The following is a 144179-nucleotide window of genomic DNA, read 5'->3' as shown; positions in this document are numbered from 1 at the left end:
TACTGACTGTCTAGTTTAACATGATCCATTTGGATTTTTTTTCACCAGCACTGTGAAAGTTAGAATGGTCAATTAGACACAGACAAAATGGACTTAAGATATATAAATTGTACTAAGGGGCAGCATGTAACCTAATGTATACGGAAGCATCTTCTTTGAGTTGTATTCTTATTTTTGCCATTTTTGAATTGCTCTTGAAGTAGAACTTTTAGTGAGAACCTTTCAAGATAAAGAATGAATGACACAATACATAAGCCGTTCATTCTTGTAAGCAGATGTTATTAGTGGAGCTCTGATGTGGAGGGGGAAAAAAGACCAATTGACTAGTGTTAAGAAAATTCTGGTCTACATGGACAACCAGATCCTGTACAAGTGAAATTCCCACCAAACAAACCGTAGGAAGTGAGACCCTTGTGCCTTGGCAGTGATGACTGGAGAGAGCAGTAAAGTCATTGCGGAAAAGACTGTGTGAGGAGCCGGCCAGGCACTTGGTTGGGAACAGTATCCTAGGGGAGATGTGTCCCCCAGAGGGTTGGAAGGGAGATGGTCCAATTTACCTGTGTAAGGGATTACTTACTCTGGGATTTGGGATTTTCTGCTGAGTCTAGAGGTTAATTCTGGAATAATGGATTGAGCTAGCAATGGAGGGTGATTCACAGCAGAGGTCTGACTCTTGCAAACGAGTCAGGAAATATGAAGAGTGTGAAATACAGCAGGCAATGGCTAAATAGTTTAGGGATGGTTATTGTTATTAGAATGCATGAGGCAGTCTTATCCTATATATAGCATATGGGTCTGAGCATTTGTTCAACTCCAACCTCCACCCAAAAAACTCAATGTGACATCAGGCTGGGGAGAGCTGCTTGTCTAGGTGAAATTACTTAGGGGATGCCAATGGAGCTTCGAATTATTCCCATTTCAATGACATTTTCTCATGAAAGATATAGGACTGCTTAGAGCCAGCTGTCAGACAGATAGTGACACTGAAACGTGCTCTGAGGAGGGCCCTAGACACTCCCGGGTTTTATTTCTCTAGGTTATGGCCAGGCCAAAGCAGAATCTTCAGTAAGCCTCTGTCCTTTACTCACTCCACCCTATGTCAAACTTGTCCCAGTAAGTTGCCTTTTGTAATGTATCTGAAGGACCTTTTCTCATTACTCGTTAATCTCTGTCTTCTTGGTTTAGTACTGAGATAGTTTACTTGTTCTCCAATTAATTCAGTCATTCATATATTTAATATGCATTGGCTAGTACATGAGGTACACTTAAACAGAAATCTTGTCCTCTGGAAGTTTTTCATCTACTGAAGGAAATAAGGCACATCCTCAAACAGTTTTAAGGCAGAGTGGAATGAAAAGTGCTATATCAACCAACAGCAAAAGGAGTTCAGAGAAGGGAGATGTTCAGATGGTGATGTGTGGTAGAAGGCCCTGGAGGAGGACATAATTGAGAGCATTGCAGAAGAAGCAGGGCAGAGGTGTAAGCGCTCTGACCAGTTTGGGATTTGGTGTTCCTTCAGACTGATGGCCTTTGCCATCAAATCCATTTGCTCAGCATTTGTTTAGAAGAGAGAGAGAAGCCCAACATAAGCCTCTTCTCTATCGCTTGAAGTCATTCAGACCTGGCCTCAAGCTTGTATACCCTATTTAGCAGGAGAAAAGCCCTGCAGTTACCTGGACCTACTCTCCTTGGAAGGCAGTGTAGCTACCTACCATCTGTGGCTATTCACACTTACCCCTGCCAATATTCCCCATCCTTAAGTGGCTTTATTAAATTATTCCTTCCTAACACCTACAGTGCTGTATCTGAAGGGAGTCCTAGTAAACACAGTTTGTTCCATTTCATTACAGCTTTAAGCATTGCTGGGGTAGTTGCCATCTGGCCCTTTCCTTAATCTAGTTCTGGGAAGAAGCAACAGCCTGAGCAAAGGTTCAGAGGCTGGAGAGCTTGGGGGTATCAGATCAGAATGTGAGAAGACAGAAGGAAGAAATGCTGCAAATACCATCAGCTCAGAGAGGTCTTTGAAGGCTAGTCTATCTAAGAGAATTGGTGTCAGATCACTAAGGCAGAGTAAAGCACTGAAAGATTATGAACCAGGATTATGATTTACATAATCAGATTTACATTTTCAAATTATTTTTTGGTTAATACGAGAAAATAATGGATTTAAAAATGTATAAAAATTATGTATTATCATAATTTTTGTCTATAAACTTTTACATTAAAATGTTTTTATCAGAATAGGAACAGCTCCGGTCTACAGATCCCAGTGAGATCAATGCAGAAAACAGGTGATTTCTGCATTTCCAAATGATGTACCTGGCTCATCTCACTGGGACTGGTTAGACAGTGTGTGAAGCCCACGGAGGGCAAGCCAAAGCAGGGTGGGGCATTGCCTCACCCCAGAAGTGCAAGGTGTTAGGGAACTCTCTCCCTTAGCCAAGGGAAGCCGTGAGGGACCCTGCTGTGAGGGACTGAGCTATCTGGCCCAGATACTATGCTTTTCCATGGTCTTCACAACCCACAGTCCAGGAGATTTGCTTGGATACCTACAACACCAGGGCCCTGGGTTTCAAGCAAAAAACTGGGCGGCCATTTGGGCAGACACTCAGCTAGCTGCAGGAGTTGTTTTTCATACCCCAGTGTCACCTGGAAGGCCAGCGAGACAGAACCGTTCACTCCCCTCAAAGGGTGTTGAAGCCAGGGAGCCAAGTGGTCTAGCTCAGCGGATCCCAGCCCCACCGAGCCCAGCAAGCTAAGATCTACTGGCTTGAAATTCTTGCTGCCAGCACAGCAGTCTGAAGTTGACGTGGGATGCTTGAGTTTGTTGCGGGGAGGGGCGTCTGCCATTACTGAGGCTTGAGTAGGTGATTCGCCCCTCACAATGTAAACAAAGCCATGGGGAAATTAGAACTGGATGGAGCCCACCGCAGTACCACAAAGCCACTGTAGCCAGACTGCCCCTCTGGATTCCTCCTCTCTAGGCAGGGTATGTCTGAAAGAAAGGCAGCAGCCCCAATCAGGGGCTTATAGATAAAACTTCCATCTCCCTGGAACAAAGCACCTGGGGGAAGGGGTGGCTGTGGGCACAACTTCAACAGATTAAATGTTCCTGCCTGCTGGTTCTGAAGAGAGCAGTGGATCTCCCAGCACAATGCTGGAGCTCTTCTAAGGGACAGACTGCCTCCTCAAGTGGGTCCCTGACCACCATGCCTCCTGACTGGTAGACACCTCCCAGCAGGGTTGATAGACAACTTATGCAGGAGAGCTCTGACTGGCATCTGGCAGGTGCCCCTCTAAGATTAAGCTTCCAGAGGAATGAACAAGCAGCAATCTTTGCTGTTCTGAAGCCTCTGCCGGTGATACCCAAGCAAACTCCAGCAGACCTGCAGCAGAGAGGCCTGACTGTTAGAAGGAAAACTAAGAAACAGAAAGGAATAGCATCAACATCAACAAAAAGGACATCCACACAGAAACCCCATCCGAAGGTCACCGACATCAAAGACCAAAGGTAGATAAATCCACAAAGATGAGGAAAAACCAGTGCAAAAGACTGAAAATTCCAAAAATCAGAATGCCTCTTCTCCTCCAAAGGGTCACAACTCCTCATCAGCAAGGGAACAAAACTGGAGGGAGAATGAGTTTGACGAATTGATAGAAGTAGGCTTCAGAAGGTGGGTAATAACAAACTCCTCCAAGCTAAAGGAGCATGTTCTAACACAACACAAGGAAACTAAGAACCTTGAAAAAAGGTTAGATGAATTGCTAACTAGAATGACCAGTTTAGAGAAGAACATAAATGGCCTGATGGAGCTGAAAAACACAGCATGAGAACTTCGTGAAGCATACACAAGTATCAATAGCCAAATCGATCAAGTGGACCAAAAGATATCAGAGATTGAAGATCAACTTAGTGAAATAAAGCATGAAGAGAAGATTAGAGAAAAAAGAATGAAAAGGAATGAACAAATCCTCCAAGAAATATGGGACTGTGTGAAAAGACCAAACCTATGTTTGATTGGTGTACCTGAAAGTGATGGGGAAAATGGAACCAAGTTGGAAAACACACTTCAGTATATTATCCAGAACTTCCCAACCTAGCAAGACAGGCCAACATCCAACATTCAAATTCAGGAAATATGGAGAACACCACAAAGATACTCCTCGAGAAGAGCAACCCCAAGACACATAATTGTCAGATTCACCAAGGTTGAAATGAAGGAAAAATGTTAAGGGTAGCCAGAGAGAAAGGTCAGATTACCCACAAAGGGAAGCCCATCAGACTAACAGTGGATCTCTTGGCAGAAACTCTACAAGCCAGAAGAGAGTAGGAGCCAATATTCAACATTCTTAAAAGAATTTTCAACCCAGAAGTTCATATCCAAACAAACAAAGCTTCATACGCGAAGGAGAAAGAAAATCCTTTACAGACAAGCAAATACTGAGAAATTTTGTCACCAGCAGGCCTGCCTTATAAGAGCTCCTGAAGGAAGCACTAAATATGGAAAGGAAAAATCAGTACCAGCCATTGCAAAAACATACCAAATTGTAAAGACCATTGACACTATGAAGAAACTACATCAACTCATGGGCAAAATAACCAGCTAGCATCATAATGACAGGATCAAATTCACACATAACAATATTAGCCTTAAATGTTAATGGGCTAAATGCCCCAAATTAAAAGACATAGACTGGCAAATTGGATGAAGAGTCAAGATCCATTGGTGTGCTGTATTCAGGAGATCCATCTCATGTGCAAAGACATACATAGGCTCAAAATAAAAGGATAAAGGAATATTTACCAAGCAAATGGAAAGCAAAAAATGCAGGGGTTGCAATCTTAGTCTCTGATAAAACAGACTTTAAACCGACAAAGAAGGGCGTTACATACTGGTGAAGGGATCAATGCAATAAGAAGAGCTAACTATACTAAATATATATGCACCCAAAACAGGAGCACCCAGATTCATAAAGCAAGTTGTTAGAGACCTACTAAGAGACTTAGACTCCTACACAATAATAGTGGGAGACTTTAACACCTCACTGTCAATATTAGACAGATCAACGAGACAGAAATTTAACAAGGATATTCAGGACTTGAACTCAGCTCTGGACAAGTGGACCTAATAGACATCTACAGAACTCTCCACCCCAAATCAACAGAATATACATTCTTCTCAGCACCACATCAGACTTATTCTAAAATTGACCACATAATTGGAAGTAAAACACTCCTCTGCAAATGCAAAAGAACAGAAATCATAACAAACCATCTCTCAGACCACAGTGCAATCAAATTAGAACTCAGGATTAAGAAACTTACTCAAAACCACACAACTAGGTGGAAACTGAATGACCTGCTCCTGAATGACTACTGGATAAATAACAAAATTAAGGCAGAAATAAATAAGTTCTTTGAAACCAATGAGAAGAAAGACACAACGTACCAGAATCTCTGGGACACATCTAAAGCAGTGTTTAAAGGAAATTTATAGCACTAAATGCCCACAGGAGAAAGCGGAAAAGATTGAAAGTCAACACCCTAACATCACAATTGAAAGAATTAGAGAAGCAAGAGCAAAGAAATTCAAAAACTACTGGAAGACAAGAAATAACTAAGATCAGAGCAGAACTGAAGGGGATAGAAACATGAAAAATCCTTAAAAAAATCAATGAATCCAGGAGCTGGTTTTTTGAAAAGATTAACAAAATGGATAGGCCACTGACTAGACTAATAAAGAAGAAAAGAGAGAAGAATCAAATAGACACAATAAAAAATGATGAAGGGGATATCACCACTAATCCCACAGTTACACAAACTACCATCAGGGAATACTATAAACACCTCTACACAAATAAACTAGAAAATGTAGAAGAAATGGATAAATTTCTGGACACATACACCCTCCCAAGACAAAACCAGGAAGAAGTTGAATCCCTGAATAGACCAATAACAAGTTCTGAAATTGAGGCAGTCATTAATAGACTACTAACTAAAAAGAGCCCGGGACCAGACGGATTCACAGCTGAATTCTATCAGAGGTACAAACAGGAGCTGGTACCTTTCTTTCTGAAACTGTTCCAAACAACAGAAAAAAGAGGGATTCCTCCCTAACTCATTTTATGAGTCCAGCATCATCCTGATACCAAAACCTGGCAGAGACACAACAAAAAAGGAAAATTTCAGGCCAATATTCCTGGTGAACATCGATGCGAAAATCCTCAAGTAAGACACTAGCAAACTGAATCCAGCAGCACATCAAAAAGGTTATCCACCATGATCAAGTTAAGTTCATCCCTGTGATGCAAGACTGGTTCAACATAAGCAAATCAATAAACGTAATCCATTACATAAACAGAAGCAACAACAAAAACCACATGATTATCTCAATAGATGCAGAAAAGGCCGTCAATAAAATTTAATACCTCTTCATGCTAAAAACTGTCAATAAACTAGGTATTGATGGAACATATCTCAAAATAATAAGAGCTATTTCCAACAGACCCACATCCAATATCATACTGAATGGGCCAAAGCTGGAAGTTTGAAAACTGGCACAAAACAAGGATGCCCTTTCTCACCACTCCTATTCAACTTAGTGTTGGAAGTTCTGGTCAGTGCAATCAGGCAAGAGAAAGAAATAAAGGGCATTCAGATAGGAAAAGAGGAAGTCAAATTTGTCTCTATTTGCAGATGACAGCCCCAAATCTCCTTAAGATGATAAGCAACTTCAGCAAAGTCTCAGGATACAAAATCAATGTGCAAAGATCACAAGCATTTCTATATACCAATAATAGACCGAGATCCAAATAATGAGTGAACTTTCATTCACAATTGCTACAAAGAGAATAAAATACCTAGGAATACAACTTACAAGGGATGTGAAGGACCTCTTCAAGGAGAACTACAAACCACTGCTCAACAAAATAAGAGAGGACACAAACAAATGGAAAAACATTCCATGCTCATGGATAGGAAGAATCAATATTGTGAAAATGGCCATACTTCCCAAAGTAACTTATAGATTCAATGCTGTCCCCATCAAGCTACCATTGACTTTCTTCACAGAATAAGAAAAAACTACTTTAAATTTCATATGTAACCAAAAAAGAGTGCATATAGCCAAGGAAATGCTAAGCAAAAGGAACAAAGCTGGAGGCATCATGCTACCTGACTTCAAACTATACTATAAGGCTGCAGTAACCAAAACAGCATGGTACTGGTACCAAAAAAAGGTGTATAGACCAATGGAACAGAACAGAGACCTCAGACATAATGCCACATGTCTACAACCATCTGATTTTTGACAAATCTGACAAAAACAAGAAATGGGGAAAGGATTCCCTATTTAATAAATGGTGTTGGGAAAACTGGCTAGCCATATGCAGAAAACTGAAACTGGATCCCTTACTTACACCTTATACAAAAATTAACTCAAGGTGGATTAAATACTTAAATGTAAGACCTAAAACCATAAGAAACTGTGAAGAAAACCTAGGCAATACCATTCAGGACATAGGCATGGGTAAAGACTTCATGACTAAAACACCAAAAGCATTGGCAACAAAAGCCAAAATTGACAAATGGATCTAATTAAACTAAAGAGCTTCTGCACAGCAAAGGCAACTTTCATCAGAGTGAACAGGGAACCTACAGAATGGGAGAAAGTTTTGCAGTCTATCCATCTGACAAAAGGCTAACATCCAGAATCTACAAGGAACTTAAACAACTTCACAAGGAAAAAATGAACAATCCCATCAAAAAGTGGGTGAAGGATATGAAAAGATACTTCTTAAAAGAAGACATTTATGTGGCCAACAAACATATGAAAAAAAGCTCATTATCACGGGTCATTAGAGAAATGCAAATCAAAACAACAATGAGATACCATCTCATGCTGGTTAGAAAGGCGATCATTAAAAAGTCAGGACACAACAGATGCTGGAGAGGATATGGAGAAATAGGAACGCTTTTACACTGTTGGTGGGAGTGTAAATTAGTTTAACATTGTGGGAGACAGCTTGGAAATTCCTCAAGGGATCTAGAACCAGAAATATCATTTGACCTAGCAATCCCATTACTAGGTATATACCCAAAGGATTGTAAATCATTCTATGACAAAGACGCATGCATACATGTGTTTATTGCAGCACTATTCACAATAGCAAAGACTTGGAACTAACCCAAATGCCCATCAATGATAGACTGGATAAAGAAAATGTGGCCCATATACACCATGGAATATTGTGGAGTCATAAAAAAGGATGAATTCATGTCCTTTGTAGGGATACGGATGAAGCTGGAAATCATGATTTTCAGCAAACTAACACAGGAACAGAAAACCAAACACCACATGTTCTCACATGTTCTCATAAGTGGTAGTTGAACAATGAGAACACATGGACACAGGGAGGGGAACATCACACACCAGGGCCTGCCATGGGGTGGGGAGCCAGAAGACAGATAGCATTAGGGGAAATACCTAATGTAGATGATGGGTTGATGGGTGCACCAAACCACCATGGCATATGTATACCTATGTAACAAATCTGCATGTTCTCTAAATGTACCCCAGAACTTAAAATACAACAAAAAAATGTTCTCATCATTACTTATAGTCATAAGTATGGTTAATATATTGGTATGTTTCTCTCCAGCCTTGTTTTGTTCTGTGTGTGTGTGTGTGTGTGTGTTTATATGGTTGATATCACACTGAATGTACAATTTATTTTCTGTTTTTGTACTTAACATCAATGCCCCATATTATTAAAAACCCTTCATGAATATAGCGTTTATTGGTTGTACAATATTTTGTGGCAATACAATTATTTCCTCAGCCATTTCCCTATTGTTGAACATTTGGATTATCTATTTATCTATTATTCAATAGTGTTATAATTATTTTATTAAGATTCACTTGGCAGCAATATGATTTGGAGAAGAAGGTTATGTTGCACAAATAGCAAATGATTGGAAATGAGAGCCAAAGACTGGAAGAGATTTCAGTGATTCAAAGCCTAAATTCAGTAGCAGTAAAGAAAAGGAGGCCATCAATTGGGTTGTTGCTACCTTCCCAAGCTTAAGTTTTCTTAAGGTCTGCACCAGGTTTCTTTCCTTTTTCTCACCTAGTGAACCCTTAACAGGTTTGTAGAATGAATGAATGAGTGAGCAAATGAAAACTAGGCTGTTATGCTGTTGTTATTGCCAAGGACCATCACATCACATCCATTCTAAATAACGTTCTTACTCATACAACCTGCCTGCCCCAAAGAAAATGTTACCTATTCTCGTCAACTACCGCCCAATCAATCCCAATGCACCAGACCCCTCTGATGTATTTATTTATTTCAGAACAGAACACCCATGAAAACAAAGAATAGTCATCAAAGAAGTTAGTAAATGTCCTTCCCTCATTTGAATGCATTTCTTATTTACTTCTGATCAGTGGGCAAATATTTATATACAAATTACTATAATGTGTCCAGCACTGTGCTCGGTGCTTTGCCGAGTAAAGCATGTATTCTGCCTTACATATGACATAATTTAATCAAGTAACAGAAACTAATATGCAGCCATAGAGAGGATGATTAGAGATAGAGTTTAGTCAGGAATGCATTTATTACCTAGAGAGGCTTAGAGAAAGAGTAAGAGAATGGGAGAGGAACATTAGTAAAGACAATAGAAGACAAAGCCAATTTTATAAACTAAATTGAATTTCTGTCAGTGTTGTGATTTTGTCTAACTCCATAAACTGAAGGCAGGCAAACTCTCCATTTGCTATGCAGTGGATCTTTACTTCCCTCTGATAAATGGAGATCTCTACACTAATTTAACCAGTGTCTCACCACCACATTCTCAACTGAGATCTGGTCTGCATGTGCAACCTCAAGGACAGACCGACCTGAACCTAAGACTGGCTATAATACATGTGAATAATCAATATTTTCTGGTGTGATGATCTCACTCTGGGAAATAATGCTCCTGCACTAATTGAGCTAATGAGAATATATTAGCTATTGGTTTAGTGAAAGTGATGACAGAGTAATCTAATTCTTACTGGCTCCTGGATAATCTTCAATTTAAAGGCAATGATGTTAAGAAATGCTAAATTGAGTACGCTCAAGTGCACATGGTATGTACTCCTTAGATGGGACAAACAGCTCTCATAAAGTTATAATGATTCTTCAGAGGGGAGATTATCCATCTGGGGTTCATGGATAGAACTCAGGAATTCTGTGTAATTGGATCAAAAAGAGACTACAGCTTTATTTTCACTAATCACTAATGAAATTTAGTATTTTCTTTCACTAGAATATAGGCAACTAATTATAGTAGTATTAGCAGTACTGTGACTTAGTCATTACTAGAAATCCCAGATATTTTTGTATCACATTATGTTTGTTTCCTATATCATGAGATATTGTTTAGGTTCAACAATACTGCAAGAATATGATAATTGTTAGACCTGAAACTAGATCTTGTTATTTAATGCATTAATGAAAAGTATATTAATACATCAGTAATTTGTTTTAAAAATATTTTGATATTAGTATTTAAATATGATTCATTTCCTTTGTATGCCTATGTGTTTTATTTTATGCTTTTAAAAACACAATTATCAGAAGCCATCACAGACTTCACCTGATTGTAAAGAGGTCTGTGTGCAAAAGGTTAGGGCCTCTTGCTTAGAATAAGGACCATGGAGCCTTTCTTCTCCTATAGAAAAGTTGCTATTTGCAATACAAATTCTTTCTGTTTTTCTGACACAGGGGGATCCCACCAGTCCCTTTCTATGGGGGAGAACTTGGAGTGGTTCTGCTGTCAGTTTACACAGTGAGATCTTACACCATATGTAACTCTCAAGGCTGGAGAGATGATACGCCGCCAACATGGTTGGGAAACATGGAGAAGCAGAAAGCTCGTAGCTGGACCACCCTACAAGGAGAAGTGGCTTCTGTAAAATTGTAAAATGCTGCACACTGCTGCACTTCCTCCCTGGTTATTCTGCTTCTGAACCCTCATATATTATTTAAAAACTTTTAAACAAATAAACAAGCAAAACACCAGGATGCATAAGCCAGCTTTTCTTCCAGCTCTCTAGCTTGGTGGAGGGTTGGAAATAGGGTGAAAAAGGAAAAACATATTGTTGGGCCAAATAGTATTTTACCTCCAAACATGGGCCACCATTGGTGGTATGACCTTGGGCATGTGACACATCATCTCTAGACTGTGGTTTCTTCATTTTTCAAATGAGAGGCCAGTTCTGATCCTGACTGCGTCCTGAGGCTGGTAAAGATGGCTCAGTCCTTCAAGGCTCAAGTTTTCCTCCTGTGATTGTGACCCTCTGACCATCCAGGGCTGAGAAAAGAGGAATGGAGAGAATGGATAAAATCGGGTTTCTCAGAAGCCTCTCGAAGGCTGACTTGGAATGCTGTAGTGTTTGCCGTGTGAGGAGAGAACACAGAGGCTCTTTTTGGCACTGGCTTTCCTGGGTGTTCAAAGGTGAAAAGTTGAACAGTGTCACCAGTGAGGCAGTGCAGATTCCACTATACAAAGACCTTTGGAAAGCTGACTCTTCATGGATCATGTGTCTTGGATGACTGGTCTGTATCTGTCAGAGGGTAGGAGTAGGCTATTTGGGTCTAAGAATAAGCCTAGTTCAAATGATCATTATTTTCCTTAATGTTTACTTTACTTTCCATAGCCCCTCTCCTTTTAAATTTATTTTTATATTTTGCATTACTTCTGCTTATTTTAAAAGTTGCTTGTTCTCATGCACTCAGCTCTGAGAATGAAAATAAGCTTTTCAGATAAGATTTTTGTTGCTCAAGCTGGGAAAGTACACAGGGCGCAAAGGAAAAATGTAAGACATTTGAAGTAAAAGCTCCTGGTTTATTGGGTATGATTGCGATAACGCAGGGTCTCAAGCTACATCTCACTTTATTACAAGTTGCCTCATAAAATAGACCCCCTTACCCATGGGAGATATGTTCTAAGACCCCCAGCAAATGCCTTCAACTGCATATAATATCTAGCCTTATATACAGTATCTTTTTTCCTGTACATACATACAATACTAAAGTTTAATGTATAGATTAGGCACAATCCCAGTGACTCGGGAGGCTGAGGCAGGAGGATGGCTTGAACCTGGGAGGCGGAGGTTGCAATGAGCAGGGATTGCACCACTGCACTCCAGCCTGGGCGACAGAGCAAGACTCTGTCTCAAAAAAAAAAAAAAAAAAAAAAAAAGGCACAGTAAGAGATTACCAACAATAACTAACAATAAAATAAAGCAATTGTAACAATATACTGTAATGAAAGTTATGTGAATGTGGTCTCTCTCTCTCTCTCAATATCTTGTACTGTTCCACAGGTAACTGAAAGCATGGAAAAAGTGGAACCATGGATAAGTGGGGACTACTGTACCCTGACTCAGTAAGCAGAGATCACAGTAGTTTGAGAAAATAGCTTCAGTGCTCTCTAGAATCTGAATCCCATAGCTTCAGTGTTTTGCAGAATCTAAAGCGCACCCCTCTTTTCAACAACTGCATCTCTATTTTGAATTCCAAGAGAGAGAGATGTACTTGTGAACTCATGGACTAGTTGTAATAGGGTCAAAAGATAGCTCTATTAGAAATTCCTTACTGCTATGGGACTGCACCTAGGGACATTTTGCTTATTCTTAAAAGTACAAAGGCCTTAATTTAGCAGAATGTTTTGTTGGTTGCAATTTTCTTATAATCCGTTTTCAGGAGAAAAAAATGCCAGTGAAGTATCTACTGGTGCTCTGTTCAAGAAAACAACTTTCATGAGTTGCTTTGCAATTAGTGGAAAATCTGTTTAATACTTGCTATCTTATAACTAACATTCATGACTATTATTAATATTCAGAAATGACCCAAGGTAAAACAAAACTTCAAGTCATTAAAGGTTCAAAAATGTTTAAGAACAACAAAGTTTGAAACTCAGTTTGTTCTTGCTTAACCCTTATTATGAAATCTTATATTAAACATGTTGATTAATTTAAGTTTTACTAACCCTTTAGAAAGAGAGCCAAATTTTGCTGAGCTAATTTCTTGAATTGAATGGTATTGACCTCCCATTTGGCATGGAAGACAGTATATTTAAGCTTAGATATATTTTTCAGGCTGTAATACAATAACTTTAGATTTATTCACCAATGTTGCTAAGGAATTATTAGCCACCTCATTCTAAATGCATTTGGCTTGAGTACTCTGTAGAATAGGAAAAATTACGCTTAGGAAATATTCACCTGGCAAAAGGAAGATATTAATACGTAAGCATAGTGTTTTTTTTTAACTTCAGAATAAGACAGTTTATGAAAAGGAAATAAGAAAGTGAAGCAAACTTTATGTAATTTCTAGGATTTGTTCTTTTATCCCTTTAGGGACAGCAATGGGGGATAAGAGGATTCTTTTCTGGTTGTTAGTGCATGTAATTCCAATGAACATTGATGGGATTTCTGGACTATAACACTTTAATCATGAGATCTGGACCCGGAGTGGTATGAGATTTGTTTATCATTTTATTTTACTCGGGAATCCACAGGAATATTATTCACAGCCCTGAATTTTCTTTTTCTCCATCCATGTACCATCTCTTTCAGCCTCATTATCTTCTATCTGTAACCAGATGAATCATAAACTCAAATGCAAAATGTTCTTGTTTATACCTGTGGACAGAGAAATCAGTGTGCTGTTCAGTGATAAGAGGCAGTCAGCCTTATTCTTTTGCGCAAAATGTACAAAAGTATATACTTATAAATACTTGCAAAAGTGTGTACACCATACTTGAAGCCTTAGGTCTGGTGGTTTAATGGAGTTCAGTTCACAAACAAGGTGAAGAGGGGCACATGACACAAAAATTAAGCTGAATAGTTGCAACTGTATCTAACAGAGTTTATAACTCCACTTTGGTCTGATCTCACATTCTGAGGCCTTCTTTCTACAACAGGAATCAAGAGAATTGTGCTGGGGCTTTATTCTGTAATATCCTGGCCATGTCAATTGCTCTGAATATTGTCCTTCTGTGTCTTGGAGGCATATAGTTATTTTTTTCCCCTTTGGAATCGGTAATTTCCTTCCCTCCTTAAATCAGGTGAGGACAGCCAAATGCAGCTTTACAAAAACATTAACTTCCTGTTCATTTAACAAATGGCTATCAATGAACCAGATGCTGATGTACATGCTGAGAATGCAGCAGTAAACAAAACACACACAATTCTTGTCCTCGAAGAATGTATAGTCTACTTGGGAAACAAATATTAATTAAATGAAAAATTATATAATTTCAAATTGTTCCAAAAACTACTGTGGAAAAATGTAAGGTACAACCAAAGGTTAAAATTTACATTAGTTTGGGAATTCAGGAAAGACCTTTCTAACAATGGTGCTAAAGTTACTTGATGCATGAGCAAGAGTTAGCCAAAAAGTGAGTTGGAGAGACAATCATTCCAAGCATATGGAAGCACAAGTGAGAAGGCGCTGGAGAGGGGAAGAACTGGGAGCATTGGTGAAATGAAAAGGTGACCAGGATGGCTGGAACATGGTATATGTGTGAGAGTGAGGGGTATGGGATATGTCTAGAGCTATGGGCAGGGGCTAGATTATGAGAAGAATAAGTCACATGGTTGATGATATGTGTCAACTTGACTGAGCTAAGGGATGCTCAGATCGCTGTTAAAACATTACTTCTGGATGTGTCTGTGGAGGTGTTTTCAGAAGAGATTAGCATTTGAATCAATAGACTGAGTAAAGATCTGCCCTCACCACTGTGGGTGGGAATAATCTAATCCATTGATAGAATTCCTGGATAGAATAAAAAAGGCGAGGAAGAGCTAGTTTTCTCTCTTCTTGAGCTGGAACATTCATCTTCTCTTGCCCTCAGGTATCAGAGCTCCTGATTCTTGGTCCTTTGGACTGAGACCAGGACTTGCAGTATTGGCTCTCCTGGTTCTTAGCCATTGGAGCTGGACTGAATTATATCACCAGCTTTCCTGGTTCTCCAGCTTGCAGATGGACTTTTTGGTCTCCATAATCACGTGGACTGATTCTTATAATAAACCTCTCAATCTCTCTTTAAATATATATACTTAAAACCTATTGGTTCTGTTTCTCTGGAGACCCCTGATTAATACAATAAGCCACTGTACCCTTTTAAGCAAAGGAATAACACAACTAGATTTAACTAGCCAGAGACGACTCTGGAAAATTAATTGAAGGAGGAGATAAGAATAGGTGATGGAGTATTACTGCTTAGGTTAGGAAAAGATCACAGTAACTTGGACTCCAGGGTTAGCACCAAAGATGAGCAGGAGTTAGCCGATTTCAGATATTTTGTCGGTAAAATTGAAAGGACTTGGAAATGGCTTAGTTGAGGAGATGAAGGAGAAGGATTTGGGGCTAGTGTAATTGGGTGGATAGAGAAGATGCCATTTACTGAAGTAGAGAAGGGTGAAGTTGGAGCAAATTGGAGGGGGAAATAACGATTTCGTTTTGAATATACCAGGGTTGAAATATTTTTGAGACATTATAGTGAAGATGTTAAAGAATTAGTTGGACATAAGGGTCTCTGGTTAAAGATATAGGTTGAAAATGCATTGGTACACAGATGCTACTTAAAGCCACGTTGAGTGTATAAGATTTTACTGAGAAAAAGAATACAATAAGAAATAAATAACCCACAAGACTGAGCCCAGAGTTTTTAGCCCTGAAAAACTCTAAAATTTAAAAATCACATAAAGAAGGCACTGTCAATGAGTTTAAGAAGGTACTAGTAGGAGAGGTAAGAAAACATTCAGGAGAAATGGTGTCATAGAAGGAACAGAGGAGGGTGTTTCAACAAGGAAAGAGAGGCCAAGTTTGTTGAATATGATTAGTAGTTTTGTAAGATGAAGACTTAATTTTAAAACTTAGAGGCCATTGGTGACTTTATTAGGGGTAGTTTTGGAAGTAGAGGCAGAAGATAGATTACAGTAGGCTGAACAGTAAATAAGCAATGACAAAGTGCATATAGACTGTGTAGTCAACATTTTGAGGAAAGTTTGACTGTCAAGGGAAGCAGAGAGAGTAGTGGTCTCTGGTGAGTATTATGGGTTAAGGGAGTACTTTTGAAGACATGAAGGGCACTACAGCATGTTTAGCAACCAGTGGGAATTAGCAAGAGAGACAGAGCAGCCTCTCTGAGAATGTGGAAAGGGATGGTACATCAAGGGTAAGTCGTACCAACATGCCACAGTGAACAGGGTTGGGATTTTGCAAGGCAAGGCTTACAGAAGCAAAGAGTGGGAGGGATTAACAGGTATTTGCCAGGAGTCATTTTAATGATAGATCAGACTTGATCTAGGTAAGAAAGGAAGTGAGAACGTAAGTTCTCTCTTCATGAGTAGAGAGAAGTCAGTGGATTAGAAACCTTAATGAGGAACATGGACTACTGCAGTGAATGCATTGAAAACAAGAATCCCTACTTTAGGCACTGGCTTCACCCATGCATATTTAGGTTCTTGCATTTTTTTTCCCAACTGCCCCCAACCTCTTTTTTGAACTTCGTATTGCAAGGTATATTTAGAACTCCACAAAAACTCACATGCTTACCAATAAAAGTAGAAGAATGAAACGAGTATTTGATGAGATCTGATCAAGTAGATATTTGATTTTATGGTCTAGGAGCCTGATCTGATGTCCTTTACTAAACAGGAGAAGTATTCTGGGCTCCTTGTCATTCAAAGATTTGACATCTTTGACCTCCATCAGTTGAAGGCTTTGCAAATAATTCAAGAACTGATGTGAAAAGTCTGTGGGAGTTTGTTAGAGAAAAATGTTTATCGGAATGTCAGCATCTGTTCATTTAATTCCCCTTCTAGTTAGATGTCTGAATTTTTGTGGTTCCTCCGCCAACAAGATAACATAAAATCACATTTCTCTGTTTTTCCTGTATAAACCCAAATGTATTTCCTGGCTGGAACCAAGCTGTGTCTTAATTATTAAAATTTTTTGTTTGTTTCTGCCCAAACTATGCTCTTGACCCTTAAGCTTATACTTGTTTGTTGAGGGCCCATTAACTGACTGTCATTGAGCTAGATGCTAGGAATCAGGAAACGAGAACACGAATCTCCTCCAGGGCAGGCATGCAAAGCACAATTCCATGTGGCAAACACTCTTAGGAGACACTTATCAAGGACTAGGGAAACACAGGAAAGGAAGCGATTGTTGATTCCTTGGTAAAAGAGTTAGAAAAGGCTGCACCCAGGAAGGGGTTTTTGAGAAGGACCCTTACAGGTGAACAGGAGTGGGTGGTGAAAGTATGAATGTGCACGATAATGTTTGCCACCTGGAGAGAAGTCTGTTATGGTTTAAGACTAAGTTGTGTGAATCTAGCAACAGGGTTTTTGTTTAGAAAGTATGGCTTGGCCAGATTTAAGAACCTAGCTAACAATTTGCATATCATTGTATTGGGTGGAAAGTAGTTAAAGATTTCCTTTTAGTCTTAATGTATTTCTGTTAAGCAATTACTTTTTGCCTTAGCCAAAATTATGCTTCAGAATGGACACTACTACAATTTCAGATACCTCGACTTGCAGTGCAGATGCTGCCAACCCGCTTATCCTCACTGTCCCTTCAGCCCCTGCTGCCTGAGAGCATGGACCTTCTGGTCAGAGCTGTGCCACCTACCCCCAGAATGATTCTCCACTGTCTCTGCTTTTTTTGAGGCAAAATTCTGAGTAGGTGAGTTTGATGGGCCAGTGCTGACCATGCGACTGCACCCAAGCTGCAAGGGAGCCAGGTATGACAAATGTTCTGCATTTCCAGTTTGCATAATGAGAGGCAAGCTGTGTCTCATGCCAAGATTCATAAAGTAAGAGATTCTCCAAATGTGAAAAAAGCTTCAAATAATGGTTAGCTAAAAACCACAACGATGACAACAAATATTCACTAGCCCATCTTTTACGGATGAGGAGAATAGAATAGCACATAGAGAGTGTAAAGTAACTTGCCCATGGCCCAGTGGTGTAAAGTAGTGGAGGCAGGCGCTTAACCCAGGAAGTCTGACTCTGGAGCTCATACTCTGAACCATGTCCTATAACAAATTGTAAGTGATAAAGACTTTAATTAGTGATGTACCAGAGATGAGGATGTCTTTGGCTTTAAAATAGACGGAAAGTAATGGTTCTGTACAGCAGTTGAACTTATTGTTTTATTAGCACCATGGAATCACCTGGGGGTGCCCAGGTTGTTTTGGTCACAGTCAGGAACAGAACAAGAGATGCTCTTGTACAGTTGAGAGCCTACAGGTTGGCCAATTTATATCAGCACACAGGGCCCATGTCCCTGTGGCTGAATTCCTGGCACCTGTGTTCTCTGTTGAACTGTTTTCCTTCCATCATTCTTTTCCAGCCTTGTCTCTGAACCCCTAATTCCCCACTCCAGCTATGACAAACTTTTCTGGGATGTTCTTCCTGGCCACTGAGAATGAGAACCCGAGAATATATTTAGAGGGTCTTTTCTGGGAGAAGAACTCTAATGTCAGTCACATATACACACACCAGATGCAAAAACAGGAATAATAAAAATGTATAATTTTAGCTAAAGCCAAATCTGGTCATCAGATGTTTCTACGAAGCTATTCCCCTTTCAAGTGAATTCTGAATGTTTTGGATCCTTCAGTGAAAATAAGTAACTTGCAAAGTTTCTTGTAAACATCAGTCAAAATGTTGCAATAAGTCATCCTCCAAGCCACACAAACATCAAGGCCTAATTATGTAATTTCTAATTTTTTTTAATCTTGAAAAGCAAAACAAAGCCAACAGAAGATTCTTGTAATTAATTGCCGTACTTTATCCATTTACAAAATGTTGGCTTCTCAGTGACTTTCTTCCATGTTTGTGAAGTGTGGTACCAACCCTGTCAGAATAAATGAAGGCTTCCAAAGCATTTCATTCTCCCATTGTTTTGCATCTCTTTCTTCCTTTGTTTATACCTCATGGCATTATCCAGATACCAGGATTAAGTTTTCTTAGAGCATTCTTTATCTACCTAGAAGTCTTTAGTCTCTGAAAGCAGTAGGTCTTCTAGTTAAATTTTGTAAATGCAAGGCCATTCCTGAATGCTTTGCAATAATAAATACTTCTTATTTCTTTTCATAAATTACTGCCTGTGGAAGTCAGAAGGCTCCTGGCACTTGAGGAAAATATATACCTAGACATCAAATACTCATGAAATCTCTAGTACGTTATATTATACCATTTCTTGGTGTTGCTCACAGATCTGAATGTAGTCTTTTAATTTTCTTTCAGTCACTGCCAATATTTATCTTTCGTTTCTTCTGTTTCCCACAATCATCTACCTCTAAACATTATCAGAATTGTCCCCAGGCATCTAAACTTTAAATGAGATTGTAACTTTTCCATTTGGGCCTTGTTTCATTAAACAAATATGTGGGTGCTACATGATTTTGCAGCAGATACTGTTTATGTGGGAGTTGGATTTGTACTGTGTTTACAGCTAAAGAGAAAAAAATTCAACACTTTATTGGACATGCACTAGCATGTGGGTGAGGTTGAAGAAAATAATTGAGCGTTGAAATAAAATGCAGGCCTGGGAAAACATTCCTTTTTGATGGAGTAGGCAGGAAAGGCCAACAGCTGGCACACATGGAAATCTGTAAGGGTTAGCCTCCTTTTCCAAAACGCACTTTCAGGAAGTTCAGCCTCCTCACTGAAGCTGATCACTCCAGAAAAACGCAAAGTGAATTGTGTCTCTATCTGGAAGCCAGACATTTACCACCAAACAAAATCCATGTGCCTTGACTCCACTGTATATGACCTCTTCCGCGCTTCTAAAAGCTGTCTGTCTGTCTGTCTATTCATCCATCCATTCATCCGGTTTTCCACCCGCCCACCCATCTGTTTGTCCGTCCGTCCGTCCATCCATCCGTCTGTCCATCCGTCCGTCCGTCAATCCATCCATCCATCCATCCATCCATCCATCCATCCATCCATCCATCCATATTTATCTGCAATTAATTATCATTATTAGTGGTGGTTTTATTTTATAAAGTTTCTGTGAATACTGAACTAGTGAATACCAAACCATTATTCTTAGGGGAAATACAGAATTAGGTTCCTGTGAGTCACAATATTTTTGTTAATGGAACTATGTAGAACCCTTTTGTATGTGAGTTTCTATTTAAAGACACCTTATATAATGTATATTGTTAACACTGATCTCATGGCCAATGTACTATATAACTCATGCCTGAACAAAGCTTATCTGACATCATATTTTCTCCTGAAGGTAGATCACAGACTCCATGCACTTAGAAACATTAGGCAGCACTAAAGTATTACACTTGGGGCCCATTTCAAATGGTAAAATCAGCAACAAAAAACACAAACATTTGATAAACGTGCCACTAAATGGACCACAAAAAGGACACTTGTCCACAATATGAGAGCTAAAATAAGGAGGTAGAGTGCCACCTTGGTTGGCCTCAGTTAGAAACCTGAGCTTTGGGTGACTTAAATTCTTCACTGCTCTGAGCATGTCCATGAGTAACTGAAAGCACTGCAAGTATTGATTTGGGGATTACAAATAAATTTCAGTGAGCAGGTGAATTTGGAAATACAGGATCTGCAAATAATGAGGATTGACTGTACATATTCACCTATCTACCCACTCACCTACCCGTCCATCCTTCCATCCATCCATCCATCCATCCATCCATCCATCCATCCATCCATCCATAGGTCCATCCATCCATCCAACCACCCACTCACTCACTCATCTACCCATCCTTCCATCCCTCCACTTATCCACACATCAATTCCTCCCTTCCTCTTTCCCTCCTTCCTTCCATCCACCCATTGATTTATCACCCATTCACCTACCCACCCATCCCTTCATCCCTTCATCCCTCCATCCCTCCATATACTCATGCATCCATCCATCCATCCATCCATCTCTTCATATGTTTATTTATTTTCTGGGCATGAAGCTTACTAAGAATTTCTGATCACTTTATTTGGAGTAATCTACATTGCAAATGTGACATATATTTTTCTAGTTTTAAGACTGCTAAAAATATGTAGTCGTGAGATCAAGGACTTGAAGGTCTTGTTCCCTGCTATAGTCCCAGCCCTAGAGTAGAGCATGGCACAGAGCAGGTTCTCAATAAATATTTATTGAATGAATTAATGAGTGATTTGCAAGTGGCACTTGGTGCAGAGAATAGCATTGTTTTCTCCCTTTCATACTGACCTCAAATAGCAACATCTCTGAAATCTGCAAATACATCTACCATGTAGGTTATTTTTTGCATATAATCTTCAAAGGAGAGGATTAAAGTATAATAATTAAATAATTATGATCTGTGGAGTCAGGTGGACCCCACCTTTAGCCACCAGTTTAAGCAGATAAAAACATTTCCAAATTTTCTTCCCATTTCCTCCTCCCACTCTAAATTAAAAAAAAAAAGTACAACAAGCATTTATATCAATATTTAAAGAACTCTATCATCTGAAGACTCTTTTTTTTTTCTTTTTTTGAAAGGAACTCTTTATCTTACTGTATATTAAGATCCCCCACCCTCATTGCCTTGGTTTTTGTCTTTTTGTGTGTTTCTTTTATGTGGTACCAGGATAAACAATAACTCGACATAGCGAAACCTCTTAGACTAACAGACCATAGTTTTCACTTTCCCAAGATAAACAATGTATGTTCCTTCTGTCTTTTTTTGTTGAGTTTTAATTTACAGCTGTTGAATCATCTTTAATCTGTATAAGCACATTCCTTTTTTGCAGTGGGTTATTGGTTGGACATGCTCTTTGGGGAGACTGCAATTGGAACTCTGTGTGTTGAGCAAATTGTTTAACTCAACATATGCCCAGAATTGAAGAGCAAATAAGTTCTAAAAAATAAATAAAGATGAGGGAGACTGCTTTTAGCATGGAGGCCAAGTTATGACACATAAAATTAATCTTATAGAGTATGAGAGTATAGAACATTGCGAAATTCAACACAAGAGTTAGGTTTATAAGTAGCAATGGCTCTAGAGCTCTTTGGATATGGGAGGAAGAAATTGTGGGGCTGAAATGAATTGATAGGGGAGCAGCTGGAAGTGACATGTTTGAGCCACGTGTTCTAAATAGTCCTTCCTAGTTTCAGGGTTTAGTCCCTTATAACCCTGGAGGCAGTGTAGTGCCTGGCAAAGGGCTGCTCATTTAACATCACTGTAAATCTAGTTTCTGAAGACTAGATGTGTGCATTTAGGGAGTTGTATGCAGTGGCAGGGTGAAACTGGGGTTGGGGAAAAATTACTGGGAATAGCATTATAACAGCTGCCATGTATTGAGTCTCTACACCGTTTTTATATATTGTGTTAAATGTCTTATCTCCACAACCATTTGAGGTGATATTATGTCTATTTTACATATGAGGAAAATTCATCTTGGAGAAGATAAAAGATGTGCCCAAGGCCACAGGGCTAGTTTAAGGGGCAAAATAGGATTCTAGTACAAAGCTCTATGACCCCAAGTCCAAGCTATGTCTTTCTATCTAAAATGAAAAACAGACCAACACAAAGGAACAGCTTATCATATTTTTCTGATTATACAAAGCAACATGGGTTCACTGTAGGAAACTTGGACAGTTCAGAATAAATAATAACATAAAATTACCCATGCTACTTTTAGTCTTTTACTATCTGCATGTTATATCTCTGTATTTTTCATCTGTACCTATGTTTACACCTATATCTATGTGGATATATATGAGTACAAACATATGAACAAACATATAGAAACATATACCTTTCTGTATACATTTATACACATAATTGGAATTGTATGGCATATAATGATTTTATGGTCTACTTCAGCAATATAGTATTAAAAATACTTCAATATCAACATGTTTACTGATCACCTGATGTTCCAATGTTCAATTACACACTATTATTTACCTATTTTGGAATATTTAGGTCATTTCAACTTTTTTAGTATTATAAGTGATACTGTGGTGGACTTTATGGCTTAAAAGTCTTCATCTGAATCTCAGATTATTTGCTCATGATGTATACTTAGAAGTAGAATTACTGGGTATGAGCACAATTTTTAAGGCTTTTTATACTCACAGCCAAGTTGCAGTCTTCAGTTTATATGCTTATTGCTAATATATGAGAGTATTAGTATCACTCACTGCAGATAATGTTGTTATTAAAAATCAATTGCCAATTTTTTGTTAAAATGGTATACTTGTATTTCACATAATTCATAGTGAGTTTAAAACTGTTTTTACATTTTCAACCTCATGCCATCTCCTATGGCATATTTATCATTTTGCCCCTCTTAGTTGGTGGATAATAACTAAATTTCTATTGCCTTCTTAGTGTCTGTACGTTCAGCCCATTATTATGTGGCCTTAAAATCACCAAGCCTGCACTTATGCCAGTTTTTTGACATAGGGCTATTGTCTATCATGTGGTTTGTTGGAATAGCTCTGGATGAGTTGTGTCCACCTTGGCCTATCCCAGTTTCATCTAGCCAACACCTGCAGACTCAGCCCTCCCAGCCATTGAACCAGTGGGCACCAAGCAGACACAGTATCTATAGCCACATCCCTATTAGTAATTGGGTTGGAAATAATGCTTGGTGGCCTAAGTGTCTGGAAGTATTATAGTCTTAGTCTAGCAATAGGCTCATGTTAAAGCCTTCTCACTGGTGTGTGGCAGTCAATTCCAACACAACTTCTCATTGAAGCCCCAGCCTCTGTTTTCTTTGCTGCCTCTCCTCTATGAAGAAGGTGAGTGCACATCAGTGTTCTAGGGTTTACTCTGGAGCTCTTGTCAGTAGGCAGAGAGATTCTCTCTTATTTGGTTTTTACCTTCCTTCACTCCCTACTTGATAACCATGCTTCCCGGCAGAACTACCCCCTTGCAGAAGTCTTTTTTTTTTTTTTAAAGACTGTCAAGAAGAAATGAATTTTTTCTTAACTTTTATTTTAGGCTCAGGGGTACCTGTGCAGGTTCATTATCTAGGTAAACTTGTGTCATGCAGGTTTCTTATAGAGATTATTTTGTCACCCAGGTACTTAGCCAATACTTATTTTTTCTGACTCTTTCCCTCCTCCCACCTTCCACCTCAAGTAGGCCCCTATATCTGTTGTTCCCTACTTTGTGTCCGTGAGCTCTCAGCATTTAGCTCTTGCTTTTAAGTGAAAATGTGGTATTTGGTTTTCTGTTTCTGCATTAGTTTGCTGGGGATAATGGCTTCTAGCTCTGTACATGTTCCCACAAGTCATGATCTCATTCTCTTTTATGGCTGCATAGTATTCCGTGGTGTATATGTACCACATTTTCTTTTTCCAGTCTGTCACTGATGGGCACTGATGGGCATCATGTCTTTGCTATTGAGAATAGTGCCTTGTAGAAGTCTTGATGTCACCTCTCTCTTGCCTGTCTCCTGCCTGGAATCAATCCCTGCTTGAGATGGACTTGAATTTGGCTCCTATCCTTTGGACTTGTAATTTTGGACTCTGACTGCTCCCCTCCCCAATGACAGTATCCTATCAGTTTCTCTTTTCCTACCCTTCTTCTACCCTCTCTCCCCTTCTCATTGCAAAGTTGGGTGTGGACCTGAGCTGTCTGCGTTTCATGGAACAGTGCTTGTGATAAGGGAACTCAGAGATCTGGGGTTTAGGTTCAGTTTTCTAAAAGTGTGCCCTCACCAAGATATTTAAATTCTCTGAGTCACAATTTATTAGTCTGTAAAGTGGCAATTCATTCATTCATTCACTTTTTATTTCTGAACCAATATTAATTGTGTGTATATATGTGGAGAGAGTGACCTGTGACTTTCAATTTAGGGAATTACACTTCTCGAAGTCAATAAATTCTTCTACATCACGACTGGACTGCACACCTCTTATTTTACTTATCTATTCTATCTTTCTTGTAATTTGGCTCATATGTTTCAGTATATTCCAACATTCTTTTGGAATTATATCCTATTTTACTAATAGGAGTGATATTTCAATTCGAGGAGAATATCTGTAATTCATTACACCAGTTTAACATCTTATCCCCTTCTCCCTCCTCCTCCCCCAAATATGAGGCTGTTAAGGACCTAAATGTTTCCAGACATGTGTCTTTGGCATTAAATTGATGTAAAAAAATCAACCGATAACTATTAGAATATAATTATTTTTTTAGAGATGGGCCTCAACCTCCCAAGTAGCTGGGACTACAGGTATGTGCCACCTCACCTGTCTAATTTATTTTTATTTTCTGTAGACGGAGTCTCTCTATGTTGCCTAGGCTGGTCTTGAACTCCTGGACTCAAGCAGTCCTCCCACCTCAGCTTCCCAAAATGCTGGGATTATAGACATGAGCCACTGCGCCCAGCCATAACTTTTTTTTTTAGCTAGAAATTCTACATTTTTCCCATAAGATCTCCTACAAGTAATTAACATTGTTAAATAAATTATTCTTTATTCCAGCAATAAAGAAAATAATATCTGGCCTTTATGTGTGTGTGTGTGTGTTAATAGAATTCTAATACCACTTAACTATTATATTTAGCATTATTCTCACAGTGCCCACAGAATATTCGTGCTGCATTATTTGTGAGGAAAACAGTATTTTATCCAGAGGGATAAAATAGGGAATAATAGGAAGTAAAACCATCTGGATAGAGTATAGAATTCAACTTCTATCTTTTCTTATGTTATTTGGTTTCTTTTAAAAATATGGATCAAATGTAGATGTGTTTTTTCCTATTATATGTGTATATATTTCTCTATGTAAGTATGTGTAAATAACACTGTGTGTGTGTGTGTGTGTGTGTGTATATGTATTTTTTTTTTCCAAAGCAGCCTGCACTTAGGAAGACTATAGGATCAAATCTTATATTTTATCAAATGATTCAGCAAAATAAGGCAAATTTATAAACCTGCCAATATTATGGCATCCCAGAATGTGATATTTTTCTAATCTGGAGATTAATGGTCCTTCTACGTGATTCAATATGCCATGTCTAGTACAATTTTTGTTTCAAAAAATAAGAACCTAGTTGTTCTTTTTAACTGATACTGTTTTTCAAGCATTTTATGGGATTCCTATATTGATTTGCATTTTAAAATGTTTTCTCATCTGAATCTCCTGCCACTCTGAATGATTCCAAGGGTCTTATTGATTTGGATGGAAACCTCTGTGAAGCTTGAAGGAATTATTTTTTATTTACAAATGTCAAACAAAGCATCATTTACCATAATGAACAGTCAAGTCCTAATAATGCATTAGTGCATTAATCTTTAATGCATTTACAGGCGACTTAGAGCTAAAAAAAGACCACGTAATCCAAGCCAGAGTGTGTGGTCCCAGGCTTTGAGGCCTCCTTCATCTAGGCACTCAGCACCTACCCACCTTCTCGGTCCTCCACCTGTCTCCTGGGTTTAGGATCCAATGAAATCGAAGGAGAGGCAGGAACAGGATTGATTGGAAGGGGGCCAGGGGGAGAGGGGAAGGGCCAGTGAGTTGGCCACTAATTATTTATTGATCTTCTTATGTGCCAGGCACTCTTCCAGGTCCTAGAGTAGTGAGTATAACAGGCGACCCCTGCCTCCAGCAGCAAACCTCTGATCTTCCTAACCAGAAAAGTGGGGGCAAGATGTGGGAGAGCAGTAGCATAAACAGTTTGCTGCTGCCATCCTGATTTCACTTTTAAATGGTGTGGGAACGTAATAGTCATCATTTTTTTGCATGTTTACTGTGTGTCAGGCACTGTGCTAGAAGCTTGGAATACATTTAACCTTTAAAAATTACAATTGTTGTAAAAAGTTCTTCTATTTGAGGGACTGTACTCTCTAGGAATAGTGATTGTAGACTACTGATGTGACCTTAAACATTTCTCCTGGTTTGGTTTTGATTAGTTTTTTCATCCTGGAAAAAAGTAAGTTTACACCTTAGCCTTGTGTCTCCGAAGAGATTCATGGAATCTGCTCTTTTGCCCAAATAAAATTTCTTTCAGAAACATGTATGGGTGAATGTGTGTGTAATACTTAGCATCACCATGAAAATTAGTGAGGTTTGGTTGAGTGGGTTAATGTCCAGGCTATTGCAAAGTACCATGCATGTATACGTAACTTTCCTTATTTTACTTTTTCAGCATGTAATTGAATACCTGCTATATATGAGATACGGGACTTCAGACTTTTAATAATGAGTTTAATCTGAGTGGATAATTTCAAACAGCTAAAATATACAAAAATAATTTTCTAGTAATCATATATAGTAGTTATCTTTTCAAAGAGCAGTGTGATGGCTTTGATTGGTAATCTCTATCCATGAAATAATATCTATCCATAAAATAATATCTACATACCTTGCCAGTAGGCAGATCATCACATTTGTTACATGTCTGTCATCATAACACACTTGGGGTCAAAGAAAGAATTTATTAAAATAAGAGCTGAAATTGGAAAAGGTTTCTTTTCTAAATTTCTAGAAATTGTGTTTGGCAATTGCCAACTACATTGCTTGACAAATAGACAACCATTTCTTTGAAGCAGTTAAAATGGGGTCCTGCATGAGTCTGAGAATGAGCCAATGTGCCATTCCATGCTCTTTTCCGATGAGATGATTTTGTGCCTTCCCAGCCGGGAGCCTGACGTAGGAGTAATAGGAAAGTAATCTAAGGATAATGGCAGCATAAGGTCTCTTGGCTTCTGCTGAAATAACTTCCTCATCATAATCTTACAACAGAATCATCAGATGATAAAACAGATGTTGGGCAATAATGTCATTTTTGTAACATTTTAAATTGGATGCCAATGTGAAGTTCACTTCAGTGGGGAATTCATGTCATGTTACAAATCTTTTTGAAAAAAGGCATTATAACTCAATTCCTACAGATACTCATTAAAAGAATTTTGAAATTGTAACATTATACAATTGTGGGATTCTCAGTCTCCCTGCAGAATTGCACTAAAATTATGGTATCTTTATTACTTTGTGTTTACTGTACATGAACACTTTCTAACAGAACTTGAACTTCCTGCTCACATTGAGATGTTTACACTTGCTCAAAAATAAAGATTTGCTGGCAGTGTAAATCTGTGCCAAGCGGAGTGGTTCCATTGTTTGCACATGAGGCTTCTATAAAATAAAAACTGAATTGTGAAAATTTCACCCAAGACAAACCTTTGGAGGCTTCAAAAACATTTTGATAATGTTTATATGTACAGATCAGGTATTCAGTAAAGCTTGCTGACTGATTGACAGTGTGTGGAACACTTTGCACCTAATAGATGTTCAATAAGTGATTATCTTCTCAAATAATTCATCCAACAGAGAAGCATATGATATAATCCCTTTCCTAAAAGCATTTATAAACGAGGTGAAAAGTTCAATCAAGAAGTTATTTAAGAATAAATTATAAGCCACCAAACTATCAGAAGGACGATAATACGGCATAGATAAACTCCACAGATTCAGTCTATGAAACTTGGGTAGAGAGTATATTTGGTACTGGATAAATGACCATAATTGAACAAAATGAGAAGATACAAGATAAAAACAAAAGAATTTTTTTTAAGAAAAGGAACTTTTTTTGGCTTCTCTTATGTGAAATTCCAAGGTGGATACTTCACAAATGTTTTATTAAGTTCTTACAGTAATCCCATAAATGCAATTATTATCCTATTTTATAGATATGGACACAAGCTTAGAGAAGATAAGTCATTGTCACGTATCAAACAACTAATGAGCGTCAGAGGTGCAATTTGATTTGATGTCTGTTTTAAGCCAATATGCTCTGATGTTTTCCTAGGTCTGGGGAGATGTTTGCTTAACAAAATTTAAAACTTTTACAACTGGGTGGAAAAGCTACAAACAAAGTGAGGGCGAGTTAGGGATTCTTGCCAGTCAATGCATGCCCTATGAGTTAGCGTAAGGGGTGTGTTTGCAAGCTCCATTAAGTGCAAAACGATGGGTTTTTTTTTTTTTTTTTTTTTGAGACGGTGTCTCGCTCTGCTGCCCAGGCTGGAGTGCAGTGGCCGGATCTCAGCTCACTGCAAGCTCCGCCTCCCGGGTTCACGCCATTCTCCTGTCTCAGCCTCCCGAGTAGTTGGGACTACAGGCGCCCGCCACCGCGCCCGGCTAGTTTTTTGTATTTTTAGTAGAGACGGGGTTTCACCGTGTTAGCCAGGATGGTCTCGATCTCCTGACCTCGTGATCCGCCCGTCTCGGCCTCCCAAAGTGCTGGGATTACAGGCTTGAGCCACCGCGCCCGGCGATGGGTATTTTTTTAGAGTATTTTTGTAATCTCCATGAAGTGCAGAACTATGGGTATTTTCTGAGGGAGCATTTTTTTTTTTTTTTTTAATCTTAGAACTGTGAGCACTCAAGACATGTCACTGACAAAGAATAGAGTTGTAAAGACTGGAGAGGAGTAGTAGAAACAATATTAGGAGCAGAGACAATACTGAATTGTGAAAATTTCACCCAAGATAAACCTTTGGTGGCTTAAAAAACATTTTGATAATATTTATATGTACAGATCAGGTATTCAGTAAGGACACTTCCTGTCTTTCTATTACACAATGAGGTTGGCAAGTGGAATATTTAAAAAACATATTTAATGAAATACAGTTGAGGCTCAGTCATCACAGTTCTAGGTATTGAAGAGATCCAGTATATCTTTAAATTTTCCTTGTATAAAAATGAGATTGGAAGGCAGGGGAAGGTAGAAAGAGAATTTTCAGATGCATGAAGACGAGTCTGGAAAGTTAAGTAATGTTTTGACCGCATGTGTCTCTTTTGCTGTGACTCCATGACTCAATAAAATTCTTCAAAAAATTAGATATTGTGTCAAAGTAGAGTTTTGGAACTTTTTCCGAAAGTGATGTGGAAGAAGGCCTAAGATATTTTTGGCACAAAGTGCTTTCTGGTGGTTTTAATGATTGCAATGGAGTTCCTAACTTCAAAGTCTCAATAATAGGTTTCATAGGTGGAGACAAAGGCTAGGATTTCATTTTCTTAATGACACGTGAGCTCTGGTGACAACCTAGCAGAGCGGTTATTATTCTTTGCATGATTGTGGCTGCTGAGAAACAAGGTTCATTTCAAGCCAGCCGTTTATCCCGGTTAGACTTTGTCAACTTGATATACTAAACTTTGGTAGGTTTAAGAGAAAAAAAGAAGAAGGTGGGGAAATGCTAGAAGTATTTCAGGCTTCACTGAATGATATATACTAATCACATGCAAATTTGTATTTTTTTAAAAAAAAAAAACAGAACTTGAGGACCTATCGTAATAAAATTGCAGTTCTATTCTTTTTAAACACCGTAAGTACATTTCCACTTAAAATAATAACAATAATCTCTTCTCAACAGCCTTTTCATGTATTAACCTCTATCAATGTTACCTTTGAATAGTTCTACAACCTCCCATGGTGCAAATGTCTCTGTTTAACTAACACTCTTTATTTTATTACACTGAAAATGTACTTGTGAAAATGAAAGTGCTTTGTATTGCTGTTAGAACTCCAACAATGTGATTATTTAGCACTTTGCAGAGACTGATTTCGTTGTTAGTATTTATACATCCCATGTACCCGCTATGAGCATTGGAAAGGTGCAAACAGCATTGGAAGGTTGGAATTATTTAGCATGTTTTAGATCAAGAATGACAAGAAATAATAGTAAGAGGGAAACAAAAAGGAATGTTTCTATAAAGTGATATTTTTAGGTTCCTGTTGACAAAACCCTCTAAACATATGTAGAACATAATCAAAATAACCACCTGCTATACCTGAAAACCAAATTCTGGTTGAAGAAAAAAGTCAAGGCCTATCCATTGTGAAACACACAACTGAAGCCCCAGTGTTGCCTGATGTTTTGAGAGATGACAAAAGCTTTACTGGAAATATATCCAGAAGCTCACAAGATGCCAAACAGAAGAGGTGTATTACATATTTTAGGTGGAGACATATTTCCTAGATCCTTAAAGATTTCCAACTCCAAAGCTTGTGAGTTTATTGCCAATTTATATGCTTCTTAAAAGAAGTTACTTCCCAATTAAGTCACTTCTATTGACATTGCTGACTTGGTTTTCTGTAAAGCAGGACTGGAGATAACCAAGAATGACTTGGATATGGCAATGTCTAAGACCTGGGAGCTTCAATCAAAACCTGATGGGACTGTGTGGGTTAATACTTTCAGTTTTCTCTGTATTTGAAGGCCAGGATAGGCTGGAATGTCATTAAATAATATGCACTTTACATCCAAGTTGCCATATGTATTTTCTAACCTTGAGAACAAAGTAAGGCCCTATAATCTGCTGTTGCTCCAGTGGTAATGTGAGACAGAGTACTTTGGTGGTTCAGAGTTAGGACTCCACAAAGCAGAGCTATGGCCTCTGGCATTATGATTCTGAGCTTTTCTTGCTGCCTGGTCTGTCATGGATATACTAACAGGTTAGTCAGGTTAACACACTATAATGAGTCAGCAGAGTGGAATATTATGCAGACTTTACCAATTATAGTTAGGAAGACTATACAGAAACTTACAAACTGTTTTCAAAATACTTAAAAGTTATGTTGCATATTAATATAGATACAATGACAGCCATGTAAAGCATGTGTAGAAACTGGAAGGTAACATAAGAAATTAAAATAGAGGTAAAGGTTATTTATTTGGGGATTAATTTTTTTTCAAAAAGTTATATACTATAGTTCTACCATTTCTTCAATATGTAATTTTTATACAAACTGCCCACTGATGCTTGTTAAAATTTGGGAAAGTATCAAGAAGGTTTCTAAAATGTGTATGCTTGGGAATAACATCAAGGTTAAAAGATTTAAACTGGGACGAATTCATAAAGTTAACTTGATTGAGGTGATTATATCTTAAGTACATGGCTATAATAAATCATTTTTAAGGAATAAAACTGGATTAACTAATACTTTGCTTTCTGAACTGTCATGGGGTTTTTTCTTTTCCTGAAAGAACAGTAGCCAGGCATTTTTACTATGGGACTTTAGCACAACACGAAGGGAACACTGAGAAACACTAATGATGTTCACTCAACAGCTGGCAAATGAATAATTGGCTGGATTCTGTGACCTCTCAGGAATTATTTTCTCCAAAGAAAAGTCAGATGAAACACAACTGAGTTAGAACCTTAGGACAGAACTTTGTGATTGAAAGAGACCTTAGAAACCACCAATATATGTAATTTTACAAATTCTGGAGTCCTAGTGGAACCCAACATAGGAACCAGTTGTAAGAGAAGTGACTCTGGTTGAGCACAGGAGTGAAGCCAACTTCCCCGCCCACCAAGCTGACCTGCTCCTGTTGAGGCTGCTCTGAGTGCCTGGCCCATCCTTTTCCTTCTGGCTTCTGACGTGCAGAATGTGGCCTGAGCCCTCCTCCCCTCCCCTCCCCTCCCCTCCCCTCCCCTCCCCTCTCCTCTCTTCTCCCCTCCCCTTCCCTCTTTTCTGAGACAGAGTCTCGCTCTGTCACCCAGACTGAAGTGCAATGGCATGATCGTGGTTCACTGCAACCTCTGCCTCCTGGGTTCAAGCAGTTCTCCTGCCTCAGCCTCCAGAGTAGCTGGGATTACAGGTACCGACCACCACGTCTGGCTATTTTCTTTTCTTTTCTTTTTCTTCTTCTTCTTCTTTTTTTTTTTTTTTTTTGTATTTTTAGTAGAGACAGGGTTTCGCCATGTAGGTCAGCCTGGTCTCGAACTCCTGACCTCAGGTGATCTGCCCACCTCGGCCTCCCAGTGTTGGGATTACAGGTGTGAGCCACTGCGCCTGGCTCCTGAGCTCCATTTCTAAATTGGAGTCTCCATCTCCTGTCAAGACACTCAATGGTCTTTCTACTACCCCAGAGTTCACAGGCCTTCTGTGGATCTCCAGGCACAGTGAAGTCATCTCTGGCTGACAAAGAAAAGTACTACTTAAAGGAAGAGATGGAGCAAGAATCAAGATCCTTTACTCCATCTTTCACCAAAGCAGCTTTACTTTTTATATAATGGAGTTCATCGTAACATTCTTGTAGGGAAAGCATCCCGTTGACAAAACGGAAAAGAGAAAGGAGGGAAGGAAAAAAGGAAGGAAGAGAGGAAAAAATAAAGACTACCACAGTACTATCTTATTTTTCGTTTTATTTTTCCCAAATAGTCTAATCTTAAAATGCCTATATCTTTGTATCTCCTATTTCAGAAGTAAAGATGGACACACACACACACACACATACACACACACTTTAGAAAAATCGCAAAGCTCGGCCGGGCGCGGTGGCTCAAGCCTGTAATCCCAGCACTTTGGGAGGCCGAGACGGGCGGATCATGAGGTCAGGAGATCGAGACTATCCTGGCTAACACGGTGAAACCCCATCTCTACTAAAAAATACAAAAAAAAAAACTAGCCGGGCGAAGTGGCGGGCGCCTGTGGTCCCAGCATCTCGGGAGGCTGAGGCAGGAGAATGGCGTAAACCCGGGAGGCGGAGCTTGCCGGGAGCCCAGCCCCTGCCCCCCCACCCGGGGAAAAGGGGGAGACCCCGTCCCAAAAAAAAAAAAAAAAAAAAAAAAGAAAAATCGCAAAGCTCTGGAGGCTGGCTGGTGAAACAAAAACTCCTGACTAGAAAGTGGGTGCTTAGCAACCAGGATCACAATGCTTATGGCCTGGCCACATGGATTGATTTCATTTTTTCAAGCTCTGATAATAGCTGGAGACTATCCTGTGGTCTGGATGAGCGATTCCCAGTGTGTCTTTGTATAGTTGTTTTGTTTGACAGGCAGCAGTCAGCTGTTACTTCTCTATCTAGGGAGGGCAAGTGGACCACTTGCTGAGTTTTCTTGGACCAGCACGGAACTGTGGACCACAAGTTGTGGATAGCTGTTCTGGAAAGCAGAAGGCCATAATCAGTGGGCTTCCCAAATGCAGAAAGATGAGCTCTTGATTGGCAGGAGACACTGACTACATAGTTCAAAGATGTAGTGAAAAGAAATAGATGTTGAAGTAATTTATGGGGAGTGGGGTGTTTAGCTATACATTGAAGGCATGCCTTCACCACTCTGATTGGAAAGCAATGTTTTAGGCCCCAATCCAGGTAAAATCACTGGTAATTTTTCATACAAAGATTGAAAACTCTAACATCTTACTGTACTTGGAAAACAAATGCCGTGAAAGCAACAATGATACAAATGTACAAATATCTGCATTCTTCCTGTGGACTGCTAACAACTATGATCAAAGTTTATCTTTTTCAAACTAACCTATAAATTTAGAGAATCTAGTCCACAGGAGATTTTTTAAGAAGTTACAATAAGCAAAATAAACTAAACAAGTTTGATTAAGTTTGTAGATAGTCTCTCATGTCAGTGAAATTATCTTGTCTGTTTGGGGCTGTATCATATGTTAATATACATGTTTGATAACTTGACTGTCTATCTGATTTAGCCGATGAAATCTTCCACCCTTTTAGACCCCGTAAGATTTCAAACTCAGTGTTGAATCCTGAGAAGGAAATGGCCATTCTATCAACCAAAGCCAAAGAGGAAATAGCCCTTATTTTGGACATCTTCTGAGTACTTGGAGAAAACATGGAAAATGGTTATAAAAATGGAAATGTCTCAATGTCCTGTCTTCTCCTTCCCCTTTGGCTAGTCTTCAGTTTCACAGTCAGCAGGACCCTGGCACTTTCCCTTTCCTGGGACATCCTGAGGGGTCATGCCCCCAGGATTCTGAGTACCCGCGTGTTCCAAGGTGCTGAGGGAGCTCTGCTTCCTCCTGGCAATTGGACAGAGGTGCCGCCCTTCCATCATTTGCCTTCTTGGCTCAGCTTTGTGTGGGGGTGTGTTTTTCCTGTTTTCTAACTCAAATTTTGTTTGGTGGGGTGGGAATATCTTTGTCCAGATGGTCCCCATCCCAGGACATTTTCCAGAATATCTGTGAGCCAGCAACCACCAGGGAGTTGCTTTTTTTCTTTTGACTCAAGAAGGTCCCTCAGTTCGCTCCATGTTGCCAAGTCTTTCTGTAAATCTCAAGTCATGTTCCTTTCACAAAACAACTCTCCAAAAACACACACGTACACACATATACACACACATACAGTTTTACTGGTTAAAAAATTAGTCTCTGGCAAATTTTTGCAAAGGCAAACTACTAAAAAGATATCATTTTTATTCCTTCAGAAAGGCTGGCAAACCTGCTCCCTTTGTGACTGCTTTTTAAGTAAAACCCTTGAATCTCAAAAATGCTCTTGGAACACATATTCCTGAGTGGACACTCCACAGAAGCTGATCCCCAGGACACAATGTCAGCCTAACCACCTCCCACCACCCCATCCCAGAACAAACCAGAGCCTTTTAGAAACAAATCACGTGGAATAAGCCAGATTGCAAATGAAAGCCGTGCGGTCTATTGGAAGCAGCATAATTTGTGTTTATTATGCTCTTTCAAGCGATGCTCTATCCCCCTTTGTCCTATTTTCTTGTTGCGCAGTAGACATCTGCTCATGACTGAAATGCCTTAGAAGAACTTGATCCCTTGGGCTAGGGGAGGTGAGGGTAGAACCAGGGCTACTTCATCTAAACATTGCTTGTAAACCTCAGCCCTGTAGTCTTTCGCAGAACTATCTTTATTCTCCCTTTAGCATAGCACCCCCCACCCCATTGTCTTGCAATGTGCAGGATCTATCTAAGTAAAGGATGTTGTGTTGAATGACTACTCCTGTTGAGGGCTTTTAAACACTTTAACATGTGGCAGCATTGTTATAGCTGTCATTGCTGTCTTGGAATTTATTCTCAGCTCTGAGAAAGGCTTTTAGCCATGTGTCAGGCAGCACGTCAGCAGAAATTGCCAACAAGCATGATTTATATTCAGCCTTTTAGGGCTGGGAGAGTACTGCCTCAGGCCGCTTCAGGTCTGAAAGAGACTAGCATCACACCTTGACAGTCTGTGACCTACATCTGCCCTTGGTTGGGCAAATCTTATTTGAAAGATAACAGACATTGTCAGCAGCATATTCCGGAATCTGCTCTCCTTAATGGTAGGTAGCTTAAGAACATGGCCTCCCCCTCTCACCTCACTACCTTATCCTATCCCATATTTCTACTTACTCTCCCCTGGCCCTGCCCCATATGCAACTTGAGGACTGGTGGATTTCATTCTGGCTGCCCAAGTCTAACTTACAGTGAGACAGTATTGCAAAAACATGTTATCACAATATAGTTTGTAACGTGGTACATCTCATTCAATAGAATGATTCTTCTCATTCAGTGGAATACTCTGCAGGCAGTAAACTGATTTTAAAGAGGATCACTTCCATGTTAATAAAAATTTAATAAGTAAAAATGTTGCCAAGCCAAATGTCCATCATCAACTACTGATTGATGGACAAATAAAATATGTAAATCTATACAATGGAATATTATTCAGCCTTAAAAAGGAAAAAAAGGTACCGACACATGCTACAACATGAATGAAGGTTAAAAATATTATGTTAAGTAAAAAGATAGAAACAAAAGGCCATAGATGATGTTATTCCATTTGTATGAAATGTCTATGATAGACAATTACATAGAGACAGAAAGTAGATTAATGCTTGACAAAGTCTGAACAGAGGCAGGAATGGGGAGTGACTGCTAATGGATACTGAGTTTCTTTTTGGAGTGGTGAAAACTTTCTGGAATTAGATGGCTGTCAACTTTGAATATATTAGAAATCACTACATTATGCACTTTAAAAGACTTGAAAAGTTTGGATTTTATGTTATGTGAATTATGTCTCAATAAAGCTGACACACATACACACACACACACACACACACACACGGAGAGAGAGAGACTAAACGGACTAAAAAGGGAAACAAAAGAAAGTTACCTAACTCCATGTAATGATAACAGTCTTATTTTTGTAAAAACAAAACAAAAATGGCATAGCTCTATGTTAATTAAAAAGACTAGAATGATAAAGTTACCACTATGAATGGATTTTATGAGAATTTGGCATTTTCCTCTTTGTGCTTATCTGTATTTTTCCTAATTACAGAAATTATGCTGGTTTATTTTGTAAAACTTTGAAGATGAATGTCATGTTTAAATGTGAGAAAAAGAGGGATAAATGATGGCTGGTTTAAACATACGTTAAACAGCTTCTCTTTGTCTTAGAGGGACAGTGTGGGCCTGGGAAGTGAGCACCAAATAGAAACCTTAAACTATGGTACAATGAGCCAGAATAGTCAATTCCTTGATCTTTACTTTCCTGTCCATTTTCTTACACTCAGAAAATAGTATCATATTAAACATATTGTGTTGAGTTCATAACAGATTAAATAGGGTAGAAAGAAATTTAACATTTATTGAGTGCACCTGGTTGCCAGGACCTCTGAATAAGCATAGCCTTGCCAATGACATTAACAAATGTTCTGTCTGGCTGGGGGTGGTTACCTTCAACTCACATTCTATGAGAAAGAACTTGTCACAGTCATACCTAGCTGCAAGAAAGACTGGAAAACATAGTTTCTAACTGGTTGCCCATGTGCCCTACAAAAACTATGAGTGTTTGGAAGGAAAGAAGAGTATATTTGGGGGAAAACTAGCAGACTGCCATACCAGCTGTTCAGAGATGATTTTTCAAATGCAGCAAAATGATATTTATACATAAAGAAAAATATCTTAATCCAAAGGACAAGTCTGGATTACTATGAGAGGGAGTATAAGTTGTTGGAACTCTTTAAAAATAAGAAAACAACCCTTCAATTGGAATGGTTGATAGATATTCAGCTGTATATAGGCAGATTACAGAATCAAATGACCCATAGAAGTCATTCTAAGCTGTGCCATCATTTGTATTCTTGATCGTTGTTCTTTTTTAAACAGAGAAGATTCCTTGTAAGTAACTCATATTCTTACTTACCTTTTGTATCTAATTTTTGCCAAGTGGTGTGACATCAGGATGGCTTTTCTATAAAAGAGCTCATCATATTACCATAAGCCCTGTAATAATTCCTGTATTCGTTAAGATAATGCTAGCCATTGTAGTGAATAAATTCCCAAATTTCAATATCTTAATGAAATACAAATGTATTTCTTGCTCATGCACTAGTGTAATATGAGAGTGCAATGGGCAGCTTTCAATGTGATGAGTCAGGGACCCAGGCTCCTTCCTTCTTTGGACTTTATCAACTTTTACATTCCTCTAGTCCTTAACTTCTAGATGGTTGGATGGGGAAAAAGAGAAACTGGAGGATAGTATGGGAAGATTTTATGGCTGAAGCCTGGAAGCAGAGTACAAAACTTTCACCCATAGCCCATTGACCAAACATCAGTCACATGACCACACTTAACCAAAGGGAGGTTGGGAAATGTAGTCCAGCTTCAATCTTTTTACCCATCAGGTAAAGAAAGAGAGTTGGAGAACACTTTAAGGAGTTAAAGTCTAAACTCTTTGTCAAGGACTACAGGGTCCTTTATGATGGGTTCCTATTTACCTCAGGAGCCTCATCTTGCCTCTTGTACTCTATTCCATTTCAGGTCAGTGAATCACAGAGATCCCGGAGGTGTTGATGGCTCACATAATCATATTGTTTGCCAGTAGAGTAGTGACTAGCCATTATTAAAATCTTTTGATCTTCTTATCTTTTAGTCCCATGGAACCAACCAGCTTTTAGCAACATTTTTCCCACCAAACAAGAAAGACAGGATAAATGTAAGCACTATTGCTTAACCACTGTTTGCTGTTCATGGGTAAGTGTTTTTCTTTCTTTTTTTCTTGTTTTTTGTTTGTTTGTTTGTTTGTTTGTATCCTAGTACATCTTACAGACTAAGAGAGAAGGCATTGCCATTTATATACCTGGGAGATCTTGTTACTTTCATTAAGGGCTTTCTGGTCTTTATCCTCTCCTTCTAGGTGGAGAATGGTTTAGTCAAAGTTACCTATAATACTGGTTCCCACACAGTGATGTACTTAGGGATCATGTGGGAAGTTTGGGAAAAAGATCATTTTAGAGCCCTATCAGAGAATCTGATTCAATAAAGTGGGCATGGCCTCCAAGAACCTTTGTTTTTAAGGTTCTGATGTAATAGTCCATGAGCTATAATTTGAGAAACACTAAACCTGGCTGGCTAGAGAATATAGAGTAGTGAACAAGAACACTACCCAGACAAATTTATTCAGCTCTGCTACTGAATAGCTCTGCAGTCTTGGGCAAGTTTATTAAACTCTGAATGGCTGGACAGGCCCCAGTGAAATGTTCCTAGGAGCTCCTGGTAATGTTGCACTCACTTTGCTTCTAGATGTCACTCCCTGCACCTTCAATAGTGTTGCACCATGATTATAGCTGGACTCCTGCTCTAGCCAGCTACAGTGTGTTTCTCAAGAAGGGGTAATGCCACCACACATGAGGACTAAAAAATTGGCTTTTAGAACCAGGAAAGAGTTTAGGCTCAGTGAAGGAAGAAGTTGGTAACCTGGTGATCCTGGTCATTTTCATAACTTTTCCCTTTTATTTATTATTATTGAGACATAGTTTTACTCTGTCACCCAGACTGGAGTGCAATGGCATGATCCTGGCTCACTGCAACCTCCACCTCCTGAGTTTAAGTGATTCTCTTGTCTCAGACTCCTGAGTAGCTGGGATTACAGGCACACGCCACCATGCTTGGCTATTTTTTTTGTGTTTTTTAGTAGAGATGGGGTTTTACCATGTTAGCCAGGTTGGTCTCTAACTCCTGAGGTCAGGTGATCTGCCCACCTTGGCCTCCAAAGTGCTGGGATTACAGGCATGAACCACCGTGCCTGGTCAACTTTTCACTTTTAAAGCCAAGTCCTTGACTACGTGCAGATGGGTAGCTGCTTGTGTGATGTAGCTGCTAAAAATGTAGCAAGATCATAGGTGTCACTGAAGAGGCATTGGTATTCATATCAACAAAGGGGAAAGGTTCTGTTCTACTCTGTGATGACCACAGCATATCTGGAATAGTGTTCTCTTGTGGTATCTCACTCAAACAAGAACTTTGACAATCTAGAGTACATCCAGACACAAGGGAACATAATGGCATGAAGTCTAGAAATTACATCCCATGAGAAAACATTCGGTTAAATTGGGAAGTTTAATTTTCTGAGGAACCTTGGTGGTAGCCTAGGGTGATGAGTCTCTTGACCCATCATCAGGGCATGATGATTAATTTTCAAAACTCAAGGAAATAAAAATTGTAAGAGGACCTAGACTTATTTGTTGCCTTAGTGCAGCAGTTTTGACATTGGTAGGAGACAGGTCAGAGTAAAAGATATTTCTATGCTTAGAAACATCCAGCTGTGGGAAGGACAGAGACTGGTAACAAAATCCCCAGGGAGTTGTGAGAATCATTTCTCTATGAGTTAAATTACATGACCTATAAGGCTCTCACATTAAGATTCTGTGGCTGGGCTGAGGCACTGGTGGTTTAATAGGATGCTTCATGGCACTTCTGTTCCTGCTGATGCTATTGAAAATGTGTCAGGTCATTTGAGGCCCATAGGCTTCTGGGTTTTTGTCTATTCTATGGAAACAGTGCTAGAAAAACCCAATTTACATGCTGTTTGTAAGGGCAAACTTAAAGTGGCTTTCTTAAAGCATAGCTTTATCCTCCCCCATCTGAACTTGGTTGGTGGCCCTTGAGTGTAATGGGGCAATGTTATGTTATCTTCACTCTTCTGCTTCTCTCCAGTAGCAGAGAGATGATGTTGTTTCTGGTTTCCATCTTTAATAAACAGAAGAGAATTATTAGGAATTAAGTGAGGATTTAATAGTATTATGAGTGAAGAGAGAGGGATACCTGGATCCTGTGCTGGTCCAAGCGTTCTTCAGTTTTTCCTGAGACAGATACTGCACATAAAGAATAATAGATGAGAAACAAAGTACACATTTTTAAATAAGCTGGGCTGATGTCAGATGAATCAACATAGAGCCCTCTGATGAAAGCTAAGTTACTATGGTAGGAATTTGGGGTGAGGTTTTGATGACGTTGAGATATAGTTCAGTCAAGGGACCTAAGAATGCATACATTTTGCCTTGGACTAGACACCTATAGTGTAGGAAGTTTCTCAGGAAGTAAACTCCACCCATGACTAAAACTGACAAATGGGTGTGGGGAAAAGAAAGAGAGATCAGCCTGTTACTGTGTCTATATAGAAAGAAGTAGACATAAGAGACTCCATTTTGTTCTGTATTTGAGATGCTGTTAATCTGTGACCCTACCCCCAACCTTGTCCTTGCAAGAGAGGTGCTGCGGTGACTCAAGGTTTAATGGATTTTGGGCTGTGCAGGATGTGTCTTTGTTAAACAAGTGCCTGAAGGCAGCTTGCTGGTTAAAAGTCATCACGATTCTCTTAATTTCAACTACCCAGGGACACGTACACGGCCAAAGGTCGCAGGGACCTCTGCCTAGGAAAGCTAGGTATTGTCCAAGGTTTCTCCCCATGTGATAGGCTGAAGTAATGCTAAGAGGTTTATGGAGATGTTTGCATATGCATCTCAAGGCACAGCATTTTCCTTTAAACTTATTCATGTCACAGAGGTTTTTGTTCATATGTCTTACTGCCGATTTCCTCCCTACAATGATCCTATTGTCCTGCCACTCCCTTATCTTTAAGATGGTAAAGATAATTATCAATAAATACTAAGGGAACTCAGAGACCCGTGCAGGCGTGGGTCCTCTGTAAGCTGAGCGCCGGTCCCCTGGGCCCCCGCTTTTCTTTCTCTATATGTTGTCTCTGTGTCTCATTTCTTTTCTCAAGTCTCTCGTTCCACCTAACGAGAAACACCCACAGGTGTGGAGGGGCAGGCCACCCCTTCAAATGGGAAGCTAAATTTTACCTCATCAGTGACTGGATACATGTCCCCTTCACGAATGCCTCTAGAGAAGGCCAGGCTGGCACCGAGGCTCAGCAAGAGACCCACAAGAACTACTCTTCCACAAGCCCCAAATCTCTGAATCTGAACCCTTGGACCAAACCATGGGTTACAGAGATACATACAATGAATGGTACATGCACTTATGATCAGGTTTGAGAAGAGAGAAGAATTCGGGCCTCTGGATATACTAGGGCAGCTTACTCCATGGCTCACAGGGAAGAAAAACAAGTGCTACAGTGGAAAACACAATAACCAACCTGCTCAGTTGGGGCTCCATAACTGATCCAGGAGAAGAGAGGCTGGGAGTTGTGAAAGAAAGTCATACAGGGCCAGGCAACACCACAACACAATTCCACTCACTGAAACATGGCCCCATCACTACCAACCTGGGACCTTGTCAGGAGGGAGGAAAGTGCTGCCCCTCAGTGAACAGAGAAGAAAAAATGTCACAACAACCAGTTCCCAAGTAGGTCTTCGCTCATTCAGCAAAGCCCTCTGCATGAGGGAACAGCCAAGAGAGTAAACTGGGTAGGTCTGAGGTAGATCCTGGCTTGCTTTCTTGGCCATTTAGTTACATGGAAATCAGAGGGCAGACATCAAGATTGCCGGGTTCCTGGGAGATCAGGCTCAGCTCACCAGGCTGGCCATTTAATACAATAATGGCAGAGGCTAAGGCAAGATGACCAGGTCAGTGTAGATCTTAACTAACCAGAGACATGGAAGCTGGAAGCAGAGAAAAGTAAGCCCTCCTGGATAAGATCTTTTAATACACAATGTCCCTGCCCACTGTGGTTCCATCAGCATCTTGAAATCTGTCCAATAATATTAGCAACCTTCTTCCTGATGTGTGAGTTGGGGTGGGTGGATAGGAATTTCACTAAAACATTCATGCTATGTGAAATGAGAAAGTCCAAAAGGACTCTTCTATGGTTTGAATGTTTGTCCCCTTGAAAACTCATGTTGAAATTGAATTGCCAATATAATGGTATTGGGAGATGGGAACTTTAGGAGGTGATTAGGCCACAGGGCTCCATCCTCATGGGTGGGCTTAACACCTTTACTAAAGGACTTTTGGATGTAGATTCTTGCTATCATGTGTGCTCTCATGCCCTTCTGGCTTCCACAGGTCCTGTTGGACTTCCCAACCTCTACAATTGTGAGAAATACATTTTTTTCTTTATAAATTATCGAGTTTGTGGTATTCTTATAAGAAGCACAAAATTGACTAAAACAGACCCTAGCACCTTATATGCGCAGAAAATTTGACTTTCAGGTTGTTGGGGGCCTTTGCTTGTAATCTTGGCATTGAGAGAGCTTCATTCTTATACTATATTAACATGCAACATCTATAGGAGAGATCAATCTAACTTTGTGTCTCAAGATACAGGAGAGGAGCAGTATGGTGTAAGGTTAAGAGCCTGTGCTCTGCGTGCTTGACTTCCTGAACCCAAATCTCAGTTCTGCCCGTTCCTGCTTCTAAATGTCAGTTTCTTCATCTGAAAATGGGATGATAATATTAAACAGGAAAGAATGTACACAAAACACCAGACTCAGTCATAATAAGTGCTCAAAAACTTAGATCTTTGGTTTTACTTTTTAGGAACAATAATCATATCATGTTGGTAAAAAATGACTCTTCAAGTTCCTTGAGTATACATGCCACCCTTCACTAACAAGATTAAAGTGCTTTTCTAGCTGCAATCATAATTTTCTTGAGAAGAAATCTTGAAAGTTTGAAATAATTTGAGATAAACAGAAGCATTTGGAACTCAGAACTAAGCCCAGCATGCATTCTGAATTGAAAAAATACTTTGATTTTTGGTAACATGCTTGAGGTGATATGAGGAGTGTCATAGACTGGTAGACCTAGGGGAAAAACCCAGAATTGCTTCTTTCTCTATGTAATATCCATGATGAACTTGTCCAATTTGGGGCCCTAGAATGAATTTGCAGTTTTGTAGTCAGCATTATATGAACCTTGGGACTAAACTTCTGGGAGGTCTTGCTGGTCACCCTGGGCTACAGAGCCAGAAGAAGAGAAGGCGGGGAGACAAGCTGCAGCTGACTACGGGTGCATGCTCTTGTCCTGCAGGGGATAGTTTTAAAGTGCCTTATCTTTCATATATTGCACAGGCCTGGAATGTCTCTAGGGTCTGTAATAAACTTTCTGTCTCTTATTTCTTGTGACTACACTTGAGGTTATCCATCCTGAATTCCAGAAACAAACAGGTCAAATTCTAAGAATTCTGGCATTTAGAATCACAGGATGTTGCAGTTTGCAGAGACCTTAAAGCTGGTCTTCTCCAGGCTCCTCTGCTTACAGCTTATAAAACTGAGCCCCAGGAAGGTCAAGAAACTTACTGTAAGTCATGTAGTTAGTTTCTGGAATAACCGAGAATCTACTGCAGTTGTATAACACAGTGGTTAGGATTGGTAAGGACATGGATTCTATAGCTTGATTGCCTGTATTCAAGTTACCAGGAACAACTATTCACCAAATAAGAAACATAGAAAATTTACTTAACTCCCTGTGCCTGTTTCCTCATATATAAATCATGGTTAACAATAGTACTTACCTCATAGGGTGTCATGACATTTAAATCAGGTAAAGCATATAAAAGACTTTTAGCACAGTGCCTAACACTTAATAAAACACTTAATACCTTAATTTTTACCATGAATTTTAGATACCTTTTCTTTCCACACAAGATGTTAGGCAACCGTATATAGTCACCAATTCCTTCAAGGTGAAAATACATTCTGAATCTTAACAATTTTTACTCTTTATACTGATAGCACCCTAAACCCCATTATCACTCACCTAGATTACCGCAATAGCCTCCTCATTGCTCTTCCTGCTTCCTCTCTTGTCTTTTGTTCGGGTTATTGATGATTGCATAACAAAATTCACCAAACTTATGCTCACAGTTCTGTGGATCAGGAATTCAGAAGAGCTCAGGAAGCAGTCTTGTTTCTACTCCTTGCACTGTCACGTAGGGCAGCTTAACTGAGGCTACAGGATCCACTTCCAAGATGGTCCACAAATATGACTGGCAAGTTGGTGCTGCCTCTTGGATATGAGCTTAGCTAGAACTGTCATCTGGAAGTCTCGGTTCTCTATAGGGCCTTTTCTTGTGGCTACCAGGGCTTCCTGACAACATGGTGGCTAGGTTACATGTATGAGTGTTCCAAGCCACTAGAAGTGCAAGCTGCCAGTTTCTTAAAGTGTAAGCCTGAAAAACTGTAAAAGCACCACTTTCATTATATTCTGTTGGTCAAAACAATCACAGAGTCTGCCTGGATTTAAGGGAAGGAAAAATAGATCCCATTCCTCAGTGAGAGAAGTATCAAAAAATTTGAGACCATCTTTAATCTTCCTTGCTCCTCTATAGTCGATTGTTTAAAAAGTACCACAAACTACCTTTTAAAAAATGTAAATTAGATCATGTTACTTCCTATTGCTTTAAAACTTGTATGTGTCCACCCATCACACTCAGCATGTAATTCAAAATCTTTACTGTGGCCTATGAGATCCTACACGAGGCCCTTCATTGACTGTCTAACCTCATTTTTCTTTGTCAAGTTTTCAAATTGTATTCTCTGAAACCCTGTCTAAAACAATGCCCAGTTACTTTCTTTATAGCGCTTATCATTACCTGACATTATATTATATTTTAATCTATTCATTAGCCCATGTCAGCTCCTAGAATATCAGTCAGTTAGGGCAGCAACTTTAGTCAATCCCTTATCTCTGTTGCTTAAAACTGTTGGCCACATAGTAGGTGCTCTATAAATATTTGTTGAATTAATAAATGGTGCTTTTTACATTTTTTTCCTCCAGGAAACAAAAAGCAACTTCTGTTTTTGTATACTTGACTTTCTGCTATATTTTCTTTCTCTGGAGAGGGAGCAGCCTTGGTGTCAGTCAAGTCCGTTTACCTATGCAGTGTAAGGAGGGACAGCAAGATGAAAGGTGCAATGCTTGTAGCAGGAGAAAGGGAGTGGAAACCTGTTGGCTAATATTGAGAATTTTCATAATTGTTTTAGGTTTTTAGGTCATATGTATGTAGCAAGAAACAAAAGATACAATCTGTGCTATTAATGAGTTTAGGATTACAGAAGTCTCAATGTGATAAGGACTCAAGGGTGGCAGAATGTCTGCACGAAGACTGGTGGTGTTGAAATCAGACAAACTTGGACTCCTTTCTCTAGGCACGAGACTAATAATCAACTTGTTTAGCCTCTTGGAGTCTTGATTTTCCTCATCTATAAAGGAGAAAGACTTATACTCTCTAAACGTTTCTGCGAGAATTAAATGTGTGATTTTTATCTGTGGTGGGTTTAAAACACAACTGCAAATTCTATGTCACTTCTTTCATTGAGAGGTGGGGTCTATGTACCTTCTCCTTGAAACTGAACAGATTGTGTCTGCTTGGAGCAAAAGAGTATGGCAGAAATACTCTGTGTGCTCCAAGGCTAGGTCATAAACAGCCAGACAGAGCTTTTATTCTTGAAACTCTGAGCTACCCTATGAGAAGCCTGACTATCCTGAGACCATGCTGGTGTGGCCACATGTGGACATTCTGGTTGAGCCTCGGTTGAGCTGTTCTTTAGCTATTCCAGCTTGGGCACAGATTTGTTAGTGAAGAAGACATCTTCACTGTGGATCCTCCAAACTGAGCAATTCTAGTCCTTAGTGACTTGAATCACTTCCACTCATGATAGTTATCTCACTCAAAGTCTATAGCAAGTTCAACGAGAATTGTCCCTGCTTTGCCGTTTCCAAATCCCTGACACAGAATTCATGACCACAGTAAAATGGCTGCTTCAAACCACTATGTTTTGGGGATAGCTTGTTATACAGTAAGAGAGAACTGGAACAGAATGGAAACCATCCAAACTTGTCCTTTGTATAAAGCAGATGATCTCAGCATAGGAATTTCCTTCTAAATTTCATAGGAATTTAGAGATGAGGGATGTGCTTGTGGACTTTATGGAGTGGTAGGTGTTGAGTTGGGTTTTAAAGGTAGCCTGAGATTTCAATAAAGAGAAGAAAGAGTGTCACAGAGGCATTCCAGGCAGGGAATGTAGGTGGGAGGAAGTAAGGTCACAGACACAGACTTTGAATAAGTCTGTGCATAACTCACTGCTTAAGTATGCAATGGTCAGCTTCAACTCTTTCAGAATGAGGGATGAAACTGCTCAGGAGGACACTCCCTAAGCAGCTGCCTCCTTTATGATGAGGACCAAATGTGGTAATGTGGACCTTCCCATCAGAGCCCAACCCTCCATGTCTAGTCCTCACCAGGAGTAAGCTACATAAGTTGAAGGGATGCTAGGGTCCTCACTCTTGCTTCTGGCTTGGTGTGTTTTATGTATCTGCCTCTCTCTGCACCTTTTCTGGACCCATCCCAGGCCCTTCTTCTTAACCCAATTGTCTCACCATCATTTTGCTTATTGCTTGAGACTCCCTGTTCTCTCTATGGCCCAACATTTTCTCTTCTGCTATTTTCTCTGTAGGAGTGAAAATACAAACGCAGTTTTGCTGCTTTCTCACACTTTAACAAAACATGGACACCTGTTAAAAAGGAGGTGTGCCTGTGAGTGTGTGCCTGTATATACTTATCACTCATGCATACCTGTATTTCAGGAAGAAAATTTATATTGAAAATACTCTATTAGACAGCAAGTGGTCTTTTTAGGAGTGAAAACCATGACTTTTAGGTAAGTTACAGATCTTCTGAGGGACTGTTCTCAATTGTACCTGCACTGAATAAAAAATGAGTTACCCTGGAAAATTTTCTTATTCTTAGTGTGCAAGAAATCCTTTCCACTTCTGTGAGGCAACAGGGAGCTGTCACCATCATTTTAGACTTGTCTTTAAAAGCATGTTGAGTCTCCCAATCATCTTCCCTTTTCCCTTCCCCTTAAGAAGGAACTAAACATCTGAGATCCCCGTTAGAGCAGAATTCATCACAACCCAGTAGCAGAATCTCTGTTCATGGCCTGATCTGTATTGTCAGTCACGAGACTAGGTCAATTTCGAGGCTCTCCTCAGCTAATGTGAACTTGATTTTCTGACTTCATTCTTCTACCTGGATGGTTCCTATCAAGAAACAGAGAAGAAGATTTCTCTTGATGTATTTAATTATAACTAATATCTCAGTAACTCTTACGTTCAAACAACAGACTAGGCTGGTGCTACTGTAAAGCAACTCTTTCTTCTCAGTATTTCTTTGTAAACTCAGTCATTTTTTCCCTTACCCTTAGATAAAATCTTGACTAGGCCTGGAATGCATCTTCTTATTTTCGGAGATAAAATGTTCTCTAGCTACTTTAACTAGAAAGAACAAAGCTAGACTCAGATCCTTGTATTTACTCAGTTTACTTAGGGTCAGTTTAGGTAATGACTAGGAGCCTCACTCAAAGTTCCTCCTTCAAAGTATTAGGCCCATGCAGGTAGGAAGCTGGCAGTGAAAAGGGGGTTGGGGAGCTGAGAGGACTCTTCTACATCTCTTGGTGTTGCGTTTCTACCCTTCCCCCCACCTTAATGATTACAGTTTCTGACCCTGATTCCCACAATGGTGGGTTCAAGTTGGGGGTGAGTATGGGAGGAAGGTAGGGGAACAGAGAAGGTCTGCATGTCTGGTGCCATTGTGAGCAGGCACTGGAGCATGGTGGGCCAGGCAGAAGGCTGAACCTGATTCTCCTGTGAGCACTTGTGAGATTTTGGCACTCTTCCTTCAGCAACCAACTACTGAGGATCTTTCATCTGTTGTGTTCTATCACAAATGAGGTGTCTTAGTCCATTTGTGTTGCCACAGACGAATATCTGAGGTTGAGTGATTTATAAGAAAAGAGGTTGTTCTGCAGGCTGTGCAGGAAGCATGGGACCAGCATCTGCTGCTGGCGAGGGCTTCAGGCTGCTTCCATTCATGGTGGAAGGGAAGGCAAAGGGAGCTGGTGTGTGCAGAGATCACATGTAGAGGAGAGGAAGCAAGAGAGGGTGGGGAGGTACAAGTTTCTTTTTAACAACCAGCTATTTCAGGAATTACTGGAGCAAAAACTTACTCATTATGGGGAGGATGGCACCAAGCCATTCATGAAAGATCCACCTCTTCATGGATCTTCTGACCTACGGAAACTATTTCACAGTTTCTATAGGTCAGAAGTCAAGGCACAGCATAACTGGGTCCTCTGCTCGGGGTCTCACTAGGCTGAAATCCACATGTTGGCCAGGGCTGTGATCTCATCTGAGGCTTGGGGTCATCTTCCAAGTTTACAAGGGTGTTGGCAACATGTATTTCTTTGCAGCTCCAGAACTCATGGAGGCTACATCTTCTGGGCTAGTACGTCTCTCTAACACTGTCTTCTTTTAAAGTCTCACCTAGTTAGGTGAAGCCCACTCAGGAAATCTCTCCTTTGATCAACTCAAAGCCAATTGATTAATAGCCTAATAATGAAAGTGTTATCCTATCACTCTTACAGGTCTCACCCAATGGTTTTTTGTTGTTATTGTTGTTTGTTTGTTTGTTTGCTTTTTTTTTTTTTTTTTTTTTTGAGATGGAGTCTCGCTCTGTTGTCCGGGCAGGAGTGCAGTGGTGCAATCTCAGCTCACTGCAATCTCCACCTCCCGGGTTCAAACAATTCTCCTGTCTCAGCCTCTTGAGTAGCTAGGATTACAGGCAAGTGCCACCACACTAGGCTAATTTTTGTATTTGTAGTAGAGACAGGGTTTCACCATATTGGCCAGGCTGGTCTCAGACTCCTGACCTCAGTTGATCTGCTCACTCCGGCCTCCCAAAGTGCTAGGATTACAGGCATGAGCCACTGCCCAGAGCTCCAAAGGGGGTTAGTGTACAAGGGTAGAGAATCATTTGGAGATGTATGGGATGGGGTGGGAATCTGGAAGGGCATCTTAGACAAGTTCTGCCTACCTTGTCTTTCCTGGAAAAGAACTATAAGGTCTCTCTCCCCACCTTACTGCCATCTCTTTCATGTGGCCCACATCTGAGATTTTCTTTTTGTGGGAATGCAATTACTTCCCAGTGACAATTCTCTCCTCTTCTTTCACAGGACTCTTCAGTTATGTCTGGTCCTTTATATTTTTCAGGTGTGGCCCACTTTCCATTTACTGTGTTGCTTGACATCCAGGAGACTCAGAACAAGCTCACTGAGTGATCTTGAAGTCTCTCATTAGTACTGAAATGAGGGTAGACATTTCCAAAAAAACATTCCACTCCAGTCTTTAATTTTAATTCTACTAGTTGTCCCAAATTATTTTTTTATACTCATGAGTGGGTGAGGAGACAAGGGTCATGAAAGAGTTTTACAACATCTGCTTTATAAATTCTGCTCAGGTTGTCTGGTTTCTAACATTGAAATTTGGAAATAATTGCAACCATTTTGGGCTTAGTTAAAACTGAGACTAAAACAGTTCCATAACATTGTAGTATTTGAGGCTTTATTATTGCTTATTTTTATTAAGTTCTTACTATGTGTTACACTTCACTAAGCACATAATACAGGGAAACTGAAGCTTCAAGTTTAAATTACTAGCTTGGGGTCACACAGCTGGTAAATAGTAGAACTGCAATTTGAATCCAGGTTGGACCACATCACCCATGTCTTAACCACCCTTTGTACTACCATCCTAATACTTCTGTTCCCAATATTTACTCTCCAGATGAAATCACTTAAGTCACCTTGGATCAAATTCATTGGCAATAATTATACTGATGAATTTGTTATGTTGATTCTCTCTCTACCTGTTTGTATTATGTGCTTATGGAAAAAAATCTCCTGATAAATGCTATTACAGTTAGGGCTATTTATTTCCTCCTGCTTTAGGAAAACACCCTGATGTTTTGACCAATTAGTTTCAAACCACTGACCAACTACAAATCTGGCCCTTCGTCAACTACCAGGGCAGAGAAGGTTTACCAAAACCAGGGTCTGAGAACAACAGGGACAATGAGCAAAGATAACCAAAGAAGTGGCACCTTCTTTGCATCTCAGGCTATTTTCCTACTAGTGTCTGGGCATACGTAGCAGTCTTAGGGTGGGTCACACGTGGAAATTTTGAGAAATTCTGTTCCATGGATAGAGAGCTAATTGTGTGCTGATGATTTGTTTGTATTCCTTTTGTCACAATTAAAGAGACCACAATTTGATGTGAATATTTATTGAATATATTTTCTAACTGCCTTTGTCTAAGAGTCTGGTTGCTTATGTACTCTTACCACCCTGCTACTCAGCTGTTTTCCTGGTCACAGGCAGAGTCAGCCCACCAAATAAAGCCAAACCTCAGGATGGTAGGATACTCAGTCATTCTTTTTGCTTTAAACATGTGTTAGCAACAATAAACCACCTCCAGGCATTTGAGGCAGCCAGTTCTGTTTGGCTTGGGCCAAGGTGGCAGAGAGCAGTATAATGATTGCATCTCATGTGGAAGGATTTCTGGAGTAACTTTGGCCCAATGGGGATAGAAAGTTTGGGAATGGTACCAGGATAAGAATTCAGACCAAATATGCAGGGAGGAAGGCAGATTTTAATAGATGGTTGGTTGTTCAGCAGAACACTGCATGCAATTTCTGAGCTAGACCTTTGAGATCCTTAGGTCTGTATCAAAGAAGTGCTGTTACCGATTTGCCACACAAACAATTCCTTCTGTAGCTTATTCATAGTGAACATTTAATCTTAGGCTGCCCCACTGCTGTCAAATGAAAAGTGCTGAGGGAATGGAAATTAATTTCACTAGTTGCCTAAATAAAACCCAATTAAGAAGATAAATTTGCTCCCAGGAAAACACGTGCAACACATTGAAGAACAATGCAGAAATTACTTACTTTGGATAGTTTGGCTTTATTTCTAAGTTGCCTTCTCCATATTACTGTTCCCTCATTAGGGAAACAGCCTAGAGGAGACTAAAGGGAGAATAGATTGCTCTTGCTAAAGTTTCAAAGGTCATTGTAGGCCTGTGCATTTAAATCCATGGAGAGAGGAAAGTGATGGAGAGACCCTGAGCGTGGATGGGTTTTGTGGTTCGATGTGATGCAACCAGGAATAAGTATTAGAAGTTATGCTCTCCAGATGGCTTCGTGTCTCAGATCAGGCCAGAGATATTATTCAATTCCCCTGAGCTGCTTGTGTTAAATATGTCTGGGATAGAAAACACAACTAAGGAATCTGTGGAGGAAGAGCCAGATTCTGTGAAATTCCTTTCCATGCAGCTGGACCCAGTTCTTTGTAGGGGATTTCTCTGGGCTCCCTGGAACAGGATTCCTGGGGAGTGAATTATCACCCTTATAAAATAGAAGTCCTCCTTGGAACACTACTGGCAAAAGGAAGAGAAGGAATTTCACCTTTGCTGAGAACCTACAATGTATCATGAATTAGGTACACAGATGATTGAATGAGATAATCAGAGTAGTTTTTTAATGCTCATTTTATGGAAAGGGGAAACTGAGTCAAAGAACAGTTAAATAAATTGACCTGGAAGTGAGTGATTAGAATTCCATGTTCTCTCTAACACTGCCCCATTGTGATAACATTGTAATAACAATAATAGTGAATATATGTTTAGCACTTTTAACATTCAAAACTTGGCATGTTTACTTCCTCATCTAAGCAAGGTAGGTATAAATGGGATATGATTGAGAGATTTGCAATATGTACTTTGAGTGATTTGCCTTCAATCACACAGATCGTTAAGATCAGAATTAGAACAAGGGACTGGGAGCCTGGTGATAATTTCAGGGAATTGTCCTTCAGTTCTTACCTTATTTGGACAATATGAAGATTAGTCATCAAAGTGTTCAGAGTCCTGCATAGCAAGTTCTTGTCTCAGCTCTTAAACAGGCTATGAACATGCTTGGTGAGTGTTTACTGGACCAATTAGCTCCTTTTCTTGCTAAAAAGGCTGTATTTTTATGGAGTGCCTTATCTATTTGTAGAGCTTCACCCTGGTGCCTGTGTTACCTGGACAGAGGACAGAACTGCTGACCAAGGCTGTTGTATTCTGCTGTGTAGGCTGCGCACTGCACATATAAACTACAATGAGTATGGGGCCTTTGGAGATGTGTAAAAGGGTGGCTGTGTCCAGCAGCTGACTCCTCACATTCTGACAGTGAGCAGCCCAGAAAAGGCAGTGATTTGAATGTTGGGAACACATTTTCCTTTGTGGGGCTCATAACTTCTACCTAATACACTCACCAATCCCTTCAATTCCAGGTTCCCATTGGATTCAGGGTAGTTCTGGGCCCTGTAGTGACGGCTGGACAGTGATGCCCTTACTTTACTGAAGACCTGACTAAGACAATCTATTTCCTTGACTAGAAAAGGAATCTTCAGGCTCAATGTCCCACATTGGCTAAGTAATAGTAATGATTCTCTGTTTATCTATCTATCTATCTATCTATCTATCTATCTATCTATCTATCTATCTATCTTTTTATCATCTATTAATAATCCATCTAGAAAAGGGATCAGTTTGTGCTTAGCAGTACTTGATTATAACAACAGTTAGCCTTCCCTTTCACTAATCTTATTTCAACCTATAACTGCATTTGTTTACTTTCAACTCTTTTGAGTAAATACTGACAAGAGTTTCATGAGCTTGCCCACACTGATTTGTTGGTGTAAAAAGGTACAACATTGTGAGAGACCTTTGAAATTCTCAAGGTCAATATTTGCATTTCCAGGAAATTGGAAAATGGGTGGGGGCAAAGGAAGACAGGTTTGTGTCCAATTTCTCCTCTACACTTAGCTCATCTCTTATTTGATTTCTAAGCAATCCAGAAAGGATGGCTGGTGACTATGTGTGTTTAGATTTAAAACAATATCTCCATGCTAATAATCACCGGTGGCTGATGCAGCAGATGAGGATACTTTATCACTAAGAATAAATCTGTGCAGACTTTAATGAAAGAATTTTCTTTTCTAGAAAATATTAAGAATAAAACAGTCTGGGTTTCTAGGCTAAAAAGATCTTAGCCTTGTCAGAAGTGAAAATGTATCTGTAATCGAGAGGCAATAATTGTTCCATATGTCAGTGGCCACATTTGTGCCTTTATGAATAAGAAACAGGGATATTTAATTTATTAAAGACTGAATGCAAGTAAATGCTCTCGTGTGCTAGATTTTACAGGGCTTGTCTGCTGCCCATGATTCAGAAAGCTGAATGTATTGCCATTCATTTAAAGTACACAGTAAGAATTCATCTCATGTTCTTAAATCTGAACTGATAAAGAGATCAGCCATACACACACACACACACACACACACACACACACACAGACACAGAGAGAGAGAGAGAGAGAGAGAGAGAGAGAGAGAGAGAGAGAGAGAGAAAGGAAGGAGGGAGGGAGGGAAGAAAGGAAGGAAGGGAGGGAGGGAGGGAGGGAGGGAGAGAGAAAGAAAGAGAAAAAGAACTACACCACTAGGGCATGTACTTGTTAGGTTTATCTCCCTTTGAGAGGTATATTAAATTTACATTGGAAAACAAGTAAACTAAGTTTGGGATTTTGCTGAGCAAAGTGTGTCCCAGAGCTTCCATGTCCTTTTCTGGAATTCTATCTCCTGTAATATCCTTGCTGTGTATCTTGAGAGAGGCCCCTTTTTCCATGGGTCCCTTTCAAGGTTTGCTGTGACCCAGGAGGTGCAGGACAATTTCTGCAGTATCTAGTTGGGGCAGTGAGACCAGATCAAAATAGTCCACTCCTAGGCTATGATCCCTGACCTCTTTTTGGAATTGCAAACACCAGATCTTTTGACTTAACAGCACCCTCCCACTCCTCTTAAAAGTGCTGTGTGGCACTTTTAAAATTAAAGTGAATTAACACTGTTTGTTTTCAGAGTTCGGGATGGTATAAAACTGGGGCTGGATTTCATTGCTTTAAAGATTCTGGGAAGGTATTTGCAGCTTAAGTTGATTGAATTCTTACCTGTGTGTTTGGTACTGGGCAAAGCAATTCATATTGTTCTGTCCTTCACAGCCCTATGAGCTAGGTCTTGTTATGAGCACTGCTGTAGAGATGATGAAGTCAAGGCAGAAAGAGGTAAGGCCCGTGGCCAAGGTCACCCAGGTAGTGATGGTGGAGGTTGAATCTGACCTTAAGAAGAATGATTCTGGTCCTACATTAGTCAGGGAGAAGAAATGCTCCCTGTATTTGAGGCCCGTGAGAGAAGTCATCTCCATGGTTTCTTGTGATGGCTCTTTGGGAGGTCACCAGATAACAAGCTGTAGGTGGTAGGTCTCGCCTCCTAATGGCATTAAGATGGCTGAGACCAAGTGAGTGACCAAAACAACACTGTTAGAAGGTATTGAAGGTATTGGGTTTATCAAAAACGTGCTCACCATTTTGCAGTTACGCTCTAGCGTAACTAGAGCACAACCAAATGGAAGGCTGATTCTTTAAGGCTGCCAGATAAGATGGTAGTGAGGTAGTGACAATGTCTTACAAGCCTGGAAACTCCCCAGATTTTCCAGCAGCTCTTGTTGGAAATTCATGTTATTTGGTGCAATCATTCATGAGTTAATAACCAAGGCCTCCAGCTTGATCACAGCTGGGCGTTGTGTAGGCTATTCTCCTGGCTCAGAGCAGCATGAATGGAGACCGTTCTGAGATCAAATGTCACAGAATTGTTCGACCCACTGCAACAAGAATTTCCTGAGTGCCTACTCTGAGCAAAGATGCAAGGCAGGGAATGCAAAGACGTGTAAGACTTAATCCGTGTCCTGAAAGGAGGTTATGATCCAGTCCGAGTTTGGAGAACATGGATAGATAACTATTTTGCAAGCACAGAAATATCACATTTCGATTATCATGCTTTTCCAACATCTAAATAATCTTTCTCTGAATGTCAAATTCATAATTGACCATTCTTTAGTTGTGGAGAAAGAGATGATGCTTATATGGATACATTCACTTTTAATCCAGTCGTTTGTTTATGTAGTTGATGGTGGCTCTTTTTCTCAGAAGTTTGTAGCAGATCAAAACATTAGGGTTGTCAGATGATCAAGCGCCTTGTGCTCTCTTTGCTGTTGTTGCTATTTCAGACATTTGTTTTTCCAACCCCTTTGATCCTGTCACCCTCTGTGTAACACCTTCAAGGTCTACTACTATTCCTAGGATAAAGTTCAAACATGACAGTGTAAGCACCGCCAACTTCTCCTTTTGCCCAGTATATTCATCTTCTTTGATTCAGCAAATACATATAAACTGCTGAATATGTGCCAGGCCCTGCTCGAGTAGTTTATATTAATTAACTCCTTTAACTCCTATAATAATTCTATAGGGTTGTTGCTATGATCTGAAAGTTTTTGTTCCCCCCAAATATGTTGAAACCTAATCACCAATGTGATAGTATTAGAAGGTGGGGCATTTGGGAGGTGATTAGGTCATGAGGATGGAGCCCTCATGATTGAGATTAGTGTCCTTATAAAAGAGATCCCAGGGAGCTAGCTAGCTCCTTCCACTGTGTGAGGACATGGAGAGAAGGAACTGCCTGAGAGCCAGAAAGCAGACCCTCACCAGACTTTGAATCTGCCTTGCTCTTGGGCCTCCCAGACACCAGAACTGCAAGAAACAAAGTTTTATTGTTTATAAGCCACCCAGTTAGAGGTATTTTGTTAGCACAGCCCCAAGGAACCAAGACTGCTGTTAATGTTTCTCGTTCCTCCTTTGCACCGAGGCAACTGCACACAGATAAAATAACCTGCTTAAAGGTCAGGCAGCTAGTTGGGGGGCAGAATCAGGATTCCAAGCCAGCCAGCCTAGCTGCAGAGTCTACCTTCAGATGCTGCGTTATACCATCTCTTCCAGGGCTTTGAGAGCTCCTTATCATTTCAGGGGCTTCACAAATGTGATCATTCTGCCCAGAAGTCAAGGCCCTGCCTACTCTGCTTCCATTTCTACTCCTTCCTCCTTCCAGCCTCTCTGCCTCTTATAGCATCCTTTTAATTTAAAGAGCACTTTTCCCTAACCATTTGAATTACTGACCATATTACCCACTCTAAAAACCTGTATGTTTTTATCTTATTGCATGTAACACATGGTAATTAATTAATTATCTGAATAATAAAGATATAATTCATTTCCGGTAGACCATTTTATGACGTGAGTTTAGGAACCATGTCTATCTGTACCCTCAGTGCCTGGCACAGAACCCAGCACCTTGTAGGTGCTAAATTAATGTGTATTGCATTTAAGAAGTTGAGCAAACTGCCAGACTGGGAACAGACACACAGGAAGACTGTGGAGTGGTGGAATGGATGCAGATGCCTGAAAGGCAGGAGGCCTGTCTGCTCATCCTGGCTGAAGAATATCGAACAAGTCCATTGCTCTCTAGAGCCCACCTTTTCTCATTTGTAAAATAGGGTCCTAAACAGCTACACATTCACCCTAAAATGTATTGTGAGGACCAGATGAAAGGGGGAGCACTTATAACACTGCCTAGTCCTACCTTTTTCTTGATTTTCATGATTTTTTTCATGTGTTTATTAAAGTGGCCTGTTTGACTCCATTTGCTTTCTGAAGTTTGTTCATAAACATTCATTTTTCGAAAACCAAAGCAATCTGATCAGGCCGCTGCATCCAGCTTTCGATTTCCAGAAAATACCCAGGACACAGGAACATGATGAACTGCACCATTAGAAAGATCCAGACTGTGGGAAATTCTTTGGCTCCAGTAACTTGGAGTCTTCAACAGACAAATTTTAAGGAAAAGAGAATGGGGGTGGTGGTGAAGGAGGGGAAGTGTAGATTAAAGTGACTTAAAATATGTATTTTTTTTTTGAGATGGAGTCTCCCTCTGTCACCTAGGCTGGAGTGCAGTGGTGCGATCCTGGCTCACTGCACCCTCCGCTTCCCGAGTTCAAGTGATTCTTCTGTCTCAGCCTCCCAAGGAGCTGGGATAACAAGCACACACCACCAAGCCTGGCTAATTTTTGTATTTTTAGTAGACACAAGGTGTCACCATATTGGCTAGGCTGGTCTCAAACTCCTGACCTGAAGTGATCTGTCTGCCTCTGCTGGGATTACAGGTGTGAACCACCATGCCCAGCCTCATTTTTTTAAATGAGCAAGATAAAATTAGTGTCCAGAGATGTATGCTTGGGTGATAAACCTATAAAAATGTAAGAAAACAATTATCATAAAAGTTAAGATATTGGTTATGCACTTAGAGAGAGGGAGGTTTCTCTGATTGGGATGAGACATGTGGAAGGACATTAGGGTGGCTGGCAATGTCTGTTTCTTGACCTGGGTAATGGTATAAGAGTTTTTATTTTGTAATAATTCATTATGCTATACTTGTGTTTGTGTAGTTTTCTGTATCTCTGCTTTATTTTTCAATGAGGTGGTTTTAAAATAAACAAACTGAAATGTGACAGATAAATAACCCAACCAATCAACCCAAATATTAACAATGCAGAACTTAATTACAAAATAAAAGAAATGATTTTAATAAATACATACACTGGTGATAGTCTAAATCAGGAGTGGGCAAACTGTTTCTGAAAAATAGCAGATAATACATATATTTAGGCTCTGCAGGCTGTATGGTCTCTATCTCAGCTACTCAACTCTGCCGTTGTAGGCAACAGCTGCCATCGACAACACATAAACAAATGGGCAGGGCTGTGTTCCAAACTTCATCCATAAAAACAGGCTGAGAAGTGGATTTGGCCTAAGGGTGCTGGTTTCCTGACCTTTAATCTAAATTTTTAAATCAGAATGCTGGCTGGCATGCCTTCCAGTGTCTGCTGGATAAAAAGCAGCCCGGGCTGTATCCAAAACTTCTTTCAAAGTAATTCCTAGAGAAGGCCACCCACTTATTCTAATGCTGCTTTATTTAAAATGCCTTGAACATTTTTTTTCTGGAATTGTCTTTGAAGATGAGGTAGCAGTGGTAGCATTTCTCTGTCTTTTTAAGTTGAATTCAGTTTAGGAAACATCTGTATTAGTCAGGCAGAGCCAAAGTTAATGAATAAATTGGATGATCAAATTGGGTGATAGAGTTTTTATTATAGTCAAAAACATTTTCAGAGAAAGTTCCTTGTAAACCAAAACCCCCTTATAGGCTACTGTTCACTCCCTTCCAAGGAGCAGACACTCAAATCCTTCAAGTATTTCCACACTAAATCTGATAGTCAGTCTGGCTTTAGGGATGAATTTTCCTCCAAACAATGCCATGGATATCGGAGAAGCAAATTTAATATCACCTATATTTGTGACATGTATCTTTTTGACTGGTTTTTATTTCAAGGGGCTCATAGGGCTTCCTACTTGAGAATTTTGTGATTGATTTTCTGGTCATGCTGGAAACTCAATGTTTCATCGCTGTCTATTACTTAAAATAGGGTGGTATTAATTTCCCCTGGTTGATAAAAACTATATGCCATTATCTCTGACTATTCCTGCTAATAGGTGATACAATCTTCACAGAAATTTGACCAATTTTCTCCCACATTAAACCTATTTTTTCCTACTCTTACTTACACTGATTCTAATGTTCAACTCTTTATTTGAATGACCTCAAACCTCTTACGTTTTAGTCATTTTCCCTAAATCTTGTGGACAGAACATAACTTAGATTAATATCATGTACTCCTCCCTTGCTTTTGTGCCTATAAAAAATCTCTTCTTTTTTGGTGTTACTTCATCTCCATGTTATTAAAAAATTAATTTCCACTCCAATTATACATTTTGAATTTATTTCCAATTTGAATGAATTTCCAATTTATTCAATTTCATCCCATATTTGACATTAATAGTTTTCATTTTAAAATGCACAATCATGCATGTGTATGTGCCAGAGCTGTTCTGCCAGGCAGCTATGTGTTACTTTGAGAGCATAATTCTAAGATGAAACAAGTCGCAACATATCCTTGCCATAATTTCTCCCTCTTTGTTTTCAGAACCCATATGAGATAAACATTCTCATTACAGCACAGTCCCATCTTACACATTGCATCATAAATGTTGGAAGGAACTTGACATAATTATTCTTAAAGGAAAACTCACATGAAATATGAGAGATGACTTCAAGCATTTCAAGAACTGGTCATGTGGAAAGCAATTAGGTTTTGTTTCTATGAAGCAGAATTCACAGGTGGAAGTTGCAGCAACAGAGTTCTTGTGTTCTGATAAAGTAGGGTCAATGCTTGCCTGATTTATCATTTGCAGTAGATTGATTACAAAAATGGCCCCAGTTGTTCATGGCTTCCTGCACTCATGCTCTACAATGTAATTTTTCAGCTTTCTCTGTGAAGATGTGGATTCTATTATCTCTTATTTCTGAGCTTGAATTGTCTTTGCTTCAACTAAAGAATTTAGTGGAAATGACAGTGTGCAACTTCTGATACTAGACCTTAAGAAACATTGCATGCTTCCACCTGCTCCCCTGGTCCCCTGCAACTGTTTGTTGGAGAACAAAAGGTATATGGTCTAATCATCCTATTGCTCTAGCCAACAGTCAGCCAACTGCCAGACGTGTGAATTAGGTTCCCATTCAAACGCCAGCTGATTACGCATGAGTGAGTGAGCCTGGCTCAGATCAGAGACTGACCCAGATGACCTGTGGACTTGGGATCAGTAATAAATGCTTATTGTTTTAAGTCCCTGAGTTTTAAAATGGCTCATTATGAAGCAATAACTCACTGATGCACCACTCTAATTCTAGGACCTAGCAAAAATACCTACCTGTCACAGAATAACCACTTAATACCTATTTTTGAAGAAAAGCATATGTGAAAGAATGATTACGGATTACTAGCTGGAATATCTGCACTATCCAAAGATGGGTGAACCCCTTTTAAGAGGGAGTGTGTTTTCAACTTCGTCCATGTCCTGGCCTGTAGGAATTTTTTAAAATCATGATTCTATAATCCATCTTTCAATTATTCCCTCCCTGCTTCATGTCAAATCCAATTTTAGCGTGCAAGTGTCTATACACACAAACATTACTTTAACATGATTCAGTCTCATCTTGCTGATGTGTCCCCAGGGCCATGTGATGGTGCTGAGCTACAGAAGTGTGAGCAGCTGGACTGGGCTGGTGGAAGGAGCAGGGAATGTGAATTAGGAGCCCTGGAATCTTGTCCCAGCTCCCGTAATAACCGTCTGTGTGATATCCTGCAGGCATTTTTACTGTAACAATATTATGCATTCTGAATTTTTCCTCCAGCCCCTCATAACTCTTATTTGTAAAATTGAAAAAGATAGTATTTTGCCTAGCATATCACATGAGAGATTTTTTTGTGAAAATAAAGAGAAATAACAGATGAAATATATTTTTATCAAAGCCAGTGTGCTTCCATAACATTTATTTTATTTACATACCAGCTATTATTAGCCTGAGACCAATGTTATCAAGCATATTGTTAATTGTAGTTATAATTCCTACTTATGTGGAACACATTCTCTCAGGACCTTGTCTAACTTTGTTTTTTTTTCTTGGTTGCAGGTCTTTACTAAAGCCACTTATATATCTCTATATAAATTTTTGTTGCTTTCTATTTAACAGACAAGTATTAGTGTGAAAAGTGATAATCTATTCTAGTGTATTTCTTTGTATCTTATTCTACTTGTGTATTGTTTTCTTAAAGTGTTCTTTAATATCATTAGACCTAAGTGCTTTAATAGAGTTTTTTTTTTTTTTAATAAAAAGTATTTAGTGGAGAATTGGTTATCTCATCTTGAATTGCAGCTCCCATAATTCCCACATGTTGTGGGGGGGACCAGTGGAGATAATTGAATCATGGGGGCGATTTCCTCCATACTGTTCTTAAGGAAGTGAATCAGTCTTACGAGATTTGAATATTTTATAAGGGGTTTCCCTTTTCGCTTGGCTCTCTCATTCTCTGTTGTCACTGCCATGTAACATGTGCCTTTCACCTTCCGCCATGACTGTGAGGCCTCCTCAGCCATGTGGAGCTATGAGTCCCTTAAACCTCTTTTTCTTTATAAACTACCCGGTTTGGGTATGTCTTTATCAGTTGTGTGAAAATGGGCTAATATACCCCAGTGCCAGCAATGTACCTTCCACCCCCCAAATCACTTCTTGTGTGCAAGACTCTAGAATCTCAATTCAAAAAGTGAAAATAGTGAATATCATAAGGCCTATGACCATGAATACTTCTGATATATCCAGGTTCCCTGAATGTACAGTTTATGCCTCAGAAATTGCCATTAGATTTATTTTATCACAGCATTTAGAGAATCTGAGAAAAAAAAGGAAAATCCCTTTAATATATTCATGAGGTAATCTTTTTCCATTGCTGTTAATTCTCAAAACTCTGTGTTTCAGGTGAGGTGGTGAGAGTGGCGGGGATGGGCTTCCGGGCATCTGATGTGGGTTAACTAAGCTAATCACGTGCAAGAATAAACCTGGCTCCAACACTGAACTCTGACTGCTTTTCTCAACAATTCTATTGCTAATGCTGGGCCTCAAATTAATACCTCTCTCTATATCTCACTGTTGTTTCATGTCCATTCTGAGGCCTCCATTGTAACGAGCCACCCAAGCCCTGAGCACGGTTCCTACAGACACATCCTGGAAGCATTTCACAGCAGTTTAGACCCTAGTCCTAGGGGAAACAGGTGATATAATATTTCTTTGGATGCTCCAAGATAATCCCCTTGTGGCAACTGACTATCGCAGACAGGAGACCCAGAAGCAGCCCTTCTAGTACATGACATCATCCTTCTGGATCCTTCTGGATCTTCCACGGTGCCAAGTTCCCTTCCCCTTCCAGAAGGATCACTCCTTTATTGCTTCCTAGGTCCAGAGTCGGGAGAGAAGAGAAAAAGCGAATGCAAAAAGCAGAGCCCACATTTTCTCTCCTGAGAGCCTAGGAAAGCTGTGATTTCAGTGATTCTATGAGAAAGGATTAAAATATAGATCAGTCATTCCCTGCTAAGTGGGCCAAAAAAGCGTATATAGGATTATTTATTCATGGGTACAAAGAAGCCATCTAAATATTTCAAACACAAATTAAAATTTTAAAAATGCATGAAAAGAGATTACAGTGTTTAAACTAACCTTAACTCATATGTAGTCACAGGTATAAACCTGCTTTTGAGAATAAATGGTGCCATTATCTTTCTATAAGTTTGCCTTTCCTGATGAAATTATAAATACAAAGGCAGTTTTGTGGATAGATGAGGTGTTTTATTTTACCTCACTATGAATTTCCATATAATTTTGCCTTAGATTGTACATGCTGAGGAATTTTAAAAAAAAATACCTTGGTACAGTGATTGTTAGAACAATTCTCAAGAGTCCACGGTACCCAGACAGATGTAATCTGAGGGGGAGCTGTAAGACTCTCATGGCCAGTATCCTCCCATCTGCCAGTTTTGCTGTGATACCTGGTGTGGCCTTGGTGGGCACATTTTTGGGGTAAGGAACCAAAGATCCTAGTTGAAGTATGGATTTTTAACTGGGGAAAGAGACACTTTAAGTCTACCTGACCATGACTAGATCATTGTAACAGAAGGAACTCAGTCCTTCGAATTAGGCTACCTGAGGTTTGAATCTGGCTTTACCATTTACTAACGTTGTGATCATGGGCAGTTTATTCATCTTCCGGAGTCTACATTTCACCATTATAAAATGGCCACATTTTTCTGAAACTGCAAGTTGGATGAGAACTTCACATGGAAAGTGTCCAATGAATGTCCCCTTTCCCTTCAGAGAGCAGGGTACATGAGGAGAGAGCCTGAACATGTAAGTTGCCTTATGCACAGAGAGGGTCAGGGGATCAGGATGATGGTGGCACTTCATCAGTGAAGCAGCACTTGACTACGGGGTGACCAGGGCAGGAGCTCTGGTTACATGTGACCTGTTGCCCCAGACCAACCTGCTAGGTGAGAAGAAAGGATGTAGCCAGAGGGTGCCAGAGGCTCTGAAATACTCATCTCTTAATAATGCTGCAGGTGGACTCCACTGATAGTCTCTATTTCCTACAGATCCATATTCCCCAAACATAGAAATAACGCCAAAAGATTGCATCACCGTGTATCTCCTAAAATCCCAGTAACATAATAATAATAATGCAATTTGCAAGCTGTTAATTTGTACCTCTCTATCTCTGTGACTCTCCAAAGGATTATGCCTTTTTAAAATGCCAGATTTTTTTTTTTTCTTTCTTAGACTGCAATGTTCCTCTAAGTGCTAGAATATTCTGTTCCTTTGGCTTATTTCCAGTCTTTATAGAGAGAGAGAACTCAGTCAACATTGGCCATTTCCTGTCTGCTTGCCAGCTACCTCTGAGAGGCAAAGATTCCAGAGCCAGGTGCTTTTTGTTTTCTTTGTCTTTCTCTATTCTATACATGTGTGTGGCTACACACACACACACATACACACACATACACACACACACACACACACAGTTCCAGACCCTGGGATGGATATTAGAGGTACAATAGAGATTAAGGTACAGTTCCCACCCTCGAGCAGCTGGTGTAATTGGTGAGATACATATTTTTAAAAGCTGACAATTTCAGCGGCAGAATGCTTTGGGAGCCTTAGAAGAGGCATCCAAGTCAGTCTGGGTTTTTCTAGAAAAGCTTCCTGAGTGGGAGGACGCCTGAGTTGAATCCTCAAAGACCAGTGGGTGTTATCCAGGAAAAAAAGGAAACAGCCTGTGCGAAGACACAAAGAAATGAGAGCATTTTTAATTGTCTCTAAGAACTAATAATTGATAAGAAGTATAGTATGATTGTGAGGAGGCAAGAAATGAGATCTGAGGGATACTCAGCAGCCCCCTCACAATAGATCCTTTAAATCTTGCTAAAATTTGGACTCTACCCTTAATGTTATGGTGCTGGTGTGATGGTGATGGTGATGGTAGGATGCAGGACAGACTAATGAGGATATTGAACAGGAAATGACATAATCACATATGGATAGAGTATAGATCAGGGCCTGAACTATGTCAGTGTGCTTTGAAAAGATGTTTCACTGACAGAGATGAAGACTTGCAAACACAACACGCATGTAGAAACACATCAGTGTGAGTCAACTTAGCCCTCACAGAGTAACGTCACTGTTATTATCAAGTAGGCAGTATTTGCCCAGAGGCTGAAGAAAGCCATTCCCCAATATTTACAGTAGAAATTCATTCATTCATTCACTTAACAAATACTCATTGAGGAGCTGCAATGTTTTAGGCTCTATAATAGGTTCTTCAAAGTTTAAAAAAATTGCATATTTATAGTATTATTCTTCAGCTAAATTCTTTAGACTCAAGGCCTATTTGCCAGTGACTTTACTTGCCTGTGATACTCATTCATATATCCAGTGCATAGGTACAGTCTAGCATGGCGTAGGGTAGTAACAAATGTTTGTTGAATGAATTGGTTATTGAACATAGCCCTCCTCCACCATGAATGGGACAATGGAGAATTACCTAGGTAGTATAGGAGCAGGAGTCCCCATGCCACCTGCTATTTCCCCTCCCAGAAGCACAGAAGTGGACTCTTCCTTCCTTCTTCTAGCTACCCTTAAGGATGGGAATGGCAGGAAGAATCAATAGAGCTTCCAGAACATCGTCATCTGTAGATGTGTCCTATTATTGCAAATCTTAAAGGAAGTAATCAGTAACAGTTAAATAACTGAAGAGTAGTCTGAGAAAGTGGCAGTGAAGTGTGCATGGATCTGAAGAATTGATTTTTGGGGGTGGTGAACCAAGTTTACACGTTCGTCTTGTAGAAATAGAAGAAATACGATTTTTAGGCTGAGTGTGGTGGCTTACACCTGTAATCCCAATACTTTGGGAGGCTGAGGTAGGAAGATAACTTGAGCCCAGGAGTTTGAGACTGGCCTGGGTAACATAGTGAGACCCCATCTCTACAAAAAATTTTAAAATGAAAAAAATTATCTGGTCACTGTGGTGTATGCCGACGATCCCAGTTACATGAGAGGCTGAGGTTGGAGGATCACTTGAGCACAGGAGGTTGAGGTTGAAATGAGCCATGATAACACTACTGTACTTCAGGCTTGGTGACAGAGCAAGACCTTGTTTCCAAAAAAAGAAAAAAACAAAGAAATGAAATTTTTATATCTTCAGTGTTTTTTCTCCCCTCCCCTCTTCCTCCTTGCCTGCCTGCCTGCCTTCTTGCCTTCTAGCTGTGTCTTAATGCTTATTAGCTTATCCCTTAGGATCAAACTAAAAGAATGAGATCTTCATCCTTGGGCATGAGAAATTATGTCAAATCTTTTCACTTTGTGGGTTTTGGGGATGGACATTCCTGTACTATGGGTGATCTCCTGCTTGAGTGTAAGATCAAAAGACATGAAGAAAGCTGCTCTGGAACCTGGCATCTTAAAGGGCTGAAGAAACCCTTCCATATGAGCAGGAAGTCTGATCCAAGAAAGAATAAGGAAAAAATATTAGAGGATATAAGAGGGAATTAAAAGCAGGCAAGGTATTGATGATTAGAAGAACATGACATGGAGAAGAAAGATGAAGGAAATGAAACTCTATATCCCTAGAGTTCGAGGAGGAGCTAATTTACCACTGTGAGGGGAAGCTGGATTTCCTCTCTAAGGACTAGCGTGCTATGCTTCACAGAATAATGGAGAGGAATGATGATAAGTAGCAGGTTTTAGCACTCCCATTACTGGTCCAAAAGAGATATGGGGCATCCTACATGGATGGCCTAAAATGGTTAACAGACAACTGCAACATTTTCAATCACTTGCATTGAATAAATTAATGAGTGGAAGTATTTAAAATTGTTTGGTACATGGTGGGTCTTCAATAAGTATCTAGCATTTTTTTTATTATCATTCTTCCTTCACAGGTATCTAGGATATATGTCTAAAAGACATATATAGTACACATAGGACAGAGCCTGAGAGACTCTAGAAACCCACTCTCTCTCTGCTGGTAGGATCTACCAGTAATCCTTCTTGTACTTTTCCATTCAAAAGATTCTCCCTTACCTATAAAAGTTGGGGTTAGGAGGCCAGGCACGGTGGCACACGCCTGTAATCCCAGCAATTTGGGAGGCCAAGGTGGACAGATCATCTAAGATCAGGAATTCAAGACCAGCCTGGCCGACATGGTGAAACCCCGTCTCTACTAAAACTACAAAAATTAGCCGGGCGTGGTGGTGGGTGCCTGTAGTCATAGCTACTAGGGAGGCTGAGGCAGAAGAATCGCTTGAACCTGGGAGGTGGAGGTTGGAGTGAGCCGAGATCATGCCACTGCACTCCAGCCTGGGCAACAAGAGTGAAACTCCATCTCAACAACAACAAAACAACAACAACAACAACAATAACAAAAACTTTGGGGTTAGAAATCTCAAGAACTTCTGGACACAGATGCCAGTTTCAATTCTCCTTCTAAGTTAATAATGATAATTTTGAAAGAGAAAAGAAAACTTGAAAAAGGAACTCTCTAGCTCCAGAGATAGTCAAAGTTTGAGTTTTCTCAAACGTGGCTCGTGAAAGCAAAATGACAAGAGGCAACGTGTGCACCGAAAACACTGGGAAGGGTAAAGAAAAAGGAAAGAAAGCAAGAGACTCACCAACCTAATTAAGAAAGCTTCAAACTGAAATTTGAGGGGGAGGAGAAAAAAAGGCCTATAAAGTAGATGTGAGGAGAGACAGTTGGTATGGCACAGAAAGAACAGTGATGCGGGCGGTGCCCAGTAATTTACTGAAGAAAATAACAGGGAAGATGTTTGAGAACTATATTTATGATCTCAGGTTGTATACAGATTATAAGTAATAAATAAAGCTAACCTGGAGTTTTAACAGTGGGAGTTAAAATCCACTGTCATAGAAAACACTGGGACCTTGTGGGCTAGCATTTAGAACAACATGCAAAGGTTTGTCTTGTTCAAAGGAAACAAACTGATGAAATAGAAGTGATGAGCATGGGCAAAAGCCTCAGCTATTTATGGCCATCCATGTAATTGAAGCGTGAATGCACGGGGGAGGACATTACTGAACATAAAAGGAGAGAAGACAGAAGTGACTGGTGTTACTGGGTGAGAGCATACTGTGTTACTTGGTCAGGTGCAAAATGCAAGTGATGATGTGGTAACTGAAACAGAGTCCATACAGGGCAATGTCATGTTCAAATTCCATTATCCAGACATCTGCTTGACCTTTCCATCTTCTAAAAGCCGAGCATTTGATAAACTGCCTCAGGGACAGTATCATTTATTCAAAGTCATAGAACTATGAACTCGATGCTGATCTCTTGTAAAAAAAAAAATCAAGAAACTTCAATTCAATAAAAAAATTTTAAGTGCTTAATAAATTGAGCTAAGTGTTAAGATGAGTAAGACAGACATGAAGCTTACCTTCCAGCAGGAGATACAGATGCCAAATAACTCATTCCACAATTGATTAAGTTGTAATTGTGAAGTATATCACAAAAGAGAAGTGTAGGGTGATGTTAGATAAAATAGTGGGACCCACTGTAGTTGGAGGAGGTGTACAGGGAAGGTTTTTTTTGCGGGGGTAAATGTTATTGGTGCTACTATTGGAAGAAATTTACTTGGCAAGAAGGCCCTAAGAGACAACATAGTGGGAACATTGGGTCTGGTAAAGGTTGGGACTAAGGAAGGATGTGGGAAAGTAAAGCTTCATCATGGGTTTCCAAGCTTACACTATTCCCTATCAGTCTCTTGAAGAAAGGATACAGGATTATGTCAACTTCAGAGGACATCACTAGGGGCATTCTGCAAACCGTTATCCTTGGGGTGGCACTTTCATGTGGAAAAGGGATAGTGTGAGAATTATTTTGAGTGACTCTAGAGGGCAGAGCTAAGGCTCAAATGTGCACGTTACAGGGATGTGCAATGTATGAAACATTGTTTATAGCTAGAGCTGCCCAGAGAAAAGAGAACTGCTTTACCTGAATGCAGGTGAAATGGTCAAGTGGAAACTCCTAATCACCTCTCAGGGTTGTCTTATCAGAAGACAATTCTTGCATTTGGCAAGCTGAACAACACACAATAATATCCACTTTTGAAGCATACACTTTGTAGCAGGCATTGTTTGTTGAGGTGTCAGGAACACAGAGGTGAGCAAGAGCACACCCTCACTTCAAGTGTCAGAGAAAACAGGATACAGTGGGAAAAATATTCCCTCACTTACTGTGCTTTTAACTTAACACAATCTCTTACTCCAGTGCCCTGTGCTACCTCTCCACAAAACTCTTCACTGAGAGCTGCAGCTAACACCAACTAGATGAGGCTTCACCTGTGCAGTTGGTTATGGGTACTGGCTATGGCCTCCCAGCTTCACCTGCCTGTTGGTTCCCATTTGTTTCTCTTTTCTGCCTTGTATGGTTCTCCACTGAGCTCCCCCTCCATCTCTGATTTCAATTCAGTTCTTAATCCCATACCAATCCCTTGGAGTGATGCAAGTTTGGTTTTTCACTCTAGGCACTGTTTCTGGGCACAGTTCATTTTTCTCCTTTTATTCCCAGTTTCTCTAACTGCTTCTGCCCAGTCAGTTCTTAGCTTCCCTCCCATGCCTGCTCCCCATCATCTGCCCTAGGGGTGGGGCTCATAAATGCTGGAAGAGTGGTAGGATTGCTTAATAGTGTCCAGGCTGCCTCGGGAGTTACTAAGAGGGAGAAGGGCTGGGAGGAAGTTTCAGGCAGGGAGAACAACCCTAAGGCACTCTCATATATCCTACCTACCCAGGAATAAATTGCTCACACTTCAAGTGGCAAAGTAAAAAAGCATGGACAAGCTGGGCATCAGAAAATCAAGACTTCTACTGCTCTCAGCTGCCTGACTCTCCCTACATCCCATACCCCAGTTTACTCTCTGGGCATAAATATGCCTGCCACCCCAGCCCCAACAGGATGGAATTCAGAAAGCAAGGTGGGATGAGCTTGTGATTTTACCTTTTCATAAAAGAACTGTATAGATAGACATTTTAGTCTAAATTATTCTATTGAGTAGCCATTAAGTAGAGTTTTTATTGTGATCCACACTGGAGCTTTTCACTGTTTATTTACTTAAACAGGCTCAATTCTTGGTGGGAAAGCCATTTGGTAAGAGAATTGTTTCTGAAGCTGGACACACCATTGCTACAGACTGCACCCTCCTTTGTACGGACAACCATGGAGAAAGTAAGCTTCTCCTTTCTGCTGCCGTGACCCAGGAAATCTCAGAGCATGGTACTTAATGGAGAATGTTTTCTGCTCAGCCTCCCGATCAGACACTGCCAACTAGGTCTAATTGAGAAGAGTAATATTCTCTGAGGTGAACCTATGTAATTATTCTCTTTGGAGTCTTTTACTCTACACTTATCTTTTTGGCAAATGTTTTCATATCTGAATTGTCAAACTGAAACGAGTGCAGAAAGGAAGTGCTGTTAAGGTGTCATTTACAACCGAGGATCCTAGAGTGAAAGTAGGCTCCTGGGGCCATGCGTAAAACCCTGGCACTTGGAACATTCCTGCTACCCAGCCTGATGTTGCTCAGCTTCACTGTAGAATGAGATACTTCAGAAGGCAAATGGGGTGGGAGCACTTGTCTTGGAGCATGTGTGCACTGCTTGCTGGATATTCCCACCTCTTTGGGAGTCCAAGATAATGCAGAGCCTCAGGAGCACCCTTGGCACACTGGACACAGACAGAAGACCAGCAGCCCTAGAAGGCCTGAGAAGACACTTGGGCTGTGGGCCAGGAGACTGCATTCTCTTCCTGCTGTCATAATTAGCCATGTGATGTCAGATAGGTCATTGACACTCATGCTAATCACCTATGAAATGTGGTGGTTGGACCTATCAGGGCTTTTTCTGCCAGGATATTCTAAAATTCTTTGTATGACTTGCTTCCAGATGTCTTACAGTAGCTTTGGGCCAAATCTGCTTCAGAGGGTCAACTTGGTGCAAAATGAAGTTCAAGACTTTATATACACTCATTTCCAAACAGTCACTACCAGAATCAGGATTTGGCAGTAGGGTGGGTCAGAGAGACTCTTTGTGTATTAGAGTATTCTAGAGGGACAGAACTAATAGAATAAATGTCTACATAAAGGGGAGTTTATTAAGTAGTTTAACTCAAATGATCACAAGTTCCCACAAAAGGCTGTCTGCAAGATGAGGAGCAAGGAAGCCAGTCTGAGTTCCAAAGATGAAGCACCTGGATTCCAATGTTCAAGAGCAGGAAGCACCCAGCACAGGAGAAAGATGTAGGCTCAGAGGCTAAGCCAGTCTAGCGTTTTTATATTCTTCTGCCTGCTTTTATTCTGGTCGTGCTGGCAGCTGATTAGATTGTACCCGCCCAGATTAAGGATGGTTCTGCCTTTTCCAGCCCACTGACTCAAATGTTCATCTCATTTGGCAACACCCTCACAGACACACCCAGGATCAAGACTTTGCATCCTTCAGTCCGATCAAGTTGACACTCAGTATTAACCATCACACAGGTCTTTTTTTTTTTTTTTCCTGGTCTGGAATTGTTCAGTTGCCAGTATAGATAGCAGGATGTGATTTCATGTTGCTAAATGAAAAACAATATGCAAACACTAGAAAATATCTCTGAGAAGGTTCAGTAGGTTTTTTTGTTTGTTTGTTTGTTTTTGTTTTTTGTTTTTTTTCCTGAAATTGACATTATGAGAGGCAGCATGGCCTAGTGGTTATATTATGGGTTGAACTGTGTTTCCCTAAAAAAGATCTGCTGTGGTCCTAACCTATTTCCATATAAAGTGGAAATAGGATATCTGCAGATTTAATCAAGTTAAGATGAAGTCCTTAAAGTGGGCCTTAATCCAATATGACTAGTGTCCTAATAAGGAGAGGGAAATTTGGACACAGACACACATGGGAGAATGTTGTGTGAAGGTGAAGGCTCAGGTTAGACGGATGTTATCTACAAGCCAAGAAACACTGAGGGTTGCCTGCTGTCACCAGAAGTTAGAGAAAGACATGGAATAGATTCTTCCCCAGGGCCCTTAGAAGGGCCAAGACTTTGATTTCAAATTTCTAGCCTCCAGAACCATGACACAATACATCCCGTTTTTTTTCAAAGACATCTAGATTGTGGCAGTTTGTTACAGCAGCTCTAGGAGGCCAATGGCAGGTTAGGAGTACAGACTCCACATCAGATGTCTGTGGTTAAAATTCTGTCTTTTTGACAAGTTAAAAATTGTCAAAAAGATATCATTGTATATTTAGAAAACCCCTTCGTCTCGGCCCCAAATCTCCTTAAACTGATAAGCAACTTCAGCAAAGTCTCAGGATACAAAATCAATGTGCAAAAATCACAAGCATTCCTATACACCAATAATAGACAAATGGAGAGCCAAATCATCAGTGAATTCCCATTCACAATTGCTACAAAGAGAATAAAATACCTAGGAATACAACTTATAAGGGATGTGAAGGACCTCTTCAAGGAGAACTACAAACCACTGCTCAACGAAATAAGAGAGGACACAAACAAATGGAAAAACATTCCATGCTCATGGATAGGGAGAATCAATATGGTGAAAATGGCCATACTTCCCAAAGTAATTTGTAGAATCAATGCTATTCCCATCAGACTACTATTGACTTTCTTCACAGAATTAGAAAAAACTACTTTAAATTTAATATGGAACCAAAAAAGAGCCCGTATAGCCAAGGCAATCCTAAGCAAAAAGAACAAAGCTGGAGGCATCATGCTACCTGACTTCAAACTATGCTACAAGGCTGCAGTAACCAAAACACCATGGCACTTGTATCAAAACAGATAAATATACACCAATGCAACAGAGCAGAGACCTCAGAAATAATGCCACACATTTACAACCATCCAATCTTTGATGAACCTGACAAAAGCAAGGGGGAAAGGATTCCCTATTTAATAAATGGTGTTGGGAAAACTGGCTGGCCATATGCAGAAAACTGAAACTAGAACCCTTCCTTACACCTTATACAAAAATTAACTCAAGATGGATTAAAGACTTAAATGTAAGACCTAAAACCATAAGAACCCTTGAATATAACCTAGGCAATATCATTCAGGACATAGGCATGGGCAAAGACTTCATGACTAAACCACAAAAAGCAATTGAAACAAAAGCCAAAATTGACAAATGGAATCTAATTAAACTAAAGAGCTTATGCACAGCAAAAGAAACTATCATCAGAGTGAACAGGCAACCTACAGAATGTTTGCAATGTATTCATCTGACAAAGGGCTAATATCCAGAATCTACAAGGACCTTAAACAACTTTACAAGAATAAAACAACCCCATCAAGAAGTGGGCAAAGGATATGAACAGACGCTTTTCAAAGTAAGACATTTATGTGGCCAAAAAAATATGAAAAAAAGTTCGTAATTACTGGTCATTAGAGAAAAGGAAACCAAAACCACAATGAGATACCATCTTATGCCGGTTAGAATGGCGATCATCAAAAAGTCAGGAAACAACAGATGCTGGAGAGGATGTGGAGAAATAGGAATGCTTTTACACTGTTGGTGGGAGTGTAAATTAGTTCAACCATTGTGGAAGACAGTGCGGTGATTCCTCAAGGATCTAGAACCAGAAATACCATTTGACCCAGCAATCCCATTACTGGGTATACACCCAAAGGATTATAAATCATTCTACTATAAAGACACATGCACATGTATGTTTATTGCAGCACTGTTCACAATAGCAAAGACTTGGAACCAACCCAAATGCCCAACAATGATAGACTGGATATAGAAAATGTGGCACATATACACCATGGAATACTATGCAGCCATCAAAAAGGATGAGTTCATGTCCTTTGCAGGGACATGGATGAAGCTGGAGACCATGATTTTCAGCAAACTAACACAGGAACAGAAAACCAAACACCCCATGTTCTCACTCATAAGTAGGAGTTGAACAATGAAAACACATGGACACAGGAAGGAGAGCATCACCCACTGGGGCCTGTTGGGTGTCGAGGGCTAAGGGAGGGATAGCATTAGGAGAAATACCTAATGCAGATGACGGGTTAATAGGTGAGCAAACCACCATGACATGTGCATAACTACGTAACAAACCTACTTTTTCTGTACATGTGCATTCCATAACTTAAAGTATATATATAAAAAAAATCCATCTTTTGATTTACCCACTATGTAGAGGCTTCTCTGAGCCTGTTTCCTCATTTGTGAAGTGGGGATATCATTATACCCACCTGACAGTAATGTTGCGAAGATTAAAGAAGGTAATCCTTGAAAAGCCAACTGGGCACAGTGGCTCATGCCTGTATTCCCGGCACTTTGGGAGGCAGATGTGGGTGGATTGCGTGAGTCCAGAAATTCCAGATCAGCCTGGGCAACATGGTGAAACCCTATCTCTACAAAAAAAAAAAAAAAAAAAAAAAAAACACACACACACACACACACAAAGGAGCAGTGGATCTCCCAGCATGGAGGTTGAGATCTGAGAACAGACAGACTGCCTGCTCAAGTAGGTCCCTGACCCCTGAGTACCCTAACTGGGAGACATCCCCCACTAGGTGCAGACTGACACCTCACACCTCACACAGTGGGGTACACCCCTGAGACGAAGCTTCCAGAGTGAGAATCAGACAGCAACACTTGCTGTTCAGCAATATTCTGTCTTCTGCAGCCTCCACTGCTGATACCCAGGCAAACAGGGTCTGGAGTGGACCTCAAGCAAACTCCAACAGACCTACAGCTGAGGGTCCTGACTGTTAGAAGGAAAACTAACAAACAGAAAGGACACCCACACCAAAACCCCATCAGTACGTCACCATCATCAAAGACCAAAGGCAGATAAAACCACAAAGATGGGGAAAAAGCAGTGCAGAAAAGCTGGAAATTCAAAAAATGGGAGTGCATCTTCCCCTCCAAAGGAACGCAGCTCATCGCCAGCAACAGAACAAAGCTGGACGGAGAATGACTTTGACGAGTTGAGAGAAGAAGGCTTCAGTTCATCAAACTTCTCAGAGCTAAAAGAGGAACTACGTAACCAGTGCAAAGAAACTTAAAAACCTTGAGAAAAGATTTGATGAATGGCTAACTAGAATAACCAATGTAGAGAAGTCCTTAAAAGAACTGATAGAGATGAAAATCATAACACGAGAACTACGTGACAAATGCACAAGCTTCAGTAACCGACTCCATCAACTGGAAGAAAGAGTATCAGTGATTGAAGATCAAATGAATGAAATGAAGCAAGAAGAGAAGTGTAGAGAAAAAAGAGTAAAAAGAAATGAACAAAGCCTCCAAGAAATATGGGATTATGTGAAAAGACCAAATCTACGTCTGATTGGAGTGCCTGAAAATGAGGGGGAAAATGGAACCAACTTGGAAACACTCTGCAGGATATCATCCAGGAGAACTTCCCCAACCTAGTAAGGCAGGCCAACATTCAAATTCAGGAAATACAGAGAACGTCACAAAGATACTCCTTGAGAAGAGCAACTCCAAGACACATAATTGTCAGATTCACCAAAGTTGAAATGAAGGAAAAAATGTTAAGGGCAGCCAGAGAGAAAGGTCAGGTTACACACAAAGGGAAGCCCACTGGACTAAGAGCAGATCTCTCGGCAGAAACTCTCCAAGCCAGAAGAGAGTGGGGGCCAATATTCAACATTCTTAAAGAAAAGAATTTTCAACCCACAATTTCATATCCAGCCAAACTACATTTCATAAGTGAAGGAGAAATACAATCCTTTACAGACAAGCAAATACTTAGAGATTTTGTCACCACCAGGCCTGCCCTACAAGAGATTCTGAAGAAAGCACTAAACATGGAAAGGAATAACAGGTACCAGCCATTGCAAAAACATGTCAAAATGTAAAGTCCATCGATGCTAGGAAGAAACTGCATCAACTAGTGAGCAAAATAACCAGCTAATATCATAATGACAGGATCAAGATCACACATAACAATATTAACCTTAAATGTAAATGGACTAAATGGTCCAATTAAAAGACACAGACTGGCAAATTGGATAAAGAGTCAAGACCCATCAGTTTGCTATATTCAGGAGACCCATCTCACATGCAGAGACACACATGGGCTCAAAATAAAGGGATGGAGGAAGATCTACCAAGCAAACGGAAAACAAAAAAAAGCAGGGGTTGCAATCCTAGCCTCTGATAAAACAGACTTTAAACCATCAAAGATCAAAAGAGACAAAGAAGGCCATTACATAACGGCAAAGGGATCAATTCATCAGGAAGAGCTAACTATCCTAAATATATATGCACCCAATAGAGGAGCACCCAGATTCATAAAGCAAGTCCTTAGAGACTTACAAAGAGACTTAGACTCCCATACAATAATAATGGGAGACTTTAACACCCCACTGTCAACATTAGACAGATCAACGAGACAGAAAGTTAACAAGGATATCCAGGAATTGAACTCAATTCTGCACCAAGAGGACCTAATAGACATCTACAGAACTCTCCACCCCAAATCAACAGAATATACATTCTTCTCTGCACCTCATTGCACTTATTCCAAAATTGACCACATAGTTGGAAGTAAAGCACTCCTCTGCAAATGTACAAGAACAGAAATTATAACAAACCATCTCTCAGACCACAGTGCAATCAAACTAGAACTCAGGACTAAGAAACTCAACCAAAACCGCTAACTACATGGAAACTGAACAACCTGCTCCTGAATGACTACTGGGTACATAACGAAATGAAGGCAGAAATAAAGATGTTCTTTGAAACCAATGAGAACAAAGATACAACATATCAGAATCTCTGGGACACATTTAAAGCAGTGTGTAGAGGGAAATTTATAGCACTAAATGCCCACAAGAGAAAGCTGGAAATATCTAAAATTGACACCCTAACATCACAATTAAAAGAACTAGAGAAGCAAGAGCAAACACATTCAAAAGCTAGCAGAAGGCAAGAAATAACTAACATCAGAGCAGAATTGAAGGAGATAGAGACACAAAAACCCTCCAAAAAATCAATGAATCCAGAAGCTGTTTTTTTGAAAAGATCAACAAAATTGATAGACCACTAGCAAGACTAATAAAGAAGAAAAGAGAGAAGAATCAAATAGATGCAATAAAAAATGATAAAGGGGATATCACCACCAACCCCACAGAAATACAAACTACCATCAGAGAATACTATAAACACCTCTATGTAAATAAACTAGAAAACCTAGAAGAAATGGATAATTTCCTGGACACTTACACTCTCCCAAGACTAAACCAGGAAGAAGTTGAGTCCCTGAATAGACCAATAGCAGGCTCTGAAATTGAGGCAATAATTAATAGCCTACCAACGAAAAAAAGTCCAGGACCAGATGGATTCGCAGCCGAATTCTACCAGAGGTACAAGGAGGAGTTGGTACCATTCCTTCTGAAACTATTCCAATCAATAGAAAAAGAGGGAATCCTCCCTAACTCATTTCACGAGGCCAACATCATCCTGATACCAAAGCCTGACAGAGATACAACAAAAAAAGAGAATTTTAGACCAATATCCCTGATGAACCTCATGCAAAAATGCTCAATAAAATACTGGCAAACCAAATCCAGCAGCACATCAAAAAGCTTATCCACCATGATCGAGTTTCATCCCTGGGATGCAAGGCTGGTTCAACATAAGCAAATCAATAAACGTAATCCAGCATATAAACAGAACCAAAGACAAAAACCACATGATTATCTCAATAGATGCAGAAAAGGCCTTTGACAAAATTCAACAGCGCTTCATGCTACAAACTCTCAATAAATTCGGTATTGATGGCATGTATCCCAAAATAATAAGAGCTATTTATGACAAACCCACAGCCAATATCATGCTGAATGGGCAAAAACTGGAAGCATTCTCTTCGAAAACTGACACAAGACAGGGATGCTCTCTCTCACCACTCCTATTCAACATAGTGTTGGAAGTTCTGGCTAGGGCAATCAGGCAAGAGAAAGAAATAAAGAGTATTCAATTAGGAAAAGAAGACGTCAAATTGTCCCTGTGTGCAGATGACATGATTGTATATTTAGAAAACCCCATTGTCTCAGCCCCAAATCTCCTTAAGCTGATAAGCAACTTCAGCAAAGTCTCAGGATACAAAATCAATGTGCAAAAATCACAAGCATTCTTATACACCAGTAACAGACAAACAGAGAGCCAAATCATGAATGAACTCCCATTCACAATAGCTTCCAAAAGAATAAAATACCTAGGAAGCCAACTTACGAGGGATGTAAAGGACCTCTTCAAGGAGAACTACAAACCACTGGTCAGTAAAATAAAAGAGGACACAAACAAATGGAAGAACATACCATGCTCATGGATAGGAAGAATCAATATCGTGAAAATGGCCATACTGCCCAAGGTAATTTATAGATTCAATGCCATCCCCATTAAGCTACCAATGACTTTCTTCACAGAACTGGAAAAAACTGCTTTAAAGTTAACATGGAACCAAAAAAGACCCCACGTTGCCAAGACTATCCTAAGCCAAAAGAACAAAGCTGGAGGCATCACGCTACCTGACTTCAAACTATACTACGAGGCTACAGTAACCAAAACAGCATGGTACTGGTACCAAAACAGAGATATAGACCAATGGAACAGAACAGAGCCCTCAGAAATAATACCACACATCTACAGCATCTGATCTTTGACAAACCTGACAAAAACTAGAAATGGGGAAAGGATTCCCTATTTAATAAATGGTGCTGGGAAAATTGGCTAGCCATAAGTAGAAAGCTGAAATTGGATCCTTTCCTTACTCCTTATACGAAAATTAATCCAAGATGGATTAGAGACTTAAATGTTAGACCTAAAACCATAAAAACTCTAGAAGAAAACCTAGGTAATACCATTCAGGACATAGGCATGGGCAAGGACTTCATGTCTAAAACACCAATAGCAATGGCAACAAAAGCCAAAATTGACAAATGGGATCTAATTAAACTAAAGCGCTTCTGCGCAGCAAAAGAAACTACCATCAGAATGAACAGGCAACCTACAGAATGGGAGAAAAGTTTTGCAATCTACTCATCTGACAAAGGGCTAATACCCAGAACCTATAAAGAACTCAATCAAATTTACAAGAAAAAAACAAACAACGCCATCAAAAAGTGGGCAAAGGATATGAACAGACATTTCTCAAAAGAAGACATTCATACAGCCAACAGACACATGAAAAAATGCTGATCATCACTCGCCATCAGAGAAATGCAAATCAAAACCACAATGAGATACCATCTCACACCAGTTAGAATGGCAATCATTAAAAAAATCAGGAAACAACAGGTGCTGGAGAGGATGTGGAGAAATAGGAACACTTCTACACTGTTGGTGGGACTGTAAACTAGTTCAACCATTGTGGAAGACAGTGTGGCGATTCCTCAAGGATCTAGAACTAGAAATACCATTTGACCCAGCCATCCCATTACTAGGGATATACCCAAAGGATTATAAGCCACGCTGCTATAAAGACACATGCACACCTATGTTTATTGCGGCACTATTCACAATAGCAAAGACTTGGAATCAACCCAAATGTCCATCAGTGACAGACTGGATTAAGAAAATGTGGCACATATACACCATGGAATACTATGCAGCCATAAAAAAGGATGAGTTCGTGTCCTTTGTAGGGACATGGATGTAGCTGGAAACCATCATTCTCAGCAAACTATCGCAAGAACGGAAAACCAAACACCTCATGTTCTCACTCATAGGTGGGAATTGGACAATGAGATCAGTTGGACACAGGAAGGGGAGCATCACACACCAGGTCCTATTGTGGGGAGGGGCGAGGGGCGAAGATAGCCTTAGGAGATACCTAATGTAAATGACGAGTTAATGGGTGCAGCACACCAACATGGCACATGTATACATATGTAACAAACCCGCATGTTGTGCACATGTACCCTAGAACTTAAAGTATAAAAAAAAATAAAAATTAGCTGGGCGTGGTGGTGTGCTCCTGTAATCCCAGCTACTTGGGAGGCTGAAGCACGAGAATCTCTTGAACCCCGAAGGCAGAGTTTGCAATGAGCTGAGATCATGCCACTGCGCTCCAGCCTGGGCAACAGAGCGAGACTCCATCTCAAAAATAAATAAATAAATAAATACATACATACATAAATACATAAATAAATACATAAATACAAAAATAGAAAAAGAAAAGAAAGAAAAGAGGCTAGCATTAGATTGTGATAAATGTTGGCTGTGATTATCTTCTGTTTTTGCATCTTCATCTGGAGCTACCTCCTAGGATCCCTCTTCAAAGGTAGGGATCATATTTTATACCCTCTCACCTAGCCTTGGGTGTTGCCTGCAGTTGCTGCTGAGTAAATATTTGCAAGTGCTGGTAACATAAACACAAGATTACTTCCATTTTGTTGGAGCCCAGCTGAGCAAGAGTGTATGACTGTTTCCTCCTCTTAGGCTCTCCTCTCTACCCTTTGTGGGTTTTTCTTTGTAGTACCCAGACATTGTCAAGAGGACAGTAGGAGAGAGCATGAGCTGGAGCAAATAACTGGTTTTGTGTCCTTGGAGAGGTTTCTTTTTCTCACCTTTCTGAGCTTCAGTTTTCTCCTCTGTAAAATGGAGATGAGGATGGAGAGAGTTCTGACGAATGGACACTGTGAGCTGTCCACAGTGCTCTGCTTACTTCTTGGAGGGACTGACCAAGCCTGGGTCTTCCCACTCAAGTTCCACTCCCCGCACTCTTGGTTGGGCCCCAGACGCTCTCTAGGTAGCAGCATCATTTTCAGTTAAGAATTAGCTGTATGGAGAATCTTCCTTAAGAAGAGTTACAACTAACATTCTTGCTGATTTTCACACACACCCCAACATGTGAACAAAACAATCAAGAAAAATAACATCAAATGCCTGCCTTGACATTGGTGGTTTCAACTAATGTAGAAATTGTGGCCTTGATGGCTCTGAACTGTGGGAGTCGCTAGATTTGGGGGCCACATCTTATAAAATATATGCTTTGGCTGGAGACACTCCTGGGCAGCAGCTGTCATGGGCGAGACCAATTTTAAAGGCCCAGCTTCACTTTCAGCTGACAAACATTTAAAGTCTGTTGGCTCAACATAGAGAACTGAGGAGGGAAAGCAGGGCTGAGAGCTCCCTGGGAGAGCAGGACTTGCGAGAGTGATAGATGAGGTGTGTTTAGTGAGGATTGCACAAATTGTTTCCTTTTAACAAGATGGAAACCTCCTGAAAACATCATCTGTTTTTGGCTCGCTAATTATGCTTTTGCCTTTCCTCACTTAGCTGAAGCTTTGACGGCCCTAAATTTCCTAAAGGCCTTGTTAAGAAAAATAAAATTAGAATTTAATTATATGAGTATACTACATATATATTATCTTTTAGGCTCTAGGGAATGCCACACATTTATGTGGATTCATTCACTCATTCATCCACTTTTATCAGGCCCCCAGTCTGTCCCAGGCACACTGCTAGGTACCAGAGTTGTTATTTACATAGCAGCTGCAAGGAATTGAGACTTGTGGGGACCATTTTTGATGCAGTATCTCATTCAATCACCAGTGTCTCTGTTCTAGCACTGGAGCTAACATTGAGAGCCTAGATTGAGACCAGTCTTGTTCTCAAAGGGTTTGCTGTCTGGTTGGAAGGAGAAGAAAGACTGGCCTGCAAGCTTCACAGGTGCTGTAAGAATAGTATCATGACCTGCACAGTAATCACACTAGTGGTAAGAATAATGAGAATAGATAACATTGATGTTTTTGTGATATACCAGGTCGTTAGTGATCTAAATAGATTCTAATATTTAAAATTCTCATGAACCTAACAAAAGAGGTGCCAATGTTATGTACACTTTGTAGATGAGAAAACAGGGGCACAGAAGTGAACTAGCCTGCTCGAGGATATATAAGTACTGAGGAGCAGCACTGTTCTGTCTGACTCCAGAACCTGCCCACATGAGCAATTCTCTGTGCTGCACACAGAAACTCCATTTGAAACAATGTCACCAACTGCAGCTTTATATACATAAAGCCATTCAATTTTATAGAAGGATATTGTGAAATGTTTCTGTAAATAGCAAATGCTCTTGACACATTCAAAAGAAGGTTCAGTTGGTAAAAAGTTGATTTATGCTTTTGTCTTCAGGAACATATCCATTTTGTAATGGAAATTCCACCTAGTTATATGGATATAAAATTTTAATCAGCTTACATATATGGCAGAGGAAGGTAAAAGCAATACAGTAGATACCCCTTTCCTTCTAGTCTACCCGTGAAAACATTTTTGACAGGTTTTTTTAATACAGAAAAATAAGAAAATCAAAATGTAAACTATGCCACTATTACAGATCATCCTTATTGACTTTGAACCTTAATCATGCATCTATTACTTTTATTTTTAAAAAGTACAGAGAGGTATAAAATGAAAAATGAAAGCTGTCTTTTCCACCTTAACCCCCTAATATGGATAAGAGTTTCTGGAGAGTCCTTGAGGAAACTGATGTGGAATTGAATGCCTTTTGAAAGGGCTAGAAGGAGTGAAAAGACACTTTCTTTGTGTGCTGAGTCCCCCCAGAAGGTACGAGTCACAAAAACAAATATTACTTTATTTCCAGGCATTAAGTGTGGGGAGTCGGTAGGAAAGAAGATTGTCAAAGAGAGAATCCTTAACCATTGAGTCTCTTTCTCTTTCTCAAGTGTCTCCACCTGTATCTCCTTTGGTCTTGTCATGAGTCTTCCATGTCCCAGGCATGGCTCACTCACTTCCATCCGGACCAAACATGACTCATATGCTTTCAGTAGCCCCCCGACCCAGTTTCCTCATTTTTATCCTTACAACTCTGAGATGAACTACACTAAAATCTGATGCAGACTCTCCTTTCTACTCATACTCCTTCCTGTTCCCTCTTCTTTCCTCTTTCTGTCCCTATTCCTTCCTTCCACTTTCTGTCTCAGTCTCTTCCTCTCTCTCTTTAAGCATCTCTGTGCATTTCCACTCAAGTTTAGACCCTTGCCATTGCCACTTTTTCTGCCCACAAATGGGTGCATTTGATGGCACGTAGCGATGGTGTTTGAGTGCATGTGTCTTTCTAAAATAGTCTATGGCTTGCCTGATTCTGTTTAAGTCCTTAACAGTATGTACAAATCCTTTGTGGGAGATATCTGGAGTCAAACGAGTCCTCACTCTCATCCCACAGGCCATCGCTGAGTGCTTCTTTCATCAATATACCATTGCTAGGCGTGAAATGGGCTATTTCGGATTTTAAGAGCCAAATGTAAATGTGCTTAATGAGCCTCGAGGGAGCTGTGGCATGGCCAGGAAAAAAAGGCTTTTAGCAGCAGATGCAGACAAAAGTATTGGATTTCAGTCTCTGGGTCTCCTGAAAAGTCAAAGACAAAGAAAATGGAGATCCTGGCCGCTGATGGGGTAGGAGTCAGTCAAAACCTAAAACCCTGAGCAACTGGAGTCTCTTGACAGTTTTCTCGGGTAAAGAATTCAGCCAACGGTGGGGGCACACATGGAGTGTAATTATTTGTTATAGTAGTGCAAAGCCCCTGGTACTGTTGGGTATTTCCTAAAAGAGCTCCAGTAAACCAGCGATGGGAAGGAAATCTCTGCAGCAGTTTTAAGGTTCTGAGAAGTCATTTTTAACATTTTTAAAGATGTAACTTGAAAAACTCATCTGAGTATTCAAAATCTGCCTGAAATCTCCGTTTGGCTCTGTCAAAACAACATTCTTTGTCTCTTTACTAGTAAATATGAAGGCTAGTTCAGGCATCTCAGCGCATTAGAAATCTGTTGAATGTCTCAAATTTACTCTGCTGTAGCTTGGGGCTGGAGTCTGGGAGACTTCCTGCCTCTGACAACTGTTTGATGCCTACCCTACCGGGTTGGGCCAGCTCTTCTTTAGTGTGTTGAAAAAGGCATGTTTCTCAATATAACAATGCTGATACTTGATCCTGGCAGAAAAAGAAGTGAAAAATAACTCACACACACACAATTTTTTTTATGGCTTTAGGCAAGTCAGTAACTCTGGGCAATCCGTATGGTTTATATTCTGCAGCAGCTGAGCTTCCAGCATTCTCATCCTCTGGGAGAAGGAGGAAGGCGGGGTCACCCACACTGTCTGCTTGATACCCATGTTCCTACACTCTGGTTTGGAAACTTGAGGCTGGCTGTGTCCACGCTCAGCCTACGCACCGCCACTCTCCACATTCCTTTTCCCCAGTTTCTATTCTCTTTCTTGATCTATTTGTACTCCTATGTGTTCTCCATTGGCTGGAAAGCTCTGGGAAGACAGAGGTGGAGTCCTTTTCTTATCTCTCAGAGCACGGAACATGGAATTTTGTACATAGAAACCACTAAGTAGATATTTGCTAAATCATTATAATTTTTAAAAAAGTGATGTATTTTTGTCTTTTTGGTAAGTCCCTGTTCTCTTGACAAGTATGGTTAATTTTATACTCTAGCCACTACTAATAATATGATGATGTCTTGCTTCATTTTAGGTGCTCATGAGCCTAAATTCTGTGTTCTTTTTTTTTTTTTTTCATGTTCCATTAGAGGAATATCAGATTGTGTGGCTGTGAATAAATCACTTAAACTCTTGGTGTTTCAATTTTTGTGTTTTTTTTTTTTTTTTTAATGGACAGAGCTGTTATAAGGTATTGGATTGTAAGATTGGGAATGATAGGGAATGATGATTGTAGTCCTGGCTTACTCTCTCTGTGATCTTAAGTTAGTTACCTGAACTCTCTGAGTTTCAGTTACCTTCTCTGTAAGGGGATGTGGCCTCGTGTTCAGAGCGGTGGTAAACATTGAACGACATTCTACAAGGTGATGCCTCCACGACTTTTGGAAGCGTGCTTGTACTTATCCAGTGCCCAGTAAACTCCACTGAAGAGGATCAACTTGCTGCTGGGATGGTAGTGGGGAGAGCAGGTCACTGGGTCCTGGAGAAGAGGCCATGGGGCTTGTTCTCTGACTGTAACCTGTTCTGAAAGCACAACCTCAGGGGAAATGATCAGTGGCTGCCAGAGGGAAAGGTTTTAGGCCTGGGGTGCTGACCTAGCCCAAAATGTCCAGGCCTCAAGTGCACCTCAGGGTACCAGAGTGGCAGATTTAGAGAGACTATGCAGGTTAGGACAGAGGATACCTCTGTCCCAACAACTCTGGGCAGATGGCTAATGACCCTTAGGGACTCCATGGTGCCTTGGAACTTTAAAAGACCCAGAATATCAGCCCAACATGAGGGCTCTCAGCATGATTGAAATTGCGTTTCCCACCACCCTGACAGGAGGAGACTCAAAACTAAGTCAATTTATAGAAATTAAAGATGTGATATTTCTTCCATACTTATTATTTATAACATTAACAATATATTAAGTCTGCCACATAATTTCACCTATGTGTTGAGTCTATTTGACAATATTTGAGGGCTTTGAGGAAGAATAAAGTTTTTAAAATAATACATTATTAAATACTTTCTGATTACAAATTTGGTGGTTTTATTGTCTTTTCGATTTTTTTGATTTTTTTTTTTGAGACAGAATCTTGCTCTGTCGCCCAGGCTGGAGTGCAGTGGCGCAATCTCTGCTCACTGCAAGCTCCGCCTCCCAGGTTCACGCCATTCTCCTGCTTCAGCCTCCCGAGTAGCTGGGACTACAGGCGCCCGCCAGCACACCCGGCTAATTTTTTGTATTTTTAGTAGAGACGGGGTTTCACCGTGTTAGCCAGGATGGTCTCCATCTCCTGACTTCGTGATCCACCCGCCTCAGCCTCCCAAAGTGCTGGGATTACAGGCGTGAGCCACTGCACCAGCCATCTTTTTTATTTTTTAACAATAATTTTTGATGCCTGGTGCCATGGACTGACTACTTGTGTCTCCTGGAAATCCTTATGTTGAAGCCCTAACCTCCAATGTGATGGTGTTAGGATGTGGGGGACTTTGGGAGAGAATTAGGTTTAGATGAGGTCATGAAGTTGGAGCCCTCATGAATGGAATTAGTACTGTTATAAAAAGAGACACAAGAGAGATGATCTCACTCTCCACCAGATGAGGATACAATGGGAAAATGACCTGCAAATCAGGAAGAGGGCCCTTACCAGGAACCAAACCTTGATCTTGGTTTCCAACTTTCTCAGAACTGTGAGAATTAAATTTCTGTTAAGTTACCTAGTCTGTGGTACTGCATGATAGTAGCTTGAACTAAGATACCTGGACTGTGCACAGAGTATGATTTTTACCCTACTATATGGCATGGCCACCTCAAATCTTATGTAAAGTCAGACGGAATAACATATATACTGATATGAGTAAATAGACAATAGATTGTTGATGTAATAACCCCTAATGTAACACCCTACATACTGACAGATTTAGTAAATATTCGGGAAATGAATGAATTAATGATCAGATTCTGACAAATCTTTAAAATTATCAACAGACATAAATTTTGTTCTCCTTAGCTTTAGTGTTAGAAAAACATTGTGTTCCAATCCTTATAAAATTAGTCATTGGTGTATAGAATATATGGCAATTCTCCACTAAATAGAATATGAGTAATCAAAATAAATGTATCTTTCCCCGACCATACTGAATAGCTGAGAATTTGTAGAACTAGGTGACACTCTTGGTAGGTATTTTAATACCTCATAAGCTGAAGGCAATATTGTCCTTAGATAATATTGAGAAGCAAGCCACCTTTGCGCCTCTTTAAAAAATTATTACTATTAATATGATTTTTGATTGGCAAATCATAATTGTATACATTTATGGAACACAGTGTGACATTTTGATGTATGTATACAATGTGAGATGATTAAAGCAAGTGAATTAACATATCCATCTCCTTGCTTACCTATTGGTTTTTATGGTGAGACATTTGAAATATACTTTTTTAGTTATTTTAAAATATGCAATATATTATCATTGACTACAGTCACCCTGCTGTGCAATAGATGTCAAAATCCATACCCCCAATCTTTCTGAAACTCTGTATTCTCTCTCTTTTTTTTTTTTCTTTTTTTTTGAGACAGTTTCACTCTTGTCGGCCAGGCTGAAGTGTAATGGTGTGATCTCAGCTCACTGCAATCTCCGCCTCCCAGGTTCAAGCAATTCTCCTGCCTCAGCCTCCCAAGTAGCTGAGATTACAGGCATGTGCCACCATGTCCAACTAATTTTTGTATTTTTAGTAGAGACGGGGTTTCACCATGTTGGTCAGGCTGGTCTTGAACTCCTGACCTTAGGTGATCCACCTGCCTCGGCCTCCCAAAGTGTTGGGATTACAGCAGTGAGCACCACACCCAGCCTGAAACTGTGTATTCTTTGATCAATAACTCCTCATTTCTTCCTTCCCCAAGCCCTAACCTATGGTAAACATCATTCTATTCTCTATTTTTGAGCTCAACTTTTAAAGATTTCACATATAAGTGACATTGTGTGGCACTTGTCTGTCTGTGCCTGGCTTATTTCGCTTGGCATAATGTCCTTCAGATTCAATCATGTTGTTAAAAATGACATGATTTCCCCATTTTAAAGGCTGAATAGTATTCCATTGTGCATATATACCACATTTTCTTTATCCATTCATCTATTGATGAACACTTATGTTGATTTCATATCTTAGCTATTGTGCATAATGATGCAATGAACATAAGAGTGCTGATATTTCTTCAATATATTAATTTCAGTTCCTTTGAGTATATACTCAGAGGTGGAATTACTGGATCACATGGTAGTTCTGCTTTTAGTTTTTGGAGGAGGCTCCCTACTATTCTCCATAATGACCGTACTAATTTACATTACTACCCACAACGTGAAAGAGTTTCCTTTACTTTGCATCCTTGCCAACACTTATCTTTCACCTTTTTGATAAAAGCCATCCTAACAGGTATAACATGATGTCTCATTATGGTTTTAATTTGCATTCCCTAATGATGAGTGGTGCTGAGCATTTTTTGTGCACCTGTTGGCCAAGAGTGTATCTTCTTTTGAGAAATGTCCAATCAGGACATTTGCCCATTTTTTAATTGGGCTATTTGTCCTCTTGCTGTTGAATTGTTTGAATTCCTTATGTATTTGGGATATTAATTCTTTATCAGATGTGTGGTTTGCAAAAACTCTTATTTATCTTTGTTCTCTCTCATGCCTCTTAGTCTTAGGTGAGAATGTAACTCCCTATGTAGCCCCTGTCACTCAGGGGCTTTCCACTGTAGCAACTTGTCTTTGGCATTTTTCTCTGTTCCACCCTCTAATTGTCTTGCTACAAGATTTAGGTACACAGATGATCATTGCTGTTTTAGATATAATAGTGAAAAACTGGAATTACAGTAAATATCCAAACAAGTTGAGATAGTCCCAAAATAGATATCATGGGTCATTATCGATGGTGTTTTAAAAAATTACTTCATAACCTGAGAGAATGTTAGCATCAGTATATCAGATGAGAAATTAGGATATAGTTTAGGTGTGTGGCTCTATGGGAATATCAGGGTAGACTATGGAGTACAAAGAGGAATCATTGTGCTGGCTCCCAAATATCCTTGGTTAATAATTTTTTTTAAGTAGAGTTTTTGAAAAATATTGGGGGGTAGTGACTCTGAGCTCACAATCTTTCTTACAAACACCTGGAATGCAGTCTTTCTATATTGCCGATTAGGTGTAGAGTGTTATTTTTCTAGTTAGAGCCAATATGGGGTTGGTTGACATCCTCATCTGAAAACTAAGGGGCATTGGTCTGATGCATGCTTAAATAAAAGACCCTTTCACCTTGGCTTCAGTGTGTATCAAAAGTATGTATGGGCAAGGTCAAAAATCTCTTTAGTTTTGAATTTCTTTTAACCCAGAGGTAAATGAACAAGGAAACAGATTATAAAAATGCCTAGCAGTAACCATGATTATCTCTTGGTGTTGGAATTGTGGCTTGCTTAATTTTCTTGTTGGTACCTTTATTTTCTAATTTCTTGGCAATGAGCATGTATCAGTATTATAATCAGAAAAAATAACATTAAAGCCTTCTAATTTGCTTGTATGTCTGGCTCTCATTGGCCTGTTTGGTCAAAAGTAGGTCACATTTTCAGTAATAGGCATATTATTAATACCATGCCTTTACCCCCACCTGCCAATGAAAAAACTTAAACTGCTTTCCAGGTATTTACAAGAGCCTTCAGTTATGTCCTTCCAGGGTATTGCTTTCTCCCATTCTGGGCTCTGCATCCAGCCATAATGCCCAGGCAGGTTCTCTTACAGAGCTGGATAACTGACCTTTCCTGAGTGACATTGCTGACCTGCACAATGGCCCTGGCCAAGGAGTAGGATCGCTTTGCTTCCTTTACCACTTCCGTCTGTGTGTTCTAGGACCCTTCCTCAAATTCCCTAGAAGCACAGCTGAGACTAAGCTGAAAGTTTTTGTAAGAATGGAACAATGGAAGGGAAATCCATCCTAGACACTAGCTTTTAGCTGTGACTATGTGGGATTGTCCTCAAGGCCCACAGATCCAGGGCTACCCTTAGAATCTCCTTCCCAGTGCTTTGCTGTTCCCCTGCCCGTACATCCTGGAATGCTCTGGGCTACTTAGGCCTCAGAGTTCGTATCTGTAGGCAACTCAAAGAGATCAGGGGGCTTCTTCCTTCCAGATTAAGGCTCCCCTCTGGGGCCTCATTTCTGGTCTCTAATGGAAACTACCAAAGACAATGATAGAAAATATCTTTTCCTTTGGAGAGAAACCTAAGCCCCTCCCCTCACTCCCCTCAAGGGAGTATGGTGAGGATCTTCAATGCCAACAGGAAAGTTACTATAAATTATCTAAAAATCAATATATTACATTCGTTCTTTCTGGGGTTTTTAGTCATCAGTTCTACATATGGTCCAGTCCAAATTTCTCAAAGGTTTTTCGGTCTAGTTCTTTTTTATGGTCTCTCATCTTGACCTGTCTATAGTCAAGATCAGGCTGGTGTGACTGACCTTTCTCTTATCCTGTCCAACCTGTCTCCTCTGAGTGGTCAGGAAAACACACACAGGCACGCACACACATCCTCAGACTCACATAGCTCCCCAAGAACAAGCAGTAGTTTGTCCCTGTCAAACAGTACAGTAAAAGAAACATTTCCTTGAAAGAAACAAGTGTGAAGAATCTGGCTAAAACTCATATCCCATGGGTTTCTGTTGGTTTACATTACCAAACAGAACACTTATTTTCTCAGTAGAAAACACCTGCACTCAGTTTACTTCACAGTCTTCCCCAATAACAATAATGGGTGGGAACTTCCTTTCCATTTGTGTCACTAAGGAAGCCCACTTGAAGCAACGATGTCAAATCAAAAAGGAACAGTTTACCCAAAGGTGAATTCTGTTCTCTACTTCTTTGGAGAGAAAATCGCTTTGTTTTTGAAAATGTAGTTTTTCAGCCTTTGAGAGAGAGAGAGAGAGAATATTTGTCTTTTTAATTGACATTTTATACTGAATTTTAGTTATTTGTGCATGAAACTTGGCTTTACATTTACATGTACCATGTTTTTTCAGGGCTCTTTCTGTTACAACTAACCTAAGAAACAAATGATCAAGAGTGCAACATCAACTAATAATAGCATACTCTTAGTCTCTTCTCAGGTATCATTAATAACTTGGAAGCTACCTTCAGTGCTCTAATCTGGAGGAGTGGCTTGCATAGACAATCCCAGTCCAGGATTGGACCAGGACTAGGATGGCCTTTGGGGCACTGAGGTGGACGTGGGACAGGGTCGGGAGCTGTGTTCACGTTGTCTTCGCTACCACTACCTCCAGCCAAGAAGCTGGAAATGCGGCATCTGAGAGAGTCAGCATTTCTTGGTCCTGCCCAAGTCTCCATGGGGCTTCCATGTTGCAGGAGATGGAATGAAAAGGCCCAATGTGGAGATGTCATATGGAAGAGTGACTTTCGAGAAAGGAAAGCTGGGAGTAGCTTCAAATGAGTTTCAACCATTATGGAGTTGATTACCAACAGAGTTTATGATTGCAGATATATAGAGGCGGAACTAGAAAGAATGAGCTTGTATTGCCCCAAGAATGATGTTAAAAAGCTAGCAACATCTCCTAATAATAAATGTGATTTGGCACAAGAGGATGTGGCATGCTACTCACAGTCCTATGTCTGTCCCTCTGTACATCTTGTGCCCCTTAATCAACTTTATCACTTATTTTTAAAAAAAATACTGTCTACCTTGGTCAAGATGATCACCTTATTACATATAGCATACAATTGTATCCCGGCCCCACCCCCCATACTTTTTTACAGATAATGCCTCTTCCAAGACCTGTCCATGAGTAATACATCCCTCAAGGCCCAGCTTACACTTCCTTTTCCTACACAAGACTGTTCTTGAATGTCTGCACTGAATCTCATAGAGCATGCATTTTAGCGCTTAATTATACACAGTGAACACTCTTTCCTTTGCATGCCTGTGACTCTTTCCATGGGTACAAGTCATTTGTCATCTGCATCATTGCACTATTAGTTTCTGTTTTATGTCCACTCAGTCATTCAGTAAACATTCACTGAATATCTATTTGAGTCCAAGCACTGTGCCTGGCACCAGTAATGGAAGAAGAGCAAGGTATCGTATCTGGTCTCAACAAGATCTTGTGTTAGTAGAGGAAACAGATGCTAATAGCATTCTCTGATTTAGTATGTGCCTTAAGAGAGGTATGAAGTGACTGCTGTAGGAATCTTAGAGGAGGGAACAACAAACTCCAACAGAAAAGGCTTCATGGCGGCTAGACTGGATTTTATAGGATGAATTGAAATTCATCCTATATTCATTCATTCCAGGCAGAGGAGGAAAGCTATTCCAGGAAGAGGGAACAAAAGGTGTAGAGGCAGAATTATTGGAGGGCATGATGTCGTTGGTGACTCGTGATCTGAGTTGTGAGGGTTAAGCATATGCTGCATAGATATGGTTTGGACAGTAAAAGAAACAATCAAAGTGGTAGCCTGGGGTTGGCTTGCCAGGGTTCTTATCTGCTATGTGGAGATAAGAAGTGTGTACATTTTGCATAGGGGTTCTAAAATTTGTAAGAGAAGTGACAGAGACTTATTTGATAGGAAGAGAGTTCTGGTACAGTTATGGATTAGGGACCAGAGTGGAGAGAGACTAGAGGCAGAGAAGTGAGTTAAGAGGGTGAATTGTAGCTGTGAGATGCTGAGGAAAAGACCAGATTCTGGAAAATAGGGAGAGAGGAGAAAAGCCTTCTGTAGCTATGATAGTAAGTTCAGTTAAATTGTACTTGCTAGAAGGAGATGTCCAGTAGGCAACTAGAAATAAGAACATTATCTTAGTAGGCAAGTCTCTGCCTTAGGTGGAGAACTGGGAGCCACTGGTCATTGAAGCCATGGCCATAGAGGGTAGAAAAACGTACTTTAGGAAGAGTAAGTAGCCAGAAGAGAAGGCTGAGTGGACAGATGAACAATACAGGAAAGGGAGGGATAAGGGATAATTAGTAACAAGATCTCAGAACTGGAGGACATGGCCGGCAGTAACCAGATAAAAGGGGTTTTTCCAAATGAGATGGGCTGTATTTGAAGAAAGGTGAGAGTCTATGAGCTAGGGTACTAGGCCTGAGCAATTTGAGGGTAGGAATTATCCCTTTTTATATTTTTACCCTTTATTGTTCCTACAACATTGCCTTATATATAAAAGGTCCATAATAAATGCATGTTGATTTGTAACAGTTTACATTTTGTGTGTAAAACTCTCCTGTTTTTCCTTCTTACACTTCATCTGTTTCTTCACAGTGCTAATGCTTAGTAGGTTTATTCTATAACATTTACTTCATAAACAATTATTGTTAAATAGTTTCATGTTTTGGATTTCTTGGTTCCTGGGGGATGGGCCGCTAGAAACTTGCTCTTCAAAATGTGGCCCATAGAGTAGCAGCATGAGCATCCCATGGGAGCTGCCTTGGTGTGCAGAAGGGTGGGCCCTACTCCAGGCCTGCAGAGCCAGAGTCTGTGTTATCACAAGATTCCCAAGTGATGTGCATGTATCTTACAGTTTGGGAAGCACTGCTCTATAGACATTTTTTGAAATTCTTTCCTTTTTGGAACTCTTTATTTTCGTAGTCTTTACTTCTTCATCAGAACCTCATTTTGGCTCCTGCAGAGTCATTTGGGTACTTCCAGGACCCATTGGCCCTCGACAAAGTTTGATATATCAGATTTTGTAAAATAGCAAGTGCGGCTGAGTTCGTTCTACTGAGATTCTTCATGTCAATATAAAAAAAAATCTATAATATATTCATCTTATAATCACACAAAGAAAACTAATGCTGGTATTTAAAAAAATTATGTTGCATAGGACCCTAAGGGTTTGTGTTTGGTATAACTTAGAAATTCTCAGTTGTGTGTCTGCTTTATTGCTGTTTTCTCTCCCACTGACATGTGATTTGCAAAACCACAAGTTCTACCTTTATGATGTGAAGAGTGTGTCAAAAACAGGAGAGAAAGGAAGAGTTCCCCTGAAGAGTTGAGTTCCAAATAGAAGAGGTTGCAAAAATATTGGGGGAGACAAATCTAGCAATGCATGCACCTTCTGTTCTCATTGCTTTTTATATAAGAGCATTTGGCTCCGTTTCCAGTGGGCACTAACACTGCCAGGTTTTGCTTATTCAATTGACTTTTATTGTTTTGATTCAAGCTTTTAAAATATTTGCAACCTAAAAAGAGCTTATGTAATTCTGGGTACTGATAGATGAGTGTCAAGATCTTTGGAAAACAGTTTGTTAGAAATGATAGATTAAGTGTCTTACCCTCATTTTTATTATTTCTTTTGGGACTTTGTTTTACATTATCACTATATGAATCATAACTGCTGCACTTACTTTTAAGAAAATGGAGAAAATTGTATTTTTTTCAAAATTGTTGCCTATGATTCTAGGTCGTAACAGAAATCCAATTGTAGATGTATCTTGGCAATGTCCAACATGGCTGGCCTTTAGACTTTACTGGTATCATTTGCTTTCAAAAAAGGAGCAGAATTTCTTCTTATTGGATTAAAATTTGTCTTGAAAGTAAAAGCAAATTATGCTGAGCATAGAATTTCAGACCTGAGTGAAAAACATCTGAACGCTGGGTGTTCATCTTTCTAACAAGCTTACCAGATGGATGGGAAGTGGTGTTTGCTGTGTATTTCCTCAACATATCAATATGTGAGGATGTGGTACAAAATATGGTTTTCCTGCAAATGAGCAAAACCATGCCAGAGGAGTATAAGCAATGTGCTTATACTCTGAAAGAACTTTAGAAATTGGAAGGCCACTATTGACTTAAAACCTGCCTAGTGCTTTTTACTCATCAAAATCTTAGAACTGATGTGATTGGGGTTGAAAAGATACAATTGTTTCTGCTATTCATCTAACTATTTCGAGAGCACTTAAAGGGTTCTTTCAGTCAAGAAACACAAGGACAACTGAAAAGCTATCTGCATTCACGGCCTTTGAATTAAAAAAAAAAAAAGAAACTGTAAATTTAGGCCACCAAAAGAAGCAGTGCGTGTCAAGAGATTTTTCCAGCATTTTAGTGTATGTGTTTATGACCAATGACCTTTCTTTGGCTGTCAATCAGTTAAGAATTAGGCCACAGTCACGGATTAATGGTCAATTGGTGTTATTTGAGAACAGTTATGGAATTAGTCATAGCAGTGATGCAATGATTTCTGATCGTTGCAGCTATTAGGAAGGGGGAAGTGGCTAATCGGCTTATAAGATCCTATAAACTGTCTATTTCTTTTTTAGGATAAGTAAAACTGTCTTGGCTTTTGTCTTAAATTCTTAGTGCTAGTCCAAAACCTTTATTCTTTCTTTGTTAATTATTCTTTCTCAGTGGCTCTCGTTCTATTGATCATGGGTTGCCCACATTTCCCGGAAAAAAAAATAAAAAGTTATCCAAGCCAAGTGAAAGTTATCTTATCATCCCAAGGAGAATAATGAAGTGGCTCAAATGTTGAAAGATTCATGTTCTTACATGTCAAAATTAGACATTTATAGTCACCATATTGCTACTAGTGACCTATAAAAGTTTAATCCATGCCTGGGGCTGAGAAAACCAGATACCTTGAATGCTCATTGTATTCTTGGTCATAAGTTTCCATCATCTTGCTGCCTCTGGGATGGAAGAGGAAATATTCTAAGCCACTTCCACTGGGAGAATTGTATCAGTTCCTGAATTGAAGGTGACTCCTTTGAACTGAGAGGTGACATGTGTGAAACTTTGCCCAAGTGCTAGTGTTGGGCTTAGGCTGAGTTGATGGGAAATTTGACCCTGCAGCTGAAAAGAGGGCCCCTTGGTTCCAGGCCCAGTGAGATCCCATTTTTCTAAACTGTAAATAGAGTATCTTTGAATATATTAAAGAAATAGAATATTCTTTGATTTCTCAAAGAGAGTTCATAGAATCATATTATGCATTGAAGTAGATAAGGCAAAGGCATCTGGTCTTTGCATTTTTTTAAAATTTTTTTATCTATTATTTATTTTTGGAGGTAGAGTTTCACTCTTGTTGCCCAGGCTGGAGTACAATGGCATGATCTTGGCTCATTGCAACCTCCGCCTCCCAGGTTCAAGCAATTCTCCTGCCTTAGCCCTCCGAGCAGCTGGGATTACAGAGCATGCACCACCATGCCCGGCTAATTTTGTATTTTTAGCAGACATGGGGTTTTACTATGTTGGTCAGGCTGGTCTTGAACTTCTGACCTCAAGTGATCCACCTGCCTCGGCCTCCTAAAGTGCTAGGATTACAGGCATGAGCCACTGCACCCTGCCTGCAAGGGCTTAAATATCTCCAAAAAACTTGTTTTGTGACTTTTACTCTCTTTACTCTGTTAAACTGTTGTATATAAAACCATTGTTTTATGAAGGAATTTTACGAAGTAAATGTGAGGCTGTGTACTGTCACGGGTAGAAGACTGCATTACGTGTTAGAAGATCTGGGTTCTGGGCCGGGCGCCGTGGCTCAAACCTGTAATCCCAGCACTTTGGGAGGCCGAGACGGGCGGATCACGCGGTCAGGAGATCGAGACCATCCTGGCTAACATGGTGAAACCCCGTCTCTACTAAAAAAAAATACAAAAAAATAGCCGGGCATGGTGGCGGGCGCCTGTAGTCCCAGCTACTCGGGAGGCTGAGGTAGGAGAATGGCGTAAACCCGGGAGGCGAACTTGCAGTGAGCTGAGGTCTGGCCACTGCACTCCAGCCTGGGCGACAGAGTGAGACTCCATCTCCAAAAAAAAAAAAAAAAAAGAAGAAGATCTGGGTTCTAGGCCCAATTCTTTTCTTTGGTGGTTGTTCAGCTTGATAAGGTCACTTGACTGCTCTGACCCTCATTTTTTATGTTTGCATAATGGGGGTTCAGTTAGTGGCTGTTATCTATGACCTTGCCCCTTGTTGTTTAAGTTATGTAGCTTCTCTAACTTTGCTCTTGGGCAGTACAAAATGGCTAACTGTTGAGACTAATGCCTTTTTTCAGGCAAAAGAATAAGAAGGACATTTTCAGTGCATTCTAAAATGTTTGGTATAGAAAGCTGTACAATAAAACCCAGGGCAGGGAGAGGGTACCTGTGTCTTAAATGTGTTAAGAATAGAGTCATTATTTCACAAGAAACTGGGTCACAGTCATACAAATGGGAAAGCAAAAATTTATTATGTGGACCAGACAGGTGGTCTTTGGAAAGAAATGAATCCATGTGCTGGCAAGGTGTGTTATTAGCTAGCTTAGAAGAAAACCAGCCATGACTAATGTAAAACCACCATGGTTTTCCCTGGATCAGAGCTCAAGGTAGAAATACTTTTTAATGAAGCCAGCAGAATGGAGACGAAAGCCATGGACATTTAGCAAAATATGTGAAGCTATGCAATTTACAAGATGAGAAAACAAACCAGGAGACTGGAATATGCACAGCTATCCAAGCTGGAGAAATAGTAAAGCCAGTCAATTTCTCTGGAATTTCTTCTTTCCAGGGAGTACTAGAGGCACACCTTATATGGCAGAGAGGAGGAGGCTAAGGGCTTGCATTATACTAATTTTGCCTGAAACTTCGAACTCCTCCAGTCCACAGGTCCCTGATGTATCTCTTTCACTGGGGACCACATTGTGAAGCGTAAAATGCAAATGATATAATTGGGCCATATGGTAACAGCAGAAAATAGCCAAGAGTTTCATGGTCTTTCATGACCTTAAAAATAAACCATTGGACTCTCTTCTTAAAAAATTAATAAGAAATTAATGCAATGGGTGCACTCACCTTATTTCTGATCCTCAGGGAAAAGTTGTGTAATGGTTTGATATTTATTTTTTGCTTCTGACCCAGAACTACATTCAGGCAAAACAATCCTAGTTTCTATGTCCTATCCTTAAAAGGAAAAGAGCAGGGAATGGAGTGGGGGCCAAGCTAGGGAAATGAGCATTGGGGATGGGGTGGAGGATCTACTTAAGTTTTAATTATGTTCCTTTTACTGTGCATGTCACCATGTCACTTATGTCAAAAGGGACAGTTTTGCTGTTATCATCATCCTGGTCCGCTGTCCTTGTTTTTGATTTCTGCTAGGAGATACCACTTGGTTGGGTGGTTCATGTGTATTTCCTTTTCTAGCTTTCTGGTCTATTTAATTCTTGGTTCTGGATGTATTCTTAATTTCATCAACTCTTACTGTATTCTTATAGCTCTCAATGATTGCCCTAGGCAATCTCTCAGGAAAGAGGGATTTGGACATTGTCTATGTCATCACATGATTGCAAAGACAGGTGAGATGGTATACAAACAAGTTGCTTTGGAACTAGATGGGTGAGTGTCCTCACAGACAAGACAGCAGTGGGAGGTTGTACTACTGTTTCAGCAATCAAAAGGCCTCTTCAGCAATGGCTGCTTCAGAATGACACAAATGATCAACCATGCTAGAATGACCACCACTGCAAAAACAACAGGAAAATAACCTTCAATTCAAAACTCACTGATATCCCCTGCATATTACAGCTCATGAAGATTAAATTAGGTTAGCACATAGTAAGACATTCAAAAATAAGAGTTTTCTTCCTTTTCTTTAAAAGAGAAACACTTTAAAAATGCTTTAGAACTCTCAAATCGTGGGTGTCACAAATAGAAGTCAAGTCCAGACAGCAAGACTTTCAGTGGCATTTACCTGGCTCAGGTTAGAGAAGGTTTTCTTTTTTGTTGTCAGAGAAGAAATCCTGATGGTGGATGCTGTGAAATCCTAATGTAATTATTTTAACAGTATTCTTCACATATGACTTTGATACTCATACTAAAAATCTGTCAAGTAGTACAGTTACTGTCAGCATTGTTAATATGAATTCATTAATATTAACCTTTAATCCAATTTTATAGCTTAGTGGCACGGTTAGATACTTATTTGTTTCTTAAAAGGCGGGAATTTCTATCAGCCCTTAGGCAAGTGTTAGTGGATGAAGCATAGGTCCAGGGTTCCTGGCTCTGCCACATGTCAGAAGACCTAGTCAGAATACTCTGGATGCCAATTTTTGCATCTAACAGTACTACATGCTGTAGGTTAACTTTTGGAGTTTAGTGAGGATCAAGAGAGGTTGTAGAAATTAGACTGCTGAGAAGGCAAAAAGCCTGATGAGGAAAAATCTGACAACTTTGTAATGACCTTTCTTTCAATATAGGTTCCATGCTTTGAACCAGTTTGGTCTTTCAAACTAACCTCTTTATTTAAAATACAGATATACCTCAGAGATATGGCAAGTTTGGTTTCAGACCACTGCAATAAGCAAATATTGCAATAAAGCAAGTCACACACATTTCTTGCTTTCCCAGTGCATATAAAAGTTATGTTTACATTATACTATAGTCTATTAAGTATGCAATGCCATTTTGTCTAAAAAACAACATACATACATTAATTAAAAAGTCTTCATTGCTTTAAAAAAAAAAAAAAAGAAATGCCAATGATCCCCTGAGCCTTCAGTGAGTCATGATATCTTGCTGGTGGAGGGTGGAGGGTCTTACTTCAATGTTGCTGGCTGCTGACTGATGAGGGCATGGTTGCTAAAGGTTGGGTGGGTTGGCTGTGGTAATTTCTTTTTTTTTTTTTTTTTTTTTTGAGATGGAGTCTTGCTCTGTAGCCCAGGCTGGAGTGCAGTGGTACAGTCTCAGCTCATTGCAACCTCCACCTCCTGGGTTCAAGTGATTCTCCCGCCTCAACCTCCCGAGTAGCTGGGATTGTAGGCACATACCGTCACACCCAGCTAATTTTTGTATTTTTAGTAGAAACCGGGTTTCACCATGTTGGCCAGGCTGTTCTTGAACTCCTGACCTCAAGTGATCCTCCTGCCTTAGCCTCCCGAAGTGCTGGGATTACAGGCATGAACCACCATGCCTGGCCTTTAGAATGGTAAAAGATCATTAGATTCAACTTAAAGTCACCAGCTGCGTTTGACTCAAATATGCGGTCAACCTGTCCTTTGAAGCTTTGAAGCCAGACATTGACTTCTCCTAACTATGAACATCTTACAGGGCATCTTCTTCTAATTTAAAGCTATTTCATCTACATTGAAAATCTGTTGTAGCCACCCTTGTCATTGATCTTAGTTAGATCTTCTGAATAACCTGTTGCAGCTTCTCCATCAGTATTTGCTGCTTTACCCCTTACTTTTATGTTATAGAGATGACTTTTTTCCTTCAACCTCGTGAACAAACCTCTGCTAGCCTCAGACTTTTCTTCTGCAGTTTCCTCTCTCAGCCTTCATAGAATTGAAGACAGTTAGGGCTTTGCTCTGAATTAGGCTTTGGCTTAAGAGAATATTGTGGCTGGTTTGATCTTCTATCTAGACCACTCAGACTTTCTCCATATCAGCAGCAAAACTGCTTTGCCTTCTTATCATTCATGTGTTCACTGGAGTAGCACTTTTAATTTCCTTCAAGAACTTTTCCTTTGCATTCCAATTTGGCTAATTGGTACAAGAAGCCTAGCTTTTGGCCTGTCTCAGCTTTTGATATGCCGTCCTCAAAAATCAAAAATCATTTCTAGCTTTTGATGAAAGGTGAGAGACATGTGACTCTTTTTCACTTGAACACTTAGAGGTAATTGTAGTGTTAGTAACTGACCTAATTTTAATATCATTGTGTCTTTGGTAATAGGCCTTAGGAGAAGCAGAGAGATGAAAGAAAATCGTCAGTCCATGGAGAAGCCAGAACAGACACAACATTGATTGATTATGTTTGCCATCTTATGTGGGCACCGTTTGTGGTGCCCCCAAACAACTGCAAAGTAACAGCCAAGATCACTGATCACAAATAGCCGTAACAGATATGATAATAATCAATAAGTTTGAAATGTTGTAAGAATTACCAAAATGTGACACAGAGACATGAAAGTGAGTACATGCTGTTGGGAAAGTGGCACCCATAGACTTGCTTGCACAGGGTTGCCACAAATTAATGTGCAAAAAAATGCAGCACCTGTGAAGTGCAGGAAAGAGAAACACAATAAAACAAGATTTGCCTGTATTAATTAATTTCTTTGTTCTTTTTTGTCATTATAAAACCTATGTCATTGCTGGCCAGATATTCTGAGCACCTTGAGATGTAAATCATACATTTATTTTCTCTAAAGCAGGTTAACAAAACATTCAGTCACAAATCACCTTTTTAAAAGTTAATTCATTGCGCTAAAATTGACTGTAATTTTGTAATATTACAAATCATTTGCTAAACCATATTACTAGGTTTGTACACTATTTTTTTTTTTTTTGCCATGTGGGGATTGATAAGCATTAAGCTAAGGGTGGTGGTTTTCAGTGTCTATCTATCTTTCTTTATTTTTATATATACATATGTGTTCATATATTGCAAAGGTCTTTCTTAAGAGAAATAAAATGAAACCTGCATATGTGAAATAGCTAAAATATTGCTGATCGTATTGAACTGCATGCTCCCTTTGCCTCCTACCACTGCCACTTAATGGGTCCTAAGGTGCTGCCCCAGAACTCTTGGGGTCTCAAGAATATAGTTGAGATCCACTGGGCCAGCAGACAAAACATGAAGAAAAGCATTTGGATAATTCCTTGATACAGTATCCTCTGTCCTCCTCTCACATGTATTAATAGATAGGAAGTAACAGGGGTAGTAGTAAATGGGTTGAAAGGTAATTTATCTTTGTTTATCTGCTTGGGAATCATTCATATATTGCTCATAAACCAGAGATTTTGACTTTCTCTTCCCCATCCCATTTCTCTAGACATGTAGAGGATGGTGTTCTGTGATCATATTTGGTAGGACTGAATTAGATCATTGTATGGAGAAAACCAGAATGCACTTGCTTACAGAGTTCTGTGCTTCATCATCCTGTAGAATCAAAAGAAAAGATGGGAGACTAATATGGGCTCCCCAGTATTTTATTTTGCCACAAAAAAGGATACTTCAAAGAGCAATCATTAAAGGATACTTCAAAAAGCTTTGATACTTCATAAAGGAAAGGACACTATAACAGCACAATTTTGGAATACCATAATCTCAGAGTTGTTCAAGAGTCAACATTGGTGGCTACTTGAACAGAAGGAAGAATACTTTCTTTTTGGAATAAGACTTGGGATTCAACCCCAGCTCTGCTGTTATTACCTATGTAACACTAGCTAAGGTAATTAATCCTTCCGAGCCTCAACTGCAAGATGAAAACATGTATCTCACATGGTTGTTACAATGCCACCAATGAATAAATGCCACATTCCAATGGTATTTGGTACATAGTAGGTGCTCAATAAATATCCATTCTCTCCCTCTTGCACTGCATTCTTCCTTCCTCTTCTTCTTATGTTAGAGGATTGTTTTGATGTTCAAATAAGAAACTAATGAGAAAATGCTTGGTGAACCATAAAGCACTATTTAAATTTAAGGTTCATGGGACATACGGTGCTTTGTGTTAGGCATATGCATTTTCCTTTTTATAAGATGTGTAGAAAACTGGCACAATCACACTCAGGAAGCAAAATGTATTGCCTTTGTCTTATTTCTTGAGGGCTCACATGGTCTTTTTGGTGAAACTATACATAAAATATAGATGGTATTTTAGTAAGTACTGTCCATATAGTGCATATAGTGTTACTTTTGCGTGTTTTTAAAACAAAGAACATTAACCAGTCAACTCACAGATCTTCCTGTATGACAAACTAAGGTGTAGTTATAAAGTCCATTGGAGCTGTAAAGTGTTTGGAGTTATATTGCATTAAGTGCTATTGCATTCAATCTCACCAAGCTGTTAAGGTGTTTTATAATGGGATGTAAATATTTATGGTCTGTTTGAGAATAACCAAAGAAAAGTGCCTTTCATTATTTTAGTTCATATCCTATTAGCCAGGTAGATCTTTTAGTCTTTCAACGCTTTCATGGCTTGGGAAAGTGATGTCAACTTTGGGGCAATATGTGGTTGGGGAAAATAGTCTACTTTGTCACTGCGTCAAATTGCCTGGGAGCTGCTTTGCTGAAGGAGTGCCTGGGGAGCACATACTACATTTTCTCTGTATTCTTTTGGTACCAAGTAGAGCCTTAAGAATGCTTCTATAGATGTATAATGAATAATAATTGTCCTCAGCTAACAAAACACTCTAACATTCTGCAGGGAAACTGGCGAGTTTCACATTCTTAACCTGGTTTGATACCTCCCAGATAGTTTTAAGTTAAGAAAAAGTATTTCTGCTTTAAATTCCTTTCCTTTAAAGAAAACTTGAAAAACAATTGCATATGTTTCTTCAAGAATCAAATTCTATTTTTAGGACTCAGTCTTGGTTCTGATGTATTTGTATGTGTATCTCTAAGGCTATTGCAGCCATCAGAGGTAGTTCATGCAAACAAATTTAAGCTATTGCTCATCACTAAAACAAAGAGGAAAGTCTGGAAGACACACTTTTTATTAAGGAAATAAGAAAAGCTGATACTATTTTTATGATCACATACCGTACTTTACAACATCTAGTTATAGAAAACAGGAAAGGTTAAAGATTTAAAAAATAACGATTTAAAACCACTTTGTTCTCAGATCTGTCACTGTGGTTTTTGTCAGATAAGTTTAAATCCTGGTAATTGGTTTATGCCAAAGGACAGAGGACAGTCATTTCAAAGCTTTCCTGTTCACAGACTATTAAATTGCCAGATATAACACTCACAACAAAGTGACATATAATTTAGAAAGAATGTAATGCGTGCTTTTGATCAGAACAACAATAGCACACACAAAAAAACTAATAACAAGTATGGAAATGGCAGAAGCACTGAATTCAGTAATGGACACAAATAAAAAGCAACTGCTCGGCAAAAACAGCTGTGAATGGTCTATGTACCCCTCACATCCCCCCACCTCATAAAAAAGATATTCACATTTGGAAATATGGTTACAAATGTAAATCACTGATTGCTTGCAAGACCATGACGGCCCTGTAATACATATCAAATCAGTCCCTTTTAGAACTGTAAAAGGATTCTTTCAGATGTGAAGACTTGGGAGCAACTGTGAAACTGTCTTTATTCAGATCCTTTGAAATATAAAGCGGAGATTTTAGACCACCATGGATTTTAAGGCATGCCAACTGATGTTTATAACAACTTAGCCTTCGGTTTTTTCATATTTGATTTTATTCAATGTCTGCTATTGAGTATATTTAACTTTGATGTTTCCAACAGGAATTCATTGTCTTTAACTTTTATTCTATGTTTTAACAGGCAGGTAATGAAAAGAATGATTTGCATGTTGGATTTATACCTCAGGCTATCTACACAAAGAAGAGAGGTCTGAAGTTACTGTTGTGGTGGGATTTCCCTCCTTAATAATAAATTCTATCAGAAAGGTGGAGATATCATTAAGAATGAGGTTGGAAAGAAATTTTCAACATGACTTTGACAGATGAAAGCGTTGATTATTATTTATAAAAGATAACTTATTTAAAATATATGCTTTCTCAATTTAAAGAAGTTAAAAACTTAAAAGCAGAACTATTATTTCATGATTTAGACACTAGGGACTATGTAGAGAAATTACTTCATTTCCAACCAAGCAGACAAAACCTGGAAAACCCCAAAGAAAATTTTAAGGAAAATTAAGAGACAGTAAAGCTGATTAAAAACAGATATCACAGTAATTGGCTTAGAAAGAGCAAACTACAAAAATTAAGTCAATAAAGTTTCATTGTAAAATTTTACTGTTTTTAATTTACTGTTGACAGTTTTTTAGAGCTGAATTACTTAATTTGAACCTAATTAATTAATTCAATAAAAGTGGGATTAAAAAAAATTGTTGTTGTTTTCAAACCATGAACGAAACTCTGAAATTAGGTGAGTCTCTTCTACCAATTTGGAAATAGGCCAGTTTCATTATGTGAACTCTCATCCTCTCTTTAAATACATTTACTGCAAAGTTCCTAGCAATGTCTTGTCCAGGTCCAGGTGATAAACAATTTCACTAACAATAACAACAAAAATTCAATAAGCAATTTGCATTGTCATTTCTCTCACCTATCACACCACTTTCTAAACCATTTTTCACTTCTGAAATGCTCTCAGTTTGGACCAGTCTATAATATAAACATTCTATTTTCTATTCAGTTTTGTAACAGCTGTAATGAGGTATAATTTACATGCTATAAAATTCACTAGTATAATTCAGTAATTTTTAGTAAATTCACAGACCTGTGCAGCCATCAGCACAATCGAATGTTAAAACTCTATGCTTACATAGTTTTAATGATTTTTTTTTTTGTATATTCATTACCTGCCATGGATGAGATAAGAAGAGTTTTAATAACTGGATAAAGGAATAGGGGGAAAATGTCATAGGCAAAAAAGTTAGTGTTCATTTATTCATTCATTTGTCCATCCATCCATCCATCCATCGTCATTTAACAGATACTGTGTTCTTAGCATAGGCCAGGTATGGGGCTTAGTGCTTTTAATAGAAAGATTTTTTAGACATAATCTGGTGGGTGGACAAAAAATTTAGCCTTATTACTACCATGAACATGACAGTGCTATCGTAGGGTATTCACAGGGCAAGGTGGAATGCACAGGAGGTCAGAGCCGGCTTCCTGGAAGAAGGGCTTTTGAAGGGTGGGTGAGCAATAGCCAGCCAAAGAAGAGCAAGGCTGTGTCAGTGCTTACCATCTTACCACCCTGCACCTGTGTCTAAGCAGGTCGACCTGGGGCATTCAGCAGGCATAGCAGAGCCTGGAATCCAAGCCTGGGGAGGTGAAGGGAGTGGTGAGGCTGGAGGAGAAAACAGCGACCAGACCCGATGGACCCTGAGCAGGCTCTCAAGAAGTCTTTGTTCACATGCAAGGAAATTCAAATTACTTATTAGATTTTCCTGGTCTTGAGGATTTGAGAAATTGTACCCTGTAAGATTTAGCCTCCTTCAGGTTCATTGTATGAAAATATCTGAATATAACTGCAATTTTATGTGAGAAAATAGGGTTCTTCTTTTATCTTTCAAGATCAACACGTGATTATCTATTAACCCGACTTCCATATCATTTACATGTATAATAGTTCAAAGTTTTTGATTCCAAAAGAGAGAAGAAAATATTAATAGAGCAAAAGATTGAGAAAGAGAAAGGAGAGAAATACTGGTGGTATATGCTAATAAATTTAACGTAGAGAGAATTTCTGGCAATGATTTTCGATTTTAGTATTTAAGTTGATCCTAGTCATGATTCATTATTCCAGGATTCACTTCCAAAGTCAAGGGTCTGAGGAAGTTGAGGGAGGGTTCTCAGTGTGGATTCCAGGGCTACTAGACTAACACTTTGCTTACTGTGGGGCTAAATGTTCTTTGGATATTGACATTGCAGAGCTAATATCTGCTTGGACACATTGTGTGTTTCTCTGCATCTCTCATGGCCAAGAAGCCCACAGGAAAAGCCCCAGCATGTATGGCTTCAGCTGGCTGTGGATAATTAGGGTGTCTGCTTCGTGTGCTGCCCCACTGGGAAGACAGCTAGCTCAATCCATTGGTATGGATTGTTCTGCCAGTGTAACATGATCGTCAATTACTGCCCAGCCTGTTAAGCAGACTGTCCTCTCAAGATCACTGAAACACAACTGGAGTCCCTGACTAGTCCATCCTCTGCAAGAAATGTGAATGTCATCCCAGTCAGGTAAAACTCTTTAATCAGAAAATATATTTTGTTCCTTGCAGTTGGCTAACCTCCTGGTCAAATAAAATGAATATTTCCAATTGAGGTCCAAGAATAGTTTCAATAATAATTTTTCTTTTCAGAGAGAGCAAATTCTAAAAGTGGTTGGTTTTTTTCATTCTCTGAATCTACATACCAGGAAACCCTGTGGATGAAGGTGGAAAGGCTGATCCCTCTTATCTAGTCTGACACTAATAAAGCTGTTAACAAGGTTCAACTGAAGCAACAATGGATAAGAAGAGCAGAGCCAAATTCCTTAGATCAGCCCTATTAAGTTAGACAGATGTCAAGTTTAATCAATCTGGTGACCTTAAGGACTTTGGCAAATGCCCTTTTTTATATCTTAATGCTGTTTTCAGCTGTTGCATTAACTTGTTTTGCATAGAGGTAATTACCCTTCATAGATATTATGTAATCAGGGCAGTTTAAACTTATCTATCAGTTTTATTTATCTGTACCTTATAGTAGAAAATCTTCCTAGTGTATTAATTACTTTAAATTTAAGGGATTTAAAGAAATTAATTTCAGGGCAGTTTTTATTTATCTATTAGTTTTATTTATCTATACTTAATAATAGAAAAGCTTCTTGGTGTATTCATTTCTTTAAATTTAAGAATGAACATACAGGCTAGGCACAGTGGCTTATGCCTTTAATCTCAGCACTTCAGGAGGCCAAGGCAGGTGGATCACTTGAGCCCAGGAGATCAAGACTAGCCTGAGTGACATAGCGAGACCGTATTTCTACAAAATATTTTAAAACATAGCCAGGTGTGGTGGTCTGTGTCTGTAGCCCCAGCTACTTGGAAGGCTGAGATGGGAGGATCACTTGAAACTGGGAAATTGAGGTTGCAGTGAGTGGAGATCGCACCACTGTACTCCAGCCTTGGTGGCAGAGCGAGACCTTGACTCAAAAAGAGTAAAAGAAGAAAAAAGAGAGAGAATGAACATACAAGAATAAAAAAACAGAGCCCATAAAGCATATTGAAGATACCCAAGTATAGTTGGATAATATATATATTTATGGTTTGGAGAGAGTGAGAGTGACTTAAGGTATGCCTGTGATAATAAATAGGCCTTTTGCATGCATTTTTTGAATGAACTAGCACACTTCTTTCAACTGTCATTTAAAGATTTCACTGACAGCCGCCTCTCTCTAGTTGTTGTTTTCTCTAGTGGCCGATACCTAGAAATGTAACATTTCACAGTTAGGGAGTTGTTTCTTTGACCTGAGATTTTCCAGCACAAGTGATAATGAACTCAAAAAATTTCCATATGAATAGTTGGATATTTAACATAGCGTTTTGTAAAAGTAGATTCTCATGGGTAGAAGAGAGGGCATGCGGAATAATAGTAAGAGTTGAGTGGTGGAGTAGAAATGATAGGAAAAGATGGGCAAAGAAAGTGGAGCGGGGAGCCTGGGGGCTTTGAAAACTGACTTTACACTCTTGCCTGGGTTTTGAGCAGATCGTTAATTCTGTCAGTGAATATTCATTAAATACCTGCTCTATACTCAGTAGTGTGTTGAAAATTATCTGTCATTTTCCTTTTGGTTGGACTTTGTAGATTGTGGAGTAAAAGGAATTCAATGGAGGAGAATAATCTATAACAACTATTCTGCCTTTAGCTCCCTGGAGTGGGCCTTATGATGGTAGATTTCCATCTTGTCTTTATAGAAATAAGAAGATAAACACTTTATTGTCACTTCTAGTTAAAAGCTAACTATATTCAAACTGAAGTTGGATAAATGTAGGTTGTACTTCAGATTCTAGAGCACAAATGACACCCAAACTTTAGGCTGGGGGATTAAACGTCAGTTCCTCATCTGCTTACTGTAGGGCTAAATATTTTTGGATATTGACACAGCAGAGCTAATATCTGCTTGGACACATTGTGTGCTTCTCTGCATCTCTCATGGCCAAGAACCTCACAGAAAAAGCCCCAGTATGGTCTCAGCTGGCAGTGGATAATTAGGGTGTCTGCTTCGTGTGCTGGCCCCCTGGGAGGATAGCTAGCTCAATCCATTGGTATGGATTGTTCTGCCAGATGACTGTCATACCTTCCTCATGAGTGGTTGTGAGCATTACATATGACAAAAATGTATTTAACATACCTGGAATGTATTTAAAGTGCCTTACAAAAATTTATTAAAGGCACAGTGTCTGGAACAAATGAGGAAGTCCCTGTCGATTGTAGGAGGAGAAGCACAATGAGAGGAGATCCATCAGGAAATGAGCACCTGATCTAGCCAAGGGGTGAAGAGGTCCTAGTTATAGTGAAAGCTGTGGAAATGGGATTAAGTTACTTTTTAAAAGAATTACTTATTGTACAAACAATATTGCAGCAACAATATGAGAAATCAAAGTCAAGCAAAAATTACTGCAATACAATCATTTCTCAGATTCTAACAGTCCTTTAAAATTTACTCATGTTCTTATCTACTCCTTGTTTTACATGCACACATATGATGCAACTATAATACAGGCACAATTTTATATTCTCTGTTTTTTTCCCTTATGTAATTAAATTACTTGTTTACCTGATATTGGACACTAAGTTGTTTCTGGATCTTTCACCGTAATGAATCTTGTAGCAACAAAAATATTTGTGCTAGTAGTTTTGCTCATCTTTCAGCTGTTTCCTTAGAAGACATTTCTTGGATAGGAATAACTGGTGAGAGGATATGAACATTTTATGTCTTTAAGGGTATTGCCAAATGGCTTTCCAAAAAGGTTGTTCTGGTTTGTAGCAGCCTTGTTAGTGAATGGATAGATGCACAGTCCTCCTGACAACGTCATCGACAATGGTGACGCAATGTCATTATTTTTAATTTGTCCTGTAAAATAATAGATGTAAGGTGTCCTACAATCTGCAATTCTTGGATAGCTAGGAAGGTTGAATATTTCCTCATATTTGTTTCCTAATTGTATTCCCTCCAACATAACATTGTTTGTTCTGGCCTTTCCCCATTTTGGTGTTGGAGTACTTGAGGAGCAAAGAAGAGAAGAGAGCTCAGACCCTGCTCTTGGCACTTGAAATGCATCTTCTCACTTAATCTACATAGAACCTCAGAAGGTGGGTACTCGTACCTGCATCTTATAGATGAGGAGACTGGGTCTTGAGGAAATTAAATTTCATACCCAAAGTTGAATTGCTGATAAGTGGCAGTAGTTAGACATTTTTTCTTATCATTTTATATGAGTTTTTATGTAATATAAATATTAACTCTTTGGGGAAAATATTTTCAGCAAATATGGATGACAATCTGTTGTTTGCTTTTTTCTGAAATTATGCTATTTTTTGCTCTGCAGAAGCTTAAAAATTTCCCCTGAAATGATGGATTCTAGAGATACTGGAGTGGTGGATTGGGCCTCAGCTTCTGCCTTATTTCAGTACCAAGACCAGCTCAGGGAGGATCAAAAGAAGGCAAGAGACAGGGCTGTATGTGGATCATTTGCTAATGATTCTGTAATTGAAAACGTCTCCCAGCCTCTCTCAGGACTTCACATGGGATGGGAAAGTGTACCAGGAGCTTGAGAGGCTCTCTGTGGATGAGCTGCTCTCCTAAGCTACTTACTGGGTGGTCTTCCAGTGGTTGCTGTGTGGTCACTCTATTACTACTTTATCCACTCCTGCCAAAGAATATAAAGAGCCCCATGACAGGCCACAAGTAAGACTGCTGGCCCTCCCAGTAGGACCATCAAGGATATGTGGCTGGTATCCAGTAAAGACAAAGTCATAAGCTGTTGAGTTTAGTGCTAGTTTTATTCAGAAGAAGGACAGAATCTCACTGAAATGGGTCTCCATTGTAGCTATGTTGTTAGGAGCATGAGTTGGAAATTTCTCAATGGCCTGGCCTAGAATGGATGGTTTGGATCAGAATAGGGATGGCAGTGCCAGAGGAAGTGTTTTGGAGCACAGGAATTGTAAAGGTCTTCTCTTATGAGAGAAGGGCTACGATGTGTTACATGACTATTTGAAATACCTTAACACATCACCCAAGCTTGTCTGCCCTGTCATTCAACTGACTCTAACCCAGCTGTGGGGGGCACAATAACATCCCCCAGGTGTGTGCCTGCTGGGATGGGGAGATCCAGCAAACTCCCTGTCTATGAGGCTCAATCCAAAAATAATTAAGAGAAGCCTTTTCAACAGGGGAAAAGTGAACTCTGGAAAGTCAAACCAGCAGCCAAGATTGCCTGGGCTGTTAAATTCTGCCCAGCTCAGCTTTGCAGACACGGTGACAAAGTCTGAAAAAGCACTTTTGGCTTTTGCCATCATCACAACACAAGATATTGTTCACATCCTGTAAGAAATGGTGGCTGCTTCTTTCTCTCTCCCTGAAAAAATGACGACAGTTCTCTTATCTGAGGCACAGAATTCCCAGGGTCCCAAACATTCCGTTTCTCAGGTACTTCAAGGACCAGGGGCTTTTGAACAAGTGGCATCTGAGGATGAATACATTTTAGAAATGTTCCTCTCCCTTGTGTTTACGTTAACACTGATTGTACTGTCAGACTGGGCTCTGATCACAGAAAATCACAAAAGTACAGGGATACAAAAGTACAAGGACCTCATGCAGAAAGAGGTGGAAGAAGAAGTGTATGGGTGGTGGTTGATGATACCTTCCTACATTTGAGAATATACTAAGCTAATTGAAATAGTTACTACGTATTATAGGCAAATGATGGAGACCATTTGTAAAATATTTTTGTTAGTATTTTAAGGTTGAAACCTTAAGCTTGTAGATGAGGAAATTAGTAGGAAGCTGAATCAGCTGGAAGAGAATTCAGGAGGGATATTTGGGACACCCAGAAATCTGACACAGTTCCTGATATAAGCTGGTCTGTGAATCCTTGTGGTTATTTGGAGGGTGGCTGTCAGTTATGACACTCTCTGGACTCCCTGAAGGGATGAGAGCCTCCCCCAACAACACTGCTAATTATGTACCAATTATAACTTTGTCTTCTCATTCTGTCTCATAGAATGAATGGTCTCCATCATTTGCCCATAATATGTAGTCACTATTTCAGTTAGCTCAGTGTATTCTCAACTGCCTCTTTTTTAATGTGCATGTCAAAGTTTGTGTTTTCTCTCTGAGATTCATAGCTTCTTTGCAATATAAGCCTCATTTGCTTAGAGACTTTACATAGTGCCCTACCATGCAACTTGTACTTGGGGGCTCTCTTAACTACTTTTGATGATGGCAATAGTGACCACTGTTCAGCTGTCCCACTATCAAAAACCAGAACCCTCCATTCTTTGTGGGGCGAGCATCTCAAGGCCTGCACGTCACACTATGGGCTGATTGTAATCTTGGAGCTAGTTAATCCCAAACATTGTTCACTGCAAACTGCTCTCCTATTACTAAGATGTCCCTTTCATCTTACGACTTCCTTGCTTCCTGCATTCCTGTTATTTATAGTATCCCAGGAACAAACCACTCCCAAATTTCTCGAGAGGATTTACAGTTGCTACTTGCAATTCCTCACCCAGCTCATGTCTCCATCCCTTGCAGCCTGTGTTCTGCTATAACCCCTCTGCTGCTCTCCTGGAGGTGGATAGTGACACCTTTGCTCAGTCCAAGGGCCTATTTCTCAGTCCTTGGTTTTTTGACCAACTTATTTCTGTTGCCCACATTTAACCTGACTCTGGGCTTCTGGAACAGTGTATTTTCCCTACCTCCTTCTCTGACTGCTCCTTCATGGCTCTCTCTCTTTTCTTGTGCCACCAGAATATGGGTGATCCTCAAGCACTTGCTTCTCTCTAAGCATGCTGTCTCTTGGCAACCTGATGCAAAGCGATGGCTATGATTATCACCTCCCTTTGGGCAATGGCCGCACCTCTACCTCCAGCCCCAAATCCTTTAAGCTTCAGACTCACAAGCTCAACCTTTTGTTTGCTTTTTATCTGCATAATATGCTTAACACTTCAGACTCTGCATGCGTATCCCTGAACTCCCCTTTTCCCCAGCCTGTGCTCCTCCTAACATTACCATTTCTGTTGATTCTGCACTAACTCCCAGATACTTCAGAGGGGAAGCGTAAGGCAAGTCCTGTTTGAGCAAAGGCTCTTCAACCCTCATTTTTATTCCCGTTGTTATCACCATATTTTACCTCCTTTTTACATCTTGCCTGAGTTTTTGCAACAGCTTTCTTCTTAGATTTTTTTCAACTTTTATTTTTTACCCCAATGCTCTTGAGGCACACAGCACACTGTAACAATGGTTTGCAAAAGGAATTATTCTCAATTACCAGTAATGAGTGGTGTGGGAGGGGCATTTCCAATAGGAGCCATATCAAAATCTTTGGGATCAGGCTGTGCAATTTGAAAAAGCCCTACACGTGATTTGCATATGCCCCAGAGAAGACGCATACACCTCTCCCTCCCTGCTTCTACTACCTTGAACATCATTCTTCTAAAGGTTATGTGGTCACTTTTCACTCTTTCCGATTTGCTGCTGGCAGATTAATTTTCTCGATTCTCAATAAAGATTAAGATACAATTATTTCTCTCCTCCAAAGCCTTCCATGGTTCTCTACTGCCTACTAAAAATCCCAAACTTCTTAACCTTGCTTCCTTGATTAATCTTATCATTGTGACCTCTCAACTGTCTTCTATGCTTACCCTATATTACAGCCAAACAGGGATATCTGTGTACACCCCAGGCTACTTCATCTCACCACACCACTCTCAGTTTGAAATGTTCTCGCCCTTCACCTCTGCCTAGTGAAATCCCTCCCAGGTCCAGTATCGTTTCTACCAGGATATCTTCCTGTTCCTGGGGTTTGAAGCACCCCTGTCTTGTGAACTCCTACAGGACATTGTTTGCAGCTCTTGTTCAGCACTTCTGTTATACTTATTTGCAAAGTTGTCATTTCTCCCACATCAGAGTGTAAATTTCTGAAGAGCACAGACTCATTGCCAATTTTCAGTACCAGGACTTTAATAAATGGTATCTAGGCTACTTATAATGTAGAGTCCTTTAATTTTGTTCCATTCTTTATTTATAATGTACTCTTCTATTCAAGTAAAATATTTTGAAGTAGGTTGCCATACTGAACATAAACCAACACATTAAAATAAAGATTAAAAACCAGTATTAGAGATCATTTAGATGAGGGGTCAGTAAACTACAACCCATGGCCCAGTTCAACCCCCAACATGCTTTTACAAATAAAGTTTTATTGGAAAATGGTTATATTCATTTGTTCACATGTTGTCTATGGTTGCTTCCGTGCTATCGTGGTGAAGTTTAGTAGCTGTGACAGAGACCATAAGACTCGCAAAGCCTAAAATATTTATTATCTTGCTCTTTACAGGAGTTTACTAACCCCTGATTTAGATCAATGATTCTGAACTCGTGAGGTGAGAGAGGGCACAAAGGAATGAGTGGAATACAGGTGCTCAGGATAATCTAGGGTGAGAACCCAGCTTTGAATCCTCACTTTCAAATTGAACCAGTTACTGATGAGAATCTATCCTCTGTTCTCTCAAGGTGACATCTTTGCTCAACAGAAGAACCTTTTTGGGGGGGCCTTTAGTCACTTCTCGGTCAGTGTGCTATGGTTATAGTGAATCAGTGTCGCTGATGAGCCTGTACTGTATTCTACTACTGTGGTAGGGAAGAGAAGTTGGAAAAACTGATTTAGAAGGAAAGGGAACATAATTACGCCAGGAACTCTCAGTGAGCTAGTCATGGGAATTAAATAGTAAATTTAGTTCTTTGACTCCTAACTGCTAAAGAAAAAGCAAATATAACAAGTTATTAATATATAGCCCTCCTTGGCTAATACAAAATTGTATCCATTTGCTTAAAAAGGACAAACTTCTCAATGCTTACATCAAGGAGAAATTTGTTAAATTGTCTCTGAGAAACATAGTAGACATTATATCAGCTACAGTTTTGAAAACAATCTAGCCCATATATTGAAATGGCAAATTCCCATTATATTAAATTGCAATTCAGTAAGTAGGTTAGTATAGTTCAGGGACATTGGATTTTGATACCCTAACTTGCCATGGGAATAGGGCCTAGAAACCCAGAGAATCTGGTAGTTAATGTGTTCCTCCATTGGATCATTAATTGGCAGGCTTTGGCAGGCCCTGAATATGGGTCACTTAGGGGTAGAGATCCAATGGGTGCTGGACATGCAGGTTTTCTGGGTTGATGATTTATCCATAAGCAAGAGGCAGGCAGCAAAGCTGACATTTTGGTGTAACAACAGAGAAGCCTTGTGCGTTTTTGCTCGGCTGGCTGACCAGCTCGACTCTGCTTGCTGATGGGTGGTAGAGATGGGCACAGAGCAAGTTTATGTAACCCTGTGGGGGCAGTAAAATAACTGAATGAAGAGTAATGATGGCAGTAAATAGATCGTGAACCATCGCTTGAGTTTATATGATTATTACAAGCTACAAAAGTCATCGTTAAAAAGTTATTTTGGAGCTTAGAAAACTACAAATGATGTCACCCTAACTACCCACTCATTGTGCATATTTAATGAGATTATAGGTAGGTTTGATTTCAGAGAATTAACTTTTGGTACCTTTCTGCTAGGTCAGCAGAAAATAATGTAAATTATAATTATGCATGTGTATTATTTTTTATGTAAATAATTTTGAAGATAAGAATATCAAAGCTTATATTACACAGAAAATACCTATTTTGAAGTGGTATTTCCAATGGTTTATGGAAAGTTTTTTAAAGAGAATATTAAATTTGTGTTTTGTTTTCTTTTTTATACCTAGTGTACTCCAAGGCAGCAAAAATATTTGTCAGATATTGTATAAAAGAATAATTCTATTTTTAATTTTTTAATCTTCCAAAAAATTCTGAAAAAGGTGATGCTAGTAATTTAGTATTATTTTGGATCATTGCATGAAATGCTGGAGTTACAATCAGTAAAAGGATATATTAATAAAATAATTTTAGAAGTGATATTCATTTTAAAATATGATTAAGACATAATTTCTCAGCTGGGTGTGGTGGCTCATGCCTGTAATCCCAGCACTTACAGAGGCCGAGGTGGGCAGATCATTTGAGGTCAGGAGTTCAAGACCAACTTGACCTACATACTGAAACCCTATCTCTAATGAAATACAAAAATTAGCTGGGCATGGTGGTGGGCACCTGTAATCCCAGCTACTCGGGAAGCTGAGGCAGTAGAATCCCTTGAACCCGGGAGGCGGAGGTTGCAGTGAGCTGAGATTGCGCCACTGCACTCCAACCCTCCAACCTGGGTGACAGAGCAAGACTCCCTCTCAAAAACAACAACGACAACAAAAATTAAAAAACCAAACATAATTTCTCAGTCTAGCAGACCTATGTTAATCTTAATCACGTGATATTTATTCTCCCAAGCATGCTGAAGGCAGGGCTATCTCAGATTGCTTCTCTCTGGGATTTGCATGTTGTAACCTTTGGGACAAATTTACACACAGTGATAGCCAAAGACCAGGGTAGCTCTCTACACTTGGTACAGCTGTCCGTGGACATGAGCAAGAGGTGTTGCTGGTAAAGATGCTGGATTAGAGAGGATCTCAGGTCCTTCAGAAAGTATTCCAGAAGAAGGCATTGAAATCATGGAACATGAGAGCTCCATGTATGTTATTGCCCCTGAAGACCTTCCAGTGGGACAAGATGCAGAGGTGGAAGACAGTAATATTGATAATCTTGACCCTGTGTAGGCCTAGCTTAATGTGTGTTTGTCTTAGTTTTTAACAAAAAAGTTTAAAAGGTAAAAAAAAAAATTAATAGAAAAAGCTTATAGGATAAAGATCTAAAAAAAGAAAATACTTTTGTACAGCTGTGGAATGTACTTGCGTTTTAAGCTAAGGATTATTCCAAGAGTTTTAAAAATTTAAAGTTTATAACAGCTTAAAGTTTATAAAAAGTTATAGTAAGCTAAGGTTAACTTATTACTGGAGAAAGAAAAAATTTCAAAGATAAATTTAGTGCAGCATAATTATACAGTGTTTATAAAGTCTACTGTGGTGTACAGTAATGTCCTAGACCTTCACATTCACTCACCACTCACTCACTGACCCACCCAGAGCAACTTCCAGTCCTGCAAGCTCCATTTATGTTAAGTGCACCATATAGGAGTACCATTTTTTTAAATCTTGTATACCATATTTTTACTGTACGTTTTCTTTGTTTTGATATGCTTAGATACACAAGTACTTACCTTTGTATTACAATTGCCTACAGTATTCAGTACAGTAACTTGCTGTACAGGTTTGTAGCCTAGCAACAATAGGCTATATCATACAGCCTAGGTGTGTGCTAGGCCATACCATCTAAGTTGGTATAAGTACACTCTGTGATATTTGTGCAATGAGGAAATCACTTAATGTACATTTCTTAGAACATATTCCCATCATTAAGTGACACATGACTGTATAATTTGTGTGTAATGATGTAAGAGTTGAATGAAACTGTAGTCACCTAATACACATTATTGTGTTTTGTAGAAAGGTAATTGAGCACATTTCTCAATTACACATATAATAAGAATAGTATTAATTACTATTCTTCTTAGTATAATAATGTGATAAGTATTAATTACTATTCTTATTATAATACTTTTGAATCAATCATTTTTCTTCCAGGACTTCAACATTTTCCTAAATCCTTAGAAAGCAGCTAGAACTCAGGTATCCCACCTATAGTGTTAACTATATTTTAAGGAAAAAAGTCCATGGGAAAATCAACCTTGGTACATTTGTTGGTCCAGAAAATTCTTATGCAACACCGTCTGGTGTTCTGTACTGGCAGTGAAGATACAGTGATGAGCACAATGCAGTTTCTGCCCATATAGAACAAAGAGGCAAGGGAAGAGAGAATAAATGAACATTTGCGCTAACACATGGTGGCAAACAGTGGTGCATGCTATGGAGGAGATGTGAAGGGTACAACAGAAAAATATAATGGGTGTTTTAATTTAGATTGTGGACAGGCTCAGAGAAGCCTTCCTTATAGATGTGAATTTTGACTTGCAGCTTAAAGGATGAGTGGGAGTGAGCTGGATGAAATGCATTTCAGGACTTAGAACACACATATGAATGTCCTGGATGGACAAGGGAAAGAAGATTAGAGTAATAGAGAATGAGAATGGCTTAAGATAAGGACAAAGAGGTAGGAATTACCAGAGTATATAGAGCCTATTGGTGTGCAAAGGTTTTATTCTGAGTGCAATTAAGCATGATCAGAGGAACGTTTAAAAGCATACATCTGCTGGCTGGCACAATGGCAAGCACCTGTAGTCCTAGTTACTCAGGAGGCAAAGGCAAGGGGATCGCTTCAGCCCAGGAGTTTGAGGCTGGAGTGCACTATGATTGCGCCTGTGAATAGCCACTGCACTCCAGCCTAGGCAACAGAGTGAGACACCATCTCTAAAACAAGTTTTTTGTTTTTTTTTAAAGCATGCATCCTCATGTATAGAAAGGATTGGAGGTGAAAGTGAGAGATCAATTAGGATGTCATTATAGCTGGCCAGGTAATTTGGAAACTATTTCATGTATTTGGAATTTAAAGCAATAGGAATAAGTAAAAATGCCAAAACTGGGGACAGTGGCGGGAAGGTGCAGGGTACACTGCTAAGAAAGCCAAGATAAAGAAAGAAGCAAATGGTCACATGTGTTGGATGCTGCTGAAATACTGAGAATAACAGAGCATGAAAAAAGTCCCATTCAATCAAATCATGTGAATGATTTTTATCGAGGACGGTTTTTAGTGTGGGCAGATGCCTGATTGGAAATGATTGCAGAGAGCATGAAGGGTCAAGAAGTTGAGGCCAAATGTCTAATTTTTGAGATTCTTGGCTATACAGGATCCTTGAGGGAAAGGACAATAGCTGAAAGATGACATGGGGTCCATATTTTCCCCAGACTCCCACGTGAGAGATACTTAGTTATGCATATTTGAGTGATGGTGGAGAGGAACTTGAAGATTGATGATGCTGGAGAAAGATGGGCTTATTGACAGGGTTTCTGCAGAGTTGGAGAATTTGGGATCCTGGGTCTATGTGTAAGTTTTAGTCTTTGAAAGGAAAGAGACATTTCTTCATTGTAATTAGAGAGAAGGGGGCAAATGGCTACAGATATAGATTTTGGTGTTTAGAGGGTGTATTTAAATGCATGCTGTGCAATATTTATAGATAAATGCTCATGTTATGATCAAGATTCATAAACCCCAATGAAAAACAGGAAGACTCATGATGTGTAAATTAGAAGTAATTCTATGTAAACACCAGTTTGGATGTTCCCATTTTTGCGTCTCCTTCAAACAGAAATGTCTTTACATTAAAATAAATGCATCTTTTCTTGCATTTGTACTCCTATTGAGTGGTTTTCATACTGTTGCTTGTTCCACTTTTCTCTTTTGGCTCTGATCTGCAATGCATCAGTTTTCTATAATCCTACCAAATGGGAGAAAAATTACTCTCTGTACACAGACTTTCAGTGCTCATAAAGATATTCATTTGTAATATTAGAGCTGTCACATGCCTTCCCCTTCATCTAGCCATGCAATTTACCTCTACCTGTAGTTGTAAAAAGGAACAAACTTAATTTTACTCCCTACTTTTCTGACAGTTTTAAAGTTATATAAATGTAACTTTGCCTCCTCTAGCAGTTCCAAAATGTTGTCAGGCAGCCAATCTATCAAGAGTAATGAGATTGTCTTTGAAGTCAATGATTTTGTTTCATTCATTTCTGTAACAGCAAGGCAGCTGCAAAAGTATATCCTACATTTCAGATCCTATTGGGTACAGTCTTTCAAGATAGTTCTTGCTCCTCCTTCTCCTGTGCAGGTAGAGTGGGTCAGAGCAAAGCTACATTCTGGCATCCCGTTTTCTGCCTCAGCAGCATTCCACACACGGCTGGATTATTTTCTGTGCCTAAGCCTGTATTTTGCTTGTCTCCAGTTGTCTTATATATCATAATAATGATAATTACTAAGATTTATTTGAATAGCATTTTATAGGTTTAGTTTTCAAGACCCTTTCTCATGTGTTGCTCTTAACAGTCTTATGAGGGAGAACAACTAGTAATTATCAGTTATCCCTGTTTTCTGGGTGAAGCCACCAAGGCACAGAGAAATTAAAATGGTTTACCCAAAGCTACAGCCCTGTGACTGCTAGAGCTGTGACTTGCATTCAAATATTCTGACTCCGGGTCCCCTGTTTTTCTAGTTAGCATGACAGAAAGCACAGAAGCTTTGAAGTCAAATAGATCTAAGTTCAAATTCTGACTTGTACTCTCTGAGCCTCAGTTTTTCTGACCACAAAGCAGAAAAATAATACTGATTTATATGATTTTTCCCAAGGAACAAGTGAGATAATGTACATAATGTCCCCAGTAAAATGCAGGCATATATAGTAAGGCAAAATAATCTTTTATTATCATTATTAATAGTAATCAAATATAGATCACTCAGGGCCTAAGAAATCAACACAGGCCTGTAAGCATTTGCATCCCAGTATACCTCCTGGGAGGATTCTGATTCTCACCTCCCTTTGGTTATAGCCAGCACTCTGAGTCAGTTTCCCTGTGTGAAAATCAGGAGTAATTGGCGATAATTATATGTATGCTTTGGCATTTCATCGGAGATGAAATGATTCTGACCATTTTAAGCAAATGGTGGATCTCCTTCCAAGGCAGCCTAACCTCCCTGCTTGTCCCATCCCTTCATTCCCTCACTCTCTCCCTACTCTATGCTATCATTCTAAGCAGAAATGGAATCGAGGAGTTGACATTTTGCTCTGATCTCAGTAGAGATGTTTGATGCAGTAGACATTTGAGATTTTGACTTCCTGTCATTCCCCCTTCATGACAGCACACAATTTCTCTTGGGATGGTTAATCTCCTCCATGAGTGGTCTTGGTGGAAATGTTACTTGTGGTACTTGCTGTCCATTACAGAAGCTGAAGGGTCTGGACTTTTTCTCTCCCTATCTTCTAGGTACCTAGACTTGACCAATCTGTCACTTTGTGGGTGGGTGGGGGTCTTTGAATGCTGAACATGTGGCACTGGGACAGTTCACCATAGTAGGGCTGGGCTGCTCAGACTTGCTCTGTGCTGATGCCTACAGAGTCTGCCTCCCAGCCCTGTGGAGTGTATCCTTCCATTCTCAAGCCCCTCTTCATTTCTGCCAGCCCTCTTCTACCTTTCTAAATGGTTTCCTTTTGCTAAAGCTATCCAGAGTTTATTTCTCTTATTTGTAACTGAGGATCATAATTATGCTTTTCATAATTGGTAGAGGTCATCTGATCACTTTATAGCAGTGTTGTGGTTTAACAAAAATAAAAAAAAAAGAAAAAGAAAAAAGTGTTAGAAGAAGTGGAAACTTACAGTCCTAATGGCTAGGATGTGGTAGTAGTCAGACAAGTTATTGGAATTGATTCTTTGATCCAGTCAGCATGAAGTCTTGGAAAGAGTCAGGAGACTTGTACTTGAGTTCTTTTTATGCAATTAAGTAGCTGTGTAGCCCTGAGCAAAGCCCTTCGCATCCAAGGATCTTAATTTTCTTACCCACGAAATGAGAGACCAGTACTGGAAAAGCTCTAACTTTTCTTTTGTTTAAAAGGCCTATGATTCTAAGCATTGCCTGAAGATCAACTCTGTACCGTGTGTGCAAGGCTACTGAGTTGGCTACTGCAGTCTTAAGGCCCCTGGAAACTTATAGTTTTAGTGTGAAGATATCATATAAATTATATAAAGCAGGTACATGATATTTCAAGGTGGAATATAAAAATATGTGTTAGGCTGGTCCTAAGGTAGTGAGTTATCGCAATTGATTTTTCACAGTCAGTTATGGATCAAATTCCTTGTTCTACTTTCTTCACTTCTCACTACTGTACTTGACTAGTCTTAAAAAAATGTCAAACTGTGTGGTGCTGGATGCGTGCACTGTAGACATTCTGAGCTGGAATCATTGAGAAGGGCCTGAGAGGAGAAGGTGGTCTTTGAATTATGACCAGAAGGACAAGTCATATATATGGCTGATATAAAGGAATAAAGCATCCCAGTCTTGGAGATATGTGGCTGTGAATCAAGAATGTTTCATGCCGAGATCAGTTTATTTTATTTTATTTCTTTTTTTTTTTTTTTTTGCGTTAGTGGTGATAATGTTGGGACCATATTGTGAAGTTCTTGATGACAGAATGAGAAATTTGAGCTTTTTCTTATAGCCAGTAGGGAGCCAATGGCTTCCTTTTCTAAAGCCAGAAAACAGCAGGGATGGGTTTGTATTTTTGGAAGATCAATGTAGCACTTCTACTAAATGAATTGGATCTTGGAGAAACTAGGGGCAGAGATACCAGCTGGAAGTGTATTGTAATGGTCCATGCACAAGGAAATGTAGTTCTAGGATGAAAACAAAAGGATGGCCATGTGAAGAAGAATCAGTGGAATTTGTGAGCTGAAGATAAATGATAAACATAGAAGACAATGAGAATAGATATAAATTGCTATTGGTTGGAACATTCCCTTAAAATATAAATAATCAGGTCACTCCTTTACTCAATACATCAATAGCTTCCCATAATACTAGAATTAAACCCAACTTCACAATGGACCATAAGAAGCAACATGGGGTTCCCAGCTGCATCTCTGACCTTGTTTCTAGCACCCAAGCTCCCTGTGGCTCAGGTACATGGGTAACATGGGAGGCTTCTTATCCAAGGACCTTTGCCCTTGCTTTCCATGTGTTCCCCTTGCCTGAATTGCTCTTCTTCAGTTGTTCATATGGCGTTGCTGTTTCACACATACAGTCCTTACTTAGAAGTCATTTCTTCAGAGAGGATCAACCTCTGTTAACTGACAGCATCTGTCCCTATCTATCCCCTAGCCTGCTTGACATGTGTATTCATAGCAGTACCTATGACAATGCAGCCCTTATACATTTGCTTATTATCTCTTAAGCCAGTTCAGTGAGGAAGGCTTTGCTTATTTTCCACTATGGTCAGGTACTTTGTAGGTGCTCAGTAAATATGTGGGAATGAATTACTCATTTCTTAATTGCTAGGTGCCAATTAAGTTATCCAAGAAAACATGAAAATTTGAGGATGGAAAATCCTAATGTTGGTTTTGGTCTTGTGACTGTGAAATGAGATTTTGGTGCCCAGCGGTATAAAGATTTTTCTGTTATTTTGAAAAGGACACTCTTCAACAAATTAACTCCCTACCTCAATAAATAAATAAATAAATAAATAAATAAATAAATCCCTTTAAAAGGATGTTTAAATATCCCTTTAAACATATTTAAATATTTGAATGTATTTAAAAATGTTTAAAGCCCTTTAAAGATATTTTGATGCTTACATTAAAAAAAAGCACAATGATTTGATTCCAATCAGAATTAAGAACTTTCAAATAATTTGTTACATTTATTTTTAGTGGCGCTCAGAGCTTTTAAACAGAGGGTTAATTTGAACCAAAGGAGACAAAGGTGAGGCATGTTAATTGAATATCATATCTGTCCATTTTAATATAAAAACCAATGTCTAAAGTACAGTTATAAAGAATGTGATTTGCCTAACTTACAGGCCAGACTGTGTTCCCCCATGCTGACACCACCTCCACCCCTTCAGTTTCTTGGCAGCCTTGTTCTCTGAAAGGGCCAATTCACTCATCTTTCTGGAGACATTTATGTCATCAAAACTCCCTCACTGTCATGGCAGCAAACAGCACATATATTTCCTTATCACTTAAAATACAAACATATAGAACATCCTCCTGTCAATTTGCAGCATTTAAGTAACAGTCATAGGTACTTGGCACCGCCAGAAGTAAGAGTGGATCTCTTGCTATATTAGTCCAACATAATCAAGTAAAAGTAACCTGGCAATGGGTAAAACTCATGAAATTGTGTTGGGAAAGACAAGTTAGAGCAAAACCTCATGGTGAACAAGATGGTCTCCAGTTACTGAAAGTTGTTTTAATCCCTCAGGCCAATGTTGGGCCTGGTGAAACCAGAGACGTGACTTCTGTGTTTCCTTCACTATCTTGAAACTGCCAAACACTGCATTTGGGAAAATTGGAAGTGAGCGCTGAAGCTGCATGGAAGAGTTGTGTGTTTGGGGTTTGGTGGGAATTAGAAACCCTAGTCATGTGTCAGGAAGATTCTCAGTGAATCAGATGGATTTCATGTTTAGATCCCATTCAGAATCCCACATATGCATCAACCGGGCTGAAAAAATGTAACTCTAGTCCAGGGGTAATAAGAAAATAGAGTTGAGAGTCAAGTCCTTAATTTGGAGGGTTTCTATTTTCATTTGAAAAACTAAAGTTCATTATTTTAACATTTTCTTAACATCCTCCAAATTAGCCTTCAGTGTACTCTGCCTGGTCTCAATGGAAAAGCTTTGCTGGAGCTTGAGAGAATGCATTCTCTGTGGGGTGCTGGGCAATTACATTCCAAATAACAGCAGGGTTCTTAGTAGGGAAGGCGATCCTATTATTGCTGCTGGAGGATGTGTCCAATCATGGCAGCGGGGGAGGAGGCAGTGGCGGAGACACGGAGGGAGGAAAGGGAAGTCACTTTTACATCCCACTGAAATATAATGCCATGAGAGTATTTGAAAAATGAATTTCTTTTGAAGTATAAACAAATGTTTGTTAGGCTGTGAGCATTTACCTTTAAATATATGACTTAAAGTGGTGCTATTGGAGGTATCAGACTGCAATGTGGAGCGGTAGGGAGATGTTTGCTTCTTCTAGACATTGATTTTATTCTGCAGTTGTTTATGGGCCACATTCATGTTGTCAGGTCCAGAGTTTATTAAAATTTTGTTATAGGAGATGGAGTTTCAGGCTGGGAGGCCAAGGGTTCTTGTCCCAGAATTTCCATAAACAACTGCGTGGCATTGTGTAGCTGTCTTGATATCTCTGAGCCTTAGTTTGTCCATTTGCATTAAGCCGGGGCTGGTGGGGAGGGGAGATTTTCAATCTTTTATGAGTGATGGATGCTAATAAGAATGTGATAAAGATGTGGATTCCTCTTCCTAATGTGTATGTTCATATGAGCATAGGCAGACAGGCGAAAGGTGGTTCACAGGTTCCTAAAGCCTAGTAAGACCCTGAGGATCATTCTGCTCCCTTCCAAAATTACTATGGCATCAAAAACAAATGACATAGTTGAACCCAAAACAGTTTTATTAATTGTTTATTTGTAACCTGCTGTCTTACAATTGCACTCCCTACTAGATCTTCTTTTTATTATTAGTGAGACTGATTGTTTGGTGAATCAGGCAGAAAGGAACGATTTTCAATTACCTGAGGGTCCCAGGGGGCTGATTTCTAGGGAAGTTCATTACATATACAATAGGTATGTTACAAAAATAATTAAATGAAGGGTGGCGTGCTGGTCTTTTGAGCTACAATGTTGTGCTGTGACCTAACTATTGGCTAATATCTGCCTTAGCTGAAATTGTCTTGTTTACACATTTTCCAACAAGTTAATTGTTTAGCAAAGTGTTTACACATTGATTGTAGATTGATTAATGGCCATTGACAAACACACTGCTGTTGAATTTCACTCAATCAGCATTTTTATAGGCTTTACCCCCTGTGGTGAAAGGATGATGATTTACTTAAAAAACTAACCATTAACCCTAGAATTGGAACACAAACGAAAAATAATTGGAAATCTTGCCAATTTAACTCTTAGTATAAGAAATAAGATTCAAGGGTTAGGAGTCATGTGGATTTGAGTTCAAGTCCCAACTCTGCCTCTTTCCAGATCTGTGACCTTGGGTAACTCTCTACGCCTGCTTTCTTCGTCTGTAGAGTGAGGTTAACAACAGTATACAACTCAGAGCATTGTGGTGAGGATTAAATGAGATAATGCATCAAAAGCCTTATCATAGTGCTTGTCAAATGCTAGTTACTATTACCTTTATTATTTTTATTACTATATCTGCAATAATAGAAAACACATTTCACATCAAAATTATTCAGCAAACAATTACTCACTATCTGCTGCAGGTTATGCTCCAAAGACACCATGGATATTACACTATTTCTGCCCTTAAGGACACATACTGAACTGAAATGATTTGTTCGTATACGATCTCCTCTGCATGACAACGAGGCCCTTGAGGGCAGGCACTGTGTCTTACTTAGTTTTCACTTTTAGTTTAATGAGCAACTCTGAAACAAAGGGCTGCCTGCAGAGTTATGTCCAAGCTTCCACCCAACTCTTCAGGAGTGGTCACTGCCTATCTCTCTGCCATCTCTGTTCTCCTTTCTATATTAAGCTCCCTCCAAACTACTCTCTTATAGACTCCTGAATCCAATAATCTGTTCCATATCTCTATGACTTGGTACCTGTGGTTTCCTTGGCTTGTAATGTCAATAACTTTTCTTCCTTTATTAGTCAGTGAGTGGTTGAGTGGTCTGATATTTATTGTGCAACTAATGTGTGTTATGGGTTGAGTTATGTCCACCAGAAAGATATGTTGAAGGGCTAACTCTGGTACCTAAGAATGTAACCTCATTTCAAAATAGAGTCTTGACAGAGATAATCAATTTAAAGTGAGGTCATTAGGGTGACCTCTAATCCACTACGACTGATGTCTTTATGAAAGGGGAAATTTGGACACAGAGACAGGCAGGCAGAGAGAGAAGATGATGTAAAGATTCAGGGAGAATGCCAATGAAGATGAAGGATTGGAGTGATGCTTCTACCAGCTGAGGAACACCTGAGGCACCCAGCAACTGGGACAACACAAGAAATGATTCTCCAATAGGCTGGAGTCAGCATGACCCTGCCAGCACCTTGATTTTGAGCTTCTAGCCTCTAGAACTGTGAGACAATCAATTTCTTTCTTTTTTTCTTTTTCTTTCTTTCTCTTTTTTTTAATTTTATTATTTTTTTAAAGACAGGGTCTCACTCTTTTGCCCAGGCTGGAGTACAGTTGCATGATCTCAGCTCACTGCAACCTCTGCCCCCTGGGTTCAAGTGATCCTTCCACCTCAGTCTCCTGACAAGCTGAGACTACGGGTGCTTGCCAGCACACCCAGGTAATTTTTATATTTTTTTTTGTAGAGACAGGGTTTTGCCATGTTGCCCAGGCTGGTCTTGAACTCCTGAGCTCAAGTGATCCACCCGCCTTTGGCCTCCAAACTACTGGGATTACAGGCATGAGCCACCAGGCCCGGTCAATTTCTGTTGTTTTAAGCCACCCAGTTTGTCGTACTTTGTTATGGAAGCCCTAGGAAACTATTACATGCCATATACTAGAACCAGGTAAAAATGCAGAACCATACACTTTTAAAATTACCCTCTAGAGTTGTATTAGGTTGGTGTAAAAGTAATCGCGGTTTTTTGCTATTACTTTTAATGGGAAAAAGCACAATTACTTTTGCACCAACCCGATACCTCTCTTCTCTTATGTGTGAATTAGGGATGATGGCATACAACTGCTTTGCTTCTGTCAAGGGGCTGTGCCTATATTAGGCACACAGCACATACTAATGTATGGAGAAGCAACATTGGGCTGTGAAACAAGCTCTGATTAGAAGCTACTAGTAGCTAAAAAGCTGAGTATTTCTAGTTCCCAGTTTCTAATCCGTCAAAAAAAATGACTGGGCCATATGGTTTCTTCCAGATCCCTTTTGAATAAAACATTCTATGATCCCATGTTCTGGGTCAAGCATTTTGAAGTAGTGTAGTTTTCTTTTTAACATTTTGTGTTGAAGTAATTGTATATTCACATGTAGTTGTGAGAAATGATACACAGAGATCCTGTGATCTCTTTACCCAGTTTCTTTAAATAGTAACATCTTTCAGAGTTGTAGTAATTGTGCAGTTTTTAATGTAAGCTATACTTCTTGGAATGAAATGCTGAAGACATTTTTGACAGGCAGTTATGTTTACCTATGAGCCTTAAACAAGATACTCAAATCTGGTGTCTGATCATCTCTGTGATAAAATCCTTGGCCTCTTTGCTTTATTGACCATTTCGCCCATTGGCCTTTGTCCCACTTAATTTTGTTTAGATCAGGGTGACTTTAGAAATGAAGGTATTTGTCACTTTTTTGCCACTTTCTAGAAAAATGTGCCTGACAACCAAGGTACGTATTCTCATGATGGTCTGCTGCCTTTATAATAATAACATAATGATAATATTAACAGAAAAAAATGAGGAATTTTTTGAACTCATAGTATATGTCAGGCTAGCTTGGGGATAAGTGCTTGAGAATCATTATCTTATTAATCCTTAAGCTGGACACATGGCTCATGCCTATAGTCCCAGAATTTTGGGAGTCTGAGGCAGGAGGATTGCTTGAGCCCAGGGTCCTGAGGCTGCACAGTGAGCCATGTTCACACCACTACACTCCAGCCTGGGTGACACAGTGAGACCATGTGTCCAAAAAAAAAAAAAAAAAAATTCAGTCCTATAAGGGAGATGCTATTAGTACATCCATTTTACAGATGTGAAAACTGAGGCCCAGGATTCTAATGAATGACTATAACTTGCATTAGAACATGGATCTATCTGACTCCACAGTGTGACTTAAACTGCCATGCTGCAGTGACAATGGGTAAAAGTTAACTCATTCACAATCATTATCATTTAGTTAAGTTTTCAAGCTGAGCCCAAGACACTTCATTAATTTCTGCCTTTTATAGACAATTTTGCATTGTGATTGCATAGGCACAGTGGTACTTCTTTCCTGCCAGTGCCCTAAGTGAGGAGCAGACAAAAGCCCCTCCTGGTTAGACACAAGACTTTGAACTCTGCAGTTAAGCCTGGGGGTGAGGGAAGGGAAGAGGAGAAGGGGTGAGTGAATAGTATTGGCAATCCCATTCCTCTCTTCACCTTGGACTTGGATCTGACCCACAGTGTTACTTCCCTTTTCAGAATGGGAAGAAAGTTTCCAGCTGACTTCACTCTCGCTGGTATTCCATCATGCCAAGGGGCCCTTTCCTTCAAAGGTCATACAAAGGAACCCCAAAAAGTTTGCAGTAGGCTTGTGTCTAAATTATTTATTTGGTTTGTGCTATCTTGTATTAATGACCTTGCTTGTTAAAAACACCATAAAATGACTCATAGGGTGGTGTGCTGTTAAGGCTCGACTCATGCTAATTAGCTACTTTTATTTTATTTATCAACATGGTTCAGAACTGGGGCAAAAGTCAACCCACTTTAAAATGGTTGTGTTTTTTTCCTCTTGACATTTACATTTTTAAAACTTTATTCATTTGCTCCAGGGTAATTCAGAGACCTGTCCCTCTTCTTTCACCTTCTTGTTGACTTTTATTTTGTCTTTTGTAATAATTTCTTATTATTTAGCCCGGTCATATTTATATACATTACATACATAACATTTCTGTGTATCTTATCCTCATGGCTTTAAAAGAAACTGTAATGACCAGGTTCTGTTCCACAGTCCATCTCCAACATAGCTTTAATTTAAAACACAAATGATGAGATGTCAGAATGTGTCACCTGGGCCAAGGTGGCATTACCAGTACCCTCTCTGGACTCTCTGGGGAGATCACCATGTCTTTTCCTGTGTTCCTCATTTCCATGAATGAAAGGAACCCCAAGATGGAAGAAGGTTATCTCTGAGGTCTAATGCATGAAGAATGAGCAGTCACTAACTCTGCAGTAGGAACTGATTAATGATTAACTAGCATGACCTAGCTGCCTTAGAGGAAGTGAGATGCAGGGGAGGTACGGAAGTGGCAAGGCTGGGGCATGGGTGTTATTGTCAGCAGCTTGCAGAAATGCCTGATACCATAGGCACAGGGGAAGGAATTGGAGAAACAGAGAGAAGGGGAGTCAAAGGCCTCCCATCTCATATCTCCATTCTGCCATGAGTGGGTGCTAGCCCCAACAGCACAACATGAACATCTTCTCAACTACCTCTCATCTCATTTTTTTCATCCTAAGTGACTCCATTACTGTAATATTCTTGGAATTTGACACCTTGCTTCACAGTGCATCTGTGGGGAAAAAAAAATCTGTGTGAACAAAGGCATATCTACTGCCTTGGATAGCTGAAACTGGGTCTGGAATTATTGAGAGCCAATCACTTCCTTATTCAACTGCAGAGTAAAGGCAAGCCTGCTCTATAAGTCTTGTTTTGTTTTGTACCTACACCAGGTAAACAGGATTGTTGGTTTGAACTATATTTCTAAAGGGACAGAGGACTGTATTTGAAAACTCAGGTATCTCCTTAGGATTGTGCTGTAAGCATTTATTACAATTAACTCTTCTGTCAAACATATAAAGTATTCATATTGCCTATGGAAAACATAAAATTCCTTCAATTTGTTAAGGTGTTAAAGTAAGACAAATGCTCGATTTGTAAATATTAAAGGAAAACCTCAGATCAGGTTTGGAGTTGAATCTAGTTCTATTTGATAACCTACGGCTGGAGAAAAGATTCAGCAAAGAAATAATTAGAAGAGACCTTTCCCCAAAAATATCAGTACTATTCTCTCGATTATGACAGACACAAGATAATTTACACAGTGCAATGCATAAAGCTTACTAATGGTTATTTACTTAGATGTGCAAAATACAAAAGGCTCAGGTTAAAGCAATGGTGATGAATCATTTATGAGATATTATCTACTGAGATGGATTGGGTCCATCTGTTATAGCTGGAAAGTTTTTTGCTGTTGTTTATATATAAATTCATTTAATTTTGTTTACAGTGTTCAGAATGAAAGAAGAATTAGGGCAGATAAACAAGAAGAGATTTTTTCAACTCACAGATAACTCACAGAGAACGAAGTTAGCAGTTTCCACATAAAAGTCAAGTGCTATCTATGCAATCTGGAGAAAGCATAAAGTCATAAAGCTCTGAAGAGCAGTATCACACAGTGCAAGTCCTGTTGTGGTCCACTGATGTTCTAAGGGATGCAAAGTCTGTCTTCTTTTGTTTTTCCATTCATCCCATCTGGGAGTTGTTATCTTCTTCCCTCAGAAGAGACCCAGGAATGTTGCATGGGATGCACTGTGGGAACAGAACAGGAAATTCTGAGAATCATGGAAGTAAAAACTATTCCTGTGTCCAACATTAAATCCACGAAATTAGACTACTGTTAGGGCTGCCCACCATCAGGTTCGAACTGACTTTCGGATTGAGGCTCAGAGCGTCTGCTTAGAGAGCAAGCTCATTACTGCAGGATATCCCTCTGATGTTCAGTGCAAGAGGGAATGTGCCTGAGAGAGTGAGAACCTGCTGGCACACGTGGACTGGCACAGGTTGGTACTAGAGTCTGAAAGTACAAAAGGTTGAAGTATCATATGTTTGTTCTCATTTGAATTCCCTTAAACTTTCAGTATCTCTTCAAATAATTTGTCATTATTAAAGTCAGAGGCCTTCTCGTATTTCTATTTATTCTCTGTAGGTTTGGCTGGATATACAATAAATTCTCCATCAATATTAGCTAGTTCTGTTTTCATAAAGTGGCAATTTAAGTTAGCTTTTTCCGAAAAATTTCATTGGAGAACATCTGGAAGAAGTTATTTATGGGTACTTTTCGAGATTTGCTTGGTTGATTAGCAAACAATGCGGCCGAGGCTTGTCCAGTCTTCTCTCTGTATCTTGTCCATGGCTATTGATTAATACCTTAAGTAAGCACTGATTATATGGATGTGAAAGAAGGACTATGACTAGCTTCTAGCAATGTATCTTGCAACTGGAAAAATAGCCTTCAGTGCGTGTTGAACTATTTTTTCTTCACATTTAGGAGATTAAACAATGGGTTCCTGGTATATGGACGGCCCTTAGGAACCACGTAGGGAGTGACAGAGATCAGAAGATATGGGCACCACCTTTTACAGAAGGAAAACACAACAGGCAACTGTATGTTTCAGATTAATACAGAAGCACATGCAATTTGTCCATCAGCAACTGAGGAGAAACAGACATATGTCCTGAGGAATTGGGGAATGATAAGAGCTCAAGCCAGGGGTTCAAAAGGAATGACTGCTTCACAGGGGTCTGAGCGCTAGTGCTGCTGGAGCCAAATGAGAGCAGTGAGAATGCTCTCGGTTTCTGTCAAGAGGTAAGGATGTGATTTCATGATATTCCAGGTGGGAGGAAAGACATATGGTAAAGGTGTCAAGAAAGTAGGGGAGATGTATGACAGGGGATAAGAAGTTTGAGTCTGCAGATGCAGAAATGAGGAAGAAAGGCGTATTGAGTCAGGGGATAAGTTTAACGAGGAGACGGGGCGAGGAGACAGCTGGTTTAATATGCAAAGGTCAGATGGCTTTATCATAACTCCAAAATTGCAGATTAGCAAAGGAATCTAAATCCAAAACCACCTCACAACTCCTTTTGTTTTTGGAATGGGATTGTAAAACTTGAGCCCTTAAACAGTTGTATCTGTTTTTTAAATTTTTTAAATAAGAGAGAAATTTGACCTCAGTATCAGGCCTAGGAATGACTAATACTTAAAACTTTGTCTCTCCATTTTCTGCTGGGTGGGCTGCACTCAGAGATCTTGCCACATTCCCCTCCACGGTAGATGTAAATGAGGATGTAGGGGAGAAAATGATGCCTTGTGATGTTAAATAAAAAGTAAAAGCCTTTTTTTCTGAGTATTGATGGGTCTAAGCAGATTTAAAAGACAGTCTTTACCACAAAAATCTTGTCCTGAGAAATACACAGGCATCCCTATAATTAGTGGTGGAAAGTGATCCACATTCCATGAAAAGTAGTGAGAGAATCCTGAAGTCGGGCAAATGCCTCGTAAGAAAATGAACCTGAAAAATGTATTTCTAAAACCAAGGGTCAAGTTCCCACTTGGATAGTTGAAAATCACTGTTTTGGGAGACCACTGGAACAAATTTGGAATGGGCACTTCCCAATGTTCTGAAACTCTCTATTCTTACAAGATCAACCACTTGGTAAGAAGATGGGTTTTATATCAGCCTCTCATGAAGGGAGACATCTACTATGGAACGGGAGATTTCCAGTTTGGGCCACTTAAAAACTCAACAAAGAGTGAGGCATATTAATAAGAAATAATGAGGCATTTTGAGTTCTCTGGAACTGTGAGTTTTTGAGGAATGAGTTATCTATCTTTTGATGGTGGTGGTGTGGGTAGTGGGGTATGTTCCATCCAGCTTTTATGTAGGACCTGTTTGGGGGAATAAGGATTTAGATCTTTATTTTGAGGGAAATAGCATATGTATATCCCAGGAAGGTTAAAGAAGGCGGCTTTCTTTTTTTTTTTTTTTTGGCTGTTGTGATATTAATTATTGTGATGATAAGTTTCTATAGTGGGGGGTGTGTCTCCTTTTCCATCTTTTGAAAAGCCTTCAACTGTGCTGAGAGAAAGATGTACAGGGTCACCTGTGGTGGCCATTTAGGTGACGTCTTTCCTCAAAAAATTCCTCCTCTGCCATACTGCGCCTAGGACCCACCATTAATGCCTTAGTCAATCTTTTGGATTGAGGCCTTGAAACCTATGTTGAATTACATGTGTTACCTGAAAGACTACATTAATTAGAATGTATCCAGCTATAAGAATTAAAACCTATCTAACTATGGCCTTAAGAAAATAATATTTATTGTTTATAAAGACTTGGAAAGTAGGCTACTTGATTCATGGTTCTCCTGTTCAGAGTATCTATAAGGGCTGTCCCCGTGTTTCTGAATTATCATCCTCATGATACTGGCTTTTATCTTTATAACAGTCATCTCATGATTGCAACATAGTGGTCATGGCTTCAAGCCTTATGTCTTCATATCATGTCAAAGCCAGGAAACCAAGCAGTGAGAGCCAAAGGGATTTCCTCTTGGGGGTGGAATTAGTCACACACAAGGGAGGCTGGGAAGTTGAGTATATGAAAAGAGAAAATGACCCAGTACAATCACAGTTCATTCCCCAAACTGGAATCCTGTCATCAGGAAGAAGGGAGAATGGCTGTTAGATCCATCTCTGTGAGAAGGATATGTTCTCCTCTATCATTCATGGGCAGAATTAGGAAATGGATAGGTGAGAATCATGAAATACTGCCAATGTTTCTGAAGGACCTGGGACATCACGCTACAGGAATGAGAGGACATTTGGATGGGGAAGAGAGAGAAGTGGGAACTGAGATTGAAGAGGTTGAATTCAGTGTTTTTTAAGGTCCCTTCTTGTTCTCACACTGTGATTTGAAAGAGTGGAGAGGCACCAAATATTTATTTTCTACTTTCTCATTTAGTCAGTGCCTTGTTGTGGATATTAATCTGTGATCTATACAGTTATTTAGGAATAATTGGTAGAGGTTCCTTCTTTACAGCTCATTTTGGGCCCCTGTTTCCAGGAGCCGTGAGGGTATATCCTGAGAACATATTCCTTGTATTTCATTGATATTTTGGCAGTCACGAAAGCTAGAAATTACAGTTTCAGGCTGTCTATAGTATAACATGGGGCTTCAGGTTTCACTGGGCTAGGCAGTCTAGGTGCCAGCCAGCAGCTATCCCCTGAAGACCTTCCCCTGTGGTAGGGAGACAGTCCGACTTCAGGGTGCCCATCCATTCTGCCTAATTTCTATTTACAACAACCAAATCTCATGCAAAGAAATGTAGGTCAAGGGCAGGTCATCTTCTCTGTTTGTTTCTTTATCTATTCAGTGGGAAATCTTGCTGTAATTACTTCAAAAAGTTGTTGTGAGAAGAAAATGAGATAATGTACGAGACGGTTCCTTTGAGAAGCTGTATGGGTGGCATAATTATCAGCTCACTGCTGCTGACTCAGAGTCCACAGAACTGGACAGCAATGGGTCTGAAGTGCCACTGTCTACTAGCATAATTTAAATGCTCACCTCTGTTTTGTTTACTCTTAGCTTTCATTTCTTTTTTCCATTTTGGCCTCAAATATTTCCCTCTGCCTCCAGGTTTTATGGGCACTGGAAAAAATTTGGACAATCTAGAATCATTTCTGATTGTTTTCAGAAGGACACTTGTTATTGGCTTCTATTAGCAATTTCATCTACAGCCATTGGAAAGAATCATTGATATTATCTCATGGGAAAGCATGGTCAGGAAGGTTAAATAATTACAAGATATCAAAGAGTATGATCTTGCAGGTGAAGGAGTAATATCCTAGCAAAGATAATTTTGTTATGTGGAACATATGTAAATTTTAAAAATTGCCCCCTAGCAAAGCCAGCAGAGAGCTTGTAAGGAAATAAGCATATGTGTGATGGTATGTGTGAATGTATGCATTGGAAAGGTCGTTGGAAAAGGGCATGCCAAGTGTTCAATAATATGAGAGAAATTAAGCGAATTGTACCACATCCACTTAATAGAATATTATGCAGCTTTTAAAGGTGATATTTATAAAGATTATTTAGCGAAATGGAAAATGCTTATTTTGTAATGTTAAATGAAAAAAGTAAGATGTGAAATTTTATAAATGCTTTAATCACAACTATGTTAAGTATGCATCAGAAATACTGCAAAGCAATATATCAACATTCTAATAGTGTGATTGTATTATGGATACTTTTTTGTTTCCTTTTTTGCAACATAGTTTTATTACATTTATTATAAATGGGTTTTAGTTAATTTTACAGTTTTTTTTTTTTAAAAAGAAAAGACAATGCTACTAAACAGCAGGTGTTTCAGTCAGGGTTCCAGCAGAAAACAGATGGCATACTAAAACTGAAATCATTTGAGGAGGGTTTAATGAAGAAACTATATTCAAAGGTAGAAGCAAGTTAGTGATGTGACCTGGGGCTGGAAAAAAAGGGGTCTGGAACTCTACAGGACAGCCCTTGGAGAGTGCTGTCATGAGAGAAATTATGATACTTGGTTAAGGAATGAAGGTGGCAGAGAGAGGTGACACCACAAGGAGGAGCCAAGGGGATAAATATTCCAACCTCTTTGTCTTCTGTCTCTCCATTGTCCTACCAGGTGTCTCATTAGCCAAACCCAGCCAGCCAGACAGTGGTCATGATGCTGTCCATGCAGGTCTCCCAGGACAGAGAGCTGGGTGGAGAAAGGTGGAGTCTGTTTTAGGACAAGTAAACTGAAGCTATCTAGAATAGCAGGACACACAGGAGAATGGCTTGTCCTACTAGCCTGCTAACTGGTCATAGGGCTGGTCTCAAAATTCATTTGCTGACCCCATTCCCCTGAAACAGATGACCATAACAGCCTTCTGGGCTAGAATCTCTGGACTGGTATCCCATAGATAGAGCCATTTGTGGAACAGTTCTGGGACCTCTGATATCTATGAAGCACACTCAAGAATTGGACATATAAAGTAAGCATGGCTTGGTCCCATTAGAAAAACAGGACAATTGCCTCCTAGAAGGAAAGAAAAGAAGTGGAATGCAATGCTGCAAAACCCAAGGGAAAAGGAAGTTTTGGGGAGGTGGATGTTTGATGGTCAGGAATGTTAAATATGGTAAGGGCCAAGTGGGATGAGGGCTGAAAATAAGTCGCATATGACCATCTCCCCATCTGTTTTTAAATAGAGAATGCAGGGTGAATAGGTCTAATATACTTTTTGGGTAGATTTGCTTTTTGTTTTTATCCTGAGCCTAGATTTTGAACTCCACAGTGCTAATTAAAATTTTATTATTTTTATATTAGGTGTAGTCTTGAATTTCGATCACAATCTTGTTTTCTTTCAGCTTCCTTTGGCATTTTTGTCTTGAAAGGGTTGTCTTTGATTGAGCTTGATAAGTTACATGTTGGCTTTGTGAATGTGTCTATTCTTTAAGGTTATAGATTTTGGTTTTGGTGTTTATAAGGGAATGAGACCCAAGCTGCTGAGAATCATTCTATTCACATATGTAGACAGGAAACAGCATGTGTATTAACAAACTGATTGGAATAGGAGTTATATCTCATACTCTGAAACATTTGACTTGGGAGCCATCAGGCATTAAGCTGTTACCATATTAGAGAGCAGTAAAAAGGCAAATTTAGGAAATTCCTAAAAAGATTATTTCTTCTATGATCTGATGATGGTACAGTAAATTCTTAGTTTCAGAGTATAGATGCCATTTCAAGTTAAGTATATGCAATTTAAATTAAAGATGCTCAGATGTTAGCTGGCTGCCACAGCATATTGGCAACAGCATGTGTTTGAACTAGAGCAGATAATTCAAATGGCTCGTTATCCACTTACATTCTAATCATCTGTGAGGTGGCTTCTCTCTGGGCAGGCTCAGCATGCTCTCAGGGGAGATTTTACAGCTTCTGAACTTCTGACTGCTGTGACTCAGCCCATCCTACCCAGTTTCTGGACTGCTGTAGCTTTCTCTCTTTATGGGCAAAGCCCAACTTTTCTTTGGGTTTTAATTCTCATGTTAGCAGGCAGTGGCTCCTGAGCCCATTTCCTGGCTATTTCAGTTACTAGTGCTGCATAACAAATCATCCCAAAATGTAATGACCTAAGACAGTAACAAACATTTTATTGTCTGTCATGGTTCTGAGGTTTGATTGGATCAATTTAGATGGTTCTCTCTTACAGTGTCCCATATAATTGGAGTCAGAATGTGGTTGGAGCTGGAGTTATCCTGAAGGCTTCCTTGTTTGTATGACTGGTGGTGGATGCTAGCTGTCAGTTGAGACCTTGGCTGGGGATATGGGCCAGAACACCTACATGTGGCATCTCTATGTCCCTGCTTGGCTTCCTCAGCCTGGTTTCAAGTGCAAATGTCCTAGATACACCAGACAAAAGTAGTATCAGCCTTATGACCTAGCCTTGGGAGTTACACAGTCTCACTTTTATTGTAGTCTCAGGCCTGCCTAGATTTAAGGGGAGGAGACACAGGTTCACTTTTTGATGGGAAGAGCATCAGTGTCATATTATGAGAAGAACATGTGGAATGGGAGATCATGTTGTATGATCTTGGAAAATACAATCTGCCTTACTTGAGATTTTTCTGTAGACATATCCCTAGGTGAGTCTGTGAAGCTGCAAAGCCACAGGCATTTTAGATGCCTCTTTGCTTTTAGCAAGCTTTTCCTCTGAACTTGTAGGTTTCCCTGGGGAGCCAAGATTTGATCTTGCCCTGGGCCTGCAACTTGGCACACTTAAACAATGATCTGTGATCAAGATCTTTCCTCTGGGTATTGCCTCACCAAAACTTGCCTTTTCTTGGCATTCAGGGCCCAAGGTCCACTCTCTCTTCCTTGTAAATGGCTGAAATGTGGCTACCTATTCAAAGGAGCTATGAGGGCTTATATTAGGTGGGCCAGCTAGCCTTGTGTAGAGCATCCTGACCTGTTTTTGTAATCCAATAAACTTACATTATCATTTAGTTCTATTCCAAGCACTCTGCTGGGTGATGGAAATACATATATGATCAAGACATGGATTTTACTCCAAAGGTGCTCACATGGACATCAGTGGCCAGAATTCCCATAGTAACTACTGCTTTGAGTTAAACGTTAATAGCAGGTGGTTAAGTGGAAACCAGTGTGATCTTTAGGAACTAACATGCTAAGCTGTTTTTAATTTGTTGACTCCTTGGTGTGAACCTATTTATTCTATAAACCAGTAAACATCAAGACCCTGAGGAAATGGAATGTCACATGTATAAGCTTTGACAGGAGCAAAGGGAGGTAAGAAAATGTCCTAATTTGGTGGAGGGAAAAATGAAATGAGCTGCTGGGAGAGCCACTGATACACTTTCTCTACCATTTAGCTTTTTGGTACAGATGAAAGACCGCATACCTTAGTGATTCACTTCGTGGATTCTGAGGCCAGACTGCCTTGATTTGCATCTTTTCTCTGCTGCTTACTAATTATATAGTCTTTGGTAAGTTTCATATTTTTTTATAAGCCTCATTTTCATCATTTGTAAAGTGGAGATAATAAGAGTAAATATCTCATAGATTTTCTCTGAACATTAGTCAAATGAAATACTGGCCAAATGCTTAGCCCGGTGCCCAGCACACAGAAGACTGTCTTCTATGCTTGTTAAATAAGCAAGCGGATTACTTTGTCTTAAATATTTTGTATTCTGTTGTCAAAGTAACTAGAGAATTGATATATCCTTGGATTGGTGATGTCAGAAAGTGTGTGTTTGTTTTTAGTCTTGTTTCGTTTGTTTGTTTTTTGTAGAATCACTTCCCTTCTCTCATCTGTTTACTGTACATCTCAATATACATTTTTATCACCTTGTGGTCATACATTTGGGGAATCTGATTCTTTTGTTTCTAGATTTCTTCAATTTTCTTTAATATGATTGGGAAATAGTGAGGGGTGCAATAGGCTTTCTGTTCTGGGAACTCATCAATTTAATGTGATTCTATTTGACAGTTTTATATTCTTCTATTCTTCTACTCTCTGCCAGTTAACCTATCTGCAAGGTGAAATTCTTGAACAAATTGTCTACCCAAAGCACTGCTCTGTAAAATAGATGATGTACCTGAAGTGGATGTGAGCTGTTGAGTCATACGAATGGTCAAGGTTGGAGAGGGCATTGGGTGTACCTATGTAATAGGATAAATAAAAGAAAACCGGACAAAACGTTTAGGTGATCTTCTTTGCAGTGATATCTCAGAATTGTTTAGAACACTTGTGTTGTGCCTTCCCTTGGAAATGTCGATGATATTTTTGCCATGAGAACTTAACCCTGCCCCCGCCTGGAACCTTAGAAAGATGGGAAGTTCATTTGCTTCTTATATTGTAGAAGATCTAATTCCTTAAGGCCAGGGGAGACCTGTGATTCTTCGCCTGGAAAGGGCATCAGAATCACTAGTGGGGCTTTTAAATATTTCACAGTGCTCACTACTCCCTGAAATTCTGATGCATTAGGACTGAGGTGGGTCTAGGGCTTCTTATTTATGTATTTTTCTTCAAATACTTCTCTGGATGTTCAAAATCAGTGGAGTAGACACGTGAGGTAAAGAGCAATAATTAACCCATATTATATCATATCAATACAAACACTGACATCTTGCACATATCTGATTACATGATTATCATGCTGCAGATTTTGTAAGCTTTTTGAAAACATGCCTTTAGATCTGCGGTTATTGCCATTTTCGGGCTGGAGTTTATGAGGCTGGAGACCTTGGAGATGACCAATGGAGAGTCATCTCTTCAGTAGCTAAGTCCTTATGACTTAGATTCAGAATGGTAGAAGTATTTTTTAGCATCATTACTGACTTTCAAGTGGACTGAAAGAATTAAAGATGCAGAGAAAAACATCTTTACTCCTTAATTATAAAGAAGCCCTTTTGGATCCAAGGAAATAGGAAAATAAAACTAACATCCTGGAAAGTATAATGGGAGAATGTTAAATGATGCCTGCCAAAATCTCTCCTTGCATTACTCCAGTTGAGATGCCAAAGGCCAATTACAACTTGTTTTGTGGTAAGGTATGTGTCTGATTTAAACAATTGAAGATTATAGTAGAATGCTGAGAATTTTCACAATTAAAAAAAGCAATGTTTCCAGGTATTTGCAATGCAACAGAATTCTTCTCTCCAAAGGTTTAAACTTGTGCACTTTATACAATGCTGTCTTTGTTTCTTTTCTTCTCCTTTTCTCTCTGTGTCTTTCTCCTTGCCTCTCTGTCTCTCTCTCTCTCTCTCTCTCTCTCTCTCTCTCTTTTTAGTTCTCTGATTGGTTGCTAAATGCCTTTAAAGTTCTAAGCTATATGTCCTTAAGGACTGATAGGAAAAAAGAACATTGAAAATGGTTTTGACTCGGTTAGAAAAATACCCCTGGAGAAGATATTTTACCAAATAATATTGCTGTTTTGCAGAAGATTCAGTTTTGTCTTTTGTGTGCTCAAGTTCTTATGCACCTTTCCCAATGCAAAAGGAAATAAACACATTTCTCTTAAGTATCATTCCTTCAAGGAGAACATGCTGGTTTAAATGAAGGAGATAACTGTGGCTAAATTATATTTCTTGGCATCATTTGTGTGATATAAAGATGTTCCCTCCCATGTAGAGGATGTAAAGGAAGTGGCCGACTGTGTTTCCCTCTAGATCAGGCCAGCCAGGCTCTTGCTGTATCCATGACAGTCTTCTTTCATGATTATACTGGGAACACCCCTTTCTTAGGATCCTACCCTAATCCCTGTGGCCTACTAAGTAAGAATATACTAAGTTGTCAAATTTCCCCATTTCTCTGCTTACTTCTTCTCCTATGTTCATTTCTGGGATTGAAGTTGGAAGAGGGCTACGAGTTACGTTTCTAATCTGTATCTAAATGGCTCTTGAGTAGTGGCCTGATTTTTCTCCCTAAACCACAAAATGAAATTACTTTTTAGTTGCTTTCTTCTTGTCTGCTGAATATAGCTCTAATGAAGTTCTCCGATAAACAATCAACATAGATTATAGTAGAATATAATGTATACAGTGACCTCCTTCAAATGAAATACCCTCATTCCTCTTGCTGTTTATATTTCTCCAATATTATCATCTCCTTGAGGACTGGGACTGTGTCTTGCTCATTTTTGTATAATATTCTATATAGTGTTCAATAATATTTAATGTAATGGAAGTTTCACAAGGTTCCACAAGATCAATTGCTTTTGGAATCCTATTTCTTTCTTTCTTTCTTCCTTCCTTCCTTCCTTCCTTCCTTCCTTTCTTCCTTCCTTCCTTCCTTCCTTCCCTCCCTCTTTCCTTCCTTCCTTCCTTCCTTCCTTCCTTCCTTCCTTCCTTCCTTCCTTCCTTCCTTCCTTCCTTCCTTCCTCTAAAGGTATAACTGGCAGTTTACCTGGACCAATGTAGTTTAGATTCACCTTGAGAGCAGATCACCATCTGTGCCCTCTAAGCAAAAATTAGACCCAGATGAGGAAAGAGTTGATTAAAGTTGTTACTGGACAGGTAAAGCCTCAAATCATTTGCTAAGTCATTTCACAGCACATGAAAAATGTTTGCAGTTTTCTTTTCAACCTCCAGCCTGACACACGAGGCCACTTAAAGTCATTAGTGTATCACTGACATGCTCTTTTTCAAGCACTTTAAACTGTGATAATGTTCCAGTGGATGAAGTGGGAATTTGACTCATGGCTCATTAGTTGTCTTATTACAACATGCATGTTATCATAATCTGCTCTTGCCAAGTATGTTGTTTGACTTTTTGTCCCAGAATTCCTCTCTTGCCCCACCATGTCACCAGTGGGATATGACAACTCTGCTGAATTTTGCTAAGAGGGTAAACAAACTTGCTCTCCCTACAGATGGGTCTTGGGTCGGTACACAGGGTACACAAAGCAGCCTAAGGTAGCTGAAGGATTTAGAAGAAGACATAATTGAAAACAAAAACAACTGGCTTTTAGTATTGTCTCTGCTACTTTACTGATTACTTAACTGTTATAATTCCTCCATGACTTTTCTTCCACATCTTTACTTCTCACAGGAAAGACAACCAGAAAACTTTTTTTTTTTTTTTTTTTTTAAGATGAACTGTGACATGTAGCATTGGAATTGTTGAGAGTAGCATTTCCACCTAGATTTCTTGAATGTAAACTTCTTTTTCCTCTGATTGGAGAATTGTTGATTTTTTCTGCTGTGGGATGTAAGCAAGGAGCATTTTTGCCCTGAAGGGAGACTTAGGTGATGAGCTAACTCATTTCCCAGAATTCCGTAGACAGCATCATCATATCCCACTCTAAAATCCTCTCATTGTCTTCTTCAGAGAGAGAGGCTGGGGAGAGATGACTCTAGCCTAGGATGTGAATTGAGTCCCTGAGATTTATAATAATCAAAATATTAATGAAGTAGTCGATACAAATGCTGTTTGTGTAGAATGCCTAAGTAACCGGTTGTGTAATATATCAGGAAGAGATCCAGAGATGAGCAGAGGCAGAGCATAATAAATCAGGTCATTTGTTTTGCAATAATGGAATGATAATTGTGATAATTTCAGAAGTCACTATCATCCTGCAGCGTGAAAGAATCTTTTTGCTGGCTTTCCATTGTTTAAATATTCATGTGATGTCTATGAGTGACTTCCTGCTGAGAAAAATCTTTGCATATCTCCGGCTGGCACAAGAACTAGAAATTGTGCTTTGCTTTACCCTGGGAAGGTTTTGCAGGAACCTGAGTGCTCTCATGGTTTAGGGGGAATATTCCTCAAAGAACAATTATTTCAGTGAAATAAAGGCCTGTGTTACTGAATTATTTTCCAAATGCCTTCTCCTAGCCAGCAGCTGTGTGAATTTATAGGCACTCACCTCTGCCCTTTTGCACTGAGTGATGAGGCATAGGCAAAAATAACCATGCTAGCTTGTAACACAGTTATGCTATAGAAATATAAACATAGCTAATGACCCCAGAGAAGAAAATTCACAGTTGCTGTCACCTGCGCTTGTCTTCCCTCCTTCCCTCCGCCAGCTCTCTGCTTTCTGTTCTTGGTGTGGATGAATGGGGCTGTTTTAATTGAGCTATCTAAATTTGGCAGGCCATACATCCCACTGTCTCATATCCCAGGACTTAGGTCCACCTGTTGCCATTATCCCCCCCAACTCACACAGTGGGAGGTAGACAACACATGCTTGCAAATTCCTTTTCAGTATAAAACCCCAAAAGAATGGCTGTGGAGCTTTTAGAATTACTTGAGTACTGCAATGAATATGGATGCGGGATTTTGCAATGGGGGTCATTTTAGAATGAATAATATTGTATAATTGCTTTGAGTAAATTGTATCAGCACTATATATATTAGATTGTATATAGAGAGTGTATATTAGAATGTACTAGGATAGGTATTCTGAGGGTGTTTAGAGTTTTCGCATTAGGCAAAATTCTCAAGTGACTGACTGAGGGGAAAATAGGAACGATAAAGAGGCAACAGCCCTTTTCTAAGAACCCAAGTGCTATGTGTTCATTGTTTTGTTAATCCTCCTAATTCTTATCTAGCATTGGGAAAGAATCACAATTCTCTTTTAAGGAGAAAAAAACAAAAACAAAAACAAAAAAAAACAGGGGCAGATGGAAGATAAGTGCAAGCCCAGGATTTTATAAGAATTAAAGGTAGAGCCAGCATCTCTTTATCTCTGATAGAATTCTGACTGCCAACTGAGTTTCCTTCCTTTAAGAGTTAATGGCCTCTAATGGCAGTTTGATTTGGAGGTGATTATGCATCTAAACTACCTGATTAAAAAATACGTTTCCAAATGTGGCTGATTACCTATTTACATATTGCTAGGGTTTAGGTGAAATTGTGAAGTTTGGTTGGGTGGTGATTTTCTGAGAAACTCTGCTATGTGCTGAAGTGAATTCTGTTTTTAGCTTCATGATTAGATTGGGCATCAGTTAATGCTTAAATTGATAGTCATTTTTCCACTAAGTTAAAGGAACCAGTCCTGCATATATTCTTTCAATGAAGATAAAAGCAATGACAGCATTTTCTGAGTTGGGTGGAGGCTGGTTGGTTGGGGCTGCGGAGGGGGAGGGCTCTGGTAAAATCATCAAGACCAAAGTGAAATCCACAGCATTTGTTTAGCACAGATCTATAGATTACAGAGAGCTGTACAGTGACATTTGGATCCACTTAATAGACTGCCCTCCGGTATTTTAGAGACTAATGCCAGCCAATCACACCAGGGTGGGATAGTTCTAGAGAGGATCAAGACACTTAAAATGGCAAATAAATTGAATAACAATGCAGGAATGAAGTAACCTTACATATACAAAGAAGGGTTGCTAGGTAACAAGTGAGGGGGTGTCATGGCTTCAGATCAGAGAGGGCTGGTTAGAAAATAAAATGACATCCTCTCTTCTAATTAGTCCTCCTTCCCAATCACATGCATCAAGATAATCTTGTGGTTTGGGGCCTTAGCCTAGTTTGCAAAGCCCAGTGCTTTATTCTCTTTGTTTCACAGAGCCGTTTTCCTTTCTGTGCTTTAGGCTTGGTTCATTGGCTGCTGTTTCATCCTGGCTGACTATAGCAAAGCCGGTTAACTACAAGGTACTGTGTTTGGTGGTGTCAACTCACCAGACCCAGTTCTCTAAGCAAATGTTTGCAATTTGATGAAAGACAAAGAAGGCATATTTGTCTGTGTAGATAGAGAAGCAGAGCTAGCCATGCAGTTAAGGCCTTACAAAGAACTCGAGGGATCAGTTCTCTAAATTAGAGCTTTTTTAGCTGCACATAATTTTTAGATGAAAAAAGAAGATAATTCAATATGCAAATGTTAGTAAAAACAAACACTTCTATGTTACATTAAAAGAGTTCCTAAAGCAATGGACCTGGGAATCACCAG

At 39.6% G+C, this 144179-nt stretch overlaps 1 long non-coding RNA gene across 3 annotated transcripts; it reads left to right on the top strand.

Moving 5' to 3' along the window:
* The first annotated feature begins 41816 nt into the window (after positions 1-41816).
* Positions 41817-129774, top strand: LOC108581278. Of its 3 annotated transcripts, none has more exons than XR_004176511.1 (3): positions 41817-44284; positions 69928-70033; positions 129695-129774. It is a non-coding gene; the product is annotated as an uncharacterized LOC108581278 (long non-coding RNA). The 3 variants fall into 3 exon arrangements; XR_002516074.2 differs by lacking the exon at positions 129695-129774 and adding an exon at positions 99986-106486; XR_004176510.1 differs by lacking the exon at positions 129695-129774 and having other exon boundaries at positions 41818-44284; positions 69928-70949.
* Positions 129775-144179: the final 14405 nt, after the last annotated feature.

This window comes from Papio anubis, chromosome 10, assembly GCF_008728515.1.
Source record: "Papio anubis isolate 15944 chromosome 10, Panubis1.0, whole genome shotgun sequence".
Classification (NCBI taxonomy): Eukaryota; Metazoa; Chordata; class Mammalia; order Primates; family Cercopithecidae; genus Papio; species Papio anubis.
The sequence above is the reverse complement of the archived record's forward strand: the minus strand, read 5'-3'. Positions and strand labels throughout refer to the sequence as shown.